Below are 144,179 nucleotides of genomic sequence, written 5' to 3'. Positions count from 1 at the left end.
TGTAGCGGTGCCGAATTGATATTCGAACTAGGAGGGTGCCGAAATGATGTTCGAACTAGGAGGGCGCCGAAATGATGTTCGAAGTGGGGGCGCCAAATTGATACTCAAACTAGGGAAGGGGGGGCCGAATTGATGTTCGAGGTAGGGGGCGCCAAATTGATACCCAAACTAGGGGTGCCGAATTGAGTTCAAACTAGGGGCGCAAAATTGATACTCGAGCTAGGGGGGCGAAATATTCGACCTAGGGAAGGCAAATTGAGTTCGAAGGGATGCCAAAATGATGTTCGAACTGGGAGCAAATTGATTTTCGAACGGGGGGGGGGGGGCAAATTGATGATCGACCTACATGTAGGGGAGCCGAACTGATATACGAACTGCCGCCTTGTTGTTGGCTCATTATTCCATATATTGAAAGTTTGAAATGCCTTGGCCTTGAGGTTTTTAGGCCTTAGCCTTGGGGATTGAAGCCTTGGTCTTCGGGTATTAAAGCCTTAGCCTTGGAGGTTTGAGCCTTGACTACAACACTGATGGATATATTGATAGATATTATTTGCAGAAATCTTGAAGTTTACTTGCACACACTAAGAAATAAATGTTCAGAATTGACCCCGAAAGGTTGATGCAAAATCAGCACCCTATGGGTTCAAAAATTGAACCCCTGATTTGGGGTTCAAAAATTGAAATTTCATTTTGAAATTTAGGGGTGCAGTTTTGAACCCGTAGGGTGCAAAATGAACCCCAACCGCAGGGTTCAATTTTTGAACCCCAAATCAGGGGTTCAATTTTTGAACCCATAGGGTGCTGATTTTGCATGAACCTTTCGGGGTTCAATTTTGAACCTTAATTTCTTAGTGTGCAATATGTAAAAGAATAAATGAAACTTTCATTGTAATGGTGAAAGTTTCGGATGCGTTTTTTATTTTTTGACGAATCGTCAAATACTCAAATAACTGAAATAACTCTATGGTTTATATCGTCCCTATATTTTTGTTTCATGTAGTAATGCGTAAAAGACAGCTATATACAGTTGATACGACACCTTTTCGTTTCCAACCTACAGTGGGAAATCACGTTTTATTTCTTTTAAACGAATTACACTGAAACTATTACGTGGATTTACTCAGGCCTAAACTGCATTGCTATCATAATTTACATTTATTGTTACATCTTGAAATAGTTGATACATGGGACCTTGGAATTCATGTTTCACTAGTAGTGTATGTAAGAGATATGAACTTATCGTCCAAATGATGCGAACTTAAGAGCATTGTTTTCATATTTATAAAGACACTGACAATAAAGTATATTTTCACAGTATATTTATATTTAGTATGTTATATTCTTTTATATACACCGTTTACACGCATTCTGTTTCTTTTGAAAATCTATTTGGAGTATATAAAATTTGAGCAAGATTATAAGATACATAACCTTTTGATACTTTATATGATTGTTGCAAGAGCGGAAGAGCCAATGTTTGTTGATTAGGATTGACAAGACAACTCACTGTTTTGAATGGATTTCAAGCGAATGACAAAAGATTATATAATATATCCAAACACTTACAGATCTAAGTAGGCAGTGCACTCCCAATTAGTAAATGCTGAGTGCTGACTACTGAGTCTACCTCAACTATATAATAAAAAAGCATGTAAATTTATATCTTTTCAAGAATATTTTACCCAAAATAAAATATTAATTTTCTTTCATGCAGAATATGCAATTTAGTTATTGCACAACCAGTTTTCATACGCGGCGATACAGGGGCGTCATCCCCGTAAGATTTTTCAACCCCTGAAGCAAAAAGTAGAAAAAAAATGGGAGTACCCACAAGAACGAAGAATGCCTACAATGCAAGAGAGGTTTCTGTGAGAAGTAACTGAACTAGACATTACCCATTCGGCAATGGGAGTCAATATTTCGGCACGATTATTACTTGACTTGAAATTAGGGCCCCCTAAGAAATCCTGGATCCGCGCCTGGCTCCCACTCACATAATTCTAGCAGGGCCTACTCTGATGAGAAGTTAAACGAAATTGAAAGCATCAAATGGTTGAAATAGAAATCGCTCGAGTTTCCCGCTCGCATTGATTATTTTTTAAGGTGATATTACGTTTATTCATGAACACATCATTATAAAACCATTATTCAATTGCCTCTTCTTCATGCATAGGCGGATCCAGGTGGGGACCCGAGGGGCCCAATCCCCTGTTGGTAGAGAAAAAAGGGGGGGGGGAAAGAAAAAGGAAGGAAAAGAAAAGAGAAAAAAGAAAAGGAGGAAGACGAATGAATAAAATAAGATGAGAGGAAGACTTGGAAAAAATATTTTATGTCACTATATAAAATTTTCGCTCGCGCTTCGCGCTCGCATTGCCTGTTAAGTGATCCACATATCTTGTTCAACACTGAGCTTAAATATCAAGATTGGAAGTCAGTATACAAAACATCTTTCTCCTTGGAAATTGAACTTTCATTAATTTTTGTGATTTACATATTGATTTTTAAAAAGTACTCTGTAAATGTCAGTTTTATGGTCTGAATATTAACATTTTCCGATTGCACTGCGCGTTCGCGAATTTTGATTTATCAGGTACCTATTATTTTCATGTATTCATAAAGTTTTCAAAATATCCCTTTTCAGGTTTGATTTTCAAAACGCATCAGCTAGCGCTGCTATGCTTGCATTTTTGATTGGCGGGTTATGTATGTCTCAATATTGATTGTATAACAAACTACTTAAAATCCCCTTTTCATGACAGTTTATCAAAAATTTCGGCTCGCGATTTGCGCTCGCATTAATGGTTAACTATATCAACTAATTAATGATGCATCCTATTCATAAATAAAAGGTGCTTGAAATGTTCAGTTTTCAGGCCATAATATCATCAGATTCCGCGCCCTCATTATGCATTAATACTAAGATATTAATTTAATAATTAAATTGTCACTTTTGGTTTATCTCGCGCTTAGCAAGATGAATAGGAAGATATATAGTCATCATATTCATATGATAACATGTCCTAAGGATGTCAAGGTCCTATGTCTCAAAATTAAAGTAATAATGAAACATATCAGCTCTTTATCAAGTGCGATTTATATCCACCTTACAAGTTTTCTACTAAGTGTTTGAAATATCAGATGGGAATGTCAAATATTTTAAGCTCGCGCTTCGCTCTCGCTTTTATTTTCATGATAAAGATTGTTTAGAATGGCTAGATTCTATGTCTAAATCTGAAACATGCGCGCGCATTTTCATTCAGTTATCCAGTTTCAGATCACAATATCAAAAAATTCTGCTCGCCCTTTGTGCTCGTATTATTAACGTAGGAAGATCCCCTTTCATGATTTACAAAACATGAATAGAGTATCCCGTTCAAGGTCGAAATCTCGATTTTTTTACGCTCGCGCTTCGCGCTCGCATAATTTGATTGTAATATCTTTATGGCTAAATGCAAGCAGTCCTTAAAAGGCACTTTTCGATCAGTTCAAAACGTATATAAACATTTTCTGCTCGCGCTTTGCGCTCGCATTATTAATGTAGGAAGATCCCCTCTTACTCATCTTGTTCATGATTTAGGAAACATGAATAGAGTGTCCCGTTCTAGGTCTAAATCTAGAATTTTTCCGCTCGCACTTCGCGCTCGCATCAATTGTTATCTTGTTCATGATTACAAAAACTGATAAAAGTTTTCCATTCTTTATGTAGAAATGTAAAAAATTTTCAGCTCGCGCTTTCCGCTCGCATTATTCAATTGATGAAATATGTAATGTCTTCATGGCTAAATGCAAGAAGTCCTTAAAAGGCACTTTTCGATCAGTTCAAACGTATACAACATTTTCTGCTCGCGCTTTGCGCTCGCATTATTAATGTAGGAAGATCCCCTCTTACTCATCTTTTTCATGATTTAGGAAACATGAATAGAGTGTCCCGTTCTAGGTCTAAATCTAGAATTTTTCCGCTCGCACTTCGCGCTCGCATCAATTGTTTAGTTATACTGTATAGCTATCCTGTTCATAACAAAAACTGATTAAATTTTTCCATTCTTTATGTAGAAATGTTAAAAAATTTCAGCTCGCGCTCGCATTATTTTATTGTGAAATATATAATGTCTTCATGTCTAAATGCAAGCAGTCCTTAAAAGGCACTTTTCGATCAGTTCAAAACGTATACAAACATTTTCTGCTCGCGCTTTGCGCTCGCATGATTAATGTAGGAAGATCCCCTCTTACTCATCTTTTTCATGATTTAGGAAACATGAATAGAGTGTCCCGTTCTAGGTCTAAATCTAGAATTTTTCCGCTCGCACTTCGCGCTCGTATCAATTGTTTAGTTATACTGTATAGCTGTCCTGTTCATGATTACAAAAAACTGATTAAAGTTTTCCATTCTTTATGTAGAAATGTCAAAATTTTTCAGCTCGCGCTTCGCGCTCGCATTATTTGATTGTTGAAATATATAACGTCTTCATGGCTAACTGTATGCAGTCTTTAACAGGACTGGTAGGCCTACCTTTCCGATCAGTTCAAACGTTTATCAAAAATTTCTACTCGCGCTTCGCGTTCGCAGTAATTATTGAAGGCACATCTTTTTTTCCGAATGTTCCAATTTTAGGAAAAAATACATACAATTTCAAAAAAAAAATGCTCGCGCTTCGCGCAGGCACTAAAAAATAAGGATTATGATATTATGCATTTATGTTGATTTAAAGAATAAAGCTAAGAAGTGACTTATAAGACTACCTCCTTCAAAGAAACAAACGGGGGAAAAAAGCCATCTTCGAGCGGCCGATCGGGGAAAATATGGCTGAAAAAAAATCTGGGCCTCTTTATTCTGCCCGCCCATGACAAAAGGGAGTATGAGACATTTTTTTCAAAATTCACTTTTTCATCCCAAACTGTTGTAATAGTCATGTTACACAACCTGCACCATATTGCAACTCCCTTATTACCATAATTAATGAGTTATTAAGATATTAAAAAGGAAGTATCTTGGGTTTTCAGAGTTAAACCCACCACAGAAGGGAGTATGGGACAAGAGCGAGTTAACGGTGGCTTACAATCTCAGCTTATCCCCTAAACAAACAAGAGTAGGAAGCCTGAGTGCACAGACACAATACCATGTCATCTTTAGATACTTGTAATGAAGAGCTTAGCTGTCTTGTTTGCAAAGAAAAAACCATGACAGAAGGAAGCAGAGCTTGAGTTCAATGCTACTTTATGCATTGCTTGATTATTTAGCTTTTTCCTGAAACAGGCAATGCATATTAATTATATTAGGTTGATACAATTAATATCTAAATTCTAAAATCTCTATCATACTGGATTTTATGAAGACGGTTCTATGTGGTACTTGCACTAAGCAGTACCAATCGACTTCATCATACATTATGATCTGGAAATTGGCGTCTCTTGTTTCCATGGCAATCATTAAACTACCAACCCCCTTTTTTCTATATCAAGAGTTATCAATAATTAGGCTATTGTTTAGTTCTCTGCTTGAAAAATAGTGAGAAATACAGCAGACCAAATACACGATATATACACACTTGTCCATGAACATGGACTCAAAATACATATTTACATATTTATGATTGAGGGTAGCCAACAGTTACATGTACATGGATATTTTAAAAACATGTTAATTTTGTTGTCTTTTGTTTTGGGGTTAAGATATATTGCTGTTTGAGCATTTCCCACAAAAAAAGACCCATTTTGAATATTTGCTTCCTTTTGTCATGGTTAAAGAGAGGGAGTAACTTCAGGAAACCCAGTACAAAAGGAAGTATGGGACATTTTTTCGTAAAATATGCCGGGCAACCACAAAATTCATAAGTGGTCAAATAGTATACAGGACTGACTACAAAACTGGTACAACAGCTTTGGATCAAATTCAGGCACTTCTTGGGGCTGTTGAAAAAACACGTTTTGCTTCATAAAATGAAATCACTCTAATGTCCCATACTTCCTTCTGTCATGGGTGGGCAGTATGGTATGCCAAGGCTGGATCCGCCCCTGATTCATGTGCCTATGAAATAAGATAATTTAACATGAATTTAAGGCACTTATGATTGCCTGGGGGAGGGAGGGGCCGCCATTTTTCCGAAAAGTACACAGGGGCGCCAAAATCAGGTCGAATTTGGGCCCCCCTCCCTGCGAAATCCTGGATCCGCGCCTGCCCTGGAGTGCTTATTTCCTTTTACCCCTACATCTTTGAATACATTATGCACCGAAAAAGGTGTCTAGGGTAGAGAAATTGCCGGTTATTTTAATTTTCAGTTGATGGCGGCTATCTTAGACGCCATCTTGAAAATAACCATTTCCCCGGATCCGGACATTGGTGGATTTTTAGCATGTTATTCCTGAGATCAAATAGTATCAAAAATCGTTGAAAAACATTTTTGTTACAAGTTTTGGTCGTCAGAATAGAGCAAAAATGGGTGTAGAATGGCGGCCATATTGTTTTTGCCAATTTGAGGATTTTAACATCAAAATCAAGGTTGGCAAACAGCAAATTTGGACTCAGCTCCCTCAAATTAGGCTAAAACACTTCTCAATTCAGCATTAACACGATTTGCCTAAGGCAGTATAATTTTCTCAAATCTGTACCTATTTGGTATCATCAAAGCGACTAAAAAAATTATAAGATTTGAGATAGAAAACAATAAAATGTTTAAAAATGGATCTAATCCATTTTGACAAAAAAAATGAGCTCTTGAGAATGGTTTGGTTACAAAAGGGGTTAGGTCCACTGCAAGAAAATCATTTTTTAAATTCTTCCATGTTGCAATATTCGTATGCGAAATCAAACTTTCATGATACCCTACTATGAAAACATAAAATTGGGTATTAAAATAAATCTACCTGTCTTCATATTTTTTTTAAATATTCTTTTCCAAAAATATCCGCGTGGACCTAACCCCTTTTGCAATCAAACTTAAATGGACCTAACCCCTTATGAAAAAAAAGTTTTGTTTGCCATTTTAGTTCGATTTTTAATGGGAATTTCTCTTTTTCCTCGGTATCATCTTATAGAGATACTAAAAATCTATACATTGAGACAAACAAAATCAATTTGGATAAAAATGGACCTAACTCCTTTTGCAAGTGAGCTCTTCATATATATATATGAATTTTTTGTTGTTGAAAGTTGTAATGTCAGGTGTCTACTTCAAGAATCAAGCCATGAAAAAGTAGCTTCTTTTATCCAAGTGATATTCATGAATAGAGAGTTTTTGCATTGTTAATGAGCTTGGTGCGGACGAAAACACCTCTTTTTATTCGGCCATTGTTGCTCTGAATATTGACCAAATTTAATGTTTTTGGTATCTTTATCAAGAAGAAAAGTAATTCTTTCAGGTCATGTGCTTGTTTCTTTTTTGTAAATATGACAGAAAATAATTATTTTCATGCAACAAAAATTGCTATTTTTTAAATTAATTTCTGTTTGAGCACAAAATGATTTTTTAAATCATGTTAAAGTTGAACATCTATAAGAAGAGGTATTTTAGAAGGGTCAGCAGCCAGCTTTTCATAGGCCAAGTACATTTAGCAGCACAAATAAAATAATACAGCGCTCTGATTTTTCCTATGGTACAAAAATAATCAATATTTCTCAAGGAGAAAGTGGTTAAATTCTTTGAGAAAAAAGGTCTCACAATTCACGAGATTTAGCAGGGACATGAATTCAGACACGAGAGGACTTGGATAAATCCGGTCATTTGCTCATTTACACAGGGGCTTGCAGATTGACTGCATAAAAAGTCAAATTGCATTACAAATGTAAGAAGTACATATATGGCGAAAAATATATTGTTTAAATACAAATAATATAGGAATTATGTGCATTTTGTGCTGAAAGTTAAGTTGTGGGTGCGCATAACCAAGTTGACGGTTATGCAATAATTTTAATCCTAATTATCTACCCGACTAAAAATGAATTTTGCACTTTTTATACATCGGTGTGAGATTACACCCAAAAATGTGCTGCCAGTCTTTGTTTTAAAGTGGATTAATGTCAGTTTACAGTTTTAACGTCCTATTGATTAAACCTTTTGATAATCGATGCATTAGCAGATACAACACCTCCAAGTTATATTGGAAATTATACCGTCTGTAACGATCAATCTATCAAGGATTATGGAACTAAGGAAGTTCTGAAGCCAATATCGAAATTCTGGGATGACCCAACAGCAAAAGATACCAGGAGCTCACCCGTCGACATCCTTAAGTAAGTCCCATCTTATCTTGCTTATCCAGCAATTAATAGTTTCATTTACATGTATAATTATTTTTAAAATGTCGAAATGTATGGTTTTGTTATTTTTCGAAATTCGCAATGTCATTTTTTCAAAGTAGTTTAGAACGTGTTTTCACTTTTTTTAAAAACAATATTATCCCCCCCCCCAAAAAAAAAAAAATCAAAATTTTGGTTCGCCCTAGCAACTAACCCTCTGTATTCTTATATTTAAGGCATTGACGTTCTAAGCGGGGGGGGGGGGGGGTTCGATTACCATAATTTTTTGAAAAAGGAGAATAGCTGGAGTTTTCACAATTTAACATATACATGTACATACAGCTCCCACGCGTGAAACGCCTATTATTATCTTAATTATTTCACAACATATAAGCCCTACACACACACACACACACACACACGCACACACACATATATATATATATATATATATATATATACAGTGCGTCACAGAAAAAAACGAAACCGAGATTTAGCGATCATTTATCATTACTTAATCTAAAATAAAATAGACAAATAACCTACCAATTTGAAGCTTAGAATCTCTCTTTCATCTGATATTACTGAGATTATTTCTCATTCACGCATGAGTGAGAAAAAACAATTTAAAGAAAGGATACCAAAAAACTCATTTGGCAAGGGGTATCTGGGTTTCAAAAAGAAAACCACATTTTTGAAAAGTTTAATATCTGCTCTTTAATTTCATACCTAAATTACAGAAAATGGTCAAGAAATCACAAAGTTCTGGTCATTTGAAGTAAGGCTCAAATTTCAATAATTTCATAAAATGAAGAGGTTCTCCAGGCTGGCTTTCAAACTCAATCGACACTCTGTTTTGTTGACGATCAGCCATGCATTAAATCTTTTGTTCACCATGCGAATGTAATATCAGATGAAAGAGGAGATTCTAAGCTTTAAATTGGTAGGTCATTTGTCTGTTCTATTTATGATTAAGTTATGATAAATGATCGCTAAATCTCGGTTTCGTTTATTCTGGGACATTACTTAGCTTATTTCTTATTCACGCATGAGTGAGCAAAAACAATTTGAAGAAAGGATACCAAAAACTCATTTGGCGAGGGGTATCTGGGTTTCAAAAAGAAAACCACATTTCTGAAAAGTTCAATATCTGTTCTTTAATTTGGTACCTCAATTACAGAAGATGGTCAAGAAATAAAAAAGTTCTGGTCATTTGAAATAAGGCTTGTATTTCGATAATTTCATGCGATAAACGTGTTTTCACCGGTTTCCCACAGACATGACAGAAGCTTTCGCATGGTGAACAAAAGATTTAATGCATGGCTGATCGTCAACAAAACGGAGTGTTGAGTGAGTTTGAAAGCCAGCCTGGAGAACCTCTTCATTTTATGAAATTATTGAAATTCAAGCCTTATCTCAAATGACCAGAACTTTGTTTTTTCTTGACCATTTCTGCAATTTAGGTATCAAATTAAAGAGATATTGAACTTTTCAAAGATGTGATTTTCTTTTTGAAACCCAGATACCCCTTGCCAAATGAGTTTTTGATATCATTTCTTCAAATTGTATTTGCTCACTCATGCGTGAATGGGAAATAATCTAAGTAATATCAGATGAAAGAGGAGATTCTAAGCTTTAAATTGATAGGTTAGTTGTCTATTTCATTTATGATTAGGTAATGATAAATGATCGCTAAATCTCGGTTTCGTTTTTTCTGGGACGCACTGTATATATATATTGTATACATACATATATTATATATATATATATATATATATATATATATATATATATATATATTATATATATATATATATATATATATATATATATATATATATATAATAGTAATAGGGTGCAGCGAGTTGCTTAGATTTTAGTTGTACAGACTATATATATTATATATATATATATATATAACTAATGACGCGAGATTTCGGCGTGTTAGAAACTAAATCTAAAATCTAGAAGCAAAATCTTTGCGAGATAACGGGTCAGATGCATGAAAGGTAGCAATCGCTTCAAGCACAAGCAAAAGATCATGCTTCAGTAATTGCTTTATTTCATATGCATAACCCTGTTACAATCGATAATAACCACCTTTCGCAAACCTCAGGGACGGTCACATTAGGGTCCCCTAACACAAAAGTTAGTGATTAATCATACACTTGATTTTTAAGATTGATTGTACATTGTAGTCAATTAGAATCAAACGTAGAAAAACTGCTCTACGATCATTGCTAAGCTTTTTGTTACAGACCCTTTAGATCTGCTTTTGTGTGCAAAATTCTTTCACGCGACAACCGCACCATACTGTGAGATTAAACCCTGCTTTCATGCATGTACGACTGATGGTGATCATCGTATATACCCCTGAGAGGACGGCGAGCCTCTACTAGGGCAGCTGGCTGGAGATATTCGAAATGCAGGGCCTACAATAGATTATGATATGGATATAAGAAAGAGGTTTTTCAAACAAATCGAGTATATATTGAGTGAGGAAAAAAGATGCTGAATTAAGGCATAGATATAGATCATTACAGTCCATCGAATTGATATTGCATTTAATGTAGATTATTGGTGGATATCTGGCAATTCCATGGATCAGATCACCTCTCCAGCCAAAAGCATTTCGCATGCGTTGATATGTACACGGCATACAATGTATGCAATAGGCCTAAATGTCTAAACACCAGCCGAACTTTTTTTTTCTTTTACTTACTCCTACCAAACGATAGGCCTCTAGCACACAATATAATCGGCATTATGATTACTTTCCGCAGAAATGGGGCATTAAATTCATATTGCCGGGGAGGGGGGGGGGACACTTCCATTGATGAGTGGATACCGGGTGCGACCATGGGATTTCGAAAAACACCTTAAAGAAGTATTTTCCAGATTATGAAAGTGCATCTCTTAACAAGTATTTTGCTTGTGAAACCCTACAAGTATTGGAAATATATCCCCCTTTTCAGTATTTTAAACATCGTTTTTTACGCCCTAATAATATTACATAGGCCTATACGTAACGTACTTGCCCACTCTTTCCCTTTTTACGCGTGGTCGCGCCTGATATCCACTCTTCAATGGAAGTGGGCCCCGGGCGGCCTCTTGAGCTCTGGCAGAAACCAAATGTGGCTCTGGAAAGTCGTCCTAAATCGGATATATCGCTGTTACCATTGTAGCAACCAGAATTTTGAACACGAAACGCAGATTGAATGTTTCCGTTCCAGATGCGAAACGAAAAAATATCATGTCGCACAATTTGCATTGCAAGACAGCGTTTCACGACCGTGACGACGGGCCCAAAAGTCTCTTCCCAAATCAACTACCGTCGTAAATAAGGGTTCGCGTTCTTAAGCGAAAGGCGGAAGTGTCGAACCAACGCATAATGTCACAGTTAACGCATAATGTCGTAGCTTTTCTACTGACGCATAACGTCCCAAGTCTTAACCCTAATTCTCCGGGGGGGGGGGCATAATGGCCCCCCCCCTCAACAATTTTCGCGATATATCTGCTGCGCGAAATTTTTTCACCTCGCAGCTCACTGACTTTTTACATTCAAGTCTCGCGCAAATTTTGAGACCAAAGTTGTGACGCCCGGGTAGGCGGTTACGACATTACGCAACATTATGCAAGTGCATGTCAGACCAAAACTTGCTCATAAACGTGATTTCATGTACAAATCCAATGCAAATTGCGTATTTAGCCAAAATTCATAAATGTATCATTATTTCTACTTTTACTGATTAAACTTAATTAATTTTGCCTTGTTTATGATCAGAATTATGTCTGGAACAATTTCCATTGAAAAAACAATAAAAAAACAAAAGTAAAAAAACAGGGAAATACATAAGAAATTCATAAAACAATAAAATACATAAGAAATTTATTTCCAAACCAAAGTTTTTTTGAATTATGATTGTTAAGAATACTACAAAGAAATTTTTGCCAAAAATTAGCATTCTAGGAGCTATATTTAGTGAATTAGAGCAAAAAGTATGATTTATGCATAAATTAGCATAATTAATTCAGAGAAAATAAAATCTCAATATTTTGGAAAATTTTACCATACAGCCTTGTAGATTATATCGCACACTACCAGCGTTCAAATTTTTGCGTCGCTCGCGCGATCGGCGGCCGAGATCTTAAGGGGGGCCATAATGCCCCCCCCCCGGGAATGACAAGAATCAAAATACCCGGGAGATTTAGGGTTAACGCATAAAGTCGCAGCAGTATTTGCTTCAGGACTCGACTTAAATTCAAGACATAAAATACCTTTTCACTGATTAATTTGTGCAAGCTCTGTCATCTGAACGTTTTTAAGAGCGTGTTTGGTGGGGCAGGTGCGGATGCATGGGAGGGGTCAGTATCGGAATTCATTGTCAGGAGAAGGGGGTGGTGTTACGCGGCCAGGGCCAACTCTACTTCTCAGCACACAACAACCTCAACTTCTCCAACTCCTAAGTCACCCCAAATCCTCACAATCGATGACACATCTTCAGGCGCACCGGAACACTTTCAGTTTTGCTTGGGGGGGGCAAAATCCCGAAGGGGGCACAATATTTTTGACAGCGTGAGATACCGAAGCGATCGAGCGGGAGAGGGCGTGGGACCCCCCCCCCCACGGTAAGGACTTTGTGTAAAAATGGAGTTTAAAAGTTACGTTTCTAAGAGAATTCAAAAATAAATTTCTTGAGAATTAAACATAGAATTCACTACGAAAGACTATACTCGGAATTTATGAGAACCTATGAAATCTACGCGCAAAACGATCGCTTAATTCGGAATGTGGTTTTCGTGTCTGATCAATTAAATTACGTAATACGCTTATATTGACTCAAAATACCAGAAATTACATTTTTCATGCAATATCCTTTCAGAAATATTTATTTATGTACATTTACATACACGGACGACGCGAGAGAGCACAATTATAAGTTTCAAGGAGTGTATTAAGCAGAAGAAGCGTAACAACAGAAACGAAATACATAATGAATGTCTTTTTAAATTCAAAATGTCATGCTGTTCTGACGTGGCAGACGACGATAAGCGCTTAAATACCCATTCTATTTAAATCATTTCTGACCTCAGCATTGGAGCGAGTCCCTGATTATCCATACATAGGCAAAATGTTTCATATTTTGTAACTGGAGGAAAAAGAAATATGACATGTTTAATTATTGTCTAACAATTTAAAACTTTTCTGAAAATTTAAAACATTACTCGATTTATGTGTTTCCTTTGGCATGTTTTGTATGGCTGGGAAGCACTTTTGGATGACCCCTTCAAAATCTTCTTTTTTCTTTACATACTTTCTGGGGAAAATGTGACCATAACTAGGAAATGATGAATATCAAATTCCTGGAAATATTCATTTGTAAATAATCATGAACTAACAAACTACGGCAGTTCGTAATGTACATTATGTAACATTATTTAGAAGAAAACAATTGCATTCCAACAGCGGATGTGGTTGACGGTACACCATTTGGAGTTTTCGAAAAAAAAAGTGGATAGAGGAAGAAGTGAAATTGATAGGAGGAAGTAGACAGTTGATAGTCGAGTAATGTTTTGTTCAAATGAGCGTAGTCCTGATAAAGACAGTAAACCAGAAAAGGTTGAAGAAGACGCTTGATTAGTTGATAGATGAGTACTCCTGCTCTGCACTCCATTCGCCGAATCAAGCTAGCATCTTCTCATTTATACTCAATCCTCTATAACTCTTTAAACTTTTCGGTTTTACAGCTATTTTCAGATTCCATATGTTGCTCGAGTAACTAGCGTTCACGCGCGTTGGTGATATCGGGGAGGGGGGGGGGTTCATGAAAGGACTTGTCGGACGTTTTATCCGAAAAGTCCCATTTCATCTGACAGTTACCATAGTAACAGTACCTCTCAGCCAATCAACGTCTGAGAAAGATGTCAGATCTGACAACTTGTCGGATGAAAATGTTGATGAAACACTCCCCAGGTCCGGGGAGCGTTTCATGAAAGGACTTGTAGGACGTTTTATCCGACAGTTACTATGGTAACATGCTTCTCAACCAATTAGAATACAGGAAAGTTGTCAGATCTTACAACTTGTCGGACGAAAATATTGATGAAACACCACCCGGTCTGAGCGTTTCTGGGCGACCGCCCGGCGACCGCGCGTTTGTTAGCCGACACAGCCAGCATGCAAATTTGCCATTCGGTTTTAGTCTGAAATGTATTCATTAATACTATAGGCCCCCATTCCACAGAACGGAGACCATTGAAAGACCACTGAAAGACTTAAAATTGGTGAGGTCTTACAGCGGTCTTCAAGATCAATGAAATTTGTCGTCTCTGTGGAATGGCTCAGAAAGACCCCTCAAAGAACTCTGAAAGACTGTTGGATATTTCTTGTCGTACTGGTCTTAGACTAGTCCTCTCGAGATCTTTCAAGATCTCCGCAAAAATCTTGAGAGACTGCTGAAAGATCAATGAAAGACTATGAAGACCTTTGAAAGTTCATCGAAAGACCGCTGAAAGACTGCTGAAAGACCACTGAAAGACGATTTTCCTGTAAGACCGTTGTAAGACTGTTTTGAACCGTTTCAAAAAGTTTTGGAGCCCATGAAGACCACGAAGACCACTGAAAGATTGGTCAGGACTCGTGTAAGACCTCAAAGGCCATTGTAGGTTCATTGAGAGACCTCTGAAAGATCAACCAAATTCATGGTCTTTCAAAGGTCTTTCAGCGGTCTTGTTCTCTGTGGAATGGGGTTTATCACACTGTAATAAGATGGAAAATGGGCTTATCAAAGGTATGTTTCACAGTGAGGGACATGTTCGTCAAAAGACTCAAGGCTTACTATGATTTGTAATTGCCCCGTAAGGAGCGAATTTTTTTTCATTTTTGACAAAAGAAATGACAATTCTTAGGCAGAAAAGTGCCTTCATCGTTTACTTTTGTCCTTAAATAATATCATTTTTCTACTTTTAGGGGGGCACATTGGGGGGCAAAATCTCGTTTTGCCCCCAAAAATTTTATTTGGGGGGCAAGTGCCCCCCCTGCCCCCCCGCTTCCGGCCGCCCTTGCACATCTTTTAAAAACAGGGAAGCCGTGTTTGTGTATTTGATCTCTAGCCGCGAACTTTTTTATGACTGCTAGTCTACATTCAGACTTGGGGACGTCACACCTCCACCCTTTAATAACGAATATTATAACAGAACTTTCGTCACAAAATAGTACATAATCAAGAGTAAATGTGGTTATTGAGGAATAAAAGTTACAGAATTATGAATTTTTTTATGATAAAGCCTTTTGTGCATTCGTTAAACTCTTTGTGATATCAATACCTTGGTTTATAATACACTCAATATTTTGTTTAATTAGAACATTCCTTTTGAGAACGTTAGTATCCAAATGATCAAATTCATGAACCATGTACTCATTGAGCAATTGAGTAAAATATACTTTAACATCCAAATAAGGGATTTTGTTTTGAATTTGAGTATCTTCAAAAACCACCGACAACGACAAGTAAAAACATCATTGTTTGAAAAATGCAATACAGTTGTACATCATGCTCATTCATTTTTGTCACACATTTTTTTTTAAGTTACTAATTAAAAACACAACCAATATAAGATTGGTTAAAAGCTGAAACTATATACTTTGTGAAGAAAATATCAGCAAAAATCAATGCCATGAAAACGCAACCCAAATTGCTTATTTTGGGTACAATTTCTTCGTATTTTGTTTATTTTTTGCATCCATAAAGCTTACAAGCCCCCATTGACAAAGACTGAGCATAAATGTACTTGTATATCTTGATACAAAATAACAAACAATTTGCAAAAATAAGATCAAAGATGGAAGTTAAAGTTCACTTTGGGCTCATTTTTGATGAGGTATCAGTTCGCACTTCAGTTAGTGTTCAGTTTGTGATTTTTCAACTTCCAGTTTCCAAGATCAGTTCAAATTGAAGTAAATCTGTCCAAGTTCCGATTCATTATTATCAATATCAAGATCCAGTACATCCGTTGGTTTCACATTCACCATTACTCAGTTAGGTTCAAATACAATATTACTCAGCAAATCCACGAGACAAGGTATCTGTGATCACATTGTCCTTTCCGGGTATGTGTTCTATGGTAAGATTGTATTCCTGAAGCATCAAGGACCACCTCATCAGCCTAGCGTTCTTGTTCTTCATTCTGTTGAGGAAGGTCAAGGGATTGTGGTCTGTTCTGACCACCAATGGATTGTTCGATATGTAGACATCAAAGTGTTGAAGGCCAAGAATCAGTGCTAGAGTCTCTTTCTCAATAGTGCTATACCTAGCTTGATGGCTATTTAGTTTTTTTTTCGACATGTAGCACACTGGTCGCTCTATCCCATCACCTTCTTTTTGAAGGAGAACCCCTCCGACTCCAAGACCACTAGCATCAACTTCCAGCACGAATGTCTTGCTGAAGTCCCGTGCTGCCAAAACAGGCTCACTAGCAAGAGTTGCCTTCAGGCGTTCAAAAGCGATCTGGCATGACGGTGTCCAAGTATATGGCACATCCTTCTTCAGCAGGTTCGTCAGAGGTGCAGAAACAGAAGTAAAGTTCTTGCAGAAATTTCGATAGAATCCGGACATCCTTCGAGACCAGCAATCACAGTATCCTTTTAGGAGATCTAACTTCAACACAAACTTGGCACTCCCTATCTTGTCAATCAGGTCGTCAGTGCGAGGTATGGGGTACGAGTCTGATTTGGACTTGGAATCCAACAACCTATAGTCTGTACAGAATCTACAACTACCATCCTTCTTTGGTACTAATGCACAAGGAGAACTCCACTTACTACTACTTGGCTCAATATTGTCATTGACAATCATGTACTTAACTTCCTTCCTGAGAATTTTCAACTTAAACGGATTCAACCTATACGGATGTTGCTTAATTGGGGTACACTCCCCGATATCAACATCATGTTCTACGAGAGTGGTTCTACTGGGAACATCACCAAACAAGTGACTGTATTGGGAAATCAACTCCTGCAACGACTCTCTCTCACTCACTGGAAGATAATTCAACCTTTCACCAAGATTCTCCAGAACTTCCGAATTCTCAAGCTTAACTTCAGGCAAGGAAAGACCAACTTCCTGTTGTACGTCAACAGTATCAATCCTACCACAAGCAACACGAACACTCGCAACCGACTTCGCTATGCAATCCTCATTGCTCTCTACATACTCTTTCAACATGTTAATGTGACAAAGACATTTATGTTTTCTCTTATCCGGAGTGCGAATTACATACTTCACCTCACTCACTTTCTCCTCCACAACGTATGGACCAGAGTACTGAGCCTGATGGATAACCCTCCAATCTTCATCAAGACTTGCATCTGTAGGTCTCCATCTCCTCATGAGAATATCATCCTTCATGAAAAAGCATGTGCTTTCATTAACAGCTTCCTCCTCTGACAGAGCACTATTGATACTTTCAACCAACTCAGGATCTTTGCATTGAGCATCGATCAAAGACAACCTATTAAGTCCTACATAAGTTTCACCATCCTGATAAACTCCACTACCGTCTTCAGCAGATTTGCTATCATCTACCTGACAGAACACACTGTTATCATTCAAATGACCAAGAAAACTATCTCCCAAATTAACAGTATCCGGACTAGTCTCTTTCAAACCCTGCTCTGAATTTTTCCTTTCCCGTTTTTCCTTAGCAGCCATAGACCTAGTCAATACACAGGAGGAAAGAGTTTTTAGATTTAACTCCGAATCACGAGATCCATTGGAGGACACAGACTCATCCCCCTCCTCAGAATCAACACGCGCTGACCAAATGTCCGTTTGGACCAAAAACTGACGAATGAAGTCCTTAACCTCATCCTTACTAAATGAAGGACGAACCGAAATGTCTAAAAGACGAGCAGCTTCCACTAACTCAGCCTTTGTCAACTGCCCGAACAGCTCTGGTGTGGGACCATCAACAAAACTTTGCACTCTATCCTCAGCTATCGAGATAAAACTATGCCCAGACCACAAAACCAAACAATCAGTCTATAATATAGTGCGTCCCAGAATAACCGAAACCGAGATTTAGCGATCATTTATCATAACTTAATCATAAATAGAATAGATAAATGACCTACCAATTTAAAGCTTAGAATCTCCTCTTTCATCTGATATTACTTAGCTCATTTCTCATTCACGCATGAGTGAGCAAACACAATTTGAAGAAAGGATACCAAAAACTCATTTGGCGAGGGGTATCTGGGTTTCAAAAGAAAACCACATTTCTAAAAAGTTCAATATCTGCTCTTAATTTGGTACCTAACTTACAGACAATGGTCGAGAAAAAAAAAAATTCTGGTCATTTGAAGTAAGGCTTGTATTTCCATAATTTCATGAGATAAACGTGTTTTCACCGGTTTCCCACAGAAGCTTTCGCATGGTGAACAAAAGATTTAATGCATGGCTGATCGTCAACAAAACCGTGAGTGTTGAGTGAGTTTGAAAGCCAGCCTGGAGAACCTCTTCATTTTATGAAATTATTGAAATTCAAGCCTTAATTCAAATGACCAGAACTTTGTTATTTCTTGACCATTTTCTGTAATTTAGGTATCAAATTAAAAAGGAGATCTTGAACTTTTCGAAAATGTGGTTTTCTTTTTGAAACCCAGATAACCCCCGCCAAAAGAGTTTTTTATATCCTTTCTTCAAATTGTATTTGCTCACTCATGCGTGAATGAGAAATAATCTAAGTAATGTCAGATGAAACAGGAAATTCTAAGCTTTAAATTGGTAGGTCATTTGTAAAGTCATCTTGCTGAAAAATAAATACAAATTTAGTTACATTTCATTGTTGTTCATGACATTTTAATTAAGAAATCATATTTTGTGTTGTTACTCGAAATGTGCCATCAATATATTGAAAATTTAGCGCGCGATTCACGCTCGCATATATCTTATACTGCCAAAACTGCTCAGAGTGTTCATTGCTTTGGTCTATAATATCATATATCCCAAAAGTTGATCTCGCGCTTCGCGCTCTCAATATCTAGTTAGGCAATGTGAGATAGCCTCATATGACTTTGTGACCCCCGATTTCTTTACCTAATTTGAAGCTTTTAATAAGCCCGGTCAGCTGCGCGCACACGCAGAACCGATCTAAGCGTACAATTGTCGCTCAGCTGTGCGGTTGAATCTGATTGGATCGGATGTGATCACGCTAGGTTCGCAACCGTTCTATTTAGAGCACTTGCTGACACGGGGGTGTGCATGGTGGGAGGGACACGTACGGCGATTTATTTAGACTGTTTATTTTCAGCAGGCATTGTTTCTTGTCATTTTCTTTTCAAGGAATGTGAGATGCAATTCATTAGCTGTTTCATCGCTCTCTGCTTACGTGATTATTTACTGAAGATTAGTACAAATGTCGCCTCTCTTCTTCATCTTTTTCTCATTCAATCTCGATACCCGGTGTCGGGTTTCTCTTCCCCCCCCCTCGTGGAGAAATGAAACGCGCAAATGTAGCAAAGTTCCCCAAATCAGACGGAGGCTCCAATTTGTTTAATCTTTTGACTGTTTTTTTTTTCATCCAATGAGAATCATTGCATTGACGCCCAATGGCGACAATGCATTGTTCTTGTTCCATATTCCTATTTCGTAATTGCATTGACGCCCAATGGCGACAATGCATTGTTCTTGTTCCATATTCCTATTCCGTAATCTTCTTCTTCCACCAAAATCCAATTTGTTTAACACATGGTTTTGTTAGCTCTACCCTGACTCCGTCCCTCATCCAAATTCATCCAAATTTGGTAGACATGTTGTCCAGCATCCGTAGTTGTGCCTCTCATCTTCCATTTTCCAAAATCGCTCATGCATGACCATCCAGGCGCCATTTTGTCCATTTCAAGTCCATTTGCATACCATTCTTTTTTCTTTCATATCTCAAATATCCTGCATGCCACAGACTTCTAACAAATTGCTATAGATAGTCCAAGAGTTGCTCCATCATCTGCGACGTATAACTTGACCTTTCATTTGGATGTAGCTGGCTTGTTCATTTAAATATTTTGTTGAAAATAAGCAAAACTTTGAAATGTCCTAACTTTCTTATTTTACATCCGATTTTGATGAAATTTTCAGCTTTGTGCTTGTCTGATTTTTCTCTATTGATTCAAATCAAAATTTTTCTGAGGTGGACTTGACCTTTAAGTTCTTTCTGCATTACCGTTTAGAGGATACTGCATAAAACGAACGCGCGAATGGAGCGTCAAAATCAACCCCCCAAAAAATCACAGGACGTGGCGATTTTTCGCGGTTGCTGTCCACTCTTCAATGGCAGTGACCTCCAGCCTGGTGACCTCCCCCCCCCCCGGATTTCACCAGTTTGAGATGTCTTCCGTTATATTTTGATGATTATCCACAAGTGGTATATACATGTGTTATGGAAATATATTCCCTTTGTATTAAGTTCCGTTTGCTCAAGAGTTTCTAATTCCATTTACTTACAGGCCTGCATGTACATTCTATATTTTCAGTGTCATTTACCCATATATTTTGACTGTTATTGTACTGAATATTCAGTTCCCCGGGGGGGGGGGGGCACTTGGGAAATTTGGGTGTAAAAATGGGGGTCCCCTCGGCGGCACATACCCATTATGCATTATATACTGAGTGCCACCCCCCCCCCCCCGGATTCAATTGGGGAATTGATTATTAGACCAATTTCATATTAAGCGCCTGTACATGCTGGTCTAATAATTATTTTCAAAGCTGAGTGCTACTCTCTTTCTCTCTGCCTTTAACTTAAATAGACCATATCTGCCATCGGAGTTTGGAACTGGCCTATATGAAATTACGTACGTTGCACAAGACCGGAGCCGGAACAGCAACATATGCAAAGTACGATTCAAAGTTAAAGGTACGTTTGACACGTTTGATATACTTTATTATAATAAAATTACAATTTTATTTGGGTATATTTCAGCGTAGTATACTTCGCTGAAATAAACACAAATAAAATTGTACCGTTCTTCTAATCGTAGAGAAATCGAACGAAATCTCTCGTATTGTCATCGATCATGAATCTATACTAGACCAAACACTGAAATAATGTTACATAATGATATGAAAATGATTTATAACATTTGTATGGCGCTTGAACCGATGTTTATTTGTGCATGATGAACTCATTACCATCCTTGTTAAGCACCGGTATTGTACTTAAAAGCAATGGTAAAAAGGGTACTGTTTCATGTTGAACGAAATAAAATATGGAAAATGACCCCCCCCCCGTACTAGGCCTACTGAAAACTAATATTGAAAAATGTCCGTGCCATACTTATTATTTTTATTTAGCTCGCCATGTCTTAGCTGCTGGTGAAGGTTCCAAACGCGTATTATTAGAAAGGCTAAACGACTAGTCAAATAGCATAAGGGTCTACATATAAATTAGAGTCGCTATAGAGTCCATAATAAACGATTTCAATTCAATTCTTTTATTTAATTTCCATTCAAAACATAATACAAAGTGATATAAAGTAATACAAATCAAGTACAATTTTACAGAAAGACATTCTTACTTCGTAAAACAAACCAAAAAAAAAAACCCAGTATAATATGCATGTAGAGCACAAATGGAAATGAGGGGATCCACCAAAAAGCAAAGCTTGTGAAGTGCTTGTAACGATAGCCGTTATCAAAGAGGCTATACAGGGCGTCCCAAAAAAAAAAACGAAACCGAGGTTTACCGATGTTTTATCATAATTTAGTCACAAATGCAATAGACAAATGACCTAATAATCTTAAAGCTGAGAATGTCTTAACATTAACTTAACATTTTTTTCATAAACTTATGAGTGAGTAAAAACAATTTGAAGAAAGGGTAGCAAAAAGTCATTTTGCGGGGGTATCAAAATTTCAAAAAGAAAATCACATGCCCCAAAAGTTCAATATCTGCTTTCCAATTTGATAGCTAAATTGTAGGAAATGGTAAAGAAATAACAAAACTATGTTTCTTCGAAACCAAGCTTTATTTCCTAATTTCTCGATAAGAATAAAATGCTATGCTTTGGAGCGGCTTTCTTTAGTTCTTTTTCTCAATAAAACAAAAATGCTATGCCTTGGAACGGAAATTTGAATGTGAAAATGGGGCCCCCTCGGCGGCACATACCCACTATGCATTATATACTGAGTCTTCCCCGAGGTGTCCCCCGGGGGTCTCTAGCCATCGAGGGTTGTTACTGTTAGACATATACTAGGAGAACTAATAGGGCCGCTAATCATAAGCGAAGAGGATCGCTAGTCATAATGAATTTTCACAATTGCAACGGGGAGTGACTCTACAACAAATCTATTGAAAATGCCCAACAAAATCACAATGGACAGCATAGCAGTCTCTGTCGAGAATGTTTGAAAAAATATCCTTTTGTATGATTCAAAAACATAGATATAGATAGACTAGATAGGGCACACCATGACGAAAACCTCCATTTGAGAACACTATACCCCAATTTTCCTCAATCAATTCTCTTCTCCAAGTACGACAAACCCACTGCCCCAAGTTTAAGTATCAAAACGCCTGTTTCTTGACCTCGGTCCGAAGATAACACAACAGCCCGAGCGCAAAGCATGCCGCCATTTTATTGTCTCACCTGCGAAGCAAAGTGAGACTATAGGCGCCGCTTTTCCGACGGCGACGGCGGTGGCGGCGGCGTCAACATCAAATCTTAACCTGAGGTTAAGTTTTTGAAATGACGTCATAACTTAGAAAGTATATGGACCTAGTTAATGAAACTTGGCCATAAGGTTAATCAAGTATTACTGAACATCCTATTAGAGTTTCATGTCACATGACCAAGGTCAAAGGTCATTTAGGGTCAATGAACTTAGACCATGTTGGAGGATTCAACATCGAAATCATAACCTGAGGTTAAGTTTTTGAAATGTCATCATAACTTAGAAAATATATGGACCTAGTTCATGAAACTTGGACATAAGGTTAATCAAGTATCACTGAACATCCTGCATGAGTTTCACGTCACATGACCAAGGTCAAAGGTCATTTAGGGTAAATGAACTTTGGCCGAATTGGGGATATCTGTTGAATTCCCATCATAACTTTGAAAGTTTATGGATCTGATTCATGAAACTTAGACATAATAGTAATCAAGCATCACTGAAAATTTTGTGCAAGTTTCAGGTCTCATGATTAAGGTCAAAGGTCATTTAGGGTCAATGAACTTTGGCCGAATCGGGGATATCTGTTGAATTACCATCATAACTTTGAAAGTTTATTGGTCTAGTTCGTTAAACTTGGACATTAGAGTAATCAAGTATCACTGAACATCCTGTGCGCATTTCAGGTCACATGACCAAGGTCAAAGGTCAATGAACTTTGGCCGAATTAGGTGTATCTGTTGAATAACCATCATATCTCTGTAAGTTTATTGGTCTAGTTCATAAAAAGTGGACATAAGAGTAACCATGTATCACTGAACATCTTGTGCGAGTTAGAGTAGTATTCAAAGTCAGCACTGCTGCTATATTGAACTGCGTGATGCAGGTGAGACGGCCAGAGGCATTCCACTTGTTTATTTATACTTTAATTTTCTTCGATCGGAATTGAAAATGGACTAACATCGGATTTCTGAATACAATATGCCTTTGAAAACGTGATTTAATATCGATTACAATAATTTCATTCCGAAGGTCCTACTACAGGCAGAGAAGTCTTACGTAATAGCACAGCTGTTGTTTATCATTTTGTCCTTGGCTCAACGCTCATTTACTGGCCTGTGGAGGTGAAACGGGGATTACCTGGCTAAGAAGGGTTTATCGAGGCTTGGAAATGTTATTGAGAGTTTCAAATGAAAATTGGGGTAAAACACCGCGGTTTGCAATCTGAACTGCGGCCGGTCTTTCTCCAAACGGGGGTTTGACGTAATGCATACTCGAGTTTTAATGAGGCCGTACAAAATATCAGTTTGAGAGATATCAAAACCAAATAAAACAAGAATTTTTTGAGATCTTCCACCTATTTCCATCACTGTAATAAAACTTTACAAGATTTGTTCACTGTTTCCATAGTGAGAAGGAACGTATTTCTGATGTACTTTTGTTGCGCCTCCCTCATACAACCAGAGGACGGAGACCATAGCCATGATAACATTAGTGGTGATCGCATGTGAGGAACATATTTGTTATAACGATTGTTTTTTATGGGTGACTTCAATATCAACTTAGTAAATTGCAACTCTAATAGCACTTCGCAAGAGTTTTTTGAAATGTTTCTATCACATTCTTTTTTGCCCCTTATAACTAAGCCGACAAGAGTGGCGAATAACTCGGCCACTATAATTGACAACATTTTCAGTAATACAATTCGACAAAATCATAAAGCTGGTATCATTCTTAGTGATATCTCCGACCACTTTCCAATTTTTGCCAAATTATCTACTAATAAAAGTCTCCATAAAGAAACATTTAATCCTTCATTCCGAAAGATAACAGACGACAACATAACCAATTTGATTAATGATTTAAACATAACAGACTGGTCAACTGTATATGACTCCTTGGACGCTGACGATGCATACAACTGTTTTATTACCTTACTAACATCTTCTCTAGATACACATGTTCCCTTTAGAACTAACAGAAGATCAAATTATAAAAAGATCCCTATCCACCCAAGGATTACTAAATCACTCTTAAGATCCATCAACCGCAAGAACAATTTATATTACAAATACACAACTAAACCAAGTGATACATCTCGCCACAAGTACACTTCATATAAAAATACTCTTACATCTTTACTTCGTATTGCGAAAAAAGAATATTACACTTCTCAACTCGATCTATACAAAAATGATATGAAGAACACATGGAAAATCATCAATGGGGCATTAAACAATAAAAAGGGGAGTTCTACAATTACAAAAATAAAATCAAACAATACAATCACTGATGACAATAACATAATAGCAAGAGAGTTTAATTCATATTTTTCACAAGTTGGCAACAAATTAGCAAGCAAAATTCCTCAAACTAACAAATCTTACAATAATTTTCTCGACAACCCAAACCCAAACTCCATATTTTTTAATCCCACAAGTTCAAGAGAAATTATAAATATTGTTAACAGTCTGCAGTCCAAAAAGTGCCCGGGATTTGACGGTATTTCCAACTTCCTACTTAAGAAAATTATTTTGGCTATCGTCGATCCTTTGGTGCATGTTTTTAATATTTCTTTGAACAAGGAAGCTTACCCAACCTTATGAAAATCGCAAAAGTAGTCCCTCTTTTTAAAAAAGGAGATAATCAGCTCGTCTCCAACTACCGTCCCATATCATTGCTCACCTCGTTATCAAAAATTCTTGAAAAACTTGTCCATACACGAACCAGTACGCTCTTTAAAATAAACAATATATTTTCGGACTTTCAGTTTGGGTTTCGCGAAAATCACAGCACCTCGCATGCAATTTTATCTTTCATTAACAAAATCTCTACTTCCACTGATAAAGGTTGACATACTGTCGGTATTTTCCTGGACTTCTCCAAGGCCTTCGACACCATTAACCACGAAATACTTTTGCATAAACTATCTCATTACGGTATTAGGGGGAAGGCCTTGGAGTGGTTCAAGAGCTACCTTACAGATAGGACTCAGTTTGTATCAATAAATAATCACAATTCATCCAACCTTCCAATTACATGCGGGGTACCACAGGGTAGCTTACTAGGCCCTCTTCTTTTTATCACATACATCAATGACATCCACAAAACTTCAAATTTACTTTCATTCATACTCTTTGCCGATGATTCTAACATTTTCTTTTCTCATGATAACATAAACCAACTTATTAGGATCGTTAACTCTGAACTCATGCATGTGACTGAATGGATCAAGGCAAATAAACTCTCACTTAACTTACAAAAGACCAATTACATGTTATTTAGTAATAGAGTAAATAGTTTGCCTGGCAATCTCATTTTTGAAAACACTGTCCTTGAAAATGTTTCTGAAACAAAATTCTTAGGTGTACTTATTGATAATAAACTGTCATGGAAACCACACATCGATAATATATGCAAAACAATTTCAAGAAATATTGGAATTATCAACAAGCTCAAATTTTTTCTTCCATCTCGTACACTACTTACATTATATCACACCTTAATATTACCATACATTAATTACGGTATTTTGGCATGGGGTTGTGCAATTCAAACACAATTACATAGGATACTTTTGTTACAGAAAAAAGCACTTAGGATAATATTTCATACACATTTCAGATGTCACACAGATAAATTATTTTTTGAAAACAAAATCCTTAAAGTTAATGATATATATCTGTTCCAACTCGGCCAATTTATGTACAAACTAAATAAAGATGATCTCCCCGCAATTTTTTCAATTATGTTCTGCAAAAACTCCTCTGTACACGATTATCCTACAAGACAACGAAACTCTTATCACCTACCTCCAACCCGAACTTTACTTGCAAAAAATTCTTTTGTTTTTTCTGGTCCTGTATATTGGAATTCCTTGCCCAACGCCTTTAAGGAATCCCCAAGCATCACAATTTTTAAACATAACCTTAAAAAGATGCTTATTTGCCAATACTTTACACAAACAAGTCAATCTACCACATAACCAAAACCATATACATTTTTCCCCTCCCATCATACAACTTGCCTGTTTCCGCACCTGCCATGCTCTTCTTTGCACCTCCAATTGTACCTGCACCCCCTCTCTCCCTATATTTGCCTCTGTTCTTCCCTCATAATCACAATTATTGTAACCATGTTGTTATTTTTTATTATTTTTATTGTTATTACTATTATCATTTATTCTAATTTGGTTCACTCTTTCGTTGTTACCTTCGATATTTTGTATAGCCTCCTTTTAAACTGTCTTCCGTCTCTCCTTTATACTATAGTTTTGTAATATACGTATTGAAACTAAGTTACGGGGGCTTGCCTCCCATACAAGCTTCGCTTTTCTTGGCAAGCCCCTCCGTAGTGTTTTATATAGTTAATATAGTCAAAGTTACTTTAGTTTGCATTAATTCTCATTGTTTATACCTTATTTCGATTGATGTTGTACTTTAAATATGACTATGTATTGTTTGATTTTGTTGTGCTTTGTGAACGGAAAATGAATAAAATCTAAATCTAAAAATCTAAATCTATATGATTCATCAACTCTTATGTCAAATTGCGAGCTTGGCATACCATTGTCGATTCATTCTCGGATGCGTCCGATTTGGAGTAGTACCATCTATATTTCTAATACTTATGGAATCTACGTTTGTCAATTATTTCTCTTGTGCAGTCAAGACGTGTTCGGTTATCGGTCATCCACACAACGGCTTTCATGACTGTCCTCGGATAACGGAGTACCTGGTTTTAGGGACAACTTGCCGATACTTCTGCAATGAAGGTTATAAATTGCAAGGCCCATCTCGTCAGGAATGTGATGGAACAGTAGCGACATTAAGCTGGACTCCACTGCAAGCACCGATCTGCCAAAGTAAGTGATATTCCTCTTTCTCCTCTTTCTATTATGTCAGATAAATGCAATTTCTGGAACATATAAATGAATTTTAGTCTCGAATCAAGGTCTTTACGATAGTTTATACAGGGAATTATCGGGAGGAGGAGGGGGGGTATCTAACCTTCTATTTCCCTGTTTCCACTGAGTAATAAATGAATGTTCAGCCCATCCCGGGGGGGGGGGCACTCACATTGACGAGTGGATACCATGCGCGACCAAAAAAACACGTAAATAGGATGCATTTTTTAAGATAGGGCACGTTACGTACGTAACGTGATAATGGTATCAAAAACACGAAAATAATGAAAAAGGGGTATCTATTTCGCTAGGAAGATTAAGTGTTTAAGGGTCGAATTTTCGGGGATGATAAAACAAAATTAAAATGTTTAATAAAGGATGTCCTTTTTGCCCCAACACTTCGTGTTTAGAGTCCGATTTGCGCGAGGTGTATAGAAGGACGTGGGGTCGTACTAAACCAAAAAAGGTAAAGCCGACGACCGAAGGACCCGTAAAAATAAAACATTCCTGTACCTGTTTAGGGGTTCATTTCAGGTAATATTTGCCAAGAGTATCGTTTTGTTTCCAATACTTGTTAAGGGTAGGGTTTCACACGCCAGTACTTGTTAAGGGGTGCATTTTCAGAATATGGAAAATACGTGTTTAGGGTGCTTTTTGAGATCTAATGGTCGCGTATGGTATCCACTCGTGAATGGAAGTGCCCCCCCCCCCCGGATTCTGCATATTTAATTGGAAAACTCTTTTTATCTAGGAATCAATTCAACATATACGTCTTGGTATACTTTACATAGTCGACTTGACTCAATATAAAATTACTAGTTTAGAAATGAAATATGTCCCACCCTCATTGTCATAAACATTAATTAATCCCGACTTTTATTTATCTATTTGACTCTTTCTGTCTTCTTATTTTGGCAAACAGGAATAACTTGTGGTCCATTGGAACACCCTTTGCATGGTTCGGTATCATGCACACAGGGTGACTATTACTTCAGCATATGTTCTTATAGTTGTGAGCAAGGATATGGTCTCGAACCAGGAGTGGTGTCAAATCTCGTTTGCCTGTCATATGGTTGGTCTGGAGTGCCAGCTACAGAATGCACAGGTGGGTTAGTGAAAACAACGATCATGATGGTGACATTTGATTTTTTGGCCATAAGATATGTAGGAAAGTCGCTCGCACGTGACGTCACAAATAAAAAAAAAATCAAAATTCTATAAATAACCTTTTCACTCTTTTATGGATTTTTCTTAAGCCTTCGGCAATATTTTCTTTTGTTAATTTTTCTACCTATTTTGCAATAAACCTTTTTTGTCGGGGGTGAACATCCCCTTTCAGCATTATAATAAAATAACAAAATCTAAAAGGACATTTAAATTGTTGTTCCTTTATTAACGCCGCGGCTGTTTATCCGAGTGGCTTATCATAATAAGATGGTTGTTGTCTGGTAAGTACTGGATATAAATATTATGTATTTTACTTTGGAAAATATGTTCATGCTTAAATACTTTGTTACAACTATCATCTTGTCTGCACAGAAAGAGTGGACAATTGTGTTTGTCACGGGGGTAGGACTGAATGTCCTTGATACGCTCATTTTGATTAATTATCGCAGTCAATGAAATTTATCCATATTCACCATTAATGTAATTAAAATCTATATTTCCGTTTAGATAATGAAAGTCCGGTATTATCTGGATGCGAAACTCAACCTTTGATTCACCGATTTTTCCTCCCGGCCAATGAAAGTGCGTCAGTCTTCAATTGGACTGTCCCAATCGCTTCTGACAATGGTGGTGAAGAGCTAAACGTTAATGAGCCAAATTATCCCAAACCCGGCGTAGATGAACTGGAGGCTGACTATTACAATTTAATCTACTCAGTCACAGATGGCAATGGCAACATCGGGACATGTAGTGTACTTCTCATTGTGTCAGGTAGTAAAAAAAAAGACGCACACCCCTAACATGCAGGCCTAATCAAATTCAAATTTGAAAAAAAGTATAAATTGCTATCGCTTTTGTATTAACTTTATAAAGGTGCCGTGGCCGAGTGGCTATACATGGAAAGTCGGTTATCGAACGAAGGTTCGATCTCCGACCGCGGCACCTTTGCCCGTTAGCAATTTAAGCTAGGCATTCAATCTACAATGCTCTTTTATCCTGCTTTCAAACAAATTGAAATGCTATATGCATTAATATTGGTAACTAGGTGTGCACTTGAGTCATAAAAAGAACAATTTATTTGCTTTCATATACTCGTTATAGTGGCGCGCCGCGGGTCACGGCAAAAAAAAAATTGAGTCAATTGTCAAGTATACTGACCTAATAAACATGATAAATAGATACATTTTAAGGACTGCCACTAAAGGGGTATGTTTCTCATTGATCAAATAATGCCAGCGCGAGCTGAAATTTTTGATATTCTAACCTAAAAACCGGGACATTATAAACAATTTTTTGTAATCATGATACCGTTGATACGTACTTGTCTCACTGACAAAACAACAATGCGAGGAAATGTTTGTATATATTTACCTCAAACAGCTAGGGACATTTTAAGGACTATTTTTTTAAATAAAATTCATGAAGAGCATACAATCAGAGTTGCATGCGAACGCCAAACGCTTGCAGGGTGGCCGTAGCGGGGGGGGGGCGGGGCGTATGGGGTGTGACCCCAGGGGGCCACTTCCATTCACGAGTGGATACCATGCACGACCATGGGGTCTCGAAAAGCACCCTAAACACGTAATTTCCATATTCTGAAAATGCACCCCTTAACAAGTATTGGCGTGTGAAACCCTACCCTTAACAAGTATTGGAAACAAATTAAACGATACTCTTGGCAAATATACCCTGAAATGAACCCCTAAACAAGTACAGGAATGTTTTATTGTTACGGGTCATTTGGTCGTCGGCTTTACCTTATCTGGTTTTGTTCGACCCCACCTTCTACACCTCGCGCAACACGGAATCTAAACACGAAGTGTTGGGGCAAAAAGGACATCCTTTATAAAAAAAAAATAATTTTGTTTTATCAACCCCGCAAATTCGACCCTGAACACGTAATTTTCTTAGCGAAATAGATACCATTTTTTCATTATTTTTGTGTTTTTGATACCCTTATCACGTTACGTACGTAACATGCCCTATCGTGAAAAAGACATCCTTTTTACGTGTTTTTGGGTCGCGCATGGTATCCTCTCGTCAATGTAAGTGTCCCCCGGCAGTAGCGGACCGTGACCCGGCCGGAGGAGACAAAACATTGGGGGGGGGGGGGGTACTGTATTGTTTGTGAACAATGCCGTGCCCCCCATGCTTTGTATCCTCGGGGTCACGGTCCGCCACTGCCCCCGGGGTGTGACACCCCCAACATTCATGGCAGTCGGAAAATTCATTGTTGGCAAAATGAAGGATAGAGGAGAAAAGGAAAAAGAGAGAAAGAAGGGGGAAAGAAAGAAAGAAACAAAGTAGGAAGGGAGGAAGGAATGGGAAAAGGATAGAAAGGAAAGAACATTCGAAGAAGGTTGTGGTGAAAACTGCAAGGGTAGACTGTAGGTTATTACACGTGACTACTTGTACTGAAAAAGCTATGGCTGCTAGCAAGATGACGGAGCACTGATGTGATGATGTTGTTGCAAGGCTAACCTAATAAATGTCTGTTGTATATACGTTATAAAGAACCGACTACTGGTCTGTTATTTGCATGATAAGTTCAACGCAAAGGTTACAGAATGTAGATTTATTTTTTATAAAAATACTACCAATTGCCAACCCCAAGTCCATGTAGGCAGGCTTAAAATATCAGCAAATCAGCAAGAATACAAAGGGGAAAAAGACGGAGCTATAGAATACAAAGTAAGCCCCCCCTAAAAAAAACCTAAGAGTTTAGAAATTGTACCACAAATAGGACGATTTGAGTTTTGCAAAATAATGAGAGGCATGCAGGACTAGGTAAAAAAAATGGGTTTGGGTGAATTTCCAAAGTTGAAGTTAAATTATTAAAGCCATAGTATAGTTGGTAAATCATGGAGTGGGTTATTAAGTAAAGTGGCAAAATCTATAGGCTCTACCAGTCGGTCAAGTGCTTTAGATCTGGAAAGAAAAGAATGACAAGACTTAAAGACTGGTAAATCATGTTCAGCCATGTGCAGTTGACAAATTCATGATGCCAAGTCAACAAGTTTTGCAGTTGGCAAAAAGCACAAAGATGTACTAAGTTAGTAGGCCTACATATTACATATATTACATAACCTTTTTTCTAACTTTATGAAACATATTTTACTTAAGGCCTGTGTGGTCATCACTATTTTGCTCGCTGTATATTGGCTACCCCCTGATTTTAAAGGACAAGTCCACCCCAACAAAAACTTGATTTGAATAAAAAGAGAAAAATTCAACAAGCATAACACTGAAAATTTCATCAAAATCGGATGTAAAATAAGAAAGTTATGACATTTCAAAATTTCGCTTCATTTCACAAAAACAGTTATATGAACGAGCCAGCTGCATCCAAATGAGAGAGTTGATGATGTCATTCACTCACTATTTCTTTTGTTTTTTATTGTTTGAAATATGAAATATTTTGATTTTCTCGTCATTGTCATGTGAAATGAAGTTTCATTCCTCCCTGAACACGTGGAATTCCATTATTTTAACATTTTGTGCTTCAGGCAAGGAGGTCCTAATCGTCAAATTCGTAAAAATTGAAATATTGTATAATTCAAACAATAAAAAACAAAAGAAATAGTGAGTGACATCATCAACTCTCTCATTTTGATGTAACTGGCTCGTTCATTTAACTATTTTGTTAAAAATAAGCGAAACTTTGAAATGTCATAACTTTCTTATTTTACATCCGATTTTGATGAAATCTTCAGCATTGTGCTTGTCTGATTTTTCTCTATTGATTCAAATCAACATTTTTCTGAGGTGGACTTGACCTTTAATGAGATAAATAATCCTGTTCAAAGGGATTAAATGATACTCCCGTTTTCAAGTCAATATACACCCATTATTTTTCCTCGCACTTCGAGCTTCAATTATTCTACGTAGAACATACTGTGCATGATTGCCCCCATTAAGGTCTGAATATAAAACATTTCCGTTCAATGCTTATGTTCGCATTAGTGGATTGGTGAGAAATATCTGCCCGTGAATTCCTGATCTGAATATAAAAAAAAAATGGTTAGTGAAATCATAGTTTATGGTCCTTATGAATTCCTACAAAAAAGGTCTTAATATATATATTAAAAAATAACAACAACAGACAATGCAAGCAGCAGGAATGATGAACACATAGCAAGCAACCCATGTTTTATAAAGATATGAAAAAATATCTTACGTAATATAATATGATATAATATATATATATATAATAACATGACATAATATATTATATAATGATATAACACGATATATTACAATATACTATGATATACAATGATTGTATATCATAGTATATTATGATTATAGACATAGAAGAAGAAGAAAACAGTCATGATTGAATCAGTTTCTTCCCCCCGCTATGTTTTTCTTCTTTCTCCTTTTTTCTTCTTTCCTCCGTAGGAGGGAGGGGGGGGGGGGGCACGTGCCCCCCGCCCATACTTAAGCCACTGACTCGTTGAATATTTGCATGGGCTTAGATTTGCATCTGGATATTCCTTTTTTGTGATTCCTGATCGACCGACCCACGTACTATAAAGACCTTCTGCTTGCATAATCGTAATTATTTATCACCATAATTTTCATCACTATAATCATTTTAGATTTTGCTTGTCATTAAAATCTGCAGAAATTCGCTGTGATCCTCTGTCAATCCAAGCAGGTCTCCAAGCCTTCTGCAGTCATGGAAACCTGATGGGTTCTTTCTGCCATTTCTCTTGCATTGACGGATACTACCTGGAGGGGAACAACCATGCCAAGTGCCAGCGAAGGAACTCGGGTTCTAAGCAAGGCGATTGGTCAAATCCAACTCCCAAATGCACAGGTATATGTTGTCCCCACTGATCTGGTTGTCCCTGTCTTTCATTGTCATGCATGATTAGGCTTTGGAGTTCTTGGGGGGGGGGGGGGGGGGGGGGGACACTCAGTATATATTGCATAGTGGGTATGTGCCGCGGGGCTAGCATTCACGTATGCCTGTTCCATAGGGATGCATTCGCACTTACACGCAGGCGACCCGTTGATCGTTCTCATAAACATTTGTAGTTCCAAAGCTCGATCGTGCCGAAGTCCCTCCTTTTTAAAATAAGCCCTCTCCAAGGCCCCCGGTCTACCCGCGGCAGATACCTACAACTTTTTGGGGTCGAGTACCCCCCCCCCCCCCGGCTGGGTTCTTGCAAGGAAACGTTTTTTTGCGCCGGTTTGCGCCATCATATTAAAAATTTCAAATGCAAATTTATGGGAGATTTGAACTGAAGCAAAGCAGACCATCAATCGATTGCAAATTACAACGGAATGCGTGACTTACAGTTGATTTTAAGTGGAAACACTCAAGTCTCTAAAAAAAAAGCCGCCTCGCAAAGACGCAATGCGGTTCTCGAGGACACCGGTGTTTATTATCGTGCCTCGTTAGATTCGGAACTTCGGAAGCGATCTTGTAGTCTCTGATAACATCTTTCTTTTCCTGTTTATTTCTTTTAAAAATCAATTGTAGAGGTCCATTGTGATTCAGCCCCAGAACTAGAAAATGGCTTTTTATCATTTGGATTTTGTGACACGAGATATCTATCCCTATGTGTCTACGATTGTTCTGAGGGATACACCATAAGGAATCGCATACTCCAGTGCATTGGTGGGCCGGGAACCAACTCCGCTTCATGGATAGCACCAGGGGGTGATGGACCGGTGTGCGAAGGTATAGTTATCAGTCCATTTCCATTGGTTTGTGGTGCATGGTGCTGCATTCTCCTATGATAATTGGAGTGTTTTGATATCACTCCCGATCCCTGCTACCTGACGAATCTATTTCCCCTTTATTTTATTTTGCAGCACAGGTGAGTATCCTTTAAACAGATACATGTAGATTGTAGTAAACAATTATTATGTTCATGGGCATGATGGGTGTCGATTGGCGTAGATGGTGGGAGGGGGGATGACATATTTTTTTGTTCTTTTATTTTAAGGAGGGGGATCAGGGACTTCATGCACGATTCTAAAATTTTGAGGGGTAAGACCTTTTGCTTGTAGGGCAAAATTTACAACAGAAAGTAAGAACATGAAGAATGAGAGAAGTGAGCCAGCAAAAATTTCACGTTTTCTATCACAAAATCTAATTTTTATAATCGGGATAAAATAGTTTTTGACATGATATTTTGGATTATATATTATATTCTTATATGAATATATTATATCTTGCCCTTTTATTTCCTTGTAGTTGTATCCTACTTTTTTGGTTATGGAACTTTATTTATTATTACTATCATTTTTTTTTTTTTGGGGGGGGGTGGTCCATGACCCCCAAGCCTAACATTGATCTGTATACAAACTTGTAGGGGGAGGGGTAGTCCTTAAGACTGAAGTTTTAAGTATTATTTTTAGCTTTATTTCTACAACAAGATGCTAGGCATGCACTTAAATGGCTTATGAGGATCGTCTTTGTTTGCGGAGCGGTGATGGCCGCACCCTTTCGAGAGGATTTTTTCTTTTATGATAGTCTGTGTTTAGTAGTCTTCTTAACCAGTTCTATGAAAATTATTGATCAGAAAATAAGTACAATATAATACTAATGGATTATTACTAGCGATGTACAGACGGGGAGGCCAGGGTCTTTTGGTGCCCCCCCCCCCCCTCCGAAAAAAATTTACTGAATTTACGACCAAGAAAAAAGAAAAGGGAGAAGGGTGAAATATTATGTCAACATCTCATACAATATTATTGATGTTTGTCTTGCCTGTGTAGGGTGGCTACTGGAGTTAAAGTTAGGGTTCACTACACAGGTGTTAACTATATAAATTACACAGAGATCTTTCTCTATTCAAGGCTAGGGTCCAACTCGCCGAGAGCACATGGCTCACTTTATTTCTGCCTTCTTTCCAAAACTATAGTCATCCAATTAACATAAACATCAACCAATCAAAAGGTAGTGTGTCCTCTGGGTGGACACACTCTATCTATAATACATGAAACATAGGATAGATCAGATAACCAATCAGGAAGTAATGCATGCAACATAAAAGAAATCAATAGCCAATCAGCAAGATGTGTGCATAGTGTATCAATGTGTGTGTAACCGAACATACAGAGAATCAATGAACTGAAGCACATAATCCAGGTCAACTCCATGTCTGGCTGGCTGAACAAAGAAGTGATATTTACAAACACTGAGCAGATGTATTGAATTGCATCTCACATTCCAACTTGTTTTTAGAAAGTTCTCTGACCTATGGAAATAAGGCTCTACACCTGCATAGCAGAGCGAGACTTCAGGTCAATGAATTTAGGCCACATGGGGGGGGGGGGGGAAATCAATTTCAAAATCTTAACCTAAGGTTATGTTTTTGAATGTCACCATAACATAAAAATTATATGGACCTTGTTCATGAAACTTAAGGTAATGAAGTATTACTAATTATCCTGCCCGAGTTCAGGTCACATGACCAAAGGTCATTTAGGGTCATTGAATTTTGGTAATGTTGGCAGTATTTGTTGAATTAGCAACATAACATGTCACTTTAGGGTAATCAAGTGTATTGTTTTGCACACATCTTTTACCACATTATCATCATGGAGCTAACAGAGAGCTCTATGTTATCATGGTCAATTTGGGTTAATGGACATAGTATTTCATTATCATGTTTTCTTTTGTGAATAATTATCTGTTTTCAAAGTCAACATTGCTGCTATATCGAATCGCGTAATGCGGGCGAGACTGCGAGAGGCATTCCAATTCTTTGTAATAAAAATGTTGAAATGTTTGTTTGCATCTAAATACCTTTTCATTAGATTTTACCTGATATAGTATATCTGACCCCCTCAAAAGTTTTAGCTCCTTACGCAACTGATTATTAGGAGAAAAAGAAGAGAACTTGCAATTTTTCTGGGAAATGTTTGAAAAATATGATGGAGCTTGGATGTCAGTGGAAATGTAGAAAAACAAATACACTAGAAAATTTAATGCATCTCTTTAAAATTCTGCAAAGATTTTATTTATTTATTTATTCATTTATTTATTTATTTATGTGTTACTCATTTATTTATTCATTTATTTGTTATTTAATCATTTTTTTTGGGGGGATGGGTATGCAATAGATTATCATTATTGCTAGTGGATTGAAAGAGATAGGCCTGCCAGTGCCACCTGACACAAAGGTTTGATTTATTTTGATTTATTTCATTTAAACATGGTAAAAAGCCCTCGATCATCCAATGGCTGGTTTTCAGAGAGGCTGTGCAATATACAAACAATAGAAAGAATAACAAATCATAACAAAGTAAAACAAAAATCTATATACAAAACCAAAGAGGGAGGATGAAACAAAACAGATATAAAATCAATACAGAAAAACAAAATCAAAATAGTAAAACAAAAAAACAAAACAAAAAAAACCCCCACACAATTGTAACAAATATAAAGAGAAAGTTTTGTAAAAATAGGATAATCAAGATTTCATGACTTTTTCAATTTCAGATTCAAATCAAATGTTATCCCAGGTCGACTGGGATAACTTTAAGGCAAGTTGATCAGATGCCCCTGTACCCACTCGCACCATTATCACAGCCCACCTTTCACACAACCACGTACATACTTTAGTGAAAGAAGGGGTGGGGAGAGCTGGGTTCAGAAAAATGATTGTTGCAATTTTCTGCATTTTATCTTTATTTCTAGTACAAACTTGTGACATACCGCCGCTTTATGGTATCCTTGAGGTGACCAACGGAACGTGCGAAGAATCTTCCTCTGTTCCAGTCAATGAAATATGTTCCTTTGGATGCGTGAATGGATACGCTTTGAAAGGGGATGGCGTTATTCAGTGTGGCCTGGATGGATCGTGGTTGCAACCAATCCCAGAATGTGAACGTAATAAAGGCATACTTTATTTTTTGCGTAACAGGACTACTAGTTTGACAGTTATTGCACTTTTATTCCAATGAAAAAATTGCAGTCAAATCTAAATCTTTGGCGAGTTGGGTGCAAGTGAAGATTTCACTGATAGATTAAATAATATTAGCTTTAAAGAAAATAAAAGATATCCAATCCAGTTTTTACTGGTTCAGAAACCATGGGCTTTATATGATGTAAAGAAAAGAACATTTTTTTGTTGTTATTCTCTACATGTATGTAATAAAACTAGATTATTAGATTTGGATATGTTTTTGAAAATCTTACTTCAATGCTTGCTTCAAATTTTCCATCAAAATTTGTTTGATGCTAAAAGCTTAGAAGAGTAAATACTGGTTTTATTGTCTTGCCTACCAGAGGTGAAGCCGAGATTTAGGAATTTAAATGTCGTCCGTCCGTCATCCCTCCATCTTCCGTCCATCACAAACCTGTAATTACACCTAATTCCACAACCGTAAGCCGTAAGTCGCTTTTCAACCAATCTTAGATGGTAGATGGACTTGGGGGACCTGCATGTTATGCTGCAGTCGGAGGACACATGGTAAGGTCAAAGGTCATTTTCAGGTCAACGTTAAAGTTTACATGCAAGACTCTATTATGACACCTAACTCCGCAACCGTAAGTCGCTCTTCAACCAAACTTGGATGGTAGATGGACTTGGGGGACCTGCATGTTATGCTGCAGTCAGAGGTCACATGATAAGGTCAAAGGTCATTTTCAGGTCAACATTAAAGTTTACGTGCAAGGCTCTTATGACAAGTGTTATTCCATCCCAGTCATTTCACAATGAAGTTTCGATATAATTCTCTTGCGTGCCCTCGCAAATCACGATATTTCTGGTTACTTTCATAAGTGGGCGAGACACAAAATTGCTTTTGCCTTGTTGAGTGAATGACAAACTATTCATTATTGATTCATGAATGTACTGCAGAAACTCCTGCAATAAAATAATCATAAAACTAACAGGCAATTTAGAGAAAAAAAATTACATATCTCTGTCTTCAAGTAATCAACAGTATGCGATGAAATAGCTTTGCCAAATCTGAGGTAAATTCCCTAACTGTATTTATAGCTATCACTTGTCCCCCAATACCGGAGCCTATAAACGGAGGAATTAATGGATGCCCTCTGCAGATAAATGTTGAGTATGGATCTACCTGCAGTGTCTTCTGTGACGTTGGGTTCAAGCCTATCAATGAAAGCGATCCTGTTCAACGTACCTGTGACAAAGATGAAGATGACATAGGGTTTTGGAATGAGGGTGGAATAGTAGCATGTGCTGGTGAGTTCTAAATTCCATTTAGCTTGTAACATCTTACCCTGTGGCATATGTGATGCAAAAAATTTATAATAATTAGGTTCTTTCTCTAATTTCAATTTGTAATTGATCTAATTTAAATAGTAATGATGATGATAATAATACTGTTATGATAATAATGATGATAATAATGATAATAATAATGATTATCATGATAATGATGATTATGATAATATTAATAATAACAATGATAATATTACTAATTATAATGATAATAATACATCATAAACCTACATAATACATTTTTGCACGGAATGGAATAAAAAACGGGAATCCTTTAAAAATGCATCAATCATGCCCAATTGAACAGGACAATATTGCTCTATCGTCTACAGTAAATTGTTGAATGCCAAATAAGACTGATGTGGCCTAGACTTGAACTCGCGCCCATCTGGTTGTGAGGCGCACGCTCTACAAAGCAAGTCAAGACACCGGTGTAAGTATACTGTGATGTATTAAAACATTTAGCTCCAAGGATTCCAACATGAATACAGCACACATGTTTTGGCAGTTCAACAGGACAATTTCGAAAATTTATGTAATTTAAATTAAATGCATTTTGTATTCTTATTCTGTTTCCAGCTGTGACCTGCCTCCCACTGTCTGATCCCGTCAACGGTGAAATAGAATCGTGTACAATTGATGGATCTAGCACCAACACCAGTCACATTCAACGTTACAATACAGTTTGCAGGTCTTCCTGCAACCTTGGCTACACCGCACAGTACAGCATCACTCGTAGATGTATAGAGGATGGATCTTGGGATGGCATCGATCAGCTCTGCCAAGGTTTTTTTTATTCCTTCCTTGATACATTAAGTAAAACATTAAATCAAGTTAGACATCATGTAACCCTCATCCACAAGTCCATGATGGTTAGTCATATAATAGCGAAAATGAAATATAAATGAAAAAATCAGGATGCCTGTATAATAACTAGAAAGTAAAGTTATATACAAACACCCATTTTTGTCTCGCCTGCGTAGCGGAGCAAGACATAGGTATCACTATTTCCGTCACGCTGCGTTGTACACCCAATAAACTTTCTATAGCTTTGAGGTGGGATCACCATATTCATACCAGAGGTCCATCTCCTGAAGGCACAGGTCAAGTTCGAATATGAGTCGAATTTGAATAAGGTCAAAGGTCAATGAACTTTCCATGACTGGCACTGTGCTGTGTTGTACGCATAATAACTTTTATATATCTTCGAGGTAGGATTGCCAAATTCATACAAGAGGTCCATCTCTTGAAGGTGCAGGTCAAGTTTGAATGTGAGTTAAATTTGATTAAGGTCAAAGGCCAATGAACTTACCATGACTGGCACTGTGCTGTGTTGTACACCCAATAACTTTCTATAGCTCTGAGTTGGGACCACCAAATTCATACCAGAGGTCCATCTCCTGAAGGTACAGGTCAAGTTAGAATGTGAGTTGAATTTGAATAAGGTCAAAGGTCAATGAACTTTCCATGACTGGCACTGTGCTGTGTTGTACACACAATAACTTTCTATAGCTTGTAGTACTTCACTCTTGTATCATTTACTTATGATATGCACACAGATCAATTTAGAAAACCCTACTGCTAAAGTGAATGCAAGATTGCTAAAAATCACACACAATAAGTTTTTATATTTATCTTTCATGCACAACCTTTCCTCCATTTTTTTCGAACAATAAGTTTGCCATAACACCTTAATAATTGATTTAAGTTTACAATTTTACTCACATTATTATCAATTACATTCTTTATCACTTACATTCATTTCCTTACTTGCATGGAAATAATTATATGTTCACAGTATTAACAGCATTCTTAGTGTTATCTGATTTTCTAGGGATAAAGTAGGCCTATACCATTAATGCATATATGTAAACTGTCAGAACCACAATTCACCCCCTAAACTGCTGACAGCCTCAGAAGTCATATAGCATACTAGTAGTTTCGACATGCAGTCTCTTCATGACTGCAATCTGCAGGCGAGACAACGCTTGGCGTTTGCCTTGTTGTTTGTGGATGTGGATGTGTGGGTGTGCCTTTGGAGGGGGGGGTCTCTACAGAACTAGCTTGCCATTTATAAGTGCTGCCCCCTCTTCTTCCCCAGTTGCCAGCACATAAAAAAAACATGAGCAAGAGCTTGTTAGTTATTTTGGATTGTTTCATCCAGTGTTTTTTGTATATAAATGTAAAATATAACGGCAAGAATATATCTCTCATGAAACTGGCTCACTCCATTTCACTGTTAGATGAAACCAGTCCGGATATAAACTGTCCATCAGACAGAATTTTGTACGCAGACTTCAACCAACTTGAGGCAACATTTGATGCTAGCCTGTGGGAGCCTGTTCTTGTAAGTAAAATAATTTCATGGTATTTATCATCTTCAAAATTAATGTATACCTTGTTCCAAGTAAAAACGCTGCTATTCAACATTTAATGCAATGTTGTTTTATATATGAACCTTACAGTATTTAAAAACTTTAAACAACAATTAAATAATTCATTGAAGATTAAATATGAAAAATAAACTTTGCTGGTCAAGTTTTTTAATGATTGATCAAAAACTTGTAAACAACTACTGTAGGCCTATGGTTCATACATCAAACAGTGCTGTGTAAAAATCTTGTACAGAGCTTTTACATGTACATTGTTACAGATGCTTGGTTTTATACATTCAAATTTGAACTAGAAAATCAGCACTCAAAGTGCAGTCACTATACAAGGACGTTAACTGCTAAATTAACACTTCATTTTTTAGAGTATTTTCCAGGTGACAGATAATAACTCCATATATATATAATAGGTGCCTAGTAATGATGATGTAGCAAGTGGTGATTATATTTTCTTTATTTGTAATATTAAGGCAACCGATGCTGGAAATAGCCTGACAGCTTACCTTTACAGCATAAACTCAGGGACTGTAAATGGAACCATACCAACTACTGTGGCAGAAGGAGAACATACAATAGAGTACCGGGCTACTGATGTTGCAGGGAATTATGAATCCTGTTCATTCACTTTAGATGTCAAAGGTTTGATTTTGATGCAAAGAATATATCATTTGTGAATACATGCACCCACACACCCCCACAGCACAGATACAAGTAGCAGTCTAAAGGTCTAAACTTTGTATTTCAATTCACTTAATTGTTACTTGTATAAACAGGTATGATTGCGTCTGGTTTATATTTCTATCCCAGGTAATAATTTTCTCCTTTTATTTGGGGGGGGGTCGGTTGAATAATTGACTGATATTTTTTAATTGACAATTAAAAAAGTCATTTCACAAAAGAGCAGGAGAAGATGGAAACATCAGATCTTTATGAAAAGTATTCATTCAAAAGGAATAAAAATTATTGATTCCATGTAAATAGCTGCCCAAGAATCATTGCTTAATAGGAGAATGGTTATTTTTTTCATTCTGTGAATTTTCTGCCCCCCCCCCCCCCTTGGGTTGGTGTTGGTTATCTGGTGAAATCACTGCATTCCTATTTATGGATCCCAATGAAATGGTATAGAACGTGTGTGTAAGGTATGTTTTTTATCTTACAATTATTCTGAAATTTCTCTTTACAAACAAGGTGCATTGTATAATTCTATATTATTTTTTGTCTTCAAATTTCGGTCCTCACTTTGCATCATTCCCCCTTGCTTTGTTTTTTTTATTTCAGTAACCAGATGCCCTCCTTTATTTATTCCTGCGAATGGTGAAATTTTGATGAACTCTGGCAGTGGCAGTTGTACCGGCGGGGCAGTATATGGATCGGAGTGCCTGGTTTCTTGTCTGGATGGTCATGTACTCTCTGAAGACACAGGGGATCAGTCTTTTGTCACCCTCGTTTGCAACAGATCCAGTACACTGTCAACAGTTGGAATCTGGAATGGACAATTGCCATCTTGCAACAGTAAGCAAGGAATTATAAACAAATTTTTATCATGATATAAAAGGTTTTTTTTTCTTTTGTTGCATCGATAATGTATTGTAAATATTCTTTTGCGCTTTATCATTAGAATGATTAATTAAGCATATTTCATATTGATTGTGAATAATTTTAACACAAGGGAAAGGTGAATTCATTAATTGAATGAATAACATTTACCCTCATATTATACATATGTTCAAAGCCTGTATGTCTGGAGTAGACAAATGCCATCTTGCAACAGTAAGCAAGGAATTATAACCAACTTTTATCATGAAATAAAGTGTTTTTTTTATTTTATTTAATCGATAATGTCATATGAATCTGTGAAAATTCTATCTGATGTGAGAATTGTTTAATGTAACTTTTATTTGTGCTATATTAGAATGATTATTTTTTATTTCGTATTGATTGTAAGTAATTTTTCTGGGAAGATTTTGCAAGGCGATGCTAGTTGTGATGTTGATAGTAATAAGTTCAAGATATTCTGATAAATTATAGAATAATATCATGTTTCACTGTAATGCACAGAAATTGAATGTGACATTCCAATGGTATCCAATGGATCCATTTCTGGTTGCCCACTATCTGCTGTCTATGGCGATTCATGCTACTTCCGGTGCAACAGTGGATTCGAGAGCAGCGACGGAAAGAAGTCTATCTCCAGAGTTTGCCAGGCTAATGGAACATTTGACGGACAAGACCTCAACTGTGATGGTAAATTCCAGAATGTTTATATAAAGTACTGTTTGTGTTATTGATATCAACTTCTGATATCTTTAAGGTTGTCCTATTAATAATTTTTTTATAAAGGTTTGGCATTGTTATGATAATTAAAGTAACAAAGAAAATAATGCCATTGCAAGGTCAATTTTCATTCGTCTTCCTACTGTCCATATTTAACCCTAAGAAGACTGGGGGGGCTGATTCAGCTCCCCTTGACATTTTTCATGATAAATGTGCTGGGTTGAATTTTTTGACTGCGTCACTCGCTGACTTTTTACTTTTAAGTCTCGCGCATCTTTTGAGACCAAAATTGTGATCCCTGGGTACGCGGTCCTGAAATTACTCAACATTTTGTAAGTACATGCAGACTCAAAATTACTCAAAAACGTGAATTTGTGTACAAATCCAATGCAAATAATGTTTTTAGCCAAAATTCATCAATGTATCATTATTTTTCCTTTTACTGCTTAAAATCAATTAATTTTATCTTTTTTAGGGTCAAAATAATGTCCCTGACGATTTCCATTGAAAAAACAATAAAAAACAAAAAGTAAAAGAAAAAAACTAAGAAATTTAGAAAACAAAGGAATACATAAGAAAATAAATGTGATGTTGAAATTCTTGAAAAATAAATTTGATCAGATGCCTATCTAGAGTACATGTATGTGAAACAAAAAATAGCATTTTAGGGGCATTATTTTATTAATTAGAGCAAACTTATGATTTTACTCATAAATGACTATAATTAATGAGCAATGAGATTTTTCGCAGAATTTGATATTATAGTTTTGTAGATAATGCCATTGGTGACACGCGTGCCAATTTTCGTCGCGATAGACGGCCAAGGGGGGGGGGGGGCTGAATCAGCCCCCCCCCCCTCGTCTTAGGCGTCGAAATAGTCCAGTCTCCTATAATGGGGTTAGGGTTAATACTACTTCTAATAATGACACAGTCCTTGAATAGTGCATATTTCTAGGATATCATTTCCCTGGCTTAGGCCCAACCTTTCACAGCAGGGAGCATTTCAGAGAATCAATTATTGTCACCCATTTAGCTCACTTGGATTGAGTGCATCACAATGTGGATCAATTTTTTGCTAAAGGGAATTACATCATGGCTGGGATTCAAACCCACCACCCTCAGTTTCAAAGTCACTTATTCACTGGCCCACAATACTCCATTTGAAGCATTTCTCTTTACCAGAATTGTAACAAGTTACATTTATACATTTTCTAAAATGATAATTACAAAAATCAAGCAATTTTAGTAATTGTCTTATGGAAACACAAATGGAATAGATAAAGAGAAATCTGGTATACGTCCCTACACCAAATGTGTAGATTAATTTATCATTGTTTTCTTCATATCTGTCATCTAGTTCAAATATCATGTCCTGCACTGATGGAACCCAAGCATGGGTCTGTTTTACCACCTATATGTACTCAATCTGGAGGTGTCCCCTATGATACACATTGCTCATTCTCCTGCAATCGTGGCTACCTACAAAATGGAGTTTATTACAAGACATGCCTTCCTACTGGAATGTGGAGTGACACACGTGAAGTAACATGCACAGGTAGATCACACAATAAAAATGCTGTTTAAACTTTTTTATTCAAAACTGTTTACCATTTGTACTTTACAGTAGTTTAAGAGTTTTAAACAACCATGGTTTAATTCATTGAAGATTAAATATTGAAAATGAAACTGTAATGTTTAAACTGTTACACTACTACTGGAAACTTCATGCAGTTAAACCACGTCTTATAATATGTTTAAACTGCATTTTTACTGTGTAGGTCTTATTTGCTCTTTATGGCCTGTATTCTGAAGTTGGGTTTAACTTAAACTCAGGTTTAAAGTTGTGGTTTTAATATGGATAGCCAATTGTTACATAAATCACAACAGTAGAGAAATCATATTTTTAGCTCATTTGGCTCTCAAATCATTCATAATTGTCTAGGAAGTATAAATAGATGATTGTCTTCACCATTGAAGAATCAGGAAAGAGCACAGTAAATACAAGAAACATACAACTTAATAAAAAATTTGACACTTTTGGCTTCCCATAATTTTAGCACAGAGTTAGACCATGGTCTGAGTTAAACCTGACTTCAGAATACGGGCCCATGTCTCAGGTTGATGAAACAATTATTGTTTTATTTTTCCATAAATCCAGTCTAAAGCTTTGGTAAATGGTCAGTGATATGGATCATACTTCAGTATTGCCCAACATTCCAATAGCTTAAAAGAGTGATTAAATTTTAACTATGTTTAATTCATACTTACATATATTGCAGCAATACAGGGATATTATTGTAGGGATTCATTGGATATAACAATAAAAATGCAATTCAAACCATGATAATGTAACAAATTAGACTGAATAACATGATCAACCCAATGATATATAAGACTAAGTTAATATCAAGTTGTTTTGAAGTTGCAGTTCAACATTTACATCAACATGACAGGCCTATTAAATCTCTGATTGTTTTTTGAAATTCCTATTTTTTTTTCAAAATCTGTTTTATATTCTGATTGTTATGAAATAGAGCTACGTGTTGCAGAGCTGGGCACCAGTTCTCGCTACTTTCTCGCTAGCATGCCGTTGATCTGTATTTCTGTGCAAATTCAATGATTTGTCTATTTTAAGATACGTTGCTAAAGTTGCGAGAATGTTGGCAAACTCAGAACAAAGCCACAGATTTATTCAATTGAACATAGCACGTGCTCCAGAAATATAGCACAAATTCCGCATTTTTAATGGATTCTGGAGTTGAAATCTGGAATTTCCTGTGGTGAGTTATAGTGCCTCAAATGTGGTTTAATTTTGTTTTCTTGAATTGCATTTTCAGACAACGAGGCTCCTGTTTTCTCATCTCCATGTCCAATGAACCACTACTACAACGCTGAGAGGGGTCTTTCATATGCCTTCATACCAGAGATAAGTGACCTTGAACCAGACGCATCTGACAACTCTGGAGAATTCAATATTACCCTGTAAGCTGAATTTAAGCAATTACTAAACATTTAATAGTGACACTATACAAAATGTATAACACATAAAATTCAATTTAATTCAGTTGTATTGTTTAACCATCAAATACCAAAAAAATACAAACAAGTTGACAGTAAAATTAAGGGAAAATATAATATGTAATGATGGTAAGGTGACCCTGGAGAAGCAAGGCTTATAAAAAGGGGCCACCGGGTAACAAAAATATCAACAATCGTCCAAAATACAACATAACTATCTACCAAAAATATGCTTATCTATAAATAACACACTGATGCAGGGAAAAAGAAGACATAAGCAATTCAGGGAGATTAAGAGGTTAAAATTGCTGTCTTTAATCTCATTGATAAGTTTACTCCATAGTTTTGGGAAAGTCATTTTAAAAAGAATTAAACATAACAGAAGTTCAAATTTGAGGGAGGTAAATGAGATCATTCTGACAAGTATTGTATGAATTGATGACTTTGGGGCAAAAATATCTCTTAAGGTAGGAGATAAAATTTTAGTACAAACTGAGTTGAGATGGGGTTTCCAAGAAAGATATTCATTTACACAGACACCTAAAAATTGGATGCTATCAACTTAAGAGATATTTCCACCAATGATAAGATTTATGATATTCAAAGGAATCATCCTGCCTCTTCCTCTGAAAATTATATACCTGGTAAAATGAAAATTTAAAAGCAATTTATTACAAGCAAACCATTTATGTACATGTAGTTTGCTGATGATATAAGTTTGTTATTTTGTTTTGTATAAAGTGTAAAAGTAGTATCCTCAGCAAAAAAAAAAACAACCAAAAGCATAAAACTGAAGAGCAATTAATTATATCATTTATGTATAAAAGAAGAGGAGGGGGCCTAACACAAACCCCTGAGGAATTTCGCAGGATGTATAACTTAGATTAGATTTGACACCATCGAACACCACTTGTTGCCTTCTATGTAACAAATAACTGGTGAACCACTGTAGTGGAACTGCTCTCATACCATAATTTTCTTATTTACTTATCAAAATATGGTGATCGATGGTGTTAAAAGAAGTGATTAGATTGCTTTCATCTTAGGTGTCTGGATACGGGTAACCATGAGTATTCGATATGTATGAACAAAAATTGAAAAAAAGTAATGTTCCTTGAATGATAAAAAAATAACCTTTGATAAGCTTAAAAAAACAGGGCCTAAATTTATGATATGCTAGGTTAAATGATAAATTGTAGGAGTGTTTTGGTGGTTACTACTCTCGTCTTTGATTCTGAGGGACATGGGCTCAATTCCCAACCATGGCATGTTTTCCTTCAGCAAGAAATGTACCCACTTATTGCTGCACTCAACCTAGGTGAGGTGAATGTGTACCCGGTAGGAAGGCATTCCTTGAATGCTTGAGCACCTAAATGGCGGCTCATCTACAGCTGGGGTAATAGTATTATGATATACCAGGTGTAAAACGCAGTAGAGCATAGTAATATAGTAGCTGCTCTATATAAGTGGTCCATATTATTATCATTATAAATATCACACATTTCATTACTTTGTTAAGGAATTCAATGATACCAGCCAATAACCTGTTTCCCGAGAACCCAACGAGATTGGTCTACATGGCCGTTGATGCAGAGGGCAATCTAGCTGTCTGTCACGTAATTATTCATGTAACAGGTACATTTTTGTTTTCATATCCATGATATTAGTTCATGTCTAGTTTTTTTTTTGCAGTATTGACATTATGGATATAAGAAAAAGAGAGAGACTTGAATGTACGTACTGTTGATAAATCAAAATTGAATTCTTAGTTAAACAAAGTTGCAGATCTTTTAGATCAAATTTAATTTCCTGCAACCTATTGTTGACCTGTAAAAATGTACACTCTATAAAACGAAGAGCTAATTTAGCTCTTAAAGAGCGTGTATAGTGACTGCACTTCAGAGTGCTGATTGTACTCATTCAAATTTGAACTTGGCAAGTCAGCACTGTACACACTCTTTGAGAGCTAAATTAGCCCTTGTTTTTTTTAGAGTGTATAAACACGTATACAGGAGGATGAAAACGTCAAACAAGTATGCTTGGCAATTAGCGCTTGGTGCTCAAGCTGAAATGATCCCCAAGCATGTCAGGGGTCTTTAAAAATTTGAATTGCATGTTACTATACAGAATTTGAAGAAAAAAAAACACAAGAGAAAGATAGGCCCTAGATCGTCTGTTCTACATGAAAGGGAGTTCGATCAAACCAATGGACTCATTCTTCATGCCTATTTTCCCCTTCTATATGTGTGTTTCCAGTGTTTCGATGTCCTCGGCTTCAAGCTCCTTTCCATGGATCTATTATCAACTGTAGTGTTAGCCCTGTGTATGGATCTGAATGTTCCTACATGTGTAATGAAGGATATGAACTTGAAGGATCTGAAAGAAGAACTTGTGAACTGAGTGGCAATCATGGGCCTGCAAGTTGGACCGGTGATGAACCAGTGTGCCAAGGTTTGTAAAATAAGGAGTTTGAAATTATACATGTAGTATCCAACAGTTCCAGGAGTAAACGTTTGAACACAAAGTTTATATTCTAATGCAATACACATATTTCATTAGGGTTAATTATCTGAACCTTTCCTTTGAGACAGTAGATGATACATTGACTACAATCATTTTACTCTCATTTTTTACTGCACCTGTTAATTGCAGCAAAGACCTGTCCTGCACTGATGACCCCTCAAAATGCTGTAAAATCTGGCTGCATCAACAACCCACCAAGCGTTGAAGTTTATGGCACACAATGTTTCTTCTACTGTGTGTATGGTTTTGAAGGGATTGGCGAAAGTGGCTCTTTGTGCCAAGCAGATGGAACATGGACAAGTAATAATTTCACTTGCAGAGGTATGTCCAAACGAATGTGTTCCATAATATTTACCATTATGAAAACTCACCCTCCAATGGTAACTTCCTTGGTAAAAAATGTTCAACAACCATATTCAGGTTTTAAGGGAAGTAAATACTGAATATTAACATAATAGTAGATTATATGCAACTGGATACTGGTGTCTTTCAGTTCCTATGTGCAAGGTTATTTTGTGTTTGTTTGATTTTCGTTGTCTGTGTATTTTTAGTAGCACCGTTTTTTTTTCTGTCCATTTATTGATGTAAAATGCCATGAAAACCAGGTTCTCACTGTTTGGCAGCGAATGATCAGGGGGGTGTTACACAAAGATTTAAGTATGACTTAGATTTGCACTTAAGTGCCTAGTTGCGTGAGGTATAAAAGGCTTGACTGCATTGCGTCAGATCATGCAAAGAGGACGCGCACTACTGCGTATTGATCAATAAGATTGCGCGTTGCATATCAGATACACGTCAGCATTTAAGTGTGACATAAGTCATACTTAAATCTTTGTGAACCCCCCCCGGAGTATTCTATTGTGCTTTCTTTACTGACAGTTTCTTATATTGTTCACTGACCTGAATTAAATCAGATTCCCTTTCCGTAATGTAAACTTGTAAATGGTAAATTGGCATAATTATCTATGATCATACATGTATGTAGAAATAGGTTTACTGATTACTAATTCTTAAGATATATCTTTACTTAGGCCCTACTTTCATGCATAATCACAAAGTTAGTGTCGGTTTTGTTTAGCTACATTATGTGCAGCCTTGGATATTCCACATGGGTCTTCGGTTGCACCAGAAAATTGTGCCGTCGATCCTGTTTTTGGCCAGTCGTGCGTTGTATCATGCAATCAAGAAGGATACCAGCTTTCTCTTCCAAACTTCTCTTTGTTGTCATGCCTCGGAAATGGCAAGTGGGCTCCAGGCAACACAACGTTTACAACATGCAAAGGTAAGTCTTTATAAAAGAATTCACTCTTAACCTTAGATTCTGATTCTTGCCACAGCAATAGAAAATCAAATAACATGCAAGGCTCTATACTCCTAATCCTTGCAAAACTGGTATTATGGATGATGGCAAGGATTTATCCATTCATGCATGACACTTAAAGAGTGTGTGTTTTATTTTCTCAATCTGAAAACTTGAATAGCATTAAATTCATAAAGATGTGAAAGTAAAGTTAGCTGTCACCAATTAGGTGGTTCTGAAAATAACTTGATCGTCAAATCAGTGAGATTTGATAATATTTATTGACATTAATAATCACTAATTTTTTAACCAAAAAATGATTTCTCATAAACAAAAATGACTTTCCTAATGTACAACAGCATACACTTACTCTGGAAGGTTAACGTCTCCTAAAGATGGACAGTCAACCTGCTCGACACGTTGAGTCTTCTTTCCTGCTCAACTCCTGCTCTGCAATTCCACTCGCCGACACAAGCTAGCTTTCACCTGACTCATCTCTCCAACTCAAGCCTCGTATTTTTTTGGTTTAAAGTCCTTTTAAGAACTACACCGGCCAATTTCAGAAAAGAATAATCTACTTTCACAACTTTCACTTCCGTGCCTCTTCAGTCTACTTCTAACTTTATCCACTTTCCTCAGTTCTTTAAAGACTCACACATGATTTACTGTTAACCACTCCTGTGATTGTCCATACCAAATGACACTGAACTGTTTTTTGTAAAGTGCAATTTTACATGATTTTTATATTGACAAATTGTGGTTGAAGAAGCTTCTATTGAGAGTAAATCTATTTCTATTTATTCCTCTTACAGACATACTGAGCCCATCGTTCTCTCAGTGTCCCCAATACCTGACTTTCAATCCTCCAAGGGGGGAAACGCATGCTAACGTGTCCTGGAATGTTTCAGCTACAGACAATAGTGGGGAAGAACCCACTATTTCGTGTGACAAGGACCAAGGCCCTATGGCGGAAGGTGACTACCAGGTGAGATGTGCTGCCTCGGATGCCACAGGGAATAGCAGAGTGTGTACATTTGACATCGAAGTGCAAAGTAAGTTAGTGTGTCCAAGCGAATGATCGTAAGATTGGTCATATCTTTGGATAGAAAGTACACTGTTAAGATGTCCTTGAATAGCCATATTAAAAACTGCCCTAGTATAAACAGTGTATACCTACAGCACAATGCATTTCTTAAAAAGTGTCATTTGTGTACACAATGCCAACAAATGTTTAAAAGGAATAAGGTTTGACACGCTTTGAATGTGTTGCTTCTTCATTTTGTCCTCATACTAGTGAATAATGGGAATAAAGTCATATCTCTGCTACTCTTATTTATAAATTCTTCAATTTCATGATCTTAACCAGGGGCGGTATTCTGAACATTGTCTTTTCTCCATATTTTATCTTATCTCAGAGATATGACAAAATCGGTATTCTGGTGGATGTCATAACTTTTGTCACAAAAATTGTCATAAATTTTGTCTCTTCTCTTTAGCGCGCACCTAAAATACGCGGCTTTAAATGCGCGTAATCGTTTTATACAAGCAAAAGTTATGACAGGGGGTAGCAGTCATAAATTTTGTCATATCTTTTAGTACCAAATATCCCGATACCCTGCCGACTGAATGTCAAGCAAATAATTATATTATTTAGATTCGATTATGGTATTAGTTTCACTCATCTTCCATGACAATTTTCAAAATCATTTTTTCATGCTACAATTAGTTAGGCCCTACATATTTATTCCTCCTTTTTTTCTCTGTTTTCCTTACTTTCTACTTCTCTAAAATCCTTCACAGCTCCCTGTCTCTCTTTGTAATTAAGCGCATCAATATACGCGTAGTTGCGCGATGCCAGCAACTGTTTTGGGGATACGCCCTACCTGCCACGGGGCTTTCCTATTGGCTAGAAGGGCTCCAACTGGGAACTAACGATGATTTTGATTGGTTCGCTTCCGAAAAGATGGGCGGGAACTTTGAGAGATATGACAGGGAAAAGACAATGTTCAGAATACCGATTTGCGACAATCATAGCGGTGTCATATCTCGGGGAGAAATGACAAAATTTATGACAAAAGTTATGACAAAGTTCCAGAATACCACCCCTGGATCTTAATTTCTTACTTAATGTTGATTTTTGTTCATGCTGTAAAGACCTCATATTGATTATCCAAGTATTAATGATTATACATGAATGGGTTATTATGATGATTATCATGTTTAGTATGATTGATAAGCCAAATAGGTATGTATATTCCTATGACATGTGTTCCGTTGATTTTTTTTTTGAATCCTAATAAAAAAAGTTCACAGATGCCGTCAATATTGGCTTCCGCCGTTCGCTGAATTTGTTGGTGCCTGTGAAACCATTTGGGGTGCCGAGTGCAATATAGCTTGCTCTTATGGCTACCAGCTGATAGGGTCTAGTAAGGTCACGTGTGAGTATGATGGCTCTAAAACAAGCTGGAATGCAGAAACGACACCTACATGTGAAGGTAAATATGGTTCGTAATGATATTTTCTTTGTAGAGATTACATAATTCAAAACAAAAGTTCTTGCAGAATAATTTCCTACTCACAAGTGCTTGGAATGGATATCATTATAATCAGTTCTTTTAAAATGTAAAATGTATCCACTTTCAATATATATATATATATATATATATATATATATATTCCCCCTCAGCTTTTTTACATTAGTTATATTGTAGTTTCTTCCTCTACATTCCTCCCATATCTCATATAAGCTCAGCTTCAATTTTTAGCTCATCCGGCCCGAAGGGCAAGATGAGCTTATGCCGTCCGTCGTCTGTCGTCCGTCGACCATCGTCTGTCGTCCGTCCACAATTTCAAAATGCTACTACTTTGCCATTTCAAGTCCGATTTCAATTCTGTTTGCTTTATATGATAGCACTATGTGGGGCATTCAAAACTTCTACACAGAATTTTGAAATTTATTAAATATGCTAATTTATGCGCATTTTTCAAAATTCACAAAAAATGCTACTTCTTCTTTATTTGTTTTGATTTTTTTTGCTTCCATCCGGTAGAGCTTCATGAGGTTCACCAAACTTCTACACAGAATTTTGAAATTTTGACCAGAACAATTTTTATGCTAATTCATGCGAAATTAATTTATGCATATTTTAAAAAATTCACATAAAATGCTTCTTCTTTATTTGTTGACCGATTTTGAATTTTTTGCTTCCATCTGGTAGAGCTTCATGAGGTTCACCAATCTTGTACACAGAATTTTGAAATTTTGACCAGAACAATTTTTATGCCAATTTATTCAGATTTTTAAAATTTCACATAAAATGCTTTTTCTTCTTCAATTGTTGACCGATTTTTACTTTTTTTCTTCTTCCATCTTGTAGAACTTTCTGAGGTTCACCAAACTTCTACACAGATTTTTGAAATTTTCAGTAGAAAATTACTTATGCTAATTTATGCGAAATTTATTCAGAAATCACAGAAAATGCCTTTTCTTCTTTATTTGTTGACAGATTTTGATATTTTTTCTTCCATCCGGTAGAACTTCATGAGGCCCACCAAACTTCTACACAGAATTTTGAAAATTTTCAGTAGAAAATTATTAATGCTAATTTATGCAAAATGTATTCATAAATCACAGAAAATTCCTCTTCTTTATTTGTTGACAGATTTTGATTTTTTTCTTCCATCTGGTAGAGCTGCATGAGGTTCACCAAACTTGTACACAAAATTTTTTCTGGAAAATTATTTATTCTAATTTATGAAAAATTTATTCATAAATCACAAAAAATGTTTTTTCTTCTTCATTTCTTGATCAATTTCAGTTTTGTTTGCTTTATATGATAGCTCGAGGTGGTGATACAAAATTTAAACATAGAATTTTGAAACTCATTGAATCTGCTATTTATTCATATATTTTCAAAACTCACAAAAATTGCTTACTTATTTGTTGATTGACTTTGGTTATTTTTGTTCCATCTGAGAGCTACATTAGGTTCACCAAGGTTTTACACAGAGTTAAGAAACTTTGACTAGATAATAATTAATACTTAATTCAAATGAAATTTATTCATAGACCACAAAAAAATCTTCTATGTCATTTCTTCATCAATTTCAATTCTATATCCTCAATTTATGTCACCAATATAATTCACTACAGTGTCAACTGGGCTGAAATTAAAATTGTGTTGCGATGCCGGATGAGCTCCACATCATTGATGTGCTAGTTGCTTCCCACATTCAGGGGATATAATAAATATTTTCTTTTCTTTTCTCCACTCACCTCTTTTAGATGTACTACATATTTATTTTCTTAGTTACATGTATACTATAGTTTCTTCACACACATTCCCCCTCTCATACAACCTAGCTAATCTTCTATATTTGCTTTACCGTTGTTAATAGGCAATATGCTTCTCCTTTTTCATATATAAATGTTTTATTTCTACTATATAGTATTGTGTTTTTTATATTTATTTTTGTATACATATATACTTATAGATATATATTTACACTTATTTTCATCTCTTAGTTTGTATAATGCTTTATCATATATACTTATACTGTATTTCTTTTGCACATTATCAGTTGTTCCCCATTCTTTTCCTTTTTTTCTCCCCCCCCCCCCCCCCTCTTATGCACCAGTTTATTATGCCTTACTTTGTAACCTGTTTGACCCACCTCTCACTAATTCTGTTGTTATTCATCTCTTCCTCATACCCCCCTATCACTGTTTTGTTCCAGATCCTGTTTGATGTTGCCTGCCCAGTTATCTTAATCCCTCATAGCTTAAGGTCTTTCCCTGGCCTTACTTACAATAACTTACCTTTGTGTCTGCCTAATCCTTTGCTTTCATCCCCTTCTCTAACCTGATTGGTCATCACAACTCTCTAATGCCCTTTTTGTCTCCTTGTTTCTAGTGTTGCTGTTGCAAGTCTGTGATCTATATGATCGTTCTTCCACTTGATATGTTTGTCATTTTGCCTCCGACAAAGATTCTGCTGGGATCGAAAGCTTAGGCCCCTTTTGACTCTCTAACATTGCAATAATAATTTGAACTATTATTGTTTATACCTTAGGCATGGATCCACTAGATAATACAGACTAGGTGGTTTCTATTTCTATTTCTGATAAAATAACTCCAGAAGGAACTTGGCAGAACAGCTTTCTGTTGCATTAACGCTAAGCTGGTATAACAAATTACATATTAGCATTCAACGTCTAAAGTTATTCAGCCATAGTGGTTGACCTTATAGATGACAGCAATTACTTATGGGTATTTTCGGTTAAAGTGGAGATAAATGTCTAAGATTGGTTTCAAACTGGAGAATTGATATGAGTTGATTGCTATAATCACTTGACCATATTTTTGGTACCAATTTTTTAGACTATAAACATTCAAAAAGATTTTTCTCCTGAATATTATGATAGGGTATGATGTTTTGTTACAACAATATTTTGCCTTTGCTAATTTGAACTAATTCATTTGTTGATATAGGGGCCAGATTATAAATTTTTGAGATTGTTGCCCAATATCTATTTGGAAGTCATTCTATTTGCGGCAAGATCTTGTCTGACAATGTTTATGTGTTTTTAAACAGTGGAAATAGTGCTACATTCAAAACTTAATTTTCTTTGAGTAGATACTGCCCACATTGTCATATCAGTATGTGACAGTTTGGATATACCTCATTGATCATTATGAAAATAAATTGAAAACAGATTACATATGTGAACAGTTTTAGACTACCTGTATTAGTAATTGTTTTTGCCTTAATGATAACGTTTAGTGTTATAGTCCCAATTTAAGAACAACGTTCGGGGGATGTTTCACAAAGATTTAAGTATGACTTAATTCACACTTAAATACTGACAAGTACATGATATGCAATGTGCAATCTCATTGATCGAAACGCAGTAGTATGCGTCCACTTCTCATAATCTCACCAATGCGGTGATGTCTTTTATACTACACGCAACTAGGTATTTAAGTACCGCTCTAATCTTTGTGAAACACCCTCTGTATTGCAAAAGTAATGTAGCCAGGAAAAAGGAGGTGACCCACAAAGTTAACAATCTTCTATTTGCGGGAAGACAGATTATCTATGTTGCTGAAAAAACGTATTGCTCAAAATGTGATCACCGAATCAAAGTTGAAACAGATCATTCATTGACAAGCATGTTGTATTTGTAGACCTGCTATGGCTGAACAACAGCATGAAGCGTCACAATTTTTGATGGCCTAGCACCTATTAGCACTTGAACATGAGTTTTATTTGCTGTTCTTGTTAATTAGCAATCCAGTGTGATCCTTTAGAACTGCCTGAACATGTCAACATCAATCCACCGTTGTGTGCTGGCCCTGTACCTGTCAATGCAAGGATAATGTGCACACCATATTGCCCAACTGGTAGAGATCTACAAGGTAATGGGCTGCCCATCGTTTGTGAAGATAATGGTCAATGGAGCAGATTCATTAACAGTTCATCGGAAGATTTTGCATGTAAAGGTTAGACTTTTTAAACAGGTATTCTGAAAACCATTTTGCCTTAATTATCATAAAGTGAGTATTTGATCTATTGAGAAGTTATTAGCTGCATTGTTTTTTTTCTTCAGTTGTAATTTTTCTTGCCTGTGTTGAAAGGGCTAGCAAGGGTTCTGGGACATGCATGTATAGGTATAGGGGATCATTCAGGCAATTAGAAATTATTTTCATGTTCTAAGGATTCTATTATAGGAACTGAAGGTTTCCTGTCTAGGCTATTCTGGGTTTGTTAAGGAAACATTCATATGGATTTGTAATCGACTAGGTGCATTATGTAATATAATTATACTACAATTATACAGTATAGTTAAAAGATTGAGGTAATTGGGATTCATCAAAACTTTAACTTTTTAGTATTATATATCCTTCTTAATTGTCTTTATTGGGATGGGAGGGATCTTTGCAATACAGACAGTACTATGGGATAGGTGAGAAGTAAACGAAAAGTAGCAGGACTTGAATATCTAGAAAGTTTATTGCTTTTTGTCATGACTGCATAGAAGCTAGACTGAGGCTATAGGCACTGCTCTTCCAATGGCGGCAGGGCTGTCGACATTGAAATCTTAATCTAAGGTTAAGTTCTTTAAAATGTTCTTATAACTTAGAAAGTGTATTGAACTAGTTTATGAAACTGGGACGTAAGGATAATCAAGTATTACTGAACATCCTGCCTGGGTTTTGGGCCACGTTACCAGGTCAAATGTAATTTATGTCAAAAGCCATATCGGTGGTATTTGTTCAATTGCCATGAATTTAGTTAATGAAACTGAGAAATAAGAGCAATCAAGTATCTTGCATGGGTTTCAGGTCACACGATAAAGGTCAAAGTTAAATGAAAATAGTATCTTGTTATCATATGAGTGGCATTCTTTAATATTCAGTAGTTGTTTTAGTGTCAGCATTGCTGTTATATTGAATCGCATAAACCGCAAAATTGCCAGAGGCATTCCAGTTGTTTGGAAGAAATGCAGTGTGGTTCTAGTTTTCTCCCTTCAAAATGATGCCCTTCAAGTCAAAAACAAACTTTTAATTAATCTATGAACTAGAAGGGTTGTTATATTGAATACCCATTTGCTTCATATGATCTGTGCACAGTTGCTGGCCTATACCAGTCTCCCAAATGACCCCAATTCAGACCCGTTTAGTTTCTTAGTTACTTGAGCGAGAGGTGGTCGACGAATCATGGAGGTGTACAGTCAAGCGGAGAGACATGGCCGGAATTCAAAAAGGTGGTTTTGAAAACAAACGGTTGAATCTGGTTTATGGAGATTTCCTATATAAATGAAGCTTAATTTAGCGCGTGTCGGGCGCGTGTATCAAAAACTGTTTGAAGAGTGGACTCATGAATAAAATAGCGTGGAAAACCATGGCAATTTAGCGCAATGTCACAAAAGCATGCATCAGCATTGGATTTTTTAATATACGCGGTAAAATAAACGTAATTTATACAGCAAACCTGCATAAACCATGGACTCATCCTTGGGTTTTCAAAACCACCTTTGTGAATTCAGGCCTTTTAAATTTGTACGGCAATACAGTTTAGTTCCAGACCATGAACTGCATATTGCCAAGGGCACTTTTTGAAGGCACGTTAATTGTGAAAAATGAAACACTGGTTCATCCTGTATAAACTTTACGAAGCAAAATGCAAAAGTGAATGTCCTTTTGAGAACTGTATTTGATTCTTCTACAATGACTTCGCACCAACTTCACACCTTTTCTTGTTTTATCCTTCACAGACATCACCGCACCAATCTTGAAATCCTGTCCATCTCCCCTTACTCTTACAAGGACCGAGGCCTGGGGTGTGACAGCAACTTTTGTTCCTCCTACAGCTACTGATTCTGTAGACGGTAGTGATCTAATTGTCTTAACGTTACCATCTGATCTTGCATCCCCATACAACCTCACTGAAGACTCCACACTCATCTACACCTTCTTTGACATGGCTGGAAATAATGTATCATGTTCTTTTATAATTTATGTTCAAGGTAAGTCAGTTTAATTCAGAATATTGCACATTTTCTTTCATTAATATCAATTGAATAAAGAGAGAACAATTACATGTTAAACAACACTTTGCCTAAATGTGTTATCAACATGGCATAAATGCACGGGTAGGTTTATAAGATTGAACAGTCCTGAGCAGATAATTCAATCATATAAGCGATGCCCTCTTCTGTACAACACTTTTTGCATTCTGCCATTATTTTTATTTCAATAATATTTGCAGTAGCCTATGTGAGAGGATTCTGTCACCACCAACTATTACATGTATATATATATATATATATATATGTATATATAATTTGTAAAGCTTTACATGTATAACAGCTTTTTGGCAACTCTTTTTTTATTTAAATATTGTAAAGAAATGGATGAAGAGAACAATGGTAGGCGTAGCTTAAATCAAGGTTCCCCAGAGCTATCTACCCTTTGGAAAAATTGGTGATGCCGAAAAAATATCTCTTCCGGGAATCGAACCCGGGCCCCCAGCTTTGAACGCCGGTGCCTTAACCACTAGACCACAGAGACGGGTTAGTGGCTAGGGTAAGCCCGATCCGATTGACCGTCAGATAGACAGATTTTCGCCACTATACCAATTATATTTTCCTTTGTCGGGTGAAGGTGAGTTTTGAACAATGACAAGCCGCCATGCCTCAGCTGGACCAAAGCTATTGCTTTGATACAGTACACGTATGAGAGAAGAAATACAAATTTGTAAAGCTTTACATGTACAAAAGCTTTTTGGCAACTCTTTTTTTATTTAAATATTGTAAAGAAATGGATGAAGAGAACAATGGTAGGCGTAGCTTAAATCAAGGTTCCCCAGAGCTATGTACCCTTTGGAAAAATTGGTGATGCCGAAAAAATGTCTCTGCCGGGAAGCGAACCCGAGCCCCCAGCTTTGAACGCCGGCCTTAACCACTAGACCACAGAGACGGGTTAGTGGCTAGGGTAAGCCCGATCCGATTGACCGTCAGATAGACAGACTTTCGACGTTATATCTTAGCAATTAGAGTTCAGAATTCAAAATTCAGTCTAGTTCAAGCCTCGCTGTAGGAATAAAAGCAAATTCAATTTCAACTCGTAATGGCATTGTCATCAGCTGCGATTTGAAGCCGATTTTGACTTTCAGAATCCAAATTCATTCCGAGTTCATCATACATGTTCTTCAAATGCATGCTTGAAGTGATTGGCTTGGTCACAAAGAAGCTACAGGAAGTTGAAGTCAAAATTTTGAATGGCTGGAACAATCACACAGCCACACACAGATCTCCTGAGATGTCCCGTTCAGCGGGGGATAATCTGGACACGGTGAGATACACGCAAACACACACCGTGTTCAGATAATCCCTAGCTGACCGGGACTTTCCCAGTGGGGTTCGCATGTGGCTGCGTGATTGCTCCAGTCAGTTGAAATTTTTATGTTAATTGGACGAACCAGGCTGAGATGACCAGATAGAGCCCTCAGATTAAATTGATTTAACCCTTCGCCTCCTTGTACTATGCTTATGTGAATTATATAACGCATTTGTTGGGTTCAAGAAGACAAAGGAGTTGGGGTTTTGGTATAATGCTGATGGGTCTCATTGAAAATAGGATCCACTTCGGGCAGCTTCATGCCAGATATGGCTTTTTTTAGAATTCTTCCTTGGATAAGTCTTTAAAAAACAAAACAAATGAGATTCAGTTATTCAGAAATGGTGCTATATTCAGCAGTACGTTTTCCCCCGGTTTCCTAACTGGTTTCTGTTAGAGAAAGTTTTTTCTTACAAGTATTTACAAAAAGTTAGATTTTGCTAATTTTCAAAGATAGACCTTCCTTGTAACATTTCCTTCCAAATTCAGACGAACTTTACCCAGTTGTGGAGTACTGTCCCAACAACACTGAAGTCAGCACCAGCCAACAATTAACTGAAGTCACCTGGGATCTGCCCATATTTTCCGAACCTACGGGGGACCCCTTGGATATTTCCTGCAACTATGAGGACGGCATGGCAACCCTCGCTATTGACAAGGATCACTTGGTAGAATGCAAGGCAACAAATCTTGATAATTCTAAAACTACTACCTGCAGTTTCATCATAAGCGTTAAAAGTAAGCTATATTTCAGATCAACAGTGATCATGGTATATTGATAAAATGTTTTTGTTTTTAAATAGTAGTATATTTCATATTTCATGACAAGCCTTTTTATCAGACACATATCTTTATGTATCAGTAAACAACACCACCCCATCACCCCTGTGATTTTCTCAATCATTGGTCTCTCATTGTCTCAATTAAAATATGAGTGAACAGGTCGAGAATATGAATAGCATTCTTTGTATGATTGTTGAAACATTTTTTAATCAGAAATGAATGTTTTTTTTTGTTTTCTCACAGGTGTTCCCTGCCAAGGCCTAGATCCCCCGGTGAATGGAGCTCTGGGTTGTAACGGTTGGTCCGGCGGCACATTTTGCTCGATCTATTGTAACAAAGCTTTTGACATTCCAACATCACCTCTGGATATCCCTGACTTTTATGTGTGTGATATATCTGGCCAATGGAGACCACATGACACAGTACCTGACTGCACAGGTAATTTATCCATCATCATATTTTTTACAAGGGGGCCCTGCCCTTATAGAAAATAATACTTTCCGGTTTCTGTCCACTTGAATATCGGAGGGTAATCAACACTGTTGCCTAGCATGTGTTGCACAACCCGTTAAAACTGAGGGCCAACCAATACTTTATTCTAAGAGAGCAATAATCAGACAACATCAAAGTTATATAATTCTAAGCCGGTGATTTGAAAAAAAAGATATTTGATATGACAAAATACAAAACAAATTGAAAAATTGAACAATTATGAATGGAAAAAACAGAGGAAATGGGTAAAATAAATTAGTGAGTCTGCCACCATATTTTACTCCCTTGTTCTAAAGTGAGTGAAATTTTGATGTTTTTTTTAAGAACCTGCCCCCTTCCTTTTTACTCTTCAAATAATATTTCACATCCCACAAATTCTTAAACTCCATCTACTGCCCCTGGATATTTAGCAGTAGATCTAAATAAAATTTAATCCATATTGTTTTTGTTTTTTCATTAGACCCATCTTGTTACACTTGTCGTTTGAGACTCTTCAGATTTTGAATACATTTTACACTATGAAGAATGTAAGAAAGGAAAGCCTTAAGTACATGTACATGTAGGTCTATATAGTATTTTGATCAATATTGAGTGTGTAGACTAAAATTTACGCCATATTGGGTAAAATGGGAACATGCTTGTTTGTTGGGTAAAATGATACCAAACATTTTGTAAATTTTGCGCAATGTTGCATTGAAATTTCCCAGTCAAACATGCATTTGGCCAATATTGGGGCAAAAAATAACCCAGGAAACATGCATGATCGCTTTCTACCCATATTGGGTAAATTTTTACTCTCTGTTTTTAGAGTGTAATGTCATTGGCTTCATCGCTTGATCACCATCCAAGATAAATTGCTTTGTGAAGAAAAAAATCTCATTTAAATGCAATTTTCATTGTTTACTCTACTTGCTTGAATTTTTGTCTATGTCCATTCAAATCAGTTTTATTTATTATGGTGAAGTTTGACCCAATGCAACAAAACATATTTATTACAATTATCTAAAATCAGATAACATTTCAATTTGTTTTCAGATAATCCTTTTGGTTAGAAACAATTTTCAATTGTTTTTTTTTCTCTTCAACTGAACAGAGTTAGGTTCATAATCTAGAACTAGTGAGCCCATGATTCTAAGTTAATTTATTTTCCCCTTGAATAGAATCAAGAAATGGAAATCGAATCAACCTTCCAAGTGAAGTACATTACTATAGTGGCTCCTGCGGTACCAATCAAACCAGTCTACAGATCGCAAGTGCATTCCTCAATGCCTTTCAGTTTTCAGCATTTTCAAGCGTCTGTACGGATAATGATGGATGTGCAGTGGAAAATGTAGTAGTTACATGTGGACCCATCGATGGAGCAAACGAACGACGGAAGCGGGATCTTGTACAAAGGAAGTATGGACATAAGGAAGGCCCTGTGAGGAAAATAGAGAAGAGAGACGTTTCTGAATATAGGTAGAATACATTCATATTTTAACCAAATTTATTTAACCACATGGCCAAATTTAGGAATGAATCCTTCAAATGTTTTTCTGGATGGTCTATTCAATTCATTTCAATTAAACATTTATGTAATTGTGCTCGCATATTTTCTCTATCAGGTTTACCGTCAGTTTTTGGGTTGGACGTAATCTGACGGTCGCTGAAGATCAAGACCCCTTTGATGCAGTTTTGGAATCAGAAGATGAAATTATCAATCTTGTGGAAACCCTTGTCGAAAATGGTGATTTGGACCTGAACTCGACAGTTTCTGATGTTTCTTTAGATCTAGACAAATCTTATGTCTCATTTGACCCTGCAGAACTGGTGTGCGATCCTCCATACACAGTGAACAATGATGATTATCTTTGTGGTAAGATCATTCTTTATGAATTATCTTAATTATTATTGACATAACAAGGTACTATAGTTTCTTTCTATACACCCTTCCTATGGGACGTATTAGGATATCACGCTCTGTGTCCGTCTGTCCATCCGTTAACTTTTCTTTGCGAACGCATTAACTTCAGGTTAACTCAAACTAGACTTGTATAATTTGATGTGTATGATACTGGCATAGATCCAAGGAAGTCTATTGAATTTGAGGTCAAATGGTCAAAGGTCAAGGTCACAGTGATATGTTTTTATCTTACTGTTCTGAAGTCCTTGTAACGTGATAATTTTAGTTTACTTTCGCCTAGTTTCATATTATTTAGTGTGTATGATACTAGCATGGATTCCAAGTTCTAAGCCTATTGATTTTTAGGTCAAATGAAAGGTCAAGGTCACAGTGACATGCTTTCTTCTTACCCTTCTGAAGCCCATGCATAAGCGATAACTTTAGTTTAAATTAACCCAGGCTCATATAACTTGGTGTGTATAATACTAGCATGGATCCAAGGAAGCCTATTGATTTTTAGGTCAAAAGGTCAAGGTCACAGTGATAGGTTTTCATCTTACCCCTCTGAAGTCCTTGTAAATAATGCGATAACTTTAGTTTTACTTAACCTAGTGTCATATAATTTAGTGTATGATACTAGCCTGGATCCCAGGAATTCTATTAATTGTGAAGTCAACAGGTCAAAGATTAAGTCGCCACCTTCCACTTTTCTTGGTTGACAAATAACTCAATTTTTCGTATTACAGGCTGGCATATTTATGTGCTTGCCCAAGCGACACTCTTGTTTTATATGACATTTTTAGGGACAGTGCATTTTCCACGACCACGGAATATGGATGGAATTCACGGAATCGGCCTTTTGAAACGGAAAGTGGTTTGTCAGATGGAAAATCACGTAAAACATGTTTTTTCTCAAAATACACAAAATAGCAACAGAAATTAATCCCAAATCCTCAACAAAATACGAATATGAACTGAAAAAACACGATCTCACTTTGCAACAACAATCAATCCACACATCGTAATTTCACACTAGCCCCCCATCACTCGATCGTATCTTAATTAGTTTACACTCATGTCCGCATATAAGGCAGAATACGGCCGTGTGTTGCTGCCCTCTGCATTCGGTCATAGTATAATGATTACGGTGATTTAAGAAATCCAAATTGGTGGATAGGCGGAAGTTGTCGACTGCTCAAAACGATGTCGGGGGGGGGGGCCTCCCAGGCAATTGCGCCGAAAATTGGTACACAGGTTGTCTGGGATATAATCTACATTTGGTTTAGTAATTTATTTCATGCGGATCCCTATTACCTAATTATGCTAATTTATGCGTAATTAGTATGCAAATTCATACTTTTTCCTCTATCTCCATAAATAAAGCTCCAAATGTTCTAATTTTTGGCATAGAGACTCTTTGTGATGTTCTTAGCAAGTGTACATGAAAAAAATTGTGACATCAAATCAATTTCTTATGTATTATATTGTTTTTGCAATTTTTTATGTATTACTTTGTTCTTTGGACCTTTGTTTTTCGTTGTTTTTTTTATGAAATTCGTTGGGGACTCTTCTAAGATCATAAACAGCATAAAATACATACATTTAGGCCAGCAAAACTAAAAATAATCGTACATTTATGATTTTTGGTTGAAAACACAATTAACTTTGACTTTGTACACAAATTCACGTTTTTGAGCAATTTTTGGTCTGACATGCACTTACATAACATTGGGTAACTTTGGAACCACGTACCCGGGTGACGCAAAATTGGTCTTAAAAGTTGCGCAAGGCTTGAAATTAAAAAGTCAGCGAGCGACGTGATCAAACAATTTTGTGCGGCAAAAATATCGCGCCACTCGTTGAGAGGGGGGCTTCCGAGGGCCCCCCCCCCCCGGCCTAGATAGGGTTAAAGCGATGTTAGTACATTGGTAGATGCAAATTTTGACCAGCGCTAGCATTTTGATATCGCTACTCATTGCGTAGTGGTTTTCTATATAAACAGAATTGTCACTTTTTCGTGTACACAAAGTCTATGGAAAGCAGAATTTCCGTTTTCAGACATGCTGAAATGGAATTTGAGATTTTCTGAAATGGAAAAGGCAATTTTTAGAAACAGAAAATCACTGTCCCTACATTTTGTTATTATGTAAATAATAAATTATACAAGGAAAATATCAGCCTAACACATCCTCTATGAGAAGTCTCTTTAAGAGTTGTGCAGTAATTTAGCGTAATTACCCTGGCTTTAGCAGGACTGCTATTACACCGCGTTTCAAGGGGTTTCAAGAAACTTAATTTCTGGCAGGTACCTATTTTCATTAACTAGGTTGAGTGTGGTACACTGTGGATCAATTTATTCCCAAAGGAAATTATGCCATACTTGTACATTATTATCATCATTACATTGTTATCATCATTATACATTATTATCATCATTATTACTTATATTATCATTATTGATAATAATATTATTAATATCATTATGATCACATCATCATCAACATCCTCATCATCATCTACATCTGCATCATTAAATGCCAAAAACAATTAAGCAAATATTCTTGTGGCCTTTCTATACAATTATTTGCAAAGTGAATCCAAACATTTTCCTAATCACGATAAATGATTAACAGATGAGATTTGAACTTTGTGTTCCTACAAGGACATGAAACATTTCCTAAACCAATTTTCACTATTAAAACAGATGATATATATCTTCCCTTGAATACAAATATTTATAGAAAACTACTTGTTTAAAAACAAGTAGTAATTTCTTTGATTCATATATCAAATATGATGCAAGTAATTTGTTTGTAATTTGTAGTACCATGTGGAAGGGGTTTTCATTATGACAATGAAACTCAGGAGTGTCTACAGTGTGAAGTGGGGTCCTACCAAGACGCCCATGCCCAGTTCACATGTCAACAGTGCCCTGAAGGACAGTCTACACTTGATGTTGGATCTGTGAACATGACCCAATGCAGAGGTACATACATGTGATTTTTTTTTTGCAACTGTTTGCCTTTATTTGTAGGAAGTCAGTAAGAGCCATATGCATCTAGCTGAAGATGTACAGTGCGTCCCCCCAAAACTATACACTTGAAATGGCTGCCAACTATCAAGTAATTAAACTATCAATTTGGGAGAAAACACATAATATGGAAGTCAATAAAGCCAGCTTTCAAATGACACCAACAAATTGGAAAACTATTCATGCTTAAGTGAGCACTGCCCATTGAAAGAAAGGGTATGACAATTAGGCTGGGCCGGAATGAGCCTTCCAATTTATGCCAGTTTTTGAGAGGCAAATCCTTTGGAACTTGCAAACTTAAGGGCATTGTGATAAATTAATGATCAACCAGGACCAGTTTTGGTTGTTAAAGCATAATTCTTAAATGATTTAATTGAACTTTAATGTATGAGTGAACACAAATTACACTTTTTGGGTAGCAATTCAACTTTATCATGTGGATGTCAGCAATGTGTTCATGGTAGTCGGGAGAATAGGGTTGAGACTGAAGTGGGAGAAGTCGGTTGATGGAATAAGGGTCAACAGAACATTGTATGATGTAGCGATACAAATTTCTATGGATAAATAAGATATTTAAAAAACTTCCAGACTATTACCATTTTCAAGCCATCAGTCATTATCCATGACTTCATCATTACAGAATTTTAGCCTGTTTGCAACAAATTGTTGTGGAAATAGAGTGCTTAGATATGCACATTGCAAAGTTATGCACTTATTTTCCTTTTCTCTCTGAAATGATGTGTCATTCCAATAAAAGAAATAAAGTAGTGAAATTTAAGTATATAACAATATAATTGTATCACCAGAATAGAAAAACTATAGGTTTTGTTAAATAGTAAAAAACATAAAATAATTTAAATGTAATCATGTATAAAACTTCCGTAGCACTTTATGATTCTTGAATAAAGTTATCTACCTTCATCCCTGGGGCCTGGGACAGGCCCTCTGCCTACCTTTCCCCATATAATAGTAAATAATTAATGCTATCATTTTAATTGTTTTGTTATAATATTGCCATTTCCTGTATTAACTACACTGCTATTGCTCCACATACATTGATATCATGTTCTGTAGATATTTGCCAGCCCGGCCAAAGTTCAGACTCTGGACTAGCACCATGCTATCCTTGCCAGATAGGTAGCTACCAAGATGAATTCTATTCTACTGAATGTGTCACCTGCCCCAATGGAACGTCAACTGAAAGCAAAGGTTCCAATTCGCATCTTGATTGTATCGGTATGTAAACATTCTCCTATTAAGTTTCACCCAATGCTTTGCCCAGTCTTTATTCAGTATTGATATGTAGATGAATTAGTTTTAATGCATAAATCATATGAGCGTAATTGGGGTCCTATTCTTAAGATCGTTCACTGCAAATTGAAGATGACGTCCCAAAAAGCCTGACAATTTGATGTAAGCATGCTGCGTGCTAAATGGAAACATGTTTTGGCTGTACAAGTTCCAATTTCGCCTATTTATAGTTGTTTATTTATGAACAGCCTTATGGAGCATCAAATCCTCACACAAAACACACCTGTTCTCAACACTAGCATAGTCTAGCTTTTTTTTAATGGATTCATTGTTTCCTTTAGTCAGCCCACCTGTGCGCTTTGAAACACCCGTATAAAGCGCCATATAAATGTTAGCATTATTATTATCCCCTTCATAGGCTTTATGTCCATGGTAAAAATGGTAAACCATTTTAGACACAATAGTGTTTATAAACGCTACTGTGTCTAAACAGAAACCGGAAGTGGTACAGGTTACACGTGCCTAATTACAACTGGCATGCAAAAGATATTCATTCCAGCCAACCCATTCTCAATTTTTAAATTTGATATTGCTGATTGACAAAATTGAATGAATATGACTGACAATCTAACACTGATTCTAGGGAAGGTACCTACTGAACTTCCTTTTTCCACATTGAAATTATATATCACCACTTTGGAACTATTTTTACTGGCGGAAGAATAAGAGCCAACTCTGAAGTGATGAATTTGATCCTGTCAGGTGTAGTCTTCATAAATGCTGATTTATTTTTAAAATGAGCTGGTTGAGGTACCCTTTTCTGGTCAGATATGGAATGTCAGACATATATCCTATCCACTAGTAGTAAACATTCAACCCTCGAACTTCCTCTTTATTTTTTTATTAATTTTTTTAAAGTGCCACTTTAAGACACGAGTTTATGGGAAATGAATTAGGCATGTGATACCTGTATACATTGAGTTGTTTGCCCCCATGCACTGTCATGAGGCACAAAAACATATATGCGCTTCCCATTGTCTGTCTACACGTATAGAACACAGATCATTCTAACCATGACTCTCCTCCATAGAAAGCAATACAAAAGGCACAATCTAAAGAGACAAGGAAGTAATAATTTAATTAATCATGCAATATCAATATTGTACTGAAAAGTAATTGGGAAACAATATCAATACCTTTAAATCGGATACTATTGCAAATCCTTTAAGAAAAGGAAGAAACATTTGAGCATTTATTTTGTTTGTATATACCCCATGAGAAAGGTAAGAGAATGTATGTCTTGAATCGTTAAGATATGCATAACTAACAGCATATAATTGAAATGAGTTGTTGGAATACAAGTGGGCCCATCTAATAATTGCATTTGTATTAGACTTAATTTTACGTACTTCACAAGTAAACATCATCCACAAACAACATGCTAGCATCATTCATCAAAATTAAATGATGCAACAATATGAATTAAAAAACAATTTGAGGTATGGAAAGTTTGAGAGAACCAGTATAAAAAAGGCAATGATTGTACAGTCAGCAAGGAGATTGTGACTCTGAGGAACCACATGTATTTTCAAACTTTGGACCCGTGTAATACTTAAATTTCTTCCTGCAACACTCTTTTAATTTGTATCATTTAGAGATTTGTGAAGCAGGAGAGTACTCCCCATCAGGATTCGTTCCTTGCACGTTGTGTCCTCTTGGTACTTACCAGAGTGGAACTCAACGAAGTCAATGCCATGAGTGTCCAGGCGAGACTACAACACTGCAGACGGGTTCAACTGATGCATCTATGTGTGTTGGTAAGAACTGTGTCTAAATCACTGACGTACATAAATAAATGAATAGAATACAATGAAGATTTTTTTTAATGATTAAAAGAAATCACAGGGGAGAAATATGGGAGATTAAGATAAAATGAAAGGTTGTAAAACTTTTTATGAATATAACAAAAATCCAGCACAATTTATTAATTTTTTGTAGTTGAAAGGTCAAATTTTTGTTCACTCACAATTTCTTTACAAATTTTGTCCCATATGCCCTGTCTGGCCCCTCAATAATTTGGCTCATATATGCTGCTGATAAAAAAATCAGTTGATTATCCATTGGGATTAGGTTATTTCTCGAACTTGCCTAACAAGCCTGTAGGGTTACTGAATGACAATTTTTTTTTGTCTGAAGAACTAATGACTTAGCATATATATCTTTTTAAACTATGGCTATGTAGGGATTATGCATTAGCTTCAAACTGTGTAAGATTATACTATATCCTGGTTCAAAATTCTTTACATTGTTTAGTGTGCATTACAAGTTATGCCATGTGTTTTCTTCTACATGCTGCTTCATCAGGATCTATATATCATATTGGTGATATTTAGTAACACTCGAGGTATGCCATTACATTGTTATTTTGATAATCATATATTCATGTACTGAACTGGAGCCTAGATCAATGGCCATCTCACCATGAACCTGAACAATTGTTGATCTTTATTTTACTTCCATCATAACGCTGTTGGAGGAGGTGCATTTTTCATCAAATAACAAATATTTATACAATTTTCAATCACCCAATTTCATTTTTCTCACAGATATTGATGAATGTGCAAGCCTCCCATGCCAACAGGGTGCATCCTGCGTTGATGGAATCAACTCATACACATGCTTATGTAGGAAAGGTTATAGAGGGCGTTTGTGTGCCGATCGTATTCTGTGGTGCGACTCTGGTCCTTGCCTCAACGGAGGATCTTGTGTGGAGGAAGGTGACGGGTTCTCATGCATTTGTGCTCCTGGATATACAGGTATGGTATGTTTACTCCCGGGGGTATTGTGCCCACAATATAATTGGTTTAGTGCCACGGGTAATGTGAAACTCAAGATGTTGTACCTCATTTTTCATGGTAGCCATCTTGGAGTTCAAAATGTTGGTCCCCCAGGTGTTCAGATCGATGGGGGATACAGAATGCACATACTTTCTCTCGGATCTGAGCAACTTGACCTTTTTATGGTTACATACTCTATTTGCCCTATTATGTAGCACTATGTGTTTTTTATGTAGCCATTTTCATTTAAGCATAAGTATCTAATTTATGCATTATGAGCATCACATCCTTATCTTAACTGGGCTATTTCAGACCAGTATATACTGGGGGGGGGGTCAAATTGAACTTAGGCCATCGTGGGGGTATCTGTTGAATTAAAATAGTAACTTTGAAAGTTTATGGATCTGACTTGTGAAACTTAACATAAGAATAATCAAGTATCACTGAACATCCTGTGCGAGTTTCAGGTCACATGATAAAGGTCAAAGGTCATTTAGGGTCAATGAACTTTGGCCAAATTGGGGGTATTTGTTGAATTACCATCATAACTTTGAAAGTATGTTGGTCTAGTTCATAAAGATCATACGACGGCGTAGTGACAAAATTTGTTCAATAAGGTTTAATGTTGTTTAATGTTCATACACTGCAACTGCATCTGAATAATTTCATCATTCTTTCATGTTGACAGGCTACTTATGCGAGATAGAAGTAGACTACTGTGATCCACTACCATGCATGAATGATGGAACTTGTATGAACAACGAAGGTGATTTTGAGTGTTCTTGCCCATTTGGATTTGGTGGTAAAACCTGCGCAGACGAAATAGACTACTGTCCAGAAAATCAGTGCGAAAATGGAAGATGCATAGTTTCTGAACTTGCATTAGGTGGGTACTTCTGTGAATGTAACGCAGGATTTACAGGATTGACCTGTTCTATCAACATTGACGAATGTAAGAGTAGCCCTTGCTTACATGGTGGTGTTTGCATCGATGGTATCAACAGTTTTACCTGTTCATGTACAACTGGATTTAATGGTGTGGAATGTGAAGGAGACATTGATCTATGTGCTGATTGGAACTGCCAGAATGGTGGTACATGCAAGGATCTAGGCGACAGCGTAATCTGTGCATGTGCTGAAGCCTATGCTGGGCAGCACTGTGAAGAAGTTAGAACAGCTTGCAGTGACTCCCCCTGCAGAAATGGAGGAACATGCTCAGCTGTTGACGACACAACATTGGCATACGAATGCTCTTGTACTGAGCGATTCATAGGACAAATGTGTGAAACCAAAGTGAACTTCTGTCTGTCCGATCCTTGTAGAAATGGAGCCACCTGTGAGGATGACGTCTTTAGCTACATCTGCCATTGTCCTGCTGGATATCAAGGTATGTGGTTTAAGTTGCCAATAACATGAGCACATGACATATCTCTAGGGTATAACAGTCAATTGAAGCTTCACATTGTGTTTGTTCAAACTGTGTTATTTATATTGCATTTCAAAAGGCACAACTTTTTAGATATCCTTTATTTTAATGATTTTATGGTCTATTTTTATATTTGCGATAAAATTAGCTATGCTCTTGTGAACTAATTGATAATTTTTTGATATAATACAGACTCTAAGCATTTGATTTACTTGCCTCTAAATATGACAGTTTTATGATAGGGCATGTGTCATATACAATATGAAATACAGAAATTAAAAATGTGAAATGTTCAGTTACACTTTTCACATGTATTACTTTTTGAAAGATTATCTGAAAAGTTTGAAACCTTGAAATATATGATATACTGTGAACTGTCTTTGTTTTATGAAATTTATCTTCTTAGAAAACATCAAGTAATTGATAGGATATGAAACACTACAAAATTAATGGTATTATATTGAATTCTTAGAGGAAACTTTATTAGTCTTTTGATAATTGTATCCTTGCCTTCCCGACTTAATCTTTCACTGAATGTATGTCAAATAATGAACATCTCTTAGGTAGTTTTGAAGCTCACGGAAGGAAAGAGCCATTATATCAATGATTCTGAATAGAGTAGTTCATTTGTATCTTTTTAAGTGTTTCTATATTTATTTGTAATATTTGTGCAATATATTTTGTTGTAGTTTTTATATGGTAAACAAAACAAAACCAATCAATATTAAGTCAGTTTCATGTTATTGTTTTATCACTGAATACATGTTGATTTTTATATGCTGTGGATTCAAAATCTAATCATAAGCACATTAAATTGAATAGGAAAATAGTTTAAGTGCAATCCCTTTCTAAAAGATCTGTGATAGGCCATGGTTACCTCTAAGATTAAACTAAACACCTTCATAATTTTTTATGAATAGTTTTAGTATAGTATTTCTGTGTTCCTTTGCTATTTTGTTTGCTCCTCCTTCTCGCTAGCACCTTGAGCCTCTGTAATGGGCTAGATATGAGGCCTTATTAATTGCCTTCATTATGATTATTTTTATTTACTTTCATTGGTAGTATTATTATCATTAATATAATTATTGTTTTCAGGTAATTAGTCATTTGCATGTTATCGTTCTATTGCCGAATACTTGTTGCTTGTTTGCATGCTGTGGATTCAAAATTTCATCATAAGCATGCAATGCCTTCCTAAGAGAGATTGCCAGTCTCCGGTACATTTAAGATCAAACCAAAAACTTACCTGTTTAATTTCTATCAATGGTTTTAATATAATATTTCTGTGTTCCTTATCTTTACCCAGATACATATTGAGCCTTATTAATTGCATTTATTATTAATTTTATTATTATAACTTATTATTATTGTTGTTATTAGTTTGATTATTATTAATTCATTTATTTATTTGATATTCATCTATAATTTATTCATTTATTAATTTCAGCATCGTCATCGTAATCCTTAGGGCAGTGGTTCAATTAGCAATTTAATTTTAAACCAATTCTCACTTATTGTGATATGAATGGTTAAGACCTTAGGAAACACTTCTAAACATAATAGAGTTAAACATAAAAGAGTAAACTTAACTTAAAAGAGTAACCAACAAGTGGAATAAGCTGCCACAGTAGAACCATGGGTGCCACTGGACCTCTTAAACTGGCAAGCCTTAGTATGCTACACTGTACAAGTAATTTACGTTGGGGCGCAATTCAACTCAAGCAATTAATTCTTTGTGTAACTACTATGATTGCAACACTGCATGATATTGAACTAATATTTAGGGTGTCATTTGCATTCTAAAGGGGAAACCTGTTCTGAAGTAATACGATGGTGCGATGACACTCCATGTGGACTGAATGCAACCTGCATTGAAGAGACTGATTCCTTCACCTGCCTATGTAGTGTGGGTTACACTGGACCGAGATGTGAGGACGTACTAACGTTCTGCAATTCCCAAAACCCCTGCCGCAATGGAGCTACTTGCAGTGGAGACTTGGATACATTTGAGTGCCATTGCCCACCTGCATACAATGGTAATTCCCTGTGTTTTATAACCCAAATAAGATGGGGGGGGCTGATTTTTTTACCAAAATTGCAACCCGTGTATGCGGTTTGTTATAGACAAAGAAAATCTCAAAAAAAGTTGATTTATATTATATAAATGTAAAAATCTAATACAAATAATGTTTTTAGCCGAAATTCATGAAATGTATCGTTATTTCTCCTTTCACTGATTAAACTCAATTTCATCTTGCTTATGGTCAAAATAAGTCCCTGACATTATACATTAAAAAAAACAGTAAAAAAAGTCGACAAACTTAGAAATACATATGTAGAAAACAATAGAATACATTAGAAAATTATTGTGATATTGAAATTAAAGTACATTTGGTCAGAATCCTATTAGGGGTATTTGAACAAAAATTAGCATTTAAGGGGCCTTAATTTAGTGAATTAGAGCAACTATTGATTTCAAGCATAAATTAGTAAAATTAATTAGAAATTAGATTTTACAAAGACTTTGATCGTAGAGTTTTGTAGATTATGCCCTGGGCAAAGCTTATGCCGATTTCCGTCATGATTACGCGATCAACAGCCGTGATCAGGGCCACCCCCCAGGTCTTCCTAGTCATTGAAATAGCCCAGTCTTTTTAGGGTTAAAAATATCCAAATGCTACACTCATACAGGCATAAAAGATCCCATCTCAATATAGATCTATTTACAATATATGATATTTTTGTAAATCTTGATCACAAATTTGTAATCGAAGCTGCATGAGAGTAATTAGTCATGAGACATTGCAGTGACATGCTTTTGTGACTTCTTATTGCACAAAGTATCAAGGAGGGGATGGAGGCAATGAAATATGCCTAATTAGTATTAAATTCATTTACAACTATATTTTGCTGCAGGTATGTTATGTGAGCATTTGATCGACCCTTGTGCTGCTTCACCCTGCCTGAACGGTGGTACATGTGTTCAGGAACAGCTTTCGTATCAGTGCGACTGTTTGCAAGGATTTGAAGGAATTCACTGCGAAGTTGATCAAAATGAATGTAACAGCAAGTAAGAGAATATTCTGCATTCATTACGAAAATTTGTGTTTAAAAACAGATCTCCTCTGACACCCCAATTTCAAATTCCCAGCTTCTCTCACTGCCCCCCCCCCATCCCGATATCAGCAGGAATGGTAATCCTTAAGTAAACAACCACACACTCTCCCAGATAATCCACCTTCCCCCAAGGAGAAGTGACCTTCATATGGCCAGGCAGAGGGAGATAGAGAGAGGGATGTTGCGGTTTCCAGCGCAGTGTTTGTTCAGCTCTTATCAGCAGCTGCAGTTGACCCCACCCCAGTTTAAACGAGAAAAACTTAACTTTCCCCAAAAACTGAAAATGGGGTGTCGATACCCCACTTGAGTTCCCATTGACTTACACCCAAGGCCTTATCAGCAGTCAAATGAACCCACCCCAGTTTAAATGCGAGAATTGAAGCTCTCCCAAAATCTGAAATTGGGGTTTCAGATTCCCCACCTGACCTCCCATTGACATAACACGCAGGGCAATGGGTTCCTGTGTTATAAGCTGGTGGGGTATTTTTTAAACACAGGATTCACGTAATGTTTCTTTAAAGACCAACACACACCTTACGACTGTTTGCAATCCGATTTTCGAATAAAACATAGTAGAATTTGATGCCAATATTGAGACATGGAATATCTTACTGTGTAATGTTCGAAATCATCGTACAAATACCCATGTTCAAATCCGTGACTATGCCATCATCCTTCATAGAATAAAAGCAAATTTAATATCTAGTCATGACGTCATAGCAGTTGTACGATTGGCTATGATTTGAAACTAATTTGGCCTTTACTCCAAAATAAAGGCTTGCAATCTTTCAAAATGGTTATATAAGTATTTTCAATTAATTTTAACCTCAAATATAATGATATGTTCCATTTACATTTTCAGAAAATTATCAAAAATGCCATTTGTTTCAAAATCGGATTGCGAGCAGTCGTAAGGTGTGAGGTGGCCTTTAGGCACCCCATGCACACCAAAGTACATTTGTACAAAAATACTATTTCACTTTTAGCGATACAATACATATATTAAATGTATAAAAGGCACACCTTCAATAGTATTCTCAAATATTAAATTAATAATGAAAAGGAGATACTATATTTGATTTGTTTTTCTTAAGGTAAAGTCTAACAGTTCTGACAATAATACTACAATGTTACCATGCAGTGCTATTTGAGGGGAGAATATAAGGAGAGCTTAAAATATTTTTAACAAGTAATAGTTTTTAGGCTCATTTAGAAACAAATTCATGTTAATTTAATCTTGAAGGAAGTTTTTTATTAAAAAAACATTAATTAGGCATCACACAAACACACCCTTAAAATTTTCACTATAAATCCGCTCGCTGACTCTTTACTTTCTGATCTCACGCAACTTTTGAGAATAAAATTGCAACCCCCGGATACATGGTTCCGTATTTACTAAACAATTGTAAGTGCGTGTAGAACAAAAATTGCTCGAAAACATGAATTTGTGAACAAATCCAATGTAAGAAGTGTTTTCAGCCAAAATTCACAAACGTATCATTTTTCCTTTTACTAGCTGAAGTCAATTAATTTCATTTTGGGTAATAAAGTCCCTAATAATTTCCATTGAAGAAAAGTAAAAAAACAAAGAAATACATAAGAAATTTAGAAAACAATAAAATACATAAGAAAATAAATGTGATCCTGAATTTGTTTAAAAATTATATTTGATCAGATTTCTATTTTAGGGGCGTCACTAGTTAATAAGAACAAACTTTTGATTTATGCATGAATAAGCATAGTTAATTATCAACAAGATTTTCGGCAGAATTTGATCTCATGGTTTTGTAGATTATGCCTTGGGTATTAGGCCTGCCAACTTTTGTTGTGATCGCACGATGGATGGCCGAGATCATGAGGGGAAGGTTGAATCAAGCCCCCTCCCCCCCCCTCTGTCTTATTAGGCATCAAAACAGCCCAGTCTATTCAGGGTTAGAATATGCAGTCTTTAGTCATAGGAATAAAACAAGCTCTTTTATGTTTATTTTATATACGGTTATTTTATAGACCTTTATTGTTGCATATTACAGAGGTGATGTTATGTGAACTAATAATCTTCATCATAAATTTATTTTGTTTGTATGTATACTTGCAAGTACATCTGTATAAATCTCATCCCCCCACCATCTCGTAATGTATTCGTAATGTATTTTGAGTGTTGTCATATCGAGGTGTTCTTTCAAATGTGTATTTCCATTTATTGGTATAATCATGTCTTACTCTTTTATAGTCCCTGTGAGCATGGAACCTGCACAAATACCCCAGGCTCTTTTGAATGCGAATGTGAAGCAGGGTACACTGGGGTTACCTGTTCAGAAGATGTCCTATGCAGCCCAAATCCTTGTGAAAATGGAGGAGTCTGTGAGAACCTGAACACAAGATATCGGTAATTTACATTGACACTTTACTTCCTCCTTTATTTTTCTTGGAAAGGGATAGATTGTTATGGCGAAGAGCAAAGGATGGAATAATATTCATACAAGAAATTATCGAGTTGTAATTCATTGCTATTACAAAATACAAATGAATGATCATTGATGAAAATTAAGTTTTACGCCTTTGTTGTGTAATGTATGATATTGCAGAATATTGTCACAAGATGATTTTAGATAAGGAAAGGGCCCTTTGTTGATATTAAATCGTTGTGCCCAATCCAAGAGCTTGACGGGCATTGATTGCCTTGAGAGGTATCCAAGAAAAAACTTATTTACTTTGTATGACTTTGAAACAATAAAAAAAAAACTTTCAGCAAATGCAATCTCACCTTTCGCAGTAAAAGTAATAGTAATAATAATAATACCAACATGCTTATATACTGCATATCACACGCCAAATACATCCCAAATCCCATTCATCCCACTCAATTGGATAGTATTACCATGGCTTTAGCCCTGCAGCCTTTTACAAGGTGGTGGCATTTTAAGGGATAAATTTCTGCCTCATCTGGATGATGAAAATGTGGATAATTTTTTGGCTTCGAATCCCATGGCTGGGATTCGAAGCCATGACCCTCCATTTCAAAGTCGGAAGACTAATCCACTAGGCCACAATGCTCCACAATTAAAGCAATTATATCAATAATTTGTTTTGCATGAATATTCCTAATTAAGGTTTGTCTCCCACATTTCAATGTACAAATTCAGAGCAAATGCAAAAGTTATATGACACCATAACTCAAATCTTTGAAAAAAAAAGAAATTAGTCAAGTCCAATCCTAGTACAGTGAAAATTCATACATGAAGTTTATTACATATTTTGATAGTAATGATATTAATACTAATATTGATATTAATAGTAAAATTATATATTGATATTTATAATTTCTTTCATGTTAACTTGTCAATTTCCTTGGTATTTTTCAGATGATGCATTTTAGAATTAGATTTTATGGCAAATATTATGGTATTCCAGATAACACTTATATTCCAGATAACAGAATATAACGTAGTGAATTCTCTACAAAAGTAATTAGCTATCTTTGTGGTAGCTATTTGTGTTATATAAAAATGTATCTAAAAACATATTAAACACATTATCAAAAACACATTGGAACTAATCTTTGCAATACCATTGAATACTGGTAAACAACACACTGACAATATGTTAGTGAATATTAATGATTGCTATGATATTTTAAAAAATCTTCATTATCATTGTTTATTTTTTATTTTTTTATATTATTTTTTTTTTTGGGGGGTATCATGACATTTGCTCCAGTGACAATTCCTCCCAGCCGTATTTTGTCTAAGAGCATGTATGGGCAGCAATAGTGTTTTATGTTAGGTTTAGGGTGAGGTTTAGGATAGGGAAAAGTTAAATCCAGGGTTTGAATTGGTCATTCCATTAGTGTGTATGTTACATGTACACAAAGGTTTCAGGAGTAGGGGAGACCACTTTCGATCAGGTTTCATTATTTCGGACCACCAGTCTTGTGAATTATACATTTTCTATTAGTTGCGAATGTGCCTTAGGATTCAGAGGAAGAACGTGCGGTACCCAAATAGACTACTGTCGACAAAACCCTTGCATCGGTCAAAACACTGACCTCTGCGAGAATCTAGTTGGTAGTTACCTGTGTACCTGTAAGATTGGATTCTCAGGATCACGATGTGAGACAGAGATTGACGAGTGTGCAATGTCCCCGTGTCTGAATGGTGGAAGCTGCATCAACCAATGGGGGAGTTTCACATGCCAATGTCAACCGGGCTTCACAGGTGACCGTTGCGATGTAAGTATAGTTTTGAATACAGTTTGTCTCCTTTTATGTAATCACCAATAAAATTTAAAGACTTAGAGACCCTGACTGGACCAAAAAACAAAATTAAGAAATCATATATCAATTGAAAGTTTTAAACCTAACAGACACAGCTATGCAAGGTTTATGTGTTTTCATTGCATCCCAGCTAATTATTTTGCTCAAAGATAGCTCCAATTATCGGGCATTGAAAATAAGTCATTCTGATTGAAAGTGTTGTGATTCTACAGGTTTTTTAACACAGAGAAAAACTGGGTGATAAGTTTATCTTTTCAGATTATGCATTTTATGTTCTTCATTGCTATCACATAGATAACATGATTATGTTTTTACATCCAAGCTTATTAATGTGATGAAATTTACAGCTTGGGAATAGTTTATGCCATATTTTGTTTCTCGCTAATTTTAGTGGAGCTTTCCAACTCAAATTATGTGTAACAGCTTTTCAAAAGAAAACACAAGTCTATTGAAGAGTTGTTGGTTTACCTGAATTTGAGCACTGAATAATAATTAGTGCCATTTTCCCTTGCAAATAAGAAAAAATGATTGCATGATCTGGGATTAAAAAAGTGATATTTTATGTAGAAACCTCACATCTCATAATTAAGGCTATTAAAAAGCGCAATAAAACTTACTGTCAAAACCCAGTATTTCGAGTTTTTCTTAAGCAAAATAGTATAAATACATGTATGCATAAATCTTATATTTTTGTTCTATATACATGTAGTGTATATGATTCCGACTTGTCAATTTTTTTATCAAGTGTACATGTAGCTTTAATATGTACATGTAGTTCCCACGTGTCTGTTTCACATGTTGATCAAGTGTACATGTAGGTTATGTACATGTAGTTCCCACTTATCTGTTTCACATTTTGGTCCAGTCTTGGTCTTAAGGATAATACACAGGAATAAAGCTGCTTATTTTTTTTACCCAATGGTGTTATTATATAGATTTTCAAGTAATTGTTCAAGAGTTTAATAAAATAGTGTTTATCATCATGTTTCTAATCAATAAATCAAGCATGGTTATTACAGTGAAACAACTACTGTAAAGTTCACATAGTACCCAGTGTTGTAAACTTTTAAACAGTTTTGTTATTGTGTAGGTGAATATCCCCCCCCTTGCTCATCCCATCCACATGCACACACACCATATAATTTCGGCATACATTCGTAATTCCGAAGGTTTGGATATTCTGAATGTTCGTTATTCCGAAGATTCGTATTTCCGAAGGTTCGTAATTCCGAAGGTTCGTTAGTCCAAAAAGGTAATATACCGAACCTTATTTCGTTTTAGGACTAACAAACCTTCGGAACAGCGAACCTTATTTCGTTTTTGGATTATCGAGCCTTCGAAAGAATGCCACAAATGTTCGCATTAACGAACCCTTGTACGTTTTCGGATTAACGAACATCGAGGTATAGGCAATTTACGTGTTTCGGAATTATGAACCTTCGGAATTAAGAACCTTCAGAATTACGAAGTGTAACCATGATTTCAATGTGTTAACAGGAAAACATTGATGATTGTGTCAATCACAATTGTGAAAATAATGGGACCTGTGTCGATGAGATCAATAGATACAGCTGCCAGTGTACCCAAGGATCGTATGGGTCACATTGTCAGCTGAGGTCAACACTCTGTGATAACAACCCTTGTCGCAATGGAGGTTTGTGCATTCTCAATGAAGATGGCTTCCACTGTGAATGTCTGTCTGGTTTCAAAGGTGAAACCTGCGAATATGACATTGATGACTGCAAAAATCATCTCTGCGCTCATGGCTCCACGTGCCAAGACCAGGTATAATCTGTTTCATTTTTTTATTTTCTCCTTTCTGATGACTGATTTTAACGTGATTATTAATCACGGTTATATTGCTGGGTCCTCACCTGAAATAGCTGACTGAGGGTGGGTCCCCCACACCACTCCTTGATCTCCCACTGTTTTTACGAACCATGCATGTTTGTCACAATTTTGTGTATGATTTTTTTAATGTACTGTATACTCTTGGGATAGGATATTTTGAAAGGGATTTGCAATACAGCATGAACAGTAATTTTTATTTTTTTGCTGTGTCATGGCTATTTTTCTTTTTGTGGACTGTGTTTCAACATACATCAATAAAACTTCATGACAGGTTATGGTTGTCAGTATTTTAGACTTTTTTCTCAAACTTTATATAGTGGAATAGCTACCGCTGTATGTGTCCACTAGGCGTCACTGGCAGGCTTTGTGATGAAGAGATTGACAACTGTCTGTTGAATCCTTGCCAACATGGATCGACATGCATAGACGGAAGATCAAGATTTACATGTGCTTGTGCAAATGGTAATTGAAAAAACGTAAAATATGAGCAAACAGCTGAATACAAATGAATAAATTATATGTTCTATCTGGAAATGCGACAAATATACTTGTGGTGATATTCATGAAATATTTTCTTTGGCTTAAAACTATATCTTGAAGTGAAGGGCAGGGAGGTGGTGCTTACTAACCTTCCCTCCCTTCAACATTTTTTTGTGATAAACATGTAGCATAAGAGACGTTACAGATTTACAGCTACAGGCGCAGATGTGCCCATTTATATGTGTTGTTACAATTGATAAGAAAGGGTGGACTGTCTCAATATTTTACTTGCATTGTTCTAACTATAGTTGTCATGTCTTAGCATTTTGAAATTGTGAGGAATTATGTGACAGAGCTAAAATTAGTTATAATCAGTTAAACTCTTACAAACAGTTGTTTCTAAAAATGGCATTTTGTTTACCCTTGTAAATTAGGAGAGGAATTCAATATCATAATAACAATTACTATTATCATTTTTTTCTTATTAATTATTATTATTGCTTTGATTATTATGATTTAAAGGATTCATGGGAAGGTTGTGTGAAGTTGACATCTTGGAATGTTCTTCCTCACCGTGTCACAACTTTGGTACATGTATAGAAGGAACAAACAGGTTTGATTGCCAGTGTCCTGAAGGTTATCGGTAAGAAGTCTCTATCTTATAAGTGTAGACAGTTTAACATAAATAGGAAATATTGAAGTTTGGTCAAATGCAATCAGTGTTGTCATTTTGAGAAAAATGGGAATAAAAAAAATCAAATCCAAAAACTATTAGATATCCCAAACAGATATCTGCTTATAGTACTTCCTGCATTCCGCTCTTGCAAGACAATGGACTTTTTATTGTAAGATGTTGGGTGAAGGAAGGGGGATGGAGGTTAAAATCGATGATTTGCTGGGACATCTCACAGGTACCATTTATGATCATTTCATTTGAACATTGTGCATATTTTAAGACTAAGTAACATTGGCCAAATGAGCCTCTTCCACCCCCCCAAAAAAAAAAATAATAAATGAAATTCAGGGAAAACAGGATAAGCATGATTATGATACAAAATGGCAGAGCATTTGGTAAGTTTTGGTAACAATGAGCTCAGTTTAAAAAAAAATTAAAAGCAATTGACAGAACCAATTATGTTTTTCTTTGAGATAGAAGTTGGCAAATAACCTGCCTATGCTAATTAATTCTTATTTTTAAGCATGTAATGATTGAGTATTCCATGTTGGAAATATCAGAGGTGCCCACAGTGTGTCTCTCAATGTAGAAAACATTGTGAGATCATCTGAACATCTTTATTTAACTCTTCAAGCGTTACGTTCGCATTATTGCACATCCGTAGGCGTGTTTCGTTCGCATTTTTGCACAACCACACATTTCCCATAGACGTCCCATGTCCCATTGTTTTTCGAACAATTGCACGCCCCGGTGCGTGGCTAGCTACAATGTATAGCCTGGGTTTTGTGTACCGTACATGTGTACCGATCGATCGATCGCGAGTGGGACATTGGTTTAGCGTTTGACGGATTATCGCAGTTTACAAATTACAGAATCGTTGAGTTTTCCCCAAAAAACGATACATCCTGATCACAGCCAGGAAGTTCATTGAAAAGGGAGAGGATAAAATTAATAAGACCCTCCTCACAAACAATACCATGGCCAGGTTTATTGTTAGGAGTCTGTGACTCATGGCACGAATGTGAATGAGAGGAGATCACTGCTAAAATAATGCAACACACAGTGGGTTTACAGGTGAACGCATGAAGAGTTAAAGGACAAGTCCACTCCAACAAAAGTTGATTTGAATAAAAAGAGAAAAATCCAACAAGCATAACACTAAAAATTCCATCAAAATCGGATGTAAAATAAAAAGTTATGACATTTTACATTTTCACTTAATTTTACAAAACAGTTATTTGCTTTTCCAGGCTGGTATGCAAATTAGGAGACTATGACATCATCCAATCACTATTTATTTTGTATTTTATCATATGAAATATGAAATATTCAAATTTTCTCCTCTTTGTCAAGTGATACAATGATTTATTCTTCCCTGAACATGTGGAATTAGTATTGTTTAATCCTATATGGTTCAGTCAAGTTAGTCATTATTGTCAAATTTATAAGAAATGAAATATTGTATAATTCAAACAATAAATATAAAAGAAATAGTGAGTGATGGACATTTTCGACTGACTCATCAAGTTGTGCATATCACTGTTTTGTGAAAAATAAGCAAAACTTTAAAATGTCATAACTTTTTTTTACATCCGATTTGATGAAATTTTCACCACTATGCTAGTTTGATTTTTTCTATTTATTTCAGTCAGCATTTTCCTTGGGTCGGACTTGACCTTAAAGTGTAACATTGTGAAACTCATTCCTTACATTTACATAGTCCACTGTGTGAAGAAACTGTTAACACTCAAACTGTTAAGGTGCCCAGAGTGGAAAATTACATTCACATTTCAACATTTCATTATATTTCCACATTGGCTACTATGCAAACATACTGTGTGGCAATATGATCTTTCTAGCAGATAACCCTATATATTTTTCAGAGCTAACTATGTCACAATAATTTTCATGTTAATTATCATACTGAGGATCAAAGCCCATCAAGCGAGAAAAAGCTACATATCTATGGAGAAAATCACAGATTTTATTTTCAAACTTGATTACAGTACAAGCTAGGCATGTGGTGTATGTATTTTTCTCTGGTTTTAGTGGTACAACTTGTGAAGAGCTTGTTAGTTCATGTGTGTCGAGCCCATGCAAGAACAATGGAACCTGCATAGACGTCCTCAGAAATTTCATCTGCACATGTCCTCCAGGGTATACAGGAGACACATGTGGAACAGGTATGAAAATTTTGAGGGAATATCACAACCACTGTGAGTTTGTATTACAATCCATTATCACAATTTTAATTTTTTGATTTTTAATGTCATTTGCGAGCAGCTTCCCCATTTATCATTTAGTCAACAAATTAATGATATGTCATTTCCCTTTAAATTGTGTTTCGTTATTGTGCTGGAGTAATTATTCTCTTAAAATATATGTTTTTATGTTTGCTTAATATATGTAGTGCCCCTGGACTGAAGTACCCAAAGTCTTGAACAAAAAATGATTCGCCGGTAATCAGATCTGATCATATAGAGTGTAATTCAATACGTATGGTGCATGATGACTGTGTTGCTAGAAATTACGACTCTGCAATTATTGACTCTTTTGAATGGCATTTTGTACTTCCTAAATTTATGTCAAGTCAGGGGAACTCCTCTTTGACGAAAAAACTTAATCAGTTACAAAACCGAGAAATTTGATAATAATTGGCAGCACAATGCTGATCTGAGCAATAAGTACATATGTTCCCATTAAGTTTGTAATAAGGCAAATTATTTGTTATCTCTCAGTTATTCCTGACAACTATGATCTTAAATTGGATCATCAAACATCATCCACTGTGTTTTCTGCTGATGTCAGCAGCGACTTAGAAAATGTAACTGTATCACTCTGGATGATGGCAGAGATGACATCACCCAACAAGCAATTCTTCAACCTTCAAATGGGCAATCTTCACTTTGGTATTTACAACCCCTGCAGTCTTATTTTCATGGAGGCAGTGTGAGTGTTTCTCAATTCTGATTTTGTGAGAAATATCTGATATATCAATGATTTTCTAATGTTAGGTATAAGAATGCATGTTAATGATCTAATTTTAGAAAAACAGTCTTGTATTGTGGGTGGAAGACATCGTGGTTGATGAGTAATTTCAAAGTGGCTTTCCAAAGCTGCCCATAGATTTTACCGCTAAATGATAATTTCTATGAGCAACAATTGTATTACATTTGAATTTAGTTTTGTAAAAAAGTGGTTTAATTTGTTTTTAATTCTACATTTCCAAGAAAACTTTTAACAATTTCAGCATGTGGTGCCATTATTTGAACAATAAAAGATGTTCCATACTTAAGGGTTATTTATTTGGTAATCTTCTTTTCCAAGAAAAGCTGAGATATGTTAAAAATTTTCAAATAAAATTTTTTGGGCATCATTGATTACTAGATATTAGGCAATAACATACACGGATGCTCAATAAAAGCCATGGTCAAACTATTCCATATGGTCATTAGCTTTTCATAACTGTTCCTTTACAGTCGGAATTATTCATCTGATGGTCTTTCCGTTTGTGATGGTCGTTGGCATCATCTGTTGCTTGTATTTATCCGCACTGGGGGATGGTCTGTTCTTTTTGATGGTTCTGAGGCTGCAAGTGATGATGGCGATGGATCTGATTATCGTCTCTCAGGAAAATTGCAGCTTGAAGTTGGAGTAATTGAGCTGGACAGAAATGGTACAAACACCCACATAAATAAAGGTCGTACCCATGAAGAAAATATATATATATATATATATATGTATAAATGGCGTGGCTGTAACAAGGTCCACAAGGCTGTTTTTCATTCACAAACAATCAATACTGACCCTTTTCTTCCTTTTAATTTAGCATAGCATATGATATAATAGTTGTGATTTTGTATAATGAAGAGGATGACCCTTTTGCAGGTAAATGGTTTTGCATGATCACCATTATATTGAAAAAAATGGTCCTTGACCATATTAAATTTAATAATTAAATCTTCAAGAACCTCTTAATATGCTGGATAATGATTATTCAGTGTTCTACGTAGCATACTTTGGATATTTTCTGTGCTATTATTTGTTTGAAGATTCAATCACAATGACTGGTATCAATGTTTGGACTGGGGATATCCCAGAGGATGTGATGTCAAGAGTCAAATCAGAGTGTTTGCCACAGCTATATGGGAACATTATTTCATGGACAGACTTTGACTCGCACCAGGATTTTTCGACATCTTCAGCGACTCCTTCAGTGTGTGATGGTAAGGGTCTCATTTTCAGATATTTCCACAACAATCGTAATTTTTCACCATGGTAGGAATGTTTCATTTCCTATTTGATGAGAAGTGCAATATTAAAGTGATGACTATTAAATGAAATGGCCATTGAGGTATCTGTATCATTTTTCTAATAGGCAGTGGGAAGATTCTAAATTTGTAGAATTATTTGAAGTCTTATCGGTTCAAATTTCATGAAAGTGGTATATAACTGTTGAAAAGTATCAGCAATCATGCGAGGTCCCTGGCTTGAAGTGCACTTCAAGTCAATCGACTTTCATAACAAGAATAGTACATACGTGTGTTTTGTATGTTGAATTGATTTCAAGAAAGAAATGAAAATAATGAGAGTGATGAAAAAGGGAAATAGTGTAGAATAAGAGGTTTTATTAATCTGATGCGACTTTTCTGCTTGGCAAAGGCAGTTATAATGAAGGCATCATGCTCCATTATCCCACCAGTGCTTAAACAAATTAATGATATTATTGAGAGAGGATACTTTATCAAGATTCAAATGAGTCTTGTATTTCATGAAATGGTTTCGGTATTATATAAGCAGTTAATTGTATGCTACATAAATCTTTGATTATTATTATTAAGATACGGATGAATGCAAAGTGCTGGATCCTTGTCTGAATGGAGCAACATGTGTGGACGAACTCCGTTCTTATACTTGTGTATGTCTTACGGATTATACCGGAATTCACTGTGAGAGGTTCATAGAGCTGTGCAACACCGATAGCTGTGAACATGGAGGAACCTGTACAACCATGAATGGGACTACTCATTGTTCATGTCCAGATAGATTCTTCGGAGAGTTTTGTGAGCATGAGATAAGTAAGTGTATTTCAACATACATGTACCTAATGACAAGTCATCAAAGTGTATGAGAAGCCTTGAACTGATCAAACATTCCAATTGTTCTTTCCTCATAAAGTATTGGACAATTTTGAATGTACATTTTCAAAAAAAGGTATATCATGCCCTTCCCATGTGGACTGTTCCATGTTGGCATCAGGGTAGGCCCACTTAATTTCAAACTAGATCTGCAAAGACAGTGAAAATGGTGAATTTCTCTGACACTTAACATTATTACAGTTGCATGGTTATAAGGGTTTGTAAGAGCATATACAAATATATCAATGTGCAATGTGTGGAGTTAATACTAAAAATGGGATTGTCTCCCTCGTTTGTTGGTTATGATATGCTTGTTCTGTGCTTATTCTTATACAGTGCATATTGAAGAAACAAAACAAAGAAGTTTTAACACAATGATTTTTGGGGTAATTAATTAATTGCAATAAACTCCATAATCTTCACAATGTTTTGAATCAACCCTCAATATTTTGTAAATATAGAAAGCAGAATGTTTATCAGCAACTTCGTACAAAGTGAGATGAATAACTCCTGTTTTTTTTTCCTTTCCTTTCTTGGACGCTTTGCACAATGAGAAAGTGGAGTTGTCTTCATCAAGTCCCCACATCAGGATATATACATCATTTTAATAGTAGTCTGCAGCTTGCCGCTGACTTCTTATTTTTTTTCAAATTTGCAAAAAAAATATGAATAATTAAAATACATGCAATTAAGTCCATTGGATAAAAGTTCTACTTGTAGGATCAAATATGATGCCCTTGGATTTTGTTGCAATTGCATGACTGAAATATTCCTATATTTCTTCAGTTGATGGTGGTTGGAGTGACTGGTTGCCATGGAGTCCATGTAGCGCATCTTGTGAAGGTGGAACTCGAAATACTTCAAGGGAGTGTACTAACCCACCACCTAATGAATATGGTCAACCTTGTACAGGCGAAAGTGCAAAAGAAGAACCCTGTAACCCTCAGGATTGCCCTGGTAAAAAAAATCTATCTAAACCTATCTCCTTATTCATAATGTCCATATTTCCAGATCGATTTGAAAAAATGCTATATTATGAGCATTATAGTAGGCACAGATAGAGGGTTGGGGGGAAAAGAGATGGTAGATGAAAGAAGAGTGGTTTATTGCCATTTTAAAGCCATGAGGTCCAATGTCCAAATCATTCAATGTCATTTGGATTACTACCAAATTTTCCTATATTATGGCATACATCTGTTGGCCACAACCTCCACTCACTGTTTTGTATAGAAACAACTACACCTAAAATCATTTAGTCCAATACAAATTTGCCAAATTGTGGTTGCTCTGTTCATCACTTTGCTTATTAAAAAAAAAAATTGTTCAAGGTACAAATATCACTCCAAGTCCGTACGGAAGATGCAAAGGTCATCATAGTGCCTCAAATTACAAACAGATTGTGCTATCTCCTTGACTTGATAAGACTTGTCCTTTATTGAATGATTTCATGACTTTTTATTTGGATCCAATTATGGGAAACCATAATTGCTCTCAGATACAGTTTGTCAAAAATTAATTTGTACGTGATGATTCCCATCTTATTCCGGGAATAAAATTAAAAATGGGTTTGCATAAAGAAAAGGTCTACCAATTTGTGGTGTATTTGATTGAAAGAAGGTCATTCTACCCTTTTGTTGGTTAAGGTTGCCTTCATCTGCAGAATCCTGAGAATGGCACAGTGAGCTGTTGGAGTGAAGATGAAACCAAGAGATGTACTGTTAAGTGCAACTCAACTGACTTTGGCTTTGTTCAGCCCACGCTGGACTTGTATTCCTGTGGTCCAGAGACAGACTATAAATGGGATCATCAACATGATTACAATCGTAGAGCCATCCTTCCTCCATGCAAGGGTAAGTTTAAAAGGGAACCCACTTTTGACGAGTTCCACCAAACAATGATTACCCTTCCGAAGACCTGATAGCCAGGTTCTTATAATACACTGTAGATATACCTTTTCATGTAACTTTTTGATATCCCGTTTTCCCCCCACTGAAGGACTTTCCACATGTGAGTATATGAAAAAGTGGGGAGCAATACTGTTATCAATGTGGACGCCTCTTCAAACTGTCTCGAACCTCAGAAAAAAGATCTTGATGCGTGTCAAGCACCGATTCGAAAAGGGAGTGGGCCACATGTTAATCAGATGTCATTCAAAATGCATCTACAAATTTGACCACCTGATGATGATGGTGCATATTTACATCAATAACTGGGATATACCCATTTGATTTGCTAGTTCATTACGATGAACCTGCGTGCCGAATATAGAGTACACAATTTTTCCTGCGCGCGCGCTGCATCTCCCTACCAACGCACTATCCCAAGATCGTCGCGCAATTTGGCGTCCATTTCCTCTTTTACTTTCGCCTGCGGTCGAGTGCAGTCGCAAGCTAAGTACATTCTCAAAATTGCATTTCTGTTTTCCGTTTGGATACTTTATTGTGCAATTCTTCCCTTATTTCAATCTTATTTTCTCTCATCTAAGATTGTTATAGGATTATCACGTCGCGCGGAGCTTCCGTGATATTATTTTAACGTTTCTTGTCCCTCTTCGTGAGTTTTTTTTTTTTTAAAGATACGTTTCTCACAGGCGGGTTGTCTTCACCTCTCCGCCCCATAGCTCCGCGCCTTCCTGCTCGGGCGTTGTCTTCGCTCCTTTTTAATCCTTTTAATTCTTTTTATTCACTGACTTCTTCGTTTATACGACTCGTCGTGAATTTAATTGATTTATTTCTCCACAGATAGGTTCTGTAGGACGTTAGGAGCGTCGTATTCCAGCCTCGTTTCAAGTTCTTTGTCTCTTGTTTCGAGTTAGTTGATTGTTCTTTTGTTTCAATCAATCCTTTGCTCTTGTATTTATTAATTGAATTAATTGGTTAATTGATTAATTAATTAATTGATTGATTCTTTTAATTCTTGACTTGCTCCTTTGCCTCGATTCAAGTTCTTTGTTTCTTGTTTCGAGTTAGTTGATTGTTCTTTTGTTTCAATCAATCCTTTGTTCTTGTGTTTATTAATTGATTAATTATTCAATTAATTATAAAAAAAAAAAAATATATATTTTCTTTCCTTCACAAGAATACTTAGAATTTTTTTAGGAAGCCGTCTCCTGTCAGCGTTCGTCGCCTTTGACTCGGCCTTCCTTCTCGGGAAAGCTATCTTTGTTTTTCCCCCCTTCCTTTTCAAGTCAGCTACCGGTCTCTGGACTTATAATTTTTTTTTTTCTTAAACTTCTTGTTTATAAAAAAAAAAAAAAGAAAGGGAATCTTGCTCCCCTTTTTTCCTTAGCTGATCCTCACCTCAAGAAAAATTATTATTTTTTTTCTTTTGAACAGGTGGACACAACAAAACAACAACAAAAAAAAAAGAAGAAAACTTAGTGTTTTCTTCTTTTTAGATGCTTCCCCCCTTCCTTCTTTTCAGAATTTTGGCGGAAGCAGATTCTTGTTGTGATAATCAAATAATTAATTTTTCTAACGGACTTCAGGGACAGTGTCTCTTAATAATTCTCAATTATTACTGTTTCCTTTGTTCTGGGATTTTACCTTGTATCATCCTTGTGAGATCCGTTTTTGACTCTCAAAAGTCCGCTTTTTGAGGTCCTTGTCTTCTGGGTTGGGGTTTGTTCCCCCCCCCTACCCCCTTTGCTTCTCTTTTTTTCTATCTTACTACTAGATCACCCTACGGCAATAATGAGCCTTTCGGACTCTCTTTCTGAAGAGCCTCAGGCGGCTGCTGTTTCGGGGCCCGACACCGGGGTCTTATCCCCCACCACAGGTAGTATAGATAGCGAGAACAGAGTCAGAGCCCCGTGGGCTCTCAAAGGGGTGGAACCGTGGACACGCGTTCACGTGTCCCGCTTAATAAGGGTGGAACCGTGGATTTGCAACCACGTGCCCGCACGGTGATGGCCAAGGCTTCCGTCCCGGAACCTGAACCTTATTGGGGAGCGTCGCACTAGTACAGAAAACGGCGACTCCTCTAGGGCTGTCAGACCCACCGGCCATCGGGTCACCTAAAGTCCGGGGGGAGAGCACGGGTCTCTCCACCCGGCAAAGACTAGGCTCGATGCCGTGTAAGACCCCTCTAGGGAGCGTCGGCAAAGGGCTACCAGCCCCTAGTCGGAAGAGGCACCTGAGTCCGACCGTGTCGGACTCTCAATTCAATCTGACGCCGTCAGATTCGGCCGACGCCTCCTCTCGCTCGGCTAGCTCTCCCCGTGGGAGAGCTAAGGAGAGGAAGACAGGCGCAGCCCAGCCTCTTGTCCCTTCTTCCGCTCCGGCGCCGGAGCAACCGAAGAAGAAGAAAAGAAGAAGAGGAGAACCACAGACGTAAGCCCCGCTCCGTCGGGCGGTCTGTCCTCTGATTCTTTTGATGGCCAGGCCTCTCAGCTTCTCAAGCTAATCTAGAGTGCCCTCCAGCACTGCGGGTTTTTACCCCCAGGCTTGCCTGCTTCAGCCGACGGTACTACCAACCGAGCGGATCAAGCAGACACCGGCCATCCAACACACCTCGGAGAGTCACCGGCAATATCATGTTTCGCCGGCTCACGCACCTGCAAGGGAAATTCCCGCTAATACACAGGTGCTATCGACATACGGGCGTCGCCCGCCATTATGTCACCAGACTCCCAATCATTATACCCTCTTCTGCCCCCCGGCGGGGGCCGCATAGAAGAGGAAGGAGAAGAAATTCTAGGTCGCTAACCCCGCTGTGCGGGTAGACCTTCCCTTCTGATTCTTGTGCCGACGGCCAGGCGTCGTAACTTCATGTTACAACAGAACGCCCTCGAGCACCACGGATCTTCATCCTAATGCTCTCTGTCAGCTAAAACCGCCGTGTCGAGCACCAGGCAGGTCAAGCAGACAGTCGCCGTCTCGCACCTCGGAGAGTCACCGGCAATATGATTCGCCGGCCCACGCACCTGCAAGGGAAATCCCCGCTAATACACAGGTGCTATCGACATACGGGCGTCGCCCGCCACTATGTCGCCAGACTCCCGATGATTGTTCCCTCTTCTGCCCCCCGGCGGGGGCCGCACAGAAGAGGAATAACAAGAAGAAAGTCTAGGTCGCTAATCCCACTTTGCGGGCAGACCTTTCTTTCTGATTCTTGTGCCGATGGCCATGCGTCGTAACTTCATGTTACAACAGAACGCCCTCGAGCATCACGGATCTTTATCCTCATGCTCCCTGTCAGCTAAAACCGCCGTGTCGAGCACCGGGCAGGTTAAGCAGACATTCGCCATCTTGCACCTCGGAGAGTCACCGGCGATTTCATGATTCGCCGGCTCACGCACCTGCAAGGGAAATCCCCGCTAATACACAGGTGTTATCGACATACGGGCATCGCCCTCCATTATGTCACCAGACTCCCGATATTTGTGGGTCAGGCGTCGCACATACTCCCATGAGCAGTGCGGGTAATTCACCCACGCTTCATATCAGCTTCAGCCGCCTTGCTAAGCACTGTGCGGCTCAAGCAATCACCTGTCCTCTCACACCGGGCATTTATTGAAACGCTGTTCACCTACACGGTGACCCCCGTTTCTATGCAGGTGCTTCCGACATACGGCTTTCAAGCATCAATATGTCGGCAAGCTCTCGGTGACCGACGGCTGGACTTTGCATCCGTTCAGGCTGCATCTATGCGTCCCCGAGCATTACGGGTTCTTATCCTCGTGTTCTCCGTCATTATAAGACCGCCGCGGTCTTATTGCTGGCGTCGGGTATTGAGCGGATTGAGACTTCTCTCGCCAACCCGCACTCCGGGGAGCCATCGGCGAGTTACCTGCATGGGTATTCCCCTTTTTATGCAGTTACTCCCGAATTCGCCCTCTACGTCAAGCCCACGTACGGCGACGACTCCTTCAGCGGTAACTCTCTCCATTCTACCCCCTAAGCGGGCCCGTAGATTGGAGGTAAGAATCTCTTACATACCGCATGCCGCACTTCTCTCGTGAGAATGTTTGGCTGCTTTGAGGGGGCAACCTATCACGTCCGCGGTCCGTCCGCCCAGGCGACGGGACCGTCGGTTTCTGGCCTGAACCTCACTTTCTATTCGAAAGTAAGGGTGCCCTGTCTTACTTAGCTCCTACCCTTGCAAGGCCAGAGTCAGGGCTAGTACAGACACCCGTCCTCCAGCGATCGCCGCTGAAGAGAGGGCGACTCCGATATGAGCACCATCACCGCTCAGCGGTATGTCTCACTACCTCATAGCTCTCCGAACTTATGAGTATGTATATCGGATCTGAATGTCACGGCGATTTAAAGTTCTCCTGTGCTTAGTAATCGCTACGCCTTCACCACCCGGTGCATTATGGTTATGTTAACCTATTGTCTCGTATTCGGGCGGCTCGTTCGAGCCTTGCCCGAGCTGCCATCACCGGTCGTCCAGCCGGACACCGCCGAAAGCACCCGCACCGAATACCTGGAGGGAATCAGCTTTTCATATGCTAGATATCCCTCCTGTTGACATTCACAGCTGTTCCCCGAGTCCTTCCCGGTCGGGTAAGCATCATCTCGGAGGAAAGAAACCGCCGTACATCTCATGAGATTATTGGCTATGTACGTGCGTTCAAGCTTGTTTAAAGCCCCAGACTTCTCTGTCGGCATTCTATGCCTATTTTCTGGGCACACCCACCGTACCGGGTCGGCGAGTTTACACCAAACAGTACGCCTTCAGACCATCGGTCGAGCTCTAACAGTCTATGTTATAGACTGCTCTCTATGTGGGTCAAGCTTGCGGGCGTCTCCGCCGTTTCCTCCTTGTGTGGAGTGGTCTACGGTGGATGTCTTACCGTGCCCATTTGTCGAATCGTCTTCTTATTTAGAAGCTTTTTCACTCGGCACACTCGAGTCACCTCGCATGCTGCTTTCATCCTCCCTCCATGCAATGCATGTGGCCATGGTCACCGCACGACCGAGGATGATGTAACCGTGGATGCATGTATGCTTATGCCTACCTAACCACAATCACTACGACCCGCTTTTTCTCGGGCCGACTGCGGATGAGTCTCTCCATGTAAGTGATTTACTTCACTGGAGTTCTTCTTTTAGAAACTTAGATGCTCATCCCCCACTGCTTAGGGCGTCATTTTTGCCGCCCCCCGCAGCTTTTTGGAACTCCTTATTCTCCGATATCGGACTGTTCCACGCTGCCGCAACCGGCGCCGGCGGTGCTTGCTCTTACGATCACCTGAGAGACCAGGCCTTGTGGCTGTTTTCATAAACAACTGGTTCTCACCGCAGACTGATGGAAATTTTTGTGTTTATTTTCCTCAAGTCTCCCTCCTTCGCTTGTTTCTTCAAGCGAGGACATCGACACTCTTAGCCAGTTTCCGTCCCTAACTTGATAGGACAGGGCCGTTGCTACCTCATTCGATTCCGTTGGGAACGTACTGTTGAGGTATCATATCTGGCGATGTCTGTTCGTTAGAACATCTCTTGATTGTCGCCTTCACGTATGATCATGACAGAGACTTTTCGCCAGCTCCCTCTGGCGTACACTTGCTGCTGCTAGGGATTCCCCCGCCCGGCGGTCATCCATCGCAGCCTAGCCTCACGGGCTCTCTCGGCAATGGTGGCTTGAGCCAAGCCACCTCTTCCACCGCGGGCACTGCACCCTCAGATGGGTGCTTCGATCAGTACAGGAGAAAGGGGATCCTGAGTTCTCTCTCGATCACTCGGTCTATCACACTTTTGTCGTGATGTGTACCGCGCTGTTTCTCTGACACGCCCGGTTGAGCTATTTTAACCAGACTGCTTTATTCTACATAGGCAGCAGGTCCGCGGTATTTCTTATTAAAAGGATGGCACTCAGTCGCTTTCTCGACCCTTGACTGCCTTACGAGTGGTTTTCTTAAATCCCTACTCTCCGTCGTTCCTAGTCCCCTTCGGACCGCTAGTAACTTTCTGCCACAGCTCTCTATCAGAATTCTGCAGATGTTCTGCCCTCACGCATTTGAGACGGATATCGAATTCTGGGCGCTTTCTCCCACGCGGAGGCTTCTGAGATCTCTCGCCTTCTCAGATTGTTCGATGGATCACTTACTGAGCCTTAAAGCTACAGTTTTCCGATCACGATTCTTGTTGAAAATTTCAACAAATTCCGAATTTTACGCTCTAGTCAGCTGGTGATGTTGTTCTCCTGACACTAGGCCGAGGGCCCATGATACTTAGTATCATTCTTCTTGGGCTCTTTCTTGGAATCGTCGTTCACGACTTCTCGAGGTCCGTCTATTGACGCCCCTCTTTCCTTCACTCCTTGCTCTTAAGGACTTCTTCACATGAGGCTTTATCGCCTCCCCTGTCCGTAAGGCAACGGCCTTTGTGTCTTCATCTCCCTATTTTAACGCACTTCTTAGTCTAGACATGCCTCCCTTCACGTTGAATCCGTGTTGGTCTAGCAAATCAAATGGGTATATCCCAGTTATTGATGTAAATTATGAAAATACTTACCATGATTTTCTTATTTACGAGATAACTGGATATACCCATTTGAACCCTCCCTCCTACCCCTCGCCTTGTGTGACAACATGTCTTGCCCGCAGGCTCATGAGAGGAAATGGACGCCAAATTGCACGACGATCTTGGGATAGTGCGTTGGTAGGGAGATGCAGCGCGCGCGCAGGAAAAATTGTGTACTCTATATTCGGCACGCAGGTTCATCGTAATGAACTAGCAAATCAAATGGGTATATCCAGTTATCTCGTAAATAAGAAAATCATGGTAAGTATTTTCATAACTTGTCACATAAACTCTTATTTTCCTACATCATTTTTAACTTGTATCATATTTTGGTATTAAATTCGTAGAAACAATACCCGCAGATTCGCTGGATGCTCAAGTCAGCTTGCCTTTTCCTGCAGCAACCTGTGTTTCATCTGTTCAAGAAGAGAATATTCTAGTAATAGCCACCTCTAATATTTTGGATAATGTTTATGCGATTGGCTGTGAAAATTGTGCTGTTTCCAATGTACAGGTAGGTATAAAATGTTGTGAGCGAACGAGGAGTGAGCAAAGTTTTTTAAAATGATTGTGAATAAAGATTTTCTACTGCAGATATAAAGTGAGATAAAGGCAATTGTATACCCCCAAATTATTTTGGGCAAATCTCATATGCTTGTTTGCATAATTGATTGATTAAAAAAAATAAAATATTTACAATTATTTTTGTTGAAAATATTACCATACAGTCTTGAAGTCTACATCCGACCATATGCACATGCACATTTTTAACCCTAAAAAGACTGGGGGGGGCTGATTCAGCCCCCCCTCAACATTTTTCGTGATAAATCCGCCGCGCGAAATTTCTTGACCGCGTGTCTCGCTGACTTTTTACTTTCAAGTCTCGCGCAACTTTTGAGACCAAAATTGTGACCCCCGGGGTACGCGGTTCCAAAATTACGCAACATTTCGTAAGTGCATGCAGACCCAAAATTACTCAAAAACATGAATTTGTGTACAAATCCAATGCAAATAGTGTTCTTAGCCAAAATTCATAAATGTATCATTATTTTTCCTTTTACTGCTTAAAATCAATTATTTTTATATTTTTTATGGTCAAAATAAAGTCCCCGATAATTTCCATTGAAAAAACAATAAAAAACAAAAAGTCGAAAAACAAAGAAATACATAAGAAATTTAGAAAACAATAGAATACATAAGAAAATAAATGTGATTTTGAATTTTTTTTAAAAATTAATTTGATCAGATGCCTATCTAGAGTATGTGAAACAAAAATTAGCATTTCAGGGGCATTATTTTATTAATTAGAGCAAACTTATGATTTTAAGCATAAATTAGCATAATTAACGAGACATGAGATTTTTGCAGAATTTGATGTTATAGTTTTGTAGATAATGCCATGAGTAACGCGTGTGCCAATTTTCGTCGCGATCGCGCGATCGACGGCCGAGATCATAAGGGGGGGCTGAATCAGCCCCCCCCCAGTCTTCTTAGGCGTCGAAATAGCCCAGTCTATTTAGGGTTAAGACAATCGTTCAATCAGTGGCCAAGACCTGAATAGCCCAGATTAGTTAGGGTTAAAGTTACATGTGTTGGCTGCTCTTCCAATGTGATTACCGATCAAATGCATCTGTCTAACTATTGATGAGACAATGACAATGCTCTTACTTATGTTGCCATGTTTGAAACGGTGCAATTTAAGTCCCTGATATGACAGAGCTTGGGGCTGATTTTCAAAAATTTTGTGCACGCAGAAAAGAAATTCATGTAGCTTGTACTGAACATTATTGAAAAAGTTTTTAATTTTTTCCTGAAGTGTTAAACAGTTGAAAATGTATATGAATTGAGGTACACAGTGACCATTCGAACAAATATTGCAGTTCGATTTGCTTTGTATATTAAGGGTTCACTCGTATTGTATAGTTACATGTAACCTGTTAACTTCATACAACATACAATTAAGCCGTCTCTTGAAAAATAAACAATATGGCATGATCATTAAAAGCATTGCGATTTTTGCATCATCAGTATGAAGATGCCTAGTGTTGCATATGATTTAATTCATACATAACTGATCAGTTTGAAGCTAGTTGAAAAACAAAAGATATAACTTTCATATACATGTATTATGCAATTTAATACTTTTATGACCATATGGTTACATTGTTTTCTTCATTTCCAGTGTTTTCATGTGTAGTGCACAAATAATTAGTGTAAACACTTTTTATTTTTTATTTGATAAATGTCCAGGTCAACAATTGTGGGCTATCAAGAAAGCGATCACTTGAAGAATCTCCGGTCACTATTTCCTTTGACATAGATCTTAGCAATGGTAAGTAACAAATGCAATATTGAAAAAATATATTATTTTGATAATGATATATAGTTTATATGAGGGTATATACCATCAATATTTCCTTGACATACTAGTAGATTTTAGCAACAGTGAGTAACATATGCAGTATTGAAAATTGTACAACGCCTACTTAGCTTGTTGTACGCGATCAAATGGGAGGCTGAATGTCACACATTCGTACCGTTGCACACAAGACGTACCATCCAAAATGTTCCATTGCACGGCCTTAGAAGGTGACGTCACAATGCGATTTCATTGAATAAGATGATAATGCGCATACAGCCCGCTGGCTAAATGCGCAATGCTGTCCAAGATCATGTGCGCTTGTGGGATTTTGCTTTTCGCTTTCAATATTTTTGCTCCCTTTTCATAGATTACTGGAGGGAAAAACTCTTGTTTTTTTTATATTTTCGCTAGATTCCAAGGCGTTGTACAACACAAATAGCGAATATTCTTTTTCGTGCAATGGTGCGAGATTTCGCATTCGGTGAAAGAAAGAAACGCTCTATTCAACTCGGCTAACGCCTCGTTGAATAGAGCATCTTTCTTTCACCCCATGCGAAATCTCGCACCATCGCACTCATGCCTATTCGCTATTTGTATAATATATCATTTAATTAATAATGTATGTTACATGAATGTAAATACTATCCATGATTTTTTTTTTCAAGTGCTTCTACCTCTTTAATGAAAGTTAGTGGCATATGTTCTCATTCATCTAAGATACTGACAGAGATTAACTGTTTTTTGATGGTTTGACACTTTATATATGTAGTAGGTGCTTCAGTATCAGTGTGTGACAATGGGAGGGGGAACCAGCTGTTGTCGCATTATATCTTCAAATACAGTCATTTTTAGTACAAGTATGTTGGCCTATGTGTCCTGCGCAAAAGAGAACACGTCTCTAAGCGCATAACTTGCGGAAGGCCGAAAGCTTGTAATAAAGTGAACCTGTACAATCATATCCCGTCACATGTGTATTCTAACATGGTAAAAGCATTTTTTGTATGCATATCCCTACTTTTTAAAAGAAAGATTGACCCAGAAACAGGGTCTATTTGTGGCACACCTTGCTCAGGGTCCAAAATATGCCAGACTAAGGTCATAAGAGTGACAGCGCTGTGGTGTGATGTCATACTGTATGTTTTCAAAAATTGATAGTTGCGCACTAGAAGGTTTCACAGTTTTAAAGCTGTTCTTGTAATCCTGATTTTATATGTTTGAATTAATAGATAAATGAATAAATGATACATCTATGAATATTCAATTCATGAATAAAGAGTTTGGTAATTATTTCCAAATGGCTATGAGTACTGTCTTTGATAGGTATGTGACAAATGAAATTATTAAAATAGATGGTTGAAAGAGGTCACGGTGCCATAAATATATTATTTATGTGTAGGATTTGTAGAAGACGAAGAAGGTTAGCGAGATGCAAAATGTAAAAGAATAAAGGATTAAGATTGGAAATGATGTGGTACATTAACAAATGTGTCACGTCCTTTGTTTAATTTCCCCTAAGCTACTGAGACTATCACTGACTTTGGAAGCAGTTTCCAGCAACGTTTAGAAAATGGATCATTTTCTCTTGAACTGGATGGTGTAGTCATCGCAGTTGACGTTAACAGAACCACTGGTGATGTCACGATAGCTTGTCCAATTGGAACTGGCCTAACATTGGAGGGTAGATGCGGTAGGTCAGGCAATTCAATGTCATTGACGCCATGTGCCATAACATTATTAGAGGCAATGTTACATACTTCATAATGTAGATGTGCTTAAGTTCATGTATGTGTTCTGTAGGTGTGTGTTTTACACAATTACTGGTAATTAGAGGCAAGTTCATATCTCTTTGAATATTCTTGAGTATTTTTATATTGCAGTGATTCATACAGAGCTACCTTTCAAAAAAAGAAATGAAACCAAAGCTAATTTACATGTACCAATCATTTGTCGTCTACCCCAGTTTTTGGCACTGTAAACTTTCACAGTGTAGTATTTGGTTAATCTGCCTTTATAGCCAATTCTGATTCAGTGATGATAGTACAAGTTTACCATCTCAACAAACGGGAGACATGTGTTGGGACGGATCTGAATATTTTGGAGAATTTGGTGGAGAAAATGCTGTTTCTTTCTAAAAGCAAAGACAAATCAAACACACCAATCAATCAGACTAGGAAAAAAAAGGGGAAAAAAATAAACAAGCAACAACAAGCACGGCGACTCAAACATCCCAACTTTTTAGCTATATACGTGATCATTCAAGAAAAATAAGCACTTGACAAAATAATTGCGGTTCGATGACTTCAATTTATAATTAAAATGATTCGAATGCTTTCTTTGACAATTTTACAGAGTATTTACAACTCAAAGAAATGCCTGTATGGTTTATCCAATAAATTGAAGACGGTACAAGTTATGTCGAATATTCAAAGAAATATATAGGAGCTCTATCAGTTTAAAACAGAGTAATTGATTAAGTGACAAAATAGGATATAAATTACAAACTAGGCCAAAGCGTTGAGAAGTTGACTTGTCTACAAAAGTTGGTGTCTACTTGGCGAATTGAGTTGTTCGACCCGAACTTGGAATGATGAAATACGTAGCTAGGCCTGCCGTGTACATCGGAGAGTGGAAACGAGATGAATCATCGATATCGGGACAAAACTCGTCAATGGTGAGGGTCTCAGTGGAACCTGACAATTATCAAAATAAAACAACAGTGTCCTAATACACTTATCGTCGTCGAATACAGATAAACGACCTCAAAACGTGTAACATCTCATAAAAATGACAATGAGAATTGTCTATTTAGCAACAATTCTAAATAAAAATGCAAGTACATCATGTAAAACCAGGCTATATGCCTTTAAGAAATTGGACGAGAATGACTTTCATAATGTCAAGGTTACATAAAAATGTTCACTAGTACATTAGAAAACTCTAAAATACCAACAAGTGAAGATCGCTTAAATACTAAGCTGTCTACAGTGACATGTAAATCAACCTCAATAATTTCAAAGATCTATTTTTTTTGCTAATAATAATTATTCGACATTTCGTGTGGATGACACTTTATACAAAAATAAAGTCGTCTACAAATGTACTCAGCATAATTTCTTCAGTACAAATACTTTGTCAAGAAATTAGTTATATCAAATATCTCTTTTCTCTTTTTACTAGAAACGTTATTATAAATATCAGAGTACATACCCGATAAATATCAGGAAAAAGACGTAGGTAAAAAGTCAGCTATAACAGGAGTCCATTTCTCCTCTACAAAAAGACCAGCCCAGACAGCATCGGTGAGGTACGCTGTTGGGAGCTAAGCCGACGATCTCGGGGAGATATTGGTTCAAATCCCCATAGAGAAAGATGTAACCAAAATTGAACACTGACGACTCTGCTGAAGTATCAGCGACCGGGCTTTTTTTAAGAGTCCCGTATCGTCAATTAAGAACGCACGAAACGCCCTTACAGGGCGAGATCTAATTGGTCATTTTTCGTAACCAAGAAAAACATTATTTACATATTATTACTAAGTTCGTGTCTCTTAGGGTTCAACACGTATTGGAATTCCTTTTGAAAATTCACCTGCTGTTTGGAAATACTGTCTTTAAAATTAACAGGTGGATATTTCTTTACGTCCAACTAAAAAAGCTAAATTGCTTTTGATTCTTTTTTTTTATACAGTATCACATAAACGAGATAAACATGTTGTTTTTTACACAGTATCCCAAGAACGTATTTCAGGCTTTTTTGATATCCTAAAATAAACTCAGAAATTGTCACTACACATGTCTCACAGGCCTGCATTACATTACCAAAATGGTTTCTAATAAAAAAACCCACCTCCTGTATCCTGAAATTATCCTGAAATTAATTTTCAAAACCCTATGGTCACGCATGGTATCCACTCGTCAAATGGAAGTGTGCCCCCCCCCCCCCCGGCACCTCCATCTTTGATGAACATCCTCATATTAGAAAATGTGATCCACTGCTCTTCCTCTTGACGAGGTAGACCACTTGGCTGCTGATTTGTTTATGGCACAATGTCACAAATCCAGACAAAAAATGCTAACGAGAAACAACCATCAAACGATAATAATTCTGCCACAGATACCTGTATACACACAAAAAGAAATTAAATTCCTTCCAATTTAAAACAAATGAATGTCACTCTGCCTTCACATCCCCACACTAGTGCTGTCACAGGACGTACGGAACCACAAGATACAGGTACATGAATGTGATCAGATCATATTTGCACACTGTCATGGACAACTTACCTCCTTGCATGCACCATGGCATGCATCAAGCTGGGTATTGCTCTGAAATACAGAAACAATCTCTATAGATAACAATAGGGTCCTGTGACATAAAGCTTGAAATGATTGACCATATGGCTGTTTTTTTATGATTGACCTTACACAATAATTAATGACATCATTTGTAGAAATTTGCCCGAGGATCTATTGCTAAACTGAACCCTCATCAAACAAATAATCACACATAAAACAAGCCTAGCAATAAAATCTTTTCCATACACCACTTAAATCTCCCATCAACCAAACTCCAAGGCCCGTATTCTGAAGTCAGGTTTAACTTAGACCATCATATGGTCTAACTCTGTGCTAAAAGTATGGGAAGCCAAAAGTGTCAAAATTCTTATTAAGTTGTATGTTTCTTATGTTTACTGTGCTCTTTCCAGTTTCAATGATGGTGAAGATAATCATTTGTCTGTACTTCCTGGAGAATAATGATTGGAGAGCCATATGAGCTGAAATATGATGTATCTACCATTGCTGGTTTATGTATCAATTGGCTTTCCATACTTAAACCACAACTTTAAACCTGAGTTTAAGTTAAACCCAATTTCCGAATACGGGCCCTAGAGGCCATCATGAGGAGGGAATGTGGCATCAGTGCAAGCCAGTAAGCAAGTCTCTTTACCATTGAGTACACAGTTCATATACCTTCCTTTATAACGACTAATTGAAGTAGTAATGAAAAAAATGCATAAATCTAACTGTAAGTTATATTCTCTTTTTTTCTGAATAGTTGTATGCCCGGCCGGTAATTATCATTACGTGCTGCCAAACACAACTGAAGCTGTATGTGCACCATGTGCTTTACATACCTACCAGGATCAAGATGGCCAAGATGATTGTCTTCCATGCCCTTCAGGTTTGATAACAAATGATCCAGGGGCTGATGGCATCCACTTCTGCATAGGTAAGTTCATCTATTTACAAAAAAATTGATAAGTTTGTTCTTGTAAAAAAAATATAGAAAAAAAACGTTATTCTTAATAAGGACCGATAGGGCAGTATGTAATGTTCTTATTTGTTATGATTATGAAGAACTTTTAATAGGGATTGGTAAAAAGGGAAAATGAATTTACATTTTGACAAAGTAAGTTCAGACGTCACTCAGTGATGGCGCCAGGGTACTTACAGGGAAGGAACACTACAACCTAGAATACATAATTACCCCCCCCCCCCCCTCAAAGTGATGTGAGGTAGAGTACTTGTGTTACACAACACAGACCTCTTTTTTTCTTTACTCTTCAAGACCTTGGAATGACAGTTTCCTCCCCTTTTTAATCTGATATCAATTAGAAATTTTTCAATATTCAATATTATCTGTTTTAGAACCATGTCCAGTTGGCCATTACCAAGATGTTTGGGCTGATTCCAATGAAACAGTATGTATAAAATGTCCTCATGATTCCTACCAAAACGAAACTGGAAAGGAGAGCTGTATACCATGCCCTGATAAATATGTAACTCTGGAACAGGGATCAACAGACTTGTCTGATTGTGTTGGTGAGTTTTGGTTTATCTTCTTCTCTTGCCATTTTCACTTGTTACAGTATCTTCACTGCATTTGCTTTTCCCAGTGTCATTGTATCGGACAATTTTATATGTTTTACATTTATTTTCAATATGCCTATAGTACATATTGCACGCTATCAAAATCAGGTGTCCACTTGGGCCAGGAGTACAGCAGGACAAGGTACAGAATGCAATATTGATCCACATCCCATTTGCATCCTGTCCGTACATAGCTAAAATAGTCTGTACATGCACTGTCTATGTCGCTGCTAAACAGTTCCTGGTATGCAAGGTGGCCAACAATTTCCACAACCATATTTGGTTTCGATTAAAATTTGGATGCAGAATTTGACTTCCGGACCTTTCCCTGACAAACACGTGGGAGCTTGTCCACAATTAGGCTTGACCTAAATGCCGTATTTATATATCATGATTGTAGATATTTTTAGAAAGTTAATTCTGGAAGCTTTGGAGACTAACATGTATTTGCATGAAATCGTATATGCTGGCTACCCAATTTAGAAAAGAAAATATGATGTACTTTTAAATATCAATCAAGAAGAAATGAAGTAAATTTCTTGAGGCAGCCATGATATTGTAATTGATACCAATGATTGAAATCAAGGCAAGTGCCAACCACGACTTTCTTGACTGATTCTTAGGACCATGGTCCATGCCAAGTCTCTCCCAGGACAATCTATGGATGATCTGCTTACATTGCTGGGAGTATGCTTAGAAACCAAGATTACCTCCCCATGACACAATATGCCTCTCAATGCAACCCTTCCTAGTCTTGGCCTCGCTCTAGTGGACAGTCACCTTTAATAGAAAACCAGGACATATTGGGAATGATTCTTTATTTTGTGTATTCCTGATTTACAAATGCATATTTATTTTTCTTCAGAGTATATTTATTCCATGATTTTACAAACTTTGATTTTGAAAATCAGGTTGTAACATGTTTTTTTCTTTTCTTGTGCACCAGCTCTGTGTGATGCTGGGCATTATGTTGATCTTTCAAACGAGACCAATCCACAATGTCCTCCGTGTCCACTCAACACATTCATAGATCTTGATTTGCATAAAAAACAAGAATGCTTGCCATGTCCAACAGGAATGATTACTGTTCGGAATGGAAGTTCTCGAAGTGCTGATTGCCTTGGTAAGACAGAGTTGTAGGGGGACAGTAATCCTAACTTTGTGATAATGAATATTTAGGAGGGGCAGGGATACCAAGGAACCACTTACAGCAGGGTCAAATCAATGTGAATTTTAAAAAAGATTAATATAATGGAAGAAAAGTATAAAGGGGAAAATGGGATTAGATAAAAAATGTTTAATCATATAAATGAATTGAGAATTCAATATAATGGGCTATATCACTGACACACTTCTACTGATTCCATCATTGAACTTGTACACTGCATGTATATAGTTGTTGCCTCAAAATGCCATTTTAATTTAAATGTGTTTTGCAGCCTTTGCAGCAACATTCTTTGTTCAGCCCATTTTTTTCTGTTTCTTTTTTACAGTCGTTTGTCAGCCAGGGACCTATCTAGAAAGTTCATCTTGCATTCCATGCCCTTTAAACACCTACCAGGACCAGACCAGTCATCGTGAAGGTTCATGCATCAATTGTACTGGGAACCTTGTTACTCTTCACGAGGGTTCAGAAAACAAAGAAGACTGTGAAGGTATCTAGAGAGAGCAAGTTTTATTCCTTCCTTTTTAACCTAAGCGACTCCTTGAAGAGCTATTATCAAGCAACAGAATTTCTCCCGAGTAGTACTGATAATATAAGTACTGAAAAATGAGAAGAATGCTGTTGGTTTCCTCAGGATTTCTCAAGTTTAATTTTTTTTGTGTTGAGCTATGATATTTTTTTTATGTGATTCAATATAGCAGCTGTGCAAACTTTGAAAACAGCCAAGATGAATAATTATCCACAGTAAAGAACATTCATATGATATTGAAATACTAAGTTCATTGACCCTTTGACCTTGATCCTATGACCTGACACTTGTCCAATATGATCAGTGATACATGTATTTGATTACACTTATGTCCAATTTTCATTCAATGGATTGATTTTCTTTGAAAGTTCTGATAACATTTCAAAAGTCAGACCTTGATTAAGATTTGACATTTGACCTAAATCATGTGACCTGAATCTTGAAACAATGAGTGATACTCGATTACCCTTATGTCCAACTTTCATTTACTAGATGCGTAAACTTTCTAAGTTATGATGATATTTCAAAAACCTAACTACGGTTAAGATTTAATTACTGAAAACATGATCAAAGTTCAATTACCCTAAATGACATTTACACATTCGTGTAGTACCTGATCAATGATTATTGATTATAACCCTATGCCCACATTTCAAGAACTAGGTCTGTAGACTTTCTAAGTTATGATAAAATTTCAAAATCTTAACCTTAATCTTTGATTAAGATGTCAATGTTGACGAAGCCACTGCTGTCGGAAAAACAGCGCCCATAGTCTGATTTTGCTATCCAGGCGAGACAAAAATACATATTTCCTCACCTGTTGATTTTCAGCTTTTAAAATACTGAAATGTTTTTGGTCAGATTGGCAGGTACATTTCTTGTTTCATATGTATGTACAATCAGATTAAATAAAATTGATTCTGGGGAAAATTGAACATGTGCCGAATGCCTGGGCGAATGACATTGTTTAAACCCAAAATTTTCTATAGTATTATTTGAGGAGTCGAACAGGTGTGCTCTGTGTGGGTGCAAGTTTGTAGGTGTGTTTTGGCAGATGTGCATATTTGACTGATCTCTATAGATCTCATTGGTAAAACTTGTTCTTACTGATGCATACATTTTTTTTCAAGTCAGAGATGCAATATTTAAACAGTAAAATTCACAATTTGAGCTACTCTATTGATCCCAATGTTAAAAGTCATAGTTCTTATCTCAAGAGAGACTGGTAAAGCCATTGTATTTGACAAATTATGTGCAATAACAAAATTTTGACATAAGTTTAATGCTAACTAATTCACTCTTTATTATATATATATTTTTTTACAGAAGAGCCTGATACTTCTCAATTAGGCATGAGCCAGGGTCTACTTATCGGCATCATTGTAGCCGCTGTCATTGGCCTTCTACTAGTTATCCTTGTTGTGGCTGTCCTGTTTAGATTGAAAAGGGGAGCTCGGTATGCATTGAATATTGTCTTCATTCTACTACTAAGTACTTGATAGTGTCATGAGCAATTACATTCACTAATGAATATTCACTTTTTTTTGGAATGTTGACATGCAGTGTTCTGAAAACTGTCAACATTTATTAGGGCTCTTCAAGTACATCAGTCATTAATTTGATTTGATTTCTACATTCCAATAACAAAATAATATACAAGTATGATCATTTTCCAATACTAGTAGTACACAACAATCAGCATACAACACAAAAGATTAACATTCGCAACATTATTCTAATTGATATATAATTATCCTTGAAAGATTTCTTTTGTTTTTTAATTATTGACACATTTATCATATCAACATCAGGGTTGCCAGCTTTTCAAGAAAACGAAATTCCCGGATAATTATTTAAATCCCCTCCCAATTTCGCATGTTTTTTAAGTTGTTGCAGTGAAGACATGTATTTTCAGTATAAAAGAAATAATGTAAAACTAATTAGTACTATTGCACAGGCATGTAATGGCCTCCCTTCTCCCCATACAGCTATCCTTTCCTCACCTTATACAGTAAGAGGTTGATTCAAGGCAATCCTACTACTAAAAAGCCACCATAACCGGTATTTCAATGGATATTGTTTTGATATGCAACAAAATATAACAGTCGATCTGACTGACTACCGTTCTTTCGACTCTGGGCAATTCAAATTCCCTGATTTTTTCCTCATTTGAGGGCGTTTTGAGGCATTTTCCCTGATTTGAGGTATTTTTATCAAAATTCCCTGATTTCTCCCCGACTGGAAAAAAATGAAATAATTTTCCCTGATGGGCTGGGAACCCTGAACATTTTACAGTTGTAAGATGGGAGACCACAATCTTAAAATTGGGGCGTGAAATTGATGGAGGCCTTTAAAGGAAAGGGGAAAGAAGTCCAGACAACATAGTGGGAAAACAATCATTTCTGAAAGAAAAACAATGTGGACATTTTTTTTATAGATTATGTATGCAAGCATATAGGAATGATATTTGGTAATATATCAAAAGATTTTGTGGGCGTACTTTTCTTGGAGAATAGAAAACTAGAACAAAACATTTACTACCCTGAATCTCTCATCAATTAAAAGTGGCTATTAAAAAAGAGCAACTCTAAAATGAATAATCTATGTTTATATCACCAAGCAAAAATAACAGATATTTGCTTCTCTTCTCATCCTACGTCTATCAAGTTATACCTTTCTCCAAACCCCTTTCTAGTTCAATCTGGAATAGTGAAGTCTACAGCCTATTCTTATGTACATATAAATTTATTCCCATGTGTTCTTTTCATCCTTTTCTTACTACTCCTTCGTTACTGTACTATATGGATGTTTGGTTCCAATTGGTTTTACCCTGTAAGGACAATAAACCCTGAAACTACTGAGGGAAATAAAATGATGTCTGTAAAGCTTCAACCTTTATAAATTACTATGCATTAAGAGTGGATTTGATCTTGTTAGTTCGTAGTGTCAATCGGTGAAAGGTCAAGCTCTCAGACCACGTTGAACTCATTTGAGACTCTTACTTTCAATGAATAAGAAAGATTTTTCATTCGTGAATATCAGATTAACAATGATAGGATGAACTTGATGGATTTTAACTAAATGTCAGCAACTGGTTACATGACATATTTCAGCCATTTGATTAGGATTCATATTACAATTTTTTTGTATTTATTGGCACTGTCTTGTTTTGACTTAATTGCCCTGTGATAGCTTAGTGAAAGGAGATATATACCACTTCCCACAAAGACAAATCATAAAACGTTATCTTTTCAAAAGTAAGGTCTTTGTAAAATTGTTTTCATTTATCTTTTTACACTACCTTTAGAGTAAAGTTCCATGAGACAACCATGGCGATGAAGACGATTGAAGGCACAAGTGGGGAAAGTAATGGTTAAGTGCTAAGTCTTCCTTTGGAAAGAAGTTCATATTCAGAAAGGCTATCCAGATTGAAGAGATAAGATGTCAGGCTCAACCAAATTCTGAACACTCACACCACCTTCACTACTTCAATGCATATCTGCCACTCAAGGAAAATCCAACAGGCCACTCCATTTTGACCCTTTTTAGTTCAATGCTTTATCACTCGGTTTATTTGTGAATTTTCAGTGTTATACAGTGCATATAGAAAAAGTTTAGACTTAGAAAAAAATTCTATAAAATTTTACATTTGTAATATCCTAAAGTTTTCCCACAATTTAACATTGGTGCAGATCCATTTAAGCAAAAATATTTTTGCTTGAGTGAGCACCGATTTTGAAAAGCTAGATAAAAGTGATTTGCGCAGAACTTTGAAATAGTTATTCTAATAGAAGTAGATCTTAATCATGAATAACACGTGGAATTGAGCTATTACAATTGATTTAAAGACATCTTTTATGATTTTTTAACTTGTTTCCTCGCCCAAGACACTTCGAAGAGTGCATTGCGCCCCACTCCACTCCCCCACATTGGGAACTAATGATGATTTTGATCGGTTTGCTTCCGAAAAGATGGGCGAGGACTTTGAGAGATATGACAGGGAAAACACAATGTTCAGAATACAGACTTGTGACAATCATAGTGGTGTCACATCTTGGAGAGAAATGACAAAATTTATGACAAAAGTTATGAGTGTTCCAGAATACCACCCCTGGTTACTATACATTGGCAGTATGATAGACTAAGGCCCGTATTCTGAAGTCGGGTTTAACTTGAACTCGGGTTTAAAGTTGTGGTTTAAGTATGGAAAGCCATTTTTTACATAAATCATTAACAATAGTGATATCATATTTCAGCTCATTTTGGCTCTCAAATCATTCATTATTGTCTAGGAAGTATAAATAGATAATTGTCTTCACCTTCGATGAATCAGGAAAGAGCACAGTAAATATGAGAAACATACAACTTAATACAAAATTTTGACACATTTGGCTTCCCATAATTTTAGTTCAGATTTACATAATGGTCTAAGTTGAACATGACTTCAGAATACGGGCCTGTGTTGTTTTTTTTATGGCCTCTCAATTCCCTGCTTTGACATAATAATCGGGTCTTCAGACTCGGAGTAGACAATGTATTATATGTAGGATAGTATTCCAGAAAATCAAATATCATGTATCATATTACCACCCCTATATTCCTAAGATATACTTAAGGGCTATTACGTTTTTGCCCTGTATAGATCATTGTTCTAACAATCAGTTAATCAAGAATTTGTAGTGTTTGTATAGTCGCTTTAGTACTCTGCTTTATAGCATATACCTGTAGGTTTTCAGTCTGATAGACTCCCAGAATAGACTATGTTAACTTAAACATCATAATCTGTCTTCAGACCGGATGTAGACAGTGTATTGTACGTGGGATATTATTCCAGAAAATCAAACGTTAAATAATATAGAGATATTGCCTACCTAGAGTTTGAATATAACATTTCATTTCCTCGACGGAGATCTGTAATGGCGTAGCCGCCGCCGCGTATTGACCTATCACTGATTCGAATTTACATAGCCTAAGTATGTAATATATTGAAATCATGAATCATATTACCACCCATATACCCCTATGTATTAAAAGGGATATTACATTTTCCCCCTGTTAGATCAATGTTCTAACAATCAGTAATATGCAGTGTTTTTTATAGTCACTTGAGTACTCAGATTATCATAGATTCTCAGTGGGATTAAACTTAAAAAGTAATCAGTTTTTAGACCTGATGAAAAGAGTATATCATGTGGGATATCATTCCAGAAAATTATATGGTAAATCTATTAAAATCATGAATATGATAAAAATATGTTTAATGAATTTGTTATTTGTGTTACAAAATGACCATGAAAAGATATATGGATTTAAAGGACTTTATATGATACAGCTATTTACTGAAAATTGTACTTTTGATGACATCAAAATATGTTATTTGAATAACTTTTTTTTCCATCGTAGCATTGAAATAAAGATCTACACGTCAGTTATTATGTGGTTAAGCAGCAAGACTAGCTGATATAGAAACCGAAATGATGATTACTCATCTGGATTTATATGTGTAAGCCTATACAGAAAAGATGTTCATTTGAGAATAGGGGCAGCATCACCGTTAGGGTTGGGTGGGGAACCAAAAATTCCCCCTTTTTGCAAAATCCTGGATTTGCCCCTCATATACACTATATTAATTACATATGCCACAATCTCCCACTGAAAAAGAAAAAAATACATGTAGGTCCCATGGTCCTGAAACACACCGGTCTGGTTTGTATGTTTGTAAATATTAGACCAAAATCAGTGTGCTTTTTTAAAACTCAATAAAAAGTACAATTATCTAAAGAAAATATTTTATACAGGGTTCTACCCAACAAATTTTTTTATGTAAAATAGCAGAAAAATAATATTGGTGAAGGTTTGAGGAAAATCCTTCAAATATTCAAAGAGTTAGTTTTTTTCTACATCATATCATTTGGGGCAGCTGTTCATTAATGGTCTAAACCTAAAATTTCTAATAAATTTCTTAATCTTTACTGGATTTTTCTCAAACCTTAGTCAATTATTTTCTACTTTTTCTGGTATATTTTACAACAAAAGTTTTGTCAGGGTTATGCGATGACTTCTTTGGCATACCTGTAGCTCAAACTTGAATATCCAGATGCAATATTCATGTAGTATTCTGAAAAAAACATGTTTAGTCTGGAATTGACCCCATGGGAATAATCTCTAATTTCGCTAAGTGACGTAATGGACTTTCAGCGATGCTGGCATATGTCAAGCACTGTAACAAGTGTTCCGATTTCTTGGTATCAAGAAATTAAATTCTTGATATATATACCAAAAGATAGAAATAATTATTCGAGCTTGACATAAGCCCGCATTGTTGAAAGCTGTGTACGTCGCTGAGCAAAAACTTGCTCATTTAAAGGTGGGTGCACCAGACACTCTTGACCATAACATCAACATTCAGTCCACCAATTACATTATCATGCAAGTAATTTATTTTCAAGACTCAACACATTTCAAAAATAATATGTGACAATGAATAATCCAAGTCCAAGTTTTACTTGAAATTAAAATGATTTATCTTTACAAAATAGAAAAATGCAAGTATGTAATTTATAAAATGAGGTTTGTGTATCAAAATACTATAAATCCCAGATTACTTTTATGGTTAGTGTAAACCAATGGAAGAACACTTGGAAGTAATTTCATTTACCCATTAAATTGCAGCTAGTATGTTAAAAGTTACTACATTGACATTCCATTCACTTTTTTTGTCACAATCTACTACTTATGTAAAAACTTAATACTTAATTCATACATATTTTATTTACATATTTACATTATATTAAATGTATATAATACAGTCATATTTATCTGAAGAAAAAGCAAGTAGACTAAATTACCAGAAAATTTAAATATTCATATAATATATTATAAATGTATATTCTGATTTATTTCTCAAGATGTGATACATTTTGAGGGAAATCTGATGAGGTCAATATACCGTATCACAATTCTAAAGCATGTTTTAATACTCATCAACTCTGATGAAAAAAATACCTGTGTTATGAAATATGTAAAATAATCACATAATTGGCTTTGAATAAAAAAACAACAGCACTTTTTCAGTACAGACGAATGGATTTGTTAAAATCAATTTAGAAAAACTTTTAAACATTTTAAATCATATTTTCTCTTTTGAACTTGAGTGAAATCAAAATCTGAAATACACATATAAGCAATATAATATAAATCAATAAAAACTAATAACTTTAAAAAGAAGATAACACATCCAAGAGTACAAGGATAACCTCAAGATTTACCTTTTTCATGAACGATAATGTTGGTAATGTTTTCCCTCAGGCTTTACAATGGATTTGCATTTTCAAAAGACCTAATCTGAGGAATAACATAGGTAGAAATGCATGCTTTATTTTATGGATATGAAATACAAAATTAACTTTGTTTAGTGAAAATATCAAGCATGATTGTCTGAAACAAGTTTTGTGTCAATTGGATCTTTCACGGACCACATCTAAGGGGCCGGGGTGCAAAATTTACCTGCCCTCCAAGTAAATTGCTCTTAAAATGCCTTGTTAAAAAATGGCTATTAACAGTAAAAAAGTTTGATTGAAAAAGACAAAATAATGATAATTGGCAAGTTATTAGGAAGATTGGGCTACAATCCTATACTTTATCTTCAACCTAAAACACAAAGACCACTCAGTATCAATATCCCATGATTACATGCATTAGAGTGCCTCTAATAAAAACATTCTCATATAAAAATAAATAACTATTACCCTGTCATACATGTATTTTGGCCATGGTTAAAAGATCTGAATTTGCCTATTGTACAGATTCAGCCAAATATCTAACGTAAAATATGACCCCATCATGGATTAAATTTAAGAGTTTGAGATTCATATCAAAATAGTTAAAACACAGTTCAGAATATTGGGCAATTCGTTCAGCATATGTGAAAAGCAATCTCCTGAGAAAATTGGGTTATACACTGTAAGTTAAAAAGAATATCCACATGTTCAGCCAATGGAAAAATAAAATCTACTGGTCAATCAGAAAACCAGAGATGTCTAGTGAACATTGCAAACCAGGATTTGAATCTTGCACAATGTGTTCAGCCTATGGTAATTAGAAAATCTACTAGTCTACTGATTACAATTTATTAGAGAGATGTAAACAGCAACCAGTTTTGACCTTGAGCTTTTAATCTTTGACAAAATGTTCAGCCTATATTTGTAACAATATCAACATCTTTAGCTCTTTGTTGCTCAGGGCCCCGTAACACAAAGGATAGCGATTAATTGCTTATTTGAAAGAACATTTCTGACTGGTTCCTCAGTCTACTGAGGAAAAGGCACATGCAATGATGTAATTGCTAACATTTGTGTCACTAGGCCCAGATATCCATCAGAACCATCACTCAATGGGTGACTACATGTATGTATCTTCAACCCGAGTGTGACTTTGAATATGTTTCAAGTATCTCTTTCCTTCGCTAGGTCCATCTTCACTCTATCACTCAACGAGACAACGCTTTCCGTTCTGGTGTACTCTTGGGTCATCTGCCTATTTCTTTGTTCATCTTCAGCCTGTTCAACATCTACAACTTTGACCTTTGACCTATCAGTCTGGATTGAAGACATGGATGAGTAGGACACACCTTCCTCTTCAGCCGTATTCCTAACAACAGCTCGAGCAAGCTGATTGGCCAACCGCTTCACATCTCCTGACCCAGGGTTATCGCCTCTCTGACCTCCGATATGGTCCTGGTGACCATGCTTCCAGCTTGATTCTGAGGTGCTTTTCTCTTCAGTGACAGTAATGTCCTCCTTGTGCAGCCTACCTGATGACTTTGTAGGTGATGGAGCTCTTGAACTGTTTCTACTTCCAGTAATACTGCCTGGGTTGACATCTGTCATGAACACGCTCTGATCATCCGCATCGTCGTTATCGCTCTCGAAGCTGTCATCCTCATATAGTTCAGCTGCTTCTTGATCTTGGTGGGTTGATCTTTTGCTCTGTGGTCTAGAGGTGGCCGAGGTCAAGGTGGTAGATGGAAATGAGGAAACACTTCCTGCATCGTTGGCCGTAGTGACAGCAGCAATGGGGGCTTCATATTCGGTGCCATCTGTTTTCCTACTGATAGTATCTTCACTCGTCATGTCATCTCCATCAACCATCTCAAGTTCTTTTCCAGAGGAGCATTCTACCCTCTCATCATCTGCACCCTCTTCCTCCTCTTCAAAATCATCCTCGTACAGGCTTTCCTCTGCATCAGCAAAGCCATCCTCAGATTCTATGGGAGCGCTGCACCGAGGTGAACTTGTTTTGCTTCGATCAGGCTCAAGGAGTTTTTCAAGTACAGCAGTTTTACTTTGCTTCTCCTGCTGGCGCTTTATCTCCATCCTACAATATTAAAGTAAAAAGGAAATTAGGACATGTGGAAACATGGGGGTGTAATGGCTCAATGGATTAGCCTCGGGACTTTAAAACAGAAAGTTGTAGGTTCAAATCCCAGTCATGTTGTAATAGTGTACCGAAGCGATGATGTCAGTTGCCATGATGTCATGGCTGCCTGGTTAGAAACAAATACCACTCTATATAGTGTGTGTTTATCATAGGAGAAAATGGATGCTACTGGAATTTCATCAGTTGCAATCTATTTTTCAGAGGAGCCAAAGTCATTGCAGCAAAATGCAAATCAGTCAACATCGTTTTGATCGCTAAAATTACATTAAATATTGATACCTACCTTAATGTCCTAACCCATTTCAGTTTGCTTGCAAAAGGGGTTAGATTCATAAAGGGGCTAGATTTCTTTTACACCCAATTATATATTCATGTGGTAGGGCATCACTATCATGAAAATATATTTTTGCATAATAATATTGCAATAAGGGAGAATTAAAAAAAATGATTTTCTTGGAGTGGATCCCACCCCTTTTGCAAAAAAAACTTTTCTGAAGAGCTCATTTGTCAAAAGGGGTGAGATCCATTTTTCATAAAATTTTGTTGTTTTTTGGCTCAAAACCTATAGACCTTTAGTCACTCTGATGATACCAAACATGAATAAAAGTGGCAAAGAAAAATCACTTTTTTTGTTTAAAAGGGATTGGACCCATTTCAGTTTGCTTGCAAAAGGGGTTAGATCCACAATGGTATTTTTTGATAAAAAAAAATAGAAAAAAAATTAAGACAGGTAAATTTATTTTATACTCAATTTTATGTTCACATGGCAGGGTAGTACATCATGAAAATTGAGCTTCTCATACGAATATATTGCAATATGTGAGAATACAAAAACATGATTTCCTCCGAATGGTCCAAAGTGGATCTAACCCCTTTTGTGACCAAACTCTTAATATATAGACTAAATGTAAGTGGTGTTTGACCGAGTTGATATTATATTTGGGGATAGCCTAACTGAAAATAAAATAAAATGATAAAAGGAATGAATGAAACTTAAACCAGACGGATGGCACACAGAATGGTTGCACATGCATGAGGATTAGACCGTCTGGGATCAAACCGAACAGGAGTTTGACAAGAGCATGCGTGGATCAAGAGCCCGGGGGGGGGGGCCACTTCCATTCACAAGTGGACACCATGCGCGACCATGGGGTCTTGAAAAGCACCCTAAACACACATTTTCCATTTACTGAAAATGCACCCCTTAACAAGTATTGGAAACAAAACAATATTCTTGGTAAGTATTCCCTGAAATGAACCCCTATAAACAAGTACACCCATATTTTATTGTTATGTCACGGGTCCTTCAGTCATCGCTTTTACCTTCACACATCATTTGGTTTAGTACGACCCCACCTTCCACACCTCGCGCAAATCGGACTCCAAACACATATTGTTGGGGCAAAAAGGACATCCTTTAAAACATTTTAATTTTGCTTCATCATCCCCACAAAGTTGACCCTAAGCACAAAACTTTCCTAGCCAAATAGATACCTTTTTTGTTATTTTTGTGTTTTGACACCCTTATCACATTACGTAAGTAATGTGCCGTATCTTGAAACAGACATCCTTTTTACATGTTTTTTGGGGGGGTCTCGCATGGTATCCACTCATCAATGTAAGTGGCCCCCCGGATCAAGAGGCAATTAACAAAGATCTCTGACCTGATTCCTGCTGGTAGCTTTGCCATTTCCCTCTCCTTAGCCTCCTGTGCAACCTTCTCCTTTGCCTGTGTCGAGAAAAACGAAAATAACTATTTTCCGAAGGTTCGTAATTCCGAAACACGTAAATTGCCTATACCTCGATGTTCATTAATCTGAAAACGTAAAAGGGTTGTTAATCCGAACATTTGTGGCGTTATTCCAAAGGTTTGTTATTCCGAAGGTTCGATATTCCGAAAACGAAATAAGGTTTGATGTTCAGAAAGTTTGTTAATCCGAAAACGAAATATGGTTCGTTGTTCCGAAGGTTCGTTATTCCGAAAACGAAATAAGGTTAGTTTTCGGACTAACGAACCTTTGGAATTAACCTCATTTCGTTTTCGGATTAACGAATCTTTGGAATTACGAACCTCATTTCGTTTTCGGACTAACGAACCTTTGGAATATCGAACCTTCGGATTTCGGAATATCCGAACCTTCGGAATAACGAAGCTTTGGAATTACGAATGTATGCGGAATAAACAGTCAGGGAGTATGGCAATTCCAAAGAAGACATATGAAAAAGTAGATATTGATGTGACAGGTTGGGCTGTCAAATATACATGTAGAAAAAATATTACACATGCAAATCACAACAAAGAGAATCATGTATGTGTAGCCTGTATAAAGTCTGAGACCTTTATGGCAATGGCTTCAAGATGCAATCTTGGTGCCCAGTTTTAGACTTTCATAATTTCACCTTATTTTGAAATCAACTTTGCAAATTTTGTTGTTAGATGCTATGGTATCTCAACTTAAAATTTTGATTGCCAACCTGCTGATTCCTGAATAATATTGTAAACAAAGTTACTACAATGGCAAAACTACCATTTCAAAAAGGTAAAAGGATGGCATTTAATATTCCATCTCAAAGAGACATATTGAAAGGATAGGAAAAAAAAACACAAACAAAATACCTGTGCATGTAGTACAAATAGCAATTATTCTAGGTAAACCCTATACTTATCAAATATATCAACTTTAATCAGCTCACCTTGGCTTTCTGCTGCTCTCGATATTTCTTTACTTTTTCTCTTTCATCTGAAATCAAAGGGGAGAATATGATCCCATTTTAAATAACATGCAAGACAAATGATTCACCACAGTTTACAGTTCCGCTATGCAAGGATTTGGGGTAACTCTGGCAAGTCCACTGGGGTGTATGTGGGGGTGTGTATGGAGGGGGGGGGGGGGGGGGGGGGGGGGGGGGATATCGATGTACAATTGCAATACAACCGTTTTTAAACCAAACCTCATTTGTCAGAACTTCCCTGTACGTTTATATGCTTCCCGGGGATCATATTTCACATTCTGGACAACTGCAAACCATTTCTGATTTTGCAGAAGTGAGATATGAACACACAACACTCTGATTACAAGGTGAAAGGCAGAAACACTACACAAGGAAACTAAACATAAAATATACCAAGTATATCTCACCATTTTCTTTCCTATACCTCCATGCTTCTTCTGCATTCAACATGGCATGGACATTCGTGGAGATCTGCTTCACTTTGCCCTGCAATAAAGAACATTACAGAAAGTATTATAGAGGGAAACCTGTTACAAAGACAACCCTAGGCCACCAAAATTAGTCTTCATGTGCAGGTGTTTATATCTAAAGATTCCTATGTAGAAAACAAGGGAAATAAATATGGTCTTAATAATTACAGAAAGGAGGTCGTTATAGCAGGTTTTGAATGTTCTATTTAATCATTCTGCATTTTATAGATACATGTTCATCTCATGAAAAGTTTACAAAGTATTTTTATCTGATAGTTACTGTTCTTCTCAGTCAATCAAAATCGAAGAAAGATGTCAGATCCAACAACTGGTCCGACAAAAGTTGATGAAACGCTCTCCAAAAACACATCATGTCATCAATTCATGTTATTCTAGATTTCTCTTAATTTAATACATTCTGCATACATGTACATCCACCACTCCATAGGGAGCATTCCAGAAAAGAGAAGCAATAGTAAATTAACAACATTGACATTCCTACATGTATGTCAGAAAAGAAAAAATGAAATAGGAAAATAAATAATGTAATGACAAAGAGGGGGTCTGACATATATTTACTGGAAGCTTGTATGAATAAGCATAGTATTTTTCAAAGTAAGATTGTGAAGGTGCTAAGAGAGAAAGCGTTCTACCTCTTGTGAAAGTAATAGGAATGGCCCAGAGCCAGAATACTACAATGATTAATCCCCATGAACTATGAGATTGCATTAAAGCAAGTATAGATGGTTCTGAGGTTAGGGGAAGGATTGTGTGTATAAAGCTACATAACTTCTCTAGACTTGTTTAGATTTATTTAATGCTTTACTGCATGCATAACAGCTCATCCTGACGATTTGATCTTCAGCTGAAGCCTTATGGAGCTGCCACTGTACAGTGCATCCCACCAAAAACAAACCAAGTTTAAGCGATGATTTATCATAACTTAATCACAAATACAATAGACAAATGACCTACCAATGTAAAGCTTAGAATCTCCTCTTTCATCTGATATTACTTAGATTATTCCTTATTCACACATGAGTGAGCAAAAACAATTTGAAGGATACTAAAATCTCATTTGGCAGGGGGTATCTGAATTTCAAAAAGAAAATCACATGCCTAAAAAGTTCAATATCTGCTCTTTTATTTGATAGCTTAATCATAAAAAATGGTCAAGAAGTAAAAAGTTATGTTCCCTCGAAACAATGCTTGTATTTCCATAATTTCATTAAATAAACGTGTTTTCATCAGTTTCCTACAGAAGCTATTGCATGGTTAACAAAAGACTTAATGCATGGCTGATCGTCAACAAAATGAGTTTGAACGCTAGCCTGTAAAACCTCTTCATTTTGTGAAATTTATTGAAATTCAAGCCTTATTTCAAATAACCAGAAGCTATTGCATGGTTAACAAAAGACTTAATGCATGGCTGATCATCAACAAAATGAGTTTGAACACTAGCCTGTAAAACCTCTTCATTTTATGAAATTTATTGAAATTTAAGCCTTATTTCAAATAACCAGAACTTTGTTATTTCTTGACCATTTTCTGTAATTGAGGTATCACATTAAAGAGCAGATTTTGAACTTTTTAAAAGTGTGGTTTTCTTTTTAAAACCCAGATAAAGCCCGCCAAATGACTTTTTAGTATCCCCTCTTCAATTTGTTTTTGCTCACTCATGCGTGAATGGAAAATAATCTAAGTAATTTCAGATGAAAGAGGAGATTCTAAGCTTTACAATGGTAGGTCATTTGTCTATTTTATTTGTGATTAAGTTATGATAAATCATAAATCTCGGTTTCGTTTTTGGTGGGACGCACTGTAGAGTGGCAGCTCCATAAGGCTTCCGCTGAAGATCAAATCTTCAGGATGAGCTGTTATGCATGCAGTAAAGCATTGAATAAATCTAAACAAGTCTAGAGAAGTTATTTATCAGTAATTAGGGGGGTTCATCTTGATATGTTAGCTTCATTAAAAACAACAACAAAAAATAGAGAAATATATTGGTGAATGGGTGAAAACATACTAACCTGATGTCTAACTTCATATGGAATCATTTGTTGCCTGAAGCGATAGACTGTACTTATCTTGTCTGCATCAATGCTTTTCTGGAAGAGAAAAAGGGAGAAAATGAGAGAAAGAAACAATTTTTTAGGAAGATTAAATACAAAATAAACAGTAAACATTGGAGTCTTCCAAACTTGATATTTTTTTTTTTTTTTCTTTCACCCTTAACAGGTGCATTTATTTTCCAACAAAAATCTCACATTCGGTTACAAAGCCATATAACATTCTACAAATACAGTTTCAACGTTTCAGGCAAATTGTACATTTTTCGTTTTCCCTTTTTCACAAGAGCATTATTGTTATCAATTCGTATTTTAAGTTCCTTCAAAAAAGTAAACCACAATCTTTTCTTCCTTTGATCTGTTCCCTTTTCGTTCCTCAGAATCAACATTTTGTATATGCTCCAGAAAGCAATAGACATGATATCATCAATACTTTTTTCTTGATAATTTTTCAACAAAGTATTAATGTCAAAGCAAAGTTCTACGTTATAAACATTCTTAACCATCATAAACAGATTATCGAAAAAAGGAATGTTCATTTTGCATTTCAACAAAACATGAAGTAAGTCTTCTGTGCAATTACAAGCTTCACACTTGTCAGAATTGCTAAGCTGCCATAAAAACAACATCCTTCTAGTAGGAATCAAGTTATACAGCATTTTGAAATTAAACTGTTTCAATTTGTTTTCTTTTGTATTTTCTAGATTTCTTTGAAAGATATTTTTCCAATTTATGTAATCATCAGTTAAGTTTGTCCAGTATGATGGACCATCACTACTTCTTTCATATGTTAATAAGATATGATAAAACAATTTACTGGAACAAAACTTCATTTCTTTTTCTTTTTGACGCACTGGTATTTTTGGAATTTCTAACAAACTGGTTTCCTTTATATTATTCATCCAAACTTTCGGTACTGCCTTTTGTAATTTGGAATAATCAAATAGGACTCTCGCCTTTGTTTTTTCAGCATGAAAGTTTTCTTTCAATTTTGAAAGAGATATAAATTTACCTTCAATACAAATATCTTTCAAAAAAATTATACTACTTGAATACCAATCTTTGTAGAAAAGTGGCTGATTATCATGAACGATATATTTGTTATACCATAAAATCTGATTATTTGAATGAATATCGTCCTTTTTGATATTTCCTTTAAAATATGACCACGCTTTTACCATTTCTACATAAAAACATGGCAATTTGTTAACAAGACATTTTTCTATCACGTATTGATCAATAGTACAATTTAGAAGGAGTTTGAGACCTCCAAGTGTTTGAAAGTATATTAATGCAAAATCCTTCCAGTATCCATGTGTGTCATCAACTATTCTAGCTAACCATTTCAATCTAAAACTCTGTACAGTTTCTGAATATCAATCATTCGTACGCCACCATCCTCGTAATCTCTGACAATCATTGCTCTTTTCACTTTGTCAACTTTTGATTTCCACAAAAATTGATAAATTATCTTTTCTAATTTCTTAACAACATAACTGGGTACTGAGCAAAACATTATCAGGTGAACTATTTGACTAACAAGTAATGTCTTAATTATAAGGACTCTACCAACAATTGTAAGATTTCTCCTCCTCCAATTATCTACTATTCTCTGTATCTTTTGTAGCTTTGTTTCCCAATTCAGTTTGACAACCAAGTCTAAATCATTATCTATGTGAACTCCCAAGTATTTAATACAGCCATTTGTCCAATGTAACCCAAAATTTTCAAAGTTCCAATAATTCTTTGTGGAGCCTAACCATTTCAGTATTGTTTTGTCTTTATTAACCACTGGGCCAGCAACATTTCCAAATTGATCTAATTCTTCCAAAATGTATTTCATGGAAGACTTTTCTCTGAAAAACACAGACGTATCGTCTGCATATTGCAAGATTTTTAATTCTTTTGTCTCACTGTTATTTTCAAACAAAAAACCTTTAATTTTATCATTTTTTCTAATTCTGTCTGCTAAAATTTCTACCACTAAAATAAACAACATGGCCGACAGAGGGCAGCCTTGTCTAATGCCTCTACAAATCTGAAATGTTTTTGTTCTCCAACCATTAATTAGTACTGAACTCTCTACTTTTTCATACATCAGTTTAATCCAACAACGAAAGTCTTCACCGAAATTGAAATTGAGCAAACAATATTCAATAAAATCAAATTCAACGGTATCGAATGCCTTTCGAAAATCAACCAGCATTAATGCCCCTTCTAAGTTTTGCTTTTTCATGTATTCAAAAACATCTTGTGTGAGTCTAATATTAAAACCACTCATTCTGTTTTTGATATAACCAACCTGATTTTCATGTACAATTTTTGGAATCACTTTATGTAACCTATTTGCCAAAGCAGAGGCCATTATTTTGTAATCATAATTCAGCAGAGTTATTGGCCTCCAGTTATTTAAGTCTTCCAACTCTCCTTTTTTGTGAATTAACGTAATAACTCCTAAACGTTGAGTTTTTGACATGATTTTATTACTGAAATTTTCATTTAGTGCATTAACAAACATAAACTCAATATCATTCCAGAATTCTTGGTAGAACTCTATGGATAAACCGTCTCCTCCCGGAGCCTTATTTCTGCTCATTTTAAAAGCAGCTTTTCGACATTCTGAATAAGTTAACAGTCCTTCACAATTTTGTTTCTCTTTTTCATCTAACTTATTTACTAAAGAACTTTTAAAATATCTTTCTACCTCTTCTTTCTGTACCATTTTACTAGCATATAACTTTTCATAAAAAGAAACAACCTCATTTAGTAGCTCAATTCTTTTCGTGATAATCCTGTTACCTTTTCGTAGTCTAGTAATATTTTTTTTCTGAGCATTTTTCTTTTCTAAGCTCATAAAATATTTTGTATTCCTTTCACCTTTCTCCAACCATTTGACTCGAGAACGTATACTTGCTCCTTTACATTCTCTTTTATACAAATTATCTAATTCACCCTGAATTCGAAAATACTCTTTTTTAGTCTCATCATCAACATAATTTTGTTCATCCAGTTTCTTAGTTAAGTTTACAAGACTTTCTTCTAACCTTCTCTTTAATTTGTTGGATTTACATTTTTTTCCAACACAGTATGTTTGCGTAAATTCACGACATTTAATCTTTGTAAGTTCCCATCTTTCACAGAAACTAAGATTCATCCTTTCGATGTTTTTAATAATGTGTCTTACTTGATTTTTATAACAGTCATCTTTAAGGATGTTTGTATTTAATTTCCAATATCCTGGACCTTTCTCTAGCTTACCTGTCAAAACCTTTAAAAAGATGGCATTATGATCACAACGTACAGATGGACGTATGTCACACATCATTATTTTTTACTTAAAGTTCTCATTTACCATCCAATAATCAAGGCGGGATGCCACATCTAAAAACACGTTTCTCCATGTAAACTGTTGTTTTTTAGGATTTAAATACCTCCATATATCGCATAAATCGAGACGCTTAATAAAAATCTTTAAATTTCGTGGCGTCTTATAATAAGCGTTCGGGGTTCTTTTCACGTCTTTGTTTGGACAAAGAGTAGAGTTAAAATCGCCCCCTATTATCACATCGTGATGTGGAAGTCTATTTGATTCTATCCATACATATAATTTTTTAAAGAATCTATCTTTGTGTTTCTTTTCTGTTGGTGCATAAATATTTACAATGCATACATTACAATTGTTTATTTTAGCATTCAACATAATCATCCGTCCTTCTTGACCGTGAATAATATTGTTGACAACAATTGGTAAATCGTTTGATATAAGAAAGGCAACTCCTCTAGCGTGGTTTGACCCATTACAACAAAAAAATTGACCCCTCCATTCGTTTCGAATAATTTTCAAAATATCATCTGTCCAATAAGTTTCTTGTAGTAACAGTATATCCGTTTTTTGTTGCTTGCTCCATGAAAGGATGGCGTCTCTTTTCTCTTTGTTTCTGATACCTCTAACATTCAAACTAACCAAGTTGCAGCATTTGTTTTTTATTCCGGTCATATATCTATTTACACTATATACACTTTGCACTGATTAGAAGCAGGCAGTAAATACTGTCTATTTCTTTTTTGCAGCTTTGCTTTTGTTTTTTTGTTTACGTTTAGCACTGGCGAACTTCTTCCCATCTTCAGGGAGTTTCGGTGAATCTGCCGACATATCAGAGTACTCTTCTTCACCTTCAAGTGTGTTGGCTTCTTCACTATCACTCTCTGAGTCACCATCACTCTCCGAATCTCTCTGAGAAGCATTTTCGCGATCTTTCGCCCGTTCCGCTGAAATAAACTGCGTAATCTTTGCTTGCGATTTTGGTGCTTCTTGACTGTTACGTAATGATCTGTTGCTCTGGATATGATCAGAAATTAAATCGCGAGCTGAGTCATCTGCATTGGAATCCATCGACGTGTCGCGCGTCTTCTGTACAGGTTGTGCTCGTGGCTCCCCGTCGCACCTGTCAGACATTTGGGTTTCACGCATACTTGGAATCTCATCGCCACCGGTTTGTTGCTTGCATTCATATGCTTTATGACCAGCCTTCGAACACTTTCTGCACACCACTTCTTTTGTGCACGTTGATGCATGATGCCCCTGAGCTAAACATTTTGAGCACAGGGTGGGGCTCTTGTCTTGGCCCTCATGGTAGATTCGGGCTTTGAAGTTTTCCATATTCAAGACTCTCGGGAGGGGCTTCATTGGGGGTGTGATGAACAACATTCTATCTCCTGTGTAACAGTCGGTCAGAAGGCCATTCACTCTTAGTTTCATTCTCTGTACTTTGCTTTTGACTTTACATTTTTGTTTCTCAATTTCATTTACGATCACATCATCTTTCACTGACAGTGGGATGTCTTTCACAATTACTTTTACTGATGTGGTGGAATCATGGTGGCTCAAGAAAGGGTTTGTGTCATATATGGGGGCTGACACACCTCTAATGCTAAGTCCTGTAGAAATAAGAGCAATCCTATCGGTTCTGTCATCAAAATAGATCCTCCAGAGTCCCCCAATCCTCTGTAGACCTTTTAAGTTCTTAGTAGAACCTAGGTGTTTATGAAGGGCTATATACAATTCTTCATGTAAAAGCGGCTTTCCGTCTATGGGTACATCTCTGTTCTTTAGAAATACGGGCTTGATCACACTACCACCATCATTCACACCTATGATACCGGAGTCTCGGGCCGCTGATTTCGCGGCGCCTGCATACGTGGCGCCAGGCTCGAGAGGTGGAGTCGAGCTGCCGCTTTGATACATGTTTCTCTTGAAAACTGCTTGTCGATATTCGGGCAAAATTGTTCTGTTCGATAATATTCTATTAACTTAGTAATACTGTCTCTCAAAAATTTTCACTCACCACTTTCTAACTGTTCAAAAATAGCAAATCAGCTTTCAGTTCTTGGGAAAACTTGATATAATGATCATAGAACATGCTCAATAATGAATAATAAAGTGCAGATAAAATACAAAATACACTGAGGAATCTACATGTATACACAATAAAATATTACACAAAAGGGAAATAATGAATTAATCAGAGAAAGGGAGGATAGCGCACAATCATGAAAAAGAGAGAAAGAAAGAGTAGTTTGTGAGGGAGAAGATACTAGGAGGGAGGGAGGGAAAGAGACAGATGGAGAGAGATGAAGGTGAGAAGGAAAGATAGAGAAAAAGAGAGGAAGAAGGAAGGATGGATAGAAAGACAAATTGAGAGTGAAATAAAGAAACTAAAAGACTTTCTTCTTTTGTTTTTACCAAAGTAGATTGAGCATTTTTGGCTAGTCTCTCTATCTCAGATGCTTGAACTCTAATTTTTTTCTTTGGGAGTGACTTGATCCTTGGCATCGCATCTTGTTCCAACAAAATCTTGTTTTTCTTCCCCTCATCTCGAGGTGATTCTGCTCCACGCTTCTCTCTTTCTTTCTGCTTTTCATCCTCACTGGCAATCAAATAAGCCAACTCCAAGTTTACCTGAATAAAGAGAGATAGATTGAGAGAGAAAAAATAAACACAAACTAACATTGACTCATGATAGTTATCAGCCATACTATGGAAGTGTACACAAATATAAATATACTAATTATCTAAAGAAAAAAACAAGTATACATGTACCTTCCACATGACATCAATAACAATAGTGGTTCCAAAATTAGGCGTGAATCTTGTAAACCAAACTTTACACTCAAAGGGCCGAAAAAGGAGCATATATTTAACCCTTGCCAAGCATCAATATACCTGTACCTTAAATCAGTGACGTGCTTTAAGTTTACGTCCCTGCTTTAATTTAGTACATTAATCAAAATGATCTGGGGAAAGAAGCAATCAATTATCTCAGTTGATATCTGATTAAGGTGGGGGTTTACAAACCTTTCTTGCAACTTAGAGTCATGGATGCATGCTGTGTATTATGTCCAAGTTTCATGAATGAGATCCAAAAACTTTTAAAGTTTTGATTGTAATTCAACAGATACCCCCAAATCGGCCAAAGTTCATTGACCCTAAATGACCTTTGACCTTGGTCATGTGACGTGAAACTCATGCAGGATGTTTGATGATACTTGATTAACCTTATGTCCAAGTTTAATGAACTAGGTCCATGATGACATTTCAAAAACTTAACCTCAGGTTAAGATTTTGATGTTGATTCCCCCAACAAGGTCTAAATTCATTGACCCTAAATGACCTTTGACCTTGGTCATGTGACATGAAACTCTAAACGGATCTTCAGTAATACTTGATTAACCTTATGGCCAAGTTTCATGAACTAGGCCCATATACTTTCTAAGTTATGTCATTTCAAAAACTTAACCTCAGGTTCAGATTTGATGTTGACGGCCCCGCTGCCGTCGGAAAAGCGGCGCCTATAGTCTCACTCTGTTATGCAGGTGAGACAATAAAAATGGAAATCATGAACACCATTTATGATCACAGAGTATGAGAGTTGCAAGACACAACAAACTGGGAAGCTGTCATAGCCAAGAGGGAAATGCAATTCCATGACTTTTCACAAATTTTCCATTATTCCCTGAATTTTCTGTGACCACTAATTTTTTCCAGGATGGTCCAGAATTTTCCACGACTGTGGGAACCTGAGAATAATAATCATTCTCTGAGTATGATCTAACCAAAGTGATACCTTACATACCAATGCATACAAATGAAAACTTGGTATTTAAACAAGGCTCCGTAACACAAAGGTTTGCAATCAATTGCTAAATATATGTACCAATGACCAATCATGATCATCGTTGCATGCGCACTCTGTTCAAAATACTGCCTGGGAACCAATTAGTGCGGTTCTTTCATATTTGCAGCCTTTCCAGCGATCAGCTGCTGATCGCTGTTTAAATGTTAAACCCTCTCTCTGTTTAAATGCTGCATTTCAAGGAATAAATTCCTGCCGGGTACCCATTCACCTCACCTGGGTTGAAGCACAATGTGGATAAATTTCCTGCTGAAGGAAACTACGCCATTGCTGGGATTCGAACCCACGAACCTCTGATTCAAAGTCCGGAGACTACTTTTAATCCACTGGGCTACAACGTTCCCGTAAAACCAGACTTCATAAAATGGGCTATACATCTAAAGGCCAAGTAATTCATGTATTTTATTAAATAGTAAATAGTAAATTACTAACCACCAGTGGATGTGTCCTGGCTAGTCCTTGCCCAGATGGGTCAAATCTATGTTGAACCCTCTCTCTGTTTAAATATCTCTCCCTGTGAAAAATAAAGATGAAACAAAAGTACAATCCAGATTAACAAGTATTTTTTTCTTCATTTTTTTACAAACAAGACAAGCTCAACCCATGCAGGGTACACATATTTTATTAGCCAAACTTTATATACTCTTAAAAGAAGTTTCAGTACTTGAATTATAAAAAAAACATTATTTTTCTATTCATTTATTACATTGAAGAAATTGAATAAGGATAAACTGGAGAAATAGCAAAATATTTACAGGTTGCATTTTTATTAAACAGTGATTGCATTGCTAATTTATAATTTGATAAGCTAGTTTATCAACTACATGTACAGTATATTTATGGTATGGCTCCTCATAGCTCATTTTTCCTTGTTTTTCCATGGAAAAGAACTTGGTCGGAATCAAGAATTGATTGGTCAATCCAGAAAATACATGTAGTTTTCCTGGTATATATTTGCTTCAATCATTTTGTACACTGCTACACAACAAGTCTTCTTTTTTAATTTTGTTGAGATGGGGGAATTCTCTTGTAGGTCTACTGTGCCAGGACTCGGGTGACAGAAGCAAACACAATTCCTGTGAATTCGCATCTATGCATGCAACTGTTTGACCATTTTAAAATTTACTTTTGCACAGAAGAGAGTGCTGAAAGGCAATTACTTTCTGATTTTTTTTCAGGGAAAAGAACATAAAAAAAAAATGAAAGAAATGGTCAAATTCACTGCAAACCATTTCCCCCCGATAAATTCTGTCAATCACACACAGAATACACAAAGAATGAATCGCACGTAATTGCTACTAGAGTAGATACAGTGTACGTGTAGCCAGCTACACAACCCACTTGGTAAATTCTCTACTGGCTGCGCGAACGAAGCTTGGCTAAACTCTGGCAGAAATCTCTCACAGAACTGTCAAAATTCACGGTTCATACTCATGAAAGGCTCTTATAATGTTCATATTTCCTAAAAATTGGAGTAACTCTGTCATTTGTAAGCAGTAAAAGGATAAATTTCCACTTCTGTTTGGTTCAAACAGATCGGGTTTCTGGCCCGGGGGGGCCACTTACATTGACGAGTGGATACCATGCACGACCAAAAAAACACGTAAAAAGGATGTCCTTTTCACGATAGGGCAAGTTACGTACCGTACGTAGCGTGATAAGGGTGTCAAAAACACAAATATATTGAAAAAAGGGTATCTATTTCGCTAATTACGTGTTTAGGGTCGAATTTGCAGGGATGATAAAACAAAATTAAGATGTTTTATAAAGGATGTCCTTTTTGCCCCAACACTACGTGTTTAGAGTCCTATTTGCGGGAGGTGTAGAAGGTTGGGTCGTACTAAACCAAATAAGGTAAAGCCAACGACCGAAGGACCCGTAACAATGAAACATTCCTGTACTTGTTTAGGGGTTCATTTCAGGGAATATTTGCCAAGAGTATCGTTTTGTTTCCAATACTTGTTAAGGGTAGGGTTTCACACGCCAATACTTGTTAAGGGGTGCATTTTCAGAATATGGAAATTACGTGTTTAGGGTGCTTTTTGAGACCCCATGGTCGCGCATGGTATCCACTCGTGAATGGAAGTGCCCCCCCCCCCCGGGGTTTCTGGTGATATCGTCTGAATACATATTAGCCCCACACATGCATTTATGTGTGTGTTGATACACTTAGTTTCTGACTTTCATTCGTAGCTATTTTAATTGAGCCAAAAAGAAATTGATAAATTATTTATGATGATAGTTCTAGCTTTCTTCCTCTGTTTCCTTCCTATCTTTCTTTCCTTCTTTCTTTTCAATCTTTCTTTGTTTCTTCCCTCTCTTCTTTCATTTTTTTTGTTACTGTCTTTCTTTTTTATTTCCTTTTTTTCTTTATTTCGTTCTTTCATTCTTTCTATCCTTTTAAAAAATATTGTTCGCTATTTCCTTTTTTTGTCTCTTCTTTTTTTCTTTCTTTCTTTCTTTCTTTCTTTCTTCCTTTCGTCCTTCCTTCTTTCCTTCCTTCCTTTCTTTTTGATATTTTTCTTTCTTTAATTCTTGAGTCCATCCATGCTATATTCATCTCTTCTCTTCTTCCTTTCTTTCCTTCCTTTTACCCTTTTCTTTCCTTCATTCTTCATTACTTTCTTTTTTTCTTTCTTCCTTCCATCCATCGATCATTTATTTACCTTTTTCTTATTTCTTCCTTTCTTTGTCTCTCAGTCTTTCTTTTTTTCTTCCTTTCATCTATTCTTTTACCTTTTCTTTTTTCATATATTGCTTGCTTCTTTCCTTCCTTCCTTTATTTCTTTCTTTCCTTCTATCATTTTACCTTTCCTTTATTTCTTCCTTAATTCCTTTCTTCCTTCTTTCAATCCTTCCTTCCTCTCTTTCTTTCTTTTGTCCTTCTTTCCATCTTTCTTTTAACCCTTTCTTTTTTTATTGCTTCTTCTTTCTTTCCTTTACTACTTTCCGGATTTGTTCTTTCTTTCTGTATTGCTTGCTTCATTTTTTTTTCTTTTCTTTCTTTCCTTCCTTCCTTCCTTTCTTTCTTTCTTTTTTTTTCTTTATTTTAGTTCCTTCTTTACTCCTTCCTTCCTTTCCTTCTTTAGTTCTTTCTGACAATGAATGATTGACAAACCTGGCACCAGCACAGTGCTGCTTGACAATTTAGAATTTCACATCACAGTTTAATAACTTATTAACTGGTACTAGATGTACCAGTTTATTTCCTTTCTCATTCTTAGTTTTCTCCCCTCCCCTTCTTTATTTTCTTTCTTTCCTTCGTACTAATCGAATACGAAGGCAATTTAAATCCCCTTTCTTCATGATTCATCATCTTTCTTTTTTTTTCTTTCTTTCTCTAGTCTAGACTCTAGAGTCTAGGCCTACTTCTTTTCTCAGTTTCCCTTTCTTCCCTTCCTTCCTTCTGTTCCTTTTCTTTCTTTCGTTTTTCTTCCTTTCCTTTTCTTTCGTTCTTTCTGTCTTTCTTTTTTATCGGCGTAAGTAACGTTAGAGTCTAAATACGTTACGGCATCGGCAACTATGCAGACGTTTCGTTCATTTCCATTGGCCTAACACAAATTCAAGTATGTGGGACTGGTAATAAAAAATATCGACGAAATTGTAAACTAAAATTTTACGTTAAAAACTCTAAAAATACGAATAACATGAATTTAGAATAGACTACTCACAGTTCACGCGTAATCCGCTTTGAAACTTTTGGCTGCTCATTCATATTGTTTGGGGAAACAAAGTAGACTATCAAACTTTTCTCTTTGCCAAAGACTTTGCCCACATTCTTCGCGTCATTTGTTGCTGATACCAACAACCTTTGACCTGAGCGCTGGTGTAGCGACGGGTTTCATCCGCCGGCGCATATCGGCGGCGAATATCGTTCATACTTGGAACCGTATATCTGCCGGGTTTTGATGTATGCAGATTTGTTCCTCGGCAGATTTGGTTCAGTTTGACTCAGTTTGACTACGTTTATATGGATGGTCCAGGCTGATACTGTGCCTAGTATCTGCCAGGACTAAATCGGCCGTTACACGTACCGGCCTGGTACCTCACCTCAGACCCTCAGGCCCGATTCACAAACGAGGTTTAAACCCCCGGTGGGGTCACTCAATATGACTTGGGGACCGCATGACCGTTACCAAAATCGCGGGAAAAGGGGTTAATTTCACGGAACGTCCGCGGACAGAACTCTCCTCGAAGTAGTGAAAATAGGGGTGCTCACCGTCCTCGATCTGATGGAAATAGGGGTCAGGAAAAAGGGGAGAACGATTACGGGAAGTAAAATCCGTCGCAGAGTCACCAGCCGCAGAGGGTGCGCGCATCATGCTCTGTATCTTTATATGGACAACTCTACATTTATTTTTACAAAGAATTCTACTTTTCTTATTTTTCATGAAAAATAAAGTTCTTTTGGATTATTGTATCAGTATGACTTGGCTCTTGGTCATCTTTAAGGACTGAGCACTCTGACGCCTGTGAAAGGGTGTTAAATGCCCTGTCCTTGAAATACGGTAAATAGGGGTAAATTTGCGAAATGGGCAAAAGTGTCCTTACAATCTTATAATTAGGGGTGTTTCAAGGTACCATTTTACCGCAATTTTGTCCTTGTTTTGCGTGAAAATAGGGGGGTAAATTTCACAAAATGTCCTTGAAATTGACTGCAATAGGGGGTCACTTGCATTTGTGGTAACGGTCATACGTGTCCCCCTCTGCGGCTGAGTGACCCCACCGGGTTTGAACGAGGAGGGGGTTTGAAGCAACCACCAAAAACCAGGAGCTAGGTTTTTCGTGAATTCGGGCCTCAGACTTCCGCCCGTCCACCCCGGCCCCACCCCCTCTAAATCGAAGATGCTAGGTTCTATAATCTCTACGGCCGGGATCCACGGCCCTCGATCAGTTCCAATATGCTATTTCTGTGTGCAATAAATGAAAAAAAAAATTGTCTGTCCAAATATAGCTAGGCAATTCAGTACACATACATGTGTAACGGTCTGCCACAAACAAAACAATTTCCATTTTCTCGATCATTTTCCAGCTATTACGCATCAGGGTCAAATGAGATCGACGCTTTATAATAATGCGAGGATCGAGAGAAAGACATGAGAAAAATAAACAATTACGGAAAGAATTTATTCATTCTCCTGTAAAAAGAAACAAAGAAAGAAAGAAAGAAGGAAGGACCGGGAAGAAAGAAAGAAAGAAAGAAACTGAAAGAAAGAAAGAAAGATGAAAAGGGGAAATGGTACTAGAGTAAGAAAAGGGAAAAAATATAATAAGGAACAATCAAATAAAGCCAAATAACAGCAAATAATTATAATAATGATATAATAATAAGATATCCGTTTATAAACAAACTGGCAAAAACGACTTTGACATAGGTAAAGTGTTTCAAATAACAGTGTCAAAATTAATCAGGGCCTAATAATAGGCATATGAGGTGTGAACAAACGGACAAGCTATATGGCCATGCACTCTAAATCAATCAAGTCAATTTTAAATAATTAACTTGTTCCCCTGAGGAGCCCGTTATACAATTGAAAAAATGGAAAGTTTTCCTTATCATGAAGAAAAGTAGACCTACTATCTCGATACGAATAAAATCATTTCATTTTTTAAGAATCTTCTATTGATTCAGAAGAAAAAAAAACTTAAAATCGTGGCCTAAATACGGGAGGTCGGAAATGAGAGGTACAAGGATCGAGGAACAAAAACTGACTAAAAATATTGAGGGACAAAATTCATCAGTGCGTATAATGCAGGGGTGGCGTCAGCGGCCAGGGTATTTAAAGGCATTGGCCTATAATGCCTCTTCATTTATTACCCCAAATTCATTAATAACTAAAAGTTACCGTACATGTACAATAAACACATGAGGCATGCATCCCTATATAACTGACCTCTTCCTCTCCTTCCTTGATAGAATTATGGTATCAAATAAACACGTATCGTTATTTCTTTAATGCCACTTATTTCCTTCTGCTATGTGCTACCACCACACAGTGACATTTTAAACTGAATTGGCACCTGCGCATTCCTTTTGTGACATCACAATATGCAAGCGCGTTACGTTTGTTTACTTTTAGTGGCTCGAATGACGTCACATTACTTGTAAATGGGTGAATGCGCACATACGTGATTGCGCGAAATATATTCACCAAACGTAATTATGCAAATGAACGCTGCAGCGCATGTGGTAATGATTACTTGCCATAGAAACAAATTATGCGCCAAAAAATGACAACAAAATTTTCAAACGGCACTGCAATCACGAGGCGAGGCTGAGTTGAGAGAGTTTGCGAGACACACAGCTGCGGAACCGAAACGAGAATAACAAAAGACTAGTGGACTTCTTAAAAAGACGTTGGTGTTCTTATCAGTTAGCCAAAGAATTAATAATCCTCTCAGAAAAATACGAGGTCAGTATGTCGATCAAACCCGATTGTAGTGTTTTTTTTATGCAGTGCCAGTGAGGGGGAAGGGGGGGGGGCGGCGGTGGTGTCAGGTTGAATAAAAATTGATTTATTTATTTTATTTATTTATTGATTCCACAATCATCAAAGTACATTTCGTAATCATGTTTACAATGAAAAAAAAATGCATAACATATGCAGGATTGAAACGTAGCAATGAAACGTAGCAATGATCTTGACGACAAAAAAAAATATATAGAAAAAAACGTTAATGTTCGGCTTCACTGAGCGGATCACGCTATAGAGGGCCCACCGTGATTTGTGGTGCCGATGATGATGGTTGGTGTTGGTTATTTGATATCGGTATGATTTTGTGAGGATGATATTAATGATGATGATGGTGATGACTTTGATGTAGATCTAGGTCTTATTGCAAATTAACAATACACAATGTTTGCATAGATCTATGTAGGCCTAGATCTACTACTTTTTGTGTCAGGGTGCACGAATAGACTTTTATTCTGAGCATATTCATGTATTTTTCTTCACATCGATCGGAATTTCGATAATATGTTTATTGATTTCGATATGTTTATTGATTGTTTTACATAAACATATTAAAGGTCAGTCAACCACAAGAAAAATGTTGAATTGAATAATCAAACTAGCATAACGCTGAAAATTTCATCAAAATCGGATGTAAGATAAGAAAGTTAGGCCCTATAGCATTTTAAAGTTTCGCTTATTTTTCACAAAACAGTGATATGCTCAATCAATGTCATGCAAATGAGTCAGTCGATGATGTCCATCACTCACTTTTTCTTTCACTTTTTATTGTTTTAATTATATAGATCTACGGTACAATATTTCATTTTTTTCAGATTTGACAATAAGGACCAAGTTGACTGAACCATAAAGTATTAAACAATGCTAATTCTATGTTTAGGGAGGAATTATTGTTGTTTCACTTGACAATGAGGAGAAAATTGGTATGTTTCATATGATAAAATACAAAAGAAATAGTGAGTGGATGATGTCATCAGTCTCCTCATTTGCATACCTACCAGGATGTGCATAATATTACAAGTGTTTTGTGAAAAAGCGAAACTTTAAAATGTCATAACTTTCTTATTTCACATCCAATTTTGATGAAATTTTCAGTGTTATGTTTGTTAGATTTTATCTTTTTATTCAAATCAACTTTTTGTTGGGATGGACTTGTCCTTAAATTATATAGGCCTAGATCTCTACCCAGTTATATATCAAAAGCCAAAAAGTCTGCGCACTAACGATTTGAGTTAAGATTTAACGGGAATTTTTTTTCACAAAAACTTTCAGTTGATAATGTTCCTTACATCATTATGAGCTAGTGTGCCAAATATCTCATAAAAATATGATAAAAATATATGATTTTCTTGGAAAAAACCTCGGGCAGTCATTTTCACTTTGAAAAAAGATGGTGCCCCATGTCTGCGCACCGATTCACTTTGCACGCGATTCGGAGATTTTGATGAGAAAGGCTGCATTTTGAGGCCATTTATAGTTAGAGTAGAATTCACTGAGCAAAATGTTGAAAATTTCATCAAAATCGGATAACAACTAACAAGTTTATTGAATTTAAAAAGTTTAGCAATATTTTGTGAAAACAGCCGTCATTTACATGTATATTCATGAGGTGGGCTGATGATGTCACATCTCCACTTGTTCTTTTGTATTTATTATATGAAAATAGGTTTATTCACATTTTTTTTTCTTTCTTTTTTTTTTAAACTTATGATGATTGTGATCTCTCGTGTCGTCCGTTTATGTATATGTACATATAAATATTACTGAAAGGATATTGCATGAAAAATGTAATTTCTGGTATTTTGAGTCAATATAGGAAATTTAATTGATCAGACACAAAATACACAGTCCGAAGCGATCGCGTTTTGCGCGTAGATTTCATAGGTTCTCATATTGTGAGTATAGTCTTTCGTAGTGAATTCTATGTTTGAATTTCAAGAAATTTATTTTTGAACTCTCTTAAAAACGCAAATTTTATACTCAGTTTTTACACAAAGTCCTTACCGTAGGGGGGTCCCACACCCTCTCCCGCTCGATCGCTTCGGTATCTCACGCTGTAAAACTATTGTGCCCCCTTCGGGATTTTGCCCCCCCCCCCCAAAAAAAAAAAAAACTGAAAGTGTTCCGGCGCGCCTGAATGTGAGGGGAAGACCTTCAATTAAAGAAACAAATCTTTCTTGTTACTATATAAAATTTTTGCTTGCGCTTCGTGCCAGAATTGCCTGTAGGATGAGATTCATATCTTGCTGAATAGCCTGATATGAGGCAAGTTTTGCAGTCAATATACAAAACACATTTTAGCTCGGACATCGAGCTTTCATTTTTTTCATTTACAAATTGAAGTGGTCTGTAAAATGTCCGTTTTATGGTCTACATATCAGCATTATAAGCTCACGTTGCGTGGTCACATTGTTTGATTTGCCAAGTTCATATTGTCTACGTGTATTCCATAATGTTCCATTAAACAAATGTATTCAGAATGCCCAGATTCTAGGTCTAAATCTAAAACATGCGCGATAGCCTTTATTCAAAATGTACTTAAATTATCCAGTTTCACATTAGAATATCATTAATTTTCTGCCCACGCTTCACGATCGTATTATTAATGATACCCATTTGACTATATCCTAGTGATGGTTTACAAAAGACGAATAGAGTGTCCTGCTTTTAGGTCTAATATCTCAATTTTCTTCTCGCGCTCGCATCAATTGTTTAGTTACATAACTATCCCATTTATTAATACAAATATTGGAATGGCCAATTTTTAGGTCGGAATGTCCAAAAGAATTTGCTCGCGCTTCGCGCTTGCATTATTGAAATATATTGGCGTTCGCAGTAACCATCTTGTTACATACGAATCTTGTGCAGGATCACACATAACATTGCCCAGAAAATTAAATTTTCAGAAAAAATACATGAAAATAAAAAAAAAAAATCGCTCGCGCTTCGCGCTCGCACTTTTCATAATGCTTATGAGATTATTTCATGTTCATGTTGTTTCATAAGAATAAAACTAAGAAGTGACTGATCAAGGAAAATATAGGTGAAGATAATTTCGGGCCCCGTCCCCTATTGGCCAAAGTCGGATCCGCCCTTGTGACACATACACACCGAAAAAAATAGCCGGTCCCCCCCCCTGAAAAAAGGCAAGGACCCCCAAGTGCCCCCCCCCCCGGGAAAAAAATCCTAGCTACGCCACTGCAAACATTTGTAGTTCCGAAGCCCGTTCCGAGGACCCTCGATCCTTTTTACAATGAGCCCTCTCCAAGGCCACCGGGTTTTTTTTGTCTCGCCCGCGGCACACCCCTACCAATTTTTTGGTCGAGTGCCCCCCCCCCCGGGAACTTGCCATATGACTTCACGATTTTGAAATGTCCGAACACCCCACCCCCTCCACATCCTACGTTTTTTATGCGTATAATTTACTAATTGTAAACATTAACTGAATGGAATAAAATCATTCTGATGATGTTGATGGTGGTGAATGGTGCATGGCTGACAGTGGCAACAGTTGTAATGTTGGTATCTATGATGATAGCAAACTAGTAATAGATCTCCCGGGTTTATCTCTATGTTTTGAGACAGCACCCCCCCCCCCCGCCCTGTCCCACTTGATCCACACATGACCAATGATTACGATGAAGAAGAATGTGGGTAACAAACAGTCGTGATATAAGCTACATCGCATCATAATGCTCAATTATAAGTTCTCTTTTCTGTATATTTCATATATTTCAGCATCATGGCTCGTCAATTATCAGTCATTCTGGTTGCTTTGACCTTGACCACTGCCCTAGCGGAAAACTTCCCAACTCGCACATCGGCGCCATCTGACTGCCCCCAAGCGGATCAGGGGTGCTGGTGCCATAAAAACTTTGCACAATGTTGGAGAACGTATGACGATTCCAGATTAACGGAAGAAATTGGGAGCAGGATTACTCGATTGTAAGTGCATACTAACAATACACATACTTTATGATAATGATTGTATTCCATTGTCAAAATAACAATGATAATAATCCTCAGCCATAATAAGTACGGCGATGCCGGTAAATGGTAATAATGAAAATGATGATAATGACGATGATGATTCACTCCCTCTTAGGGTTCTTAGAGAGTTCTGCACTTGTCCCGTATAAAGGTTCCGCAAAGGCTCTCACTTTTTTAGGTTCTCTATAAAATCGTTTAATTTGAGCACGTTAAGAACCTTATTAGGAACCCTTTCTATCGAGGGTTCCAATACGGGACATAAAAGTTTAAATTTGCACCCTTTTGTCCAAAAGAATGTATTCAGATGGTTGTATTTATGATGATGATAAAGATGATGATGATGATGATGATAGCAACAAAAATATAATTCATAATTATGATAAATGACTATTATGAAATAATCGATACATGTCATATGAAACATAGAATGATAATGAAAAAGATATTAATGATAGTTCAATCAATTACAAAATATCACTGTCACTCAAAAACATTAGTTAACTGTTGATTGGAGCTGATACAATAGCAACATACTTATATACATCAACCCAAAATTAATAAATTCATCTTACTTTAAGGACGCTTATTATCAAAGCAATATAGAAAAAAACCCAATTCATTTTCTTTTTTTTTAATACGTTATTACCACAGAGAGTTGTTGTACCAGCCAAACGAAGAAGTTGTGACCTACATAAGACGTATGAGCGCTTTGAGGGAAATTAGGTAAGTTTTCACAACAAAAGAGTGTATCAAATCTACTAGTTAAATGGTAATAACATAATGAATTTTTATATGTCAATTAAAAAGAAAACGGTGAAATGGAACAAGGAATGAATAACCTATTGGCACGAAATACAAGTATGTCTGTTTATAACTGAAAGGTTACATGAAGTCCTACAGATACTCAGTGGAAAACACGCTCCGCCGTTCGAAGCTCAGAAGGGTTCAAAGAAGCATGTGTTGAAGCCACCACCTTAACCTTTCGATAATTTCACGAAAAAATAACCATGTTTCTATCTTTAGTTCTATTGGATATCACAGATGAAAAAAATGTAAATGGCACAGGGTGGTGTTGATGCCACTCAAAAGGGCATCCACGACCCAGTCTTGCTCACCCCCCCCCCCCCCCCCCCATCCAGACACCAATTTGGCTCCCTCGTACATGTACTATATACATATATACGGGCTCAGCAGCCGCAATTAAAATATAGTTGATTCCATCGAGCATTGAGCTTTATTCATCATAATTGCTAGAGTTTCATTGTGTTTTTTTTTCTGTGGTTAGAGGGCTGACCAAAACTTTAATTTTTTTCAGATCAAAAGCAAAGAAGACATTTAACTCCTGCGGATCAAATCGGCCCAATGAGTGGCGATTTTTGTTCATTTCACGTTCACACAAATCCCACGTTTTACGAGTTGCTGGAAAACAGAGTTTTAGAATTCTTATTTTTTTCCGGACGGGGAGGGTGGAGGTGTATTTGGGCTATTTGAACATCTTCGATCATCATCTTGAAGCTCACGAGATAATCGTCCTGAATAAAAAAAGGTTCCTGGAAAAAGAGGAACACCCTCTTTTCCACATTTTTTTTTCCTGGCGGATGTTGTTTACTGTCCAATAGTAGTGATCCCTCGGAGAATTTAGGAATTTCATAAAAATGCTTTATTTCGATGAATTCTCGAATGACGATCGGTTTTCTGCCATAATATCATATCCATTCTAAATGTTTCCAGTCAAAGATATTCTACTTATGATTATTGCTGTTGCATTCAATATCTTCTTCTTTATACTCTTCACATGTTTCAAAATACGCCCCTCACAGAATTTCAGAAGACGGAATGAGCTTAGACTGTTCTTGTGACCTTGTAGACGCCATGGATGATAAAGGGATAACACTCGTCAACCAGGATGAGCTCGAGATCCGTAACTGCCGCCAGCAGGGTTGGTCACGTGATACAATGACTGCCCGCCCTTTCCTTATCGATTGCCGTAAGTTTACAATAGGAATTTTTTGCACAACGACGCAAGGAGTATTTAAGAGCGGAGAAAATGTGTTGTTTAAATGCCCTACGTGACGCTGAACAACCAAGAAGTTTTTGTCGAAAATTTGTCAATCGAAACAGTAGTTTCGTCAGGGCTCTGGACAAACGACATGTTTGCAATCTTTCGACGGCTCCGGAACTGCTGACAAAGGCCTCCCAGTGGTCTTTGTTATTGGAATCATCCATACATCGCGGAACAAAAAGTGCCCAAGTATTACCCCCACGCCGCCGAACGTTGAAGCTCATACGAATAACAGTCTTGGAGAATGAAAAAAAAAGCATCTCAAAACTAGAATCTAGAGTCGGTGGCGAAATGAGCCCAAAATTTGAAGGGGCTCGTTATGGCGTATCGGGTAAAATTGATAAAAAGTTGCGAGCTTCCGAAGCGATCAAGCAAAAATTCCGATATTATTATTACCAAAAAATGTTTGTGATCATCGATTTGTACATGGTATTCTGAAAATAATATAATATATTCACACTTACCATTTTGCCTTAATCTTTTTTTTTCAAGTATCTTTGCAAAAAAGCGAAAGACTCAGGTCAGTTGCATATTGACCATCAGTCGTACAAATTGAACTTTTTTGTACCTGTGCCACAATATGAGTTTGCATATTTTTCAAATTAATAAATACAGGCCGTTTTCGCATCCAAGACGACGACAGACGTAAGAGGAGAGAAGCTGAACAAGACAGTGACGATGTCACTAAAAGGGCAAGTCCTCGGAAAGGCGACAAACCAGCTGGACACAAGCTCAAAGATCTTGCACCTAAAGACACGCATCACCTTGTCAGCATCGATGATGTCGAAAAACACCCCGCTACCGATTTCTTCAACTTCATCTCTGGACATCGTCGGACTCGACGTTCAACAGGTACCAACGAGGAAGTCTCGGACGATTCTGGACGAAGCGCTCGTAAAAAGCGTTACGGCAACATGAACTACCCACAACCGATGAATCAACCAATGGGCGGTGGTAACTACCCTGGACAACCACCGCAACAAAATTATGCTCCGCAAGGAATGGGTGGACCAGTAGGTGGAGTTGGCATGGGTGGAGCAGTGGGTGCAGGAGCCATGGGTGGTCCAGTGGGAGGAGGAGGAGGAGGAGGCATGGGCGGACCCGTGGGAGGAGCTAATGGTATTGGTGAATCAGTTGAAGATGAAATGTCAGTTGATTCTGATTACAGTAGCTTAGGAGGTGAAACAACAATCAGTGCAAAAGGTATGTTCTACTTTTGTTGAAAACAATTTTTTCTTCCCACAAAATATATAGAGCGAGAACAGCATTTGCCTACTCTTGAAACCCATTGAACACTTAATTATTCAGATTCATGATACTCATTTTGCACAATGTAATCTTTTTATGATTATTGTAACGAAATGAAACGAAAAACTCACATAAGGTACCTTGACCAAGGTACTCTTTTCGGCAGCTTAATCAGGGTGCAGTTTCATATAAAGAAAAAAAAGCTGTTCGTAAGTTAAGAGCGACTTGAAGAACGACTGGTGATCCTTTCATACGCGCTAAACCATCACCGATTCAATATACCACTTACCGCAAGAAGGGATCACCAGTTGTTCTTGAAGTCGCTCTTACCTTACGAACAGCTCGATGAAACACCCACCAGGGAAATGTGAAGCAGGGTTGATGATGGGATTCTGGCTACTCGTTGGTGCACTGTAAAAATAATAATAAAAACACGTACACAAGTTTGTATCAAGTAATGAATAAAGCATTTGTATTTATTTGGTGCAGGATAACAGAGCACTGTTGATATTTTTTTTTAAATGCCTTGGTCAAGAGCCTTACCAGCTATCGAACCCCGAATGCAAAGGTCTCACCGATATTGTTTGTTTTTTCACCAATGGCTTACATGAATTAGCAGAGTTTCAATGTACGTGCACTTATTCTCATAACTGCACCTTTTAGTTTTCAAAGACATAGCATATTCACCAAGCATGTGGGTTTTTTTCAAATAGTACATTGTCGGTGACTTTTTTGATGAAGATGAATTCTGTCACTGTCGATTTTATTGTTAAATTCATGCCGAAAGTATACCACACTATATGATTAATAATTGTTTCCCCTATACAAATGTGAGCTTTTCATTTTTTCACTGCAGTTATGCAGGACATTAAGGCGGTGCTCGGTGCCACGAAGATTGACCTACCAGTTGACATCAACGACCCGTACGATCTTGGACTTTTGCTACGCCATCTCAGGCATCATTCGAACCTTTTAGCGAATATCGGTGACCCTGAGGTCAGGGAACAGGTCCTCAGTGCGATGCAGGAGGAAGAAGAGGAAGAGGAAAATGATGCCGCCAATGGTGTCAGGGAGAATGTCTTGAACAACCTGAATGCACCAGGCCAAGGAGGCTATGGTGGTACTCAGGGAGGGATGCGTGGCGGGGCAGGTGGGGGCATGATGGGCAATCAAGGAATGGGTGGACAAGGTTACAACCAGGGTTACATGCAAGGGTAAACCTTAGGTCACATACCGGGAATGCAGATCAGTCTCAAGACGTTTGCAAGATGAAGAGGCTGCCGTCCTTTAAAATGAAAATCATTATATGAATTGGCTTCCCACTTTCTATTTAGTGGAGGAAAAGAATCAACGTTTTTCACGAAAACTTCTTGGAGAAGCATAAGTTTTGCTTTGTCTCCAAAGTCAACCCTGAATTAGAACGACATTAACCAACTGGCTATTGGAACCGAGTGGCCCCAGTAAAAATCTTTGGTCAATTATATAATTCGGTAGTCAAAAGGTTAACAGAAGTGGGATGACGGAGATGTGATACTTAAGAACAAATATATTGTTACAGCAGTAAGACGGGGATACTGGGTATAAAATACTGAAGGGAGCACTGATTATTACAAGATATTTATGAGAGAGTTCATCACATTTGAAAAGAAAGGACGGATAATGGTGGGTGCGGGATATAAAAGCAACACATCTACAACACAGATAATCTTTTGGAAATGCCCATGAAATCAAATTAACAGCTGAGAGGTATTAGTCGAAAATTGCCGAGCCGGGACAGCTGATCATCTTATGATTATCTGAGCTCAACCAAAAATTACAAATATCTTGATTGAATATGAATTTAATACCAAATATCCGCATACATTCGTAATTCCGAAGCTTCGTTATTCCGAAGGTTCGGATATTCCAAAGGTTCGTTATTTCGAAGGTTCGTATTTCCGAAGAATCGTAAGTCCGAAAACGAAATGAGGTTCGTAAATCCGAAGGGTCATTAGTCCGAAAACGAAATGAGGTTCGTAATCCGAAGGTTCGTTCGTCCGAAAACTAAATGATTTACGAACCTTATTTCGTTTCCGGACTAACGGACCTTTGGAACAACGAACCTTATTTCGTTTTCGGATTAACGAACCTATTGAGATGGAGCGGACGAACTGATACATCCAATGTGGTTTCATTATTGCAATCATTGTACTGTATGAACACTGTGTAATGACGATCATTGTCCGAAGGTGGATATTTTTGTGTTGCCTTAGTTATCGATAATAAACATGGATA

General features: G+C 36.8%; 3 protein-coding genes and 1 long non-coding RNA gene across 5 annotated transcripts; 3 read left to right on the top strand and 1 right to left on the bottom strand.

Annotated features, from left to right (window-relative positions):
• The first annotated feature begins 27,569 nt into the window (after positions 1-27,569).
• LOC121426118 lies at positions 27,570-29,510 on the top strand. The gene is made up of 3 exons (XR_005971560.1): positions 27,570-27,766; positions 28,731-28,913; positions 29,483-29,510. It is a non-coding gene; the product is annotated as an uncharacterized LOC121426118 (long non-coding RNA).
• Positions 29,505-109,731, top strand: LOC121426117 (sushi, von Willebrand factor type A, EGF and pentraxin domain-containing protein 1-like). 2 transcript variants are annotated; one of them, XM_041622286.1, is made up of 52 exons: positions 29,505-29,746; positions 33,603-33,797; positions 34,467-34,667; positions 37,638-37,829; positions 38,944-39,153; positions 39,772-39,978; positions 41,436-41,539; positions 42,053-42,221; positions 42,861-43,094; positions 43,641-43,826; positions 45,214-45,411; positions 46,694-46,838; positions 48,394-48,509; positions 49,131-49,325; positions 49,527-49,718; positions 50,476-50,679; positions 51,510-51,749; positions 53,004-53,192; positions 56,987-57,199; positions 58,975-59,226; positions 61,088-61,336; positions 61,625-61,819; positions 63,034-63,331; positions 63,478-63,728; positions 66,580-66,741; positions 67,861-68,022; positions 69,693-69,854; positions 70,644-70,853; positions 71,563-72,261; positions 74,106-74,336; positions 75,217-75,370; positions 77,648-77,803; positions 79,372-79,645; positions 81,188-81,475; positions 81,859-82,003; positions 82,544-82,664; positions 84,747-84,880; positions 85,436-85,646; positions 86,177-86,373; positions 86,750-86,923; positions 87,539-87,775; positions 88,622-88,792; positions 89,479-89,685; positions 96,651-96,817; positions 98,554-98,635; positions 100,182-100,352; positions 103,721-103,894; positions 104,314-104,487; positions 105,482-105,658; positions 106,029-106,190; positions 107,559-107,685; positions 109,537-109,731. In XM_041622286.1, the coding sequence occupies exons 2-52, from the start codon at positions 33,668-33,670 to the stop codon at positions 109,604-109,606; spliced, it is 9,969 nt and encodes a 3,322-aa protein (XP_041478220.1). In that variant the 5' UTR covers positions 29,505-29,746; positions 33,603-33,667; the 3' UTR covers positions 109,607-109,731. The 2 variants fall into 2 exon arrangements, with proteins under 2 accessions (XP_041478220.1, XP_041478219.1); XM_041622285.1 differs by having other exon boundaries at positions 107,556-107,685.
• A 3,379-nt stretch (positions 109,732-113,110) lies between these two features.
• Positions 113,111-131,898, bottom strand: LOC121426208 (inner centromere protein A-like). Its single transcript, XM_041622424.1, has 8 exons — positions 131,804-131,898; positions 128,565-128,646; positions 126,683-126,898; positions 120,901-120,978; positions 118,808-118,886; positions 118,362-118,408; positions 117,332-117,396; positions 113,111-115,604 (listed from the first exon to the last, which is right to left on the bottom strand). Exons 1-8 carry the CDS (start codon positions 131,845-131,847, stop codon positions 114,674-114,676), a joined length of 1,542 nt encoding a protein of 513 aa, XP_041478358.1. The 5' UTR covers positions 131,848-131,898; the 3' UTR covers positions 113,111-114,673.
• Positions 131,899-138,347: 6,449 nt separating this feature from the next.
• Positions 138,348-143,807, top strand: LOC121426445 (bindin-like). The gene is made up of 5 exons (XM_041622747.1): positions 138,348-138,550; positions 139,247-139,318; positions 140,416-140,582; positions 141,273-141,860; positions 142,762-143,807. Exons 1-5 carry the CDS (start codon positions 138,348-138,350, stop codon positions 143,121-143,123), a joined length of 1,392 nt encoding a protein of 463 aa, XP_041478681.1. The 3' UTR covers positions 143,124-143,807.
• Positions 143,808-144,179: the final 372 nt, after the last annotated feature.

The sequence above is a fragment of the Lytechinus variegatus genome, chromosome 13 (assembly GCF_018143015.1).
Source record: "Lytechinus variegatus isolate NC3 chromosome 13, Lvar_3.0, whole genome shotgun sequence".
NCBI lineage: Eukaryota > Metazoa > Echinodermata > Echinoidea > Temnopleuroida > Toxopneustidae > Lytechinus > Lytechinus variegatus.
The sequence above is the reverse complement of the archived record's forward strand: the minus strand, read 5'-3'. Positions and strand labels throughout refer to the sequence as shown.

What these genes read in the sequence shown, in the direction of transcription:
- LOC121426117 (XM_041622285.1), top strand. Translation starts at nt 33,668, where the DNA reads ATGGGTTCTTTCTGCCATTTCTCTTGCATTGACGGATACTACCTGGAG. An exon ending in ATTTGACATCGAAGTGCAAA is followed by an intron (nt 51,750 to 53,003) that starts GTAAGTTAGTGT and finishes TAATAAAAAAAG; the next exon opens with TTCACAGATGCCGTCAATAT. An exon ending in TTTCATCATAAGCGTTAAAA is followed by an intron (nt 61,337 to 61,624) that starts GTAAGCTATATT and finishes GTTTTCTCACAG; the next exon opens with GTGTTCCCTGCCAAGGCCTA.
- LOC121426208 (XM_041622424.1), bottom strand. Translation starts at nt 131,847, where the DNA reads ATGAATGAGCAGCCAAAAGTTTCAAAGCGGATTACGCGTGAACT. An exon ending in AAGCGGATTACGCGTGAACT is followed by an intron (nt 128,647 to 131,803) that starts GTGAGTAGTCTA and finishes TATTTTTCACAG; the next exon opens with GGAGAGATATTTAAACAGAG. An exon ending in CATATGAAGTTAGACATCAG is followed by an intron (nt 118,887 to 120,900) that starts GTTAGTATGTTT and finishes TCTTTATTGCAG; the next exon opens with GGCAAAGTGAAGCAGATCTC.
- LOC121426445 (XM_041622747.1), top strand. Translation starts at nt 138,348, where the DNA reads ATGGCTCGTCAATTATCAGTCATTCTGGTTGCTTTGACCTTGACCACT. An exon ending in CCCTTTCCTTATCGATTGCC is followed by an intron (nt 140,583 to 141,272) that starts GTAAGTTTACAA and finishes TAATAAATACAG; the next exon opens with GCCGTTTTCGCATCCAAGAC. An exon ending in AACAACAATCAGTGCAAAAG is followed by an intron (nt 141,861 to 142,761) that starts GTATGTTCTACT and finishes TTTTCACTGCAG; the next exon opens with TTATGCAGGACATTAAGGCG.